The 144,179-nt window shown below is 41.8% G+C and overlaps 7 protein-coding genes across 15 annotated transcripts; 3 read left to right on the plus strand and 4 right to left on the minus strand.

Moving 5' to 3' along the window:
• Positions 1–13,166: 13,166 nt before the first annotated feature.
• Positions 13,167–16,010, minus strand: fgf20b (fibroblast growth factor 20b). The gene is made up of 3 exons (XM_077022923.1): positions 15,299–16,010; positions 14,797–14,900; positions 13,167–14,555 (listed from the first exon to the last, which is right to left on the minus strand). Exons 1-3 carry the CDS (start codon positions 15,573–15,575, stop codon positions 14,310–14,312), a joined length of 627 nt encoding a protein of 208 aa, XP_076879038.1. The 5' UTR covers positions 15,576–16,010; the 3' UTR covers positions 13,167–14,309.
• Positions 16,011–16,256: 246 nt separating this feature from the next.
• micu3b (mitochondrial calcium uptake family, member 3b) lies at positions 16,257–32,047 on the plus strand. Of its 3 annotated transcripts, XM_077021285.1 has the most exons (14): positions 16,257–16,738; positions 18,129–18,273; positions 20,485–20,516; positions 20,633–20,711; positions 23,336–23,383; positions 23,497–23,579; positions 23,678–23,749; positions 24,109–24,147; positions 26,159–26,254; positions 27,117–27,208; positions 27,319–27,490; positions 29,288–29,396; positions 29,525–29,682; positions 30,395–32,047. In XM_077021285.1, exons 1-14 carry the CDS (start codon positions 16,475–16,477, stop codon positions 30,461–30,463), a joined length of 1,458 nt encoding a protein of 485 aa, XP_076877400.1. In that variant the 5' UTR covers positions 16,257–16,474; the 3' UTR covers positions 30,464–32,047. The 3 variants fall into 3 exon arrangements, with proteins under 3 accessions (XP_076877400.1, XP_076877401.1, XP_076877402.1); XM_077021286.1 differs by lacking the exon at positions 24,109–24,147 and having other exon boundaries at positions 16,258–16,738; XM_077021287.1 differs by lacking the exons at positions 24,109–24,147; positions 26,159–26,254 and having other exon boundaries at positions 16,259–16,738.
• A 226-nt stretch (positions 32,048–32,273) lies between these two features.
• Positions 32,274–42,304, plus strand: zdhhc2 (zDHHC palmitoyltransferase 2). Of its 2 annotated transcripts, XM_077021288.1 has the most exons (13): positions 32,275–32,624; positions 35,274–35,300; positions 35,476–35,570; positions 35,835–35,955; positions 36,132–36,201; positions 36,290–36,322; positions 36,647–36,767; positions 37,251–37,383; positions 38,296–38,422; positions 38,507–38,596; positions 38,840–38,955; positions 40,449–40,489; positions 40,632–42,304. In XM_077021288.1, exons 1-12 carry the CDS (start codon positions 32,498–32,500, stop codon positions 40,487–40,489), a joined length of 1,101 nt encoding a protein of 366 aa, XP_076877403.1. In that variant the 5' UTR covers positions 32,275–32,497; the 3' UTR covers positions 40,632–42,304. The 2 variants fall into 2 exon arrangements, with proteins under 2 accessions (XP_076877405.1, XP_076877403.1); XM_077021290.1 differs by having other exon boundaries at positions 32,274–32,624; positions 35,479–35,570; positions 40,449–42,304.
• Positions 42,305–42,390: 86 nt separating this feature from the next.
• cnot7 (CCR4-NOT transcription complex, subunit 7) lies at positions 42,391–46,424 on the minus strand. 2 transcript variants are annotated; one of them, XM_077021292.1, is made up of 8 exons: positions 46,258–46,424; positions 45,605–45,780; positions 45,159–45,376; positions 44,882–45,075; positions 44,596–44,757; positions 44,178–44,322; positions 43,918–44,028; positions 42,391–43,649 (listed from the first exon to the last, which is right to left on the minus strand). In XM_077021292.1, exons 3-8 carry the CDS (start codon positions 45,273–45,275, stop codon positions 43,518–43,520), a joined length of 861 nt encoding a protein of 286 aa, XP_076877407.1. In that variant the 5' UTR covers positions 45,276–45,376; positions 45,605–45,780; positions 46,258–46,424; the 3' UTR covers positions 42,391–43,517. The 2 variants fall into 2 exon arrangements, with proteins under 2 accessions (XP_076877407.1, XP_076877406.1); XM_077021291.1 differs by lacking the exon at positions 45,605–45,780.
• A 3,525-nt stretch (positions 46,425–49,949) lies between these two features.
• mtmr7a (myotubularin related protein 7a) lies at positions 49,950–65,582 on the minus strand. Its single transcript, XM_077021293.1, has 14 exons — positions 65,306–65,582; positions 59,082–59,204; positions 58,657–58,819; positions 58,371–58,528; positions 58,092–58,220; positions 56,913–57,047; positions 56,674–56,806; positions 53,804–53,913; positions 53,594–53,719; positions 52,923–52,972; positions 52,573–52,773; positions 52,269–52,403; positions 51,361–51,487; positions 49,950–51,100 (listed from the first exon to the last, which is right to left on the minus strand). Exons 1-14 carry the CDS (start codon positions 65,330–65,332, stop codon positions 50,741–50,743), a joined length of 1,977 nt encoding a protein of 658 aa, XP_076877408.1. The 5' UTR covers positions 65,333–65,582; the 3' UTR covers positions 49,950–50,740.
• A 6,313-nt stretch (positions 65,583–71,895) lies between these two features.
• Positions 71,896–87,426, plus strand: slc7a2 (solute carrier family 7 member 2). 2 transcript variants are annotated; one of them, XM_077021294.1, is made up of 12 exons: positions 71,896–72,139; positions 73,457–73,821; positions 74,517–74,672; positions 79,334–79,499; positions 79,618–79,754; positions 79,951–80,173; positions 81,074–81,213; positions 83,209–83,311; positions 84,164–84,366; positions 84,502–84,668; positions 85,397–85,505; positions 85,745–87,426. In XM_077021294.1, the coding sequence occupies exons 2-12, from the start codon at positions 73,458–73,460 to the stop codon at positions 85,897–85,899; spliced, it is 1,923 nt and encodes a 640-aa protein (XP_076877409.1). In that variant the 5' UTR covers positions 71,896–72,139; position 73,457; the 3' UTR covers positions 85,900–87,426. The 2 variants fall into 2 exon arrangements, with proteins under 2 accessions (XP_076877409.1, XP_076877410.1); XM_077021295.1 differs by lacking the exon at positions 81,074–81,213 and adding an exon at positions 81,525–81,661 and having other exon boundaries at positions 71,898–72,139.
• Positions 87,427–103,090: 15,664 nt separating this feature from the next.
• LOC143527620 (tumor necrosis factor alpha-induced protein 2-like) lies at positions 103,091–112,362 on the minus strand. Of its 4 annotated transcripts, XM_077022924.1 has the most exons (14): positions 112,287–112,362; positions 110,244–110,547; positions 108,881–109,529; positions 108,654–108,768; positions 108,416–108,538; positions 108,174–108,268; positions 107,908–108,000; positions 107,576–107,699; positions 105,820–105,945; positions 105,545–105,700; positions 104,643–104,764; positions 104,224–104,362; positions 103,504–103,655; positions 103,091–103,288 (listed from the first exon to the last, which is right to left on the minus strand). In XM_077022924.1, the coding sequence occupies exons 2-13, from the start codon at positions 110,545–110,547 to the stop codon at positions 103,614–103,616; spliced, it is 2,088 nt and encodes a 695-aa protein (XP_076879039.1). In that variant the 5' UTR covers positions 112,287–112,362; the 3' UTR covers positions 103,091–103,288; positions 103,504–103,613. The 4 variants fall into 4 exon arrangements, with proteins under 4 accessions (XP_076879039.1, XP_076879040.1, XP_076879043.1 ...); XM_077022925.1 differs by lacking the exon at positions 112,287–112,362 and having other exon boundaries at positions 110,244–110,972; XM_077022928.1 differs by lacking the exons at positions 110,244–110,547; positions 112,287–112,362 and having other exon boundaries at positions 108,881–109,340; positions 109,447–109,514.
• Positions 112,363–144,179: the final 31,817 nt, after the last annotated feature.

The raw sequence follows: 144,179 nt of genomic DNA on the forward strand, positions 1-144,179 counted from the left end.
TATATTAAAGATATTATTCAGAAACTTTTTTTGGAAATATGGGGATGTGGATGGGGATTTCACATATGATGCCTTGAGGAGACATGTTAGGTGAGCATGCATGTTAGGTGAGCATGCATGTATGTAGATTTCTCTGGTGTCTGGAGAGGTGGTCCTCACTGGCCTCTTCAGCTTCCCCAGCTGTGGGTGGGCTGTGACCAGACTAGCCTGCAGCCAAACTGGGCCAAAAACCTCTGCACGCCACTCTTGTAATCCTTAGGATACACTTCAGCTCAATCAAAAGGTTATAGACACCCACCCTCTCCCAACCCGTCTCTCTCTCTCTCTCTCTCTCTCTCTCTCTCTCTCCCTCCTCCGGCCTCTTGGAAAATTCAGGAAGAGCTTAACGTGTCAAAGGTTGACACAAACAAAAACTGATAGCAGTTAAAAATAGTGAGTTATTTTTGTGGCAGCTAAAAATACAATAGTTTTGATCTGTTTTTAAGTGGTCATGTGTGGAGCTCATTAAAGTCATTACTGGCTACACTGATTAATAAAGTGAGTGGAGAGAAAATGTAGCCCATGGGCACAAGGTTTGGTTGAACATAGAAAAGAAATGATAAGGTGTAGTTGTATCAGGCCAGCAGATTTCTGTTCATTCATAGTCAGCTTAATTGTCAATGAAGGTTTGCATGGTATAAATAGACACTATAAAAAATGCACATTATCTCATTTAAAGAAATACCAGTAGTGTTACCAACATACCTGACATGGATATGGAGGGACTTTGCAACAAATTAAAAATTTGCTTAATTTAGCAACACCTGGAGTGAAATAGTGTAATTATCCACATTTGACTTTATTACTGGAGTAATGCAGCAATCATCTGAGACACACACTCACAAAAAACCTTGCATGAAAACCTTTGGCATGAAACAGGGATTTCCCAAAGTAGCACATAGCAAATCCATGTCTGAACAACTCACAGAGAAACAGAAAAGTCCAGGTTGGATGTGAGCCAGATCAAGACTTTCATGATATTATTGTAATGCACAAGTGTGACCACAAAAAAGAGCTTAAAAGAGTTTGTTAGCAGCAGTTCAGGTGCTGGTTTGAAAGTGACTTGTTGATCATGAATCATGTGCTTTTGTTGTATCCAGCATGAAAATGACTAGTCACTAGTTCGCTTTACAGCAGTAGTTAGTGGAAAGGCAGCAATATTGGAAAGGAATTCACGTTGATTCATGTCACACTGTTGATCAGTCCTTTAGGTGTCATTTTTCAAAAGACAAACGGTTTTGCCTGTTCATTATCCCTCCACTTTTAAAAAATAAAAGTAAATCTAGTTTGTTTTGTGATTTAAACAAAAACAAAACAATCACACACACACACACACACACACACACACACACACACACACACACACACACACACACACACACACACACACACACACACACACACACACACACACACACAAATTAAACCAAAACAGCTTTCCACACGAACTTGGAACAGCCCCTCAGGGTATTTTCTCACTAAGTCCCCTTGTGGGCGGAGCTTTAAAAACAGCCACGAGGTCCAACCTACCTTCACTCACCTTCATCTTGGCCTCTGTGTTTATGACACGCACCTTCTAAAGGGCTACAGAGATCAACGGCCAACACAGGTCGACCAGTGTGGCGGAGACCTCCAGAATGTTCCAGAATGTTCTGAGCACAAAGCCAATGACACAATTCTAAATCAACCACTGGGTGGTCCACACCACCTCACCGAGGCCTTAGGATGGGATAGAGACTTAAAAGGGAGAGTGTGGCTGACATGATTGAATGAGTGATTGTTAGAGTCTGAGTCGAAACATTGGGCCGGGCCTAAGGTGTACGCAGGCGGCTTTGGTCTCCTTTTGAAACGGTTAATTCCAGCTGTTTGTGTGATCCTTCCCTCTTTGATGTGTGATGTGGAGATGTAACCCAGGAGGCTAGCTTTGCGGGAAGTTTCCAGTGTGCCTGTGTGTCAGTTGCAATGACATCTGTTTTGACATCTTCACCCAATGCACACAATGTAAAACAGACAAGAATTGACAGATCATGGCAGTCAGCAATGAAAACGTCACCCTAGTACCACTCAAGTGACATCATTTAGCACTGAAAAAAAATGTCTGCCTTGACAAAAAAAAACTGCGCGGAATATTATTAACCTGAAACCTTTATATCCAACACAAGAATGTCTATAGACTGTATTACCTTGGATTAGACAAGATCTGCATTAGACAATGTATTTCATGGCATTGAAACCCAAAAATACCAGAGCATCCAATGTCCTTTGAAGGCTAGCGTGACAGTGTGTGTGGTTCTTTAGGTCTGTCTCAAACCCTTTGTTCTTCCTTATTTGTTAAACAAGGTGAAAACACAGAGATCCAACCTTTCGATAAAGACAAGGATCATCATGGGACATTCAGCCTTGATGAGTGGACCACCAAGCGGAGATCTCCGCAGAGGAAGATCTGTGGAACAGAGGCAAAGCGATATGGGCCTAGCTGCTCGCGTTAAGATACCAGAGACGGGGCTCCCCTTGGCAGGAGCTAAGAAGCATGAGTGCGTGGTGGCACTTTGTCTGTGTCTGCGAGATGTGGGAGATAGAGGGCAACGATAAGTGTCATGAAAGAGCCACTGTGGCCTTTCCTCCCTCACTACCACCATGATCCTGATGCAGGAACTTGAAGAACTAAGGAGTTGGCAGGGACCCAGCCAGGGTTGACAGGCAGGTTCTGGCTGGTGACAGGACAGAGAGACTCTGGCGATTCTGCAGCGGTGTGGCTGATGGGCTTGCATGCTCCAGTGCAAGGACTACTCTAAGATGGCTGATGTCCCACAGTGGACATGCAAAAGGTCTCCTTTGGCGCATTGGATACTGTCTGGGTCGTCTGAAAAGCTCACTCGCAATACATGCGCAACAAACTTAGCAGTGCCAAACAGAGGGGCCATTAGACTGGTTGAAATGACAAATGGCATTTTAGCAACTTTATGCTAATGCAGAACTTTATTTCTGCGTATGCTTTATCAGTTAGATTACTTCATGGGAGTTTCAGAAGATAAGACGGGAAGCAACTTCCTATCTACACCGCATAACACAACAGTAATACCTTCTAATGTTACCCAGAACACCAGCCTGTCCCACAAGGCACACTAACCCTGTGTTATCAGGTCTAAATGGCAGCTAACATCAATGTCAAGCTTTAAAAGGGCCTATTTCCTCTTACCTAGTATGTTACCTATATATACTGAGGCCAATATTATAGCTGTCATCTCCCTGCTTGCTCCTGCCATAAAGGAATCTTTTGTTCTGGTTGTAACTTAGACATTTTTAAGCTCTCGGGTGCACAGAGTATGCAGGAGACTGGAATGGTATATGTGCTCTTGAACATGATGTAACTGTTTCCTGTTGACAGAGCAGGAACCTTCACCAAGTACTTGTTATATATCTGATTCCCTGCGTCAAACATTATTTTATTGACGCCCTTCAGACATTATTCCAACCACACTGTGCATGAATCAAATATTTTACTAAAAGCACATGAAGAAAATGTTCTTTTCCAGTGTAGACATGTGTGTTGTTCAATGTCATAAACAACAAATTGTAACATACTTGACAGCTGACAAAATAAACCTCACAGGGTTCTTGCCCGAAGGCGATGGATTCTGTTGGTTCTTGTGTTCAGTCACCATAGGTGAAGTTCATTGTGGATTTCACACTTTTTTTTCCACAGGGGGAGGGAGATGCTTTTGTTTGGCCGTGACAAGGGGAATGCATGGATAAACATCGCTTCAGCTCAGAGAAGAGCTTCCAATGTACTCTGAACTTTACTTTGATCTGCTCGTTCCTACACCTCTGCCATGAGCTTTAAGAAGGCGACCATATTTGTTACACTCACTTTGTGTATGGTCCACACCAAATACTGAATCCCTGCAGTGAGTAGCACTACAGAGAAGGTACATTTTGAACATTTTGAGTGCTTACTTTGTCTAACAAAGGTGATGTCAGTTGTGACGATACATGGTACACATGATGTAACTGCGAAAGCACTGCTGGCCTCAAATGACGACATTGCCTGACATTTCTACCGCCATTTCTACCGCCATTCTGTCACGGACTGTCACTCTTTTGTCTTAAGACATGTCCACACAGCTGGCTTTCTCCCTGCATAACGTAGTCTTACTACATCCATTCATAAATTCATTTTATCTCGGTTAGACTTCTACAAATTATTGAATTGGGCCTTTCATACGGAATGAATGTTTACATAATGTCTTTCTAAGTATGCGCATCCAGGAAGCTGTCAGCTTAAGTTTCTCTAGCTGCCAAAATGTCGAGCTCCCCTTGGCACAATATATGATATTAATCTCATCCTGCATCCAATTTTAGAAATCCAATCTATTTCTTTCTTCTTATTCCAATTGTTGACCCTTCTGTCCATCAAGGTTATGAGTTTTTCTTTCTTTTTTCACCACAGGTTTGTAGCTGTGCGAAGCAGTCCAGCACCCTGGCCGTGGTCTTGTGATGCCTCTTAGATTAGGCTGGCTGCACTCAAAGCTGCACCTTTCATCAACCGCTTCTCCACTCTTATGCAGACCTAATGCAACATTTCCTCCTGCGTGAAACAACGACCCTCTCCCTGTGCAGTCAGGTCTTTGCAGGCAAAACAAACCTCATTTAATTGCCTGGTGATATATATATATATATATATATATATATATATATATATATATATATATATATATATATATATATATATATATATATATATATGCCAATCACATGGCAGCAACTCAATGCATTTAGTCATGTAGACATGGCCAAGACGATCTGTCCAAACCGAGCATCAGAATGAGGAAGAAAGGTAATTAAAGTGACTTTGAACGTGGCATGGTTTTTGGTGGCAGAGTATTTCAGAAACTGCTGATGTACTGGGATTTTCATGCACAACCATCTCTAGGGTTTACAGAGAATGGTCCGAAAAGGAGAAAATATCCAGTGAGTGGCAGTAATGTGGGTGCAAATGCCTTGTTGATGCCAGAGGTCAGAGGAGAACAGGCTGGTTCAAGCTGGTAGAACAGCAACAGTAACTCAAATAACCTCGGTTGTTAAAATTTAGGCATGCAGAAGAGCATCTCTGAATGCACAACATGTCAAACCTTGAGGCAGATGGGCTACGGCAGCAGAAGACCACACCGGGCGCCACTACTGTCAGCTAAGAACAGGAAACTGAGGCTCTGATGAGTCTCAATTTCTGGTGCGGCATTCTGATGGTTGGGTCAGAAAACATTTAAAAATATGAACATGAAACATTTGACAATGTGGAAAACTTTCTCTCTCTCACACACACACACACACTCTCTCTCTCTCTCTCTCTCTCTCTCTCTCTCTCTCTCTTTTGAAATGCTGGTGCAGGCATTCTTTACTTTCACATCTGATTTAGAGGAGTGTATCCCAACTGTATGTGTATGGGAAAGGGATTAATAGATTACTAGTAATTTTCCCAAACCTGATGGCTTTAAGTTAAAACAGAAGTACTAGGATATCTGTAGACAGCAGGTCTATATGTTAACGAGTACTCCATCTATACCTGTCCGCTGAGCAGTTTCCTTCTAGATTATTACTGTTGGGATTAGTCACCTCTAAAGAGAAACCCTGTTGTAATCGATACAAAGGGTTTTTTTCTAGCATTTCACTGAATTAATTTATTGTTAAACTTGTCATAACATGATTATTTTTCTATAAATATTTAATTAAATCCATTTCTTTAAAGCCTGGTATTTCATGAACTGACGGGTTTATTATAATTGGACATTTTTGGTCAAACTCTGATTTTGGTGTTCTTATTTCATAACCAGTGGGTGTCTTGGTTTGCACCAAGTTTGCACTTTTTGCACTTTTTAAGAAGTGCAAAATGAATTTCCACCCTTGATGTGAAACCTGGAGACTTTAATGACTGGGCCTTAGCTCAAATTTCTAATTCACTATCACTACAGACATTCTTTCATATGTCAGATGGCATATATCTTATCACCTGGAGTAGCATCTTGTTGTGGCAGCTTCGGCTGCCTTTGATATCGGAGAGCATAGAGGTTTCACCTAAATAAAGACTCCTTTGTACTGCACTGATTAACTTCTGTACATGAGCTTTTTGATAAGATGAAGAAAGCCTTCTTCACGGGACCTGAAATCAACATTTTTTTTTTATTCAGTTTATTTCTGTTTTGCAAATTCACAATGAAGAGGGTTCCATGAAACACTTCATATGCTAAGCTTTTAGCCTAATCTTTCTGCTTACAAGTAGCAGTGTCTTTAAAGCATCTTACAGTTGGCTTACAGCACTGTGTATGCTTTCAAACTTGGAATATGATTTTCATAAGGCCTACAAGGCACAGAAATACCATGCTAATAATTTGCAGTGCACTAGTAACTGAACAGCAGAATCCACAGGGCCTGGCTCAAAATGTAGCTTGACAAATCAATTCAATCCAAAAACAGTGCTTAAAACTTGCAACATGTTTGGCTGCAACCGTTATTTATCAGAAGACTCCATGTTTACCAGATGCAAATGTAACACATGCAATCAAGTCTTTGGGTATTTCATTTCAAATCAAATCAAAAATCAAATCATTTTTAATCATATCATACATCAAAATCATATCTAATCAATTTGTCACATCACACACAGGAGTATGGTGAGTGAGCAGTTTACATCCTTGCCCTTTGTATTCTCGCAGCATTGATTTACAATAAATATACATGTGCTACTAAACCATGTACATATCCAAGGAAAGTAAAATATATGTATAGATCTACTAAATATTTGTCACAAGTACTGTGCACATTTGCATTGTAGTGTGCTATATATGAGACAACACTGAATGAGTGGCAGTACAGCACAGCATATTATTGTCCAAGCTATTTTACATGACAATGCATACAAAGCACAGAGCAACTGAGGGTTTATGGTCCAGTGCAGCTCACTGAACCAAAGCTGCATTAACTACATTCAGTCACATGATCTTTGTTTCATTTCACAATTGCAAGGTGCTAAAATACCCAGCAATGAAATTAATCTCATAGTGCACCTTCTTATGGGCTGGGCGGAGTATAATTTAATGTTCATATTGCATCTTAAATTGTCCAAGTGACAGGGCTGACTGTTCTGAACCTGCATCAGATTAAAAACCTACGTAGTACTTAGGAAAAAACACTCTTTTGAAAATCTGTGGGTACGTATTTGATCTTGTGCCATTTGAATTTGTCATTGTTAAACTCTGTAAGGATGTGTGTTGGCCTGGGGCAGTGTTCTTAGAAGTGGAATTGCATGAAAGGGAAATCGTGTCAAATTTATTTTGATGCTGGTTTGTCATAAACCGATGGCCTGGTTTGTCATTTCCAAATTATATGGAAATGCACACAGCTAAGCTCTTCATAGTTGCATAACTATTAATACTTTTAAATAATACCTCTTTTGGTCATGTGTCCATGAAAGTAAACACCACCATATTAAAATCACTTCTTCTGATCCCCCCTTCGTAACCGTGATCCGTAATCTGTGATTACATCTGAGACCATCCGGTTTGGACCGTTGTTTTCCAGTGGCGTAAGCAGATTTTGTCAAACATAGAGGCCAGTTTTGCGCAGTGGCTCCCTCTGAAGCAAACCTTCCCTAACGTACATGATCAGGACAATGGAGCTCCTTGCCAGGGGATTTCCTGTCCTCAGAAGCTTCCCAAATTACTATGGAGGCGGTTTAGTGTTGTGCTTGTTTGAAGCTGCTCACAACAGGTATGGTTTTCAATTCTGGAGGTCACATCTGCCACAGATGAGATGTGCAGGCCAGTCTGGCAGTGAATATTACCTCGCGTGTACTTTCAGATCTTTTGGGCAGAGGTGAAGACTGTGACATGCTAACCGATGCTCTGAAACGTGTTTAGGGTCGGATGACTGTACCTCACTTTCATCCATCCTGTTATGTGACTGGCAGAGGCACCCATTTAGGAACATATGGGAAGTTTGGCAGCTGACATAATATTGCAGTGTACTTTTTTACAGTTTGAACAAATGGACAAAAGCCTTCAATGTATAGAGTTAAGTTCGCCAAAAGACAACAGGCAGTGTGTAGTGTGCTTTAAATGATTCTGTAATTGTGTAAACGTTTAAGAATCACATATGTGCTGATTCCCTGTTACTTCTCTGTTACCTTATCAAGCTTGCCTTCCTTGAGTTAAAATAACCCATCCCTATAACTAAACTAACACTGCTCGTTTTAAGGTCTGCAACATGTAGCGGCCATCTTGCAAGGTTGAATGTTTATGGCAATACTAGCAATGGAGTAATTTATGGATAGCCGGGTGATTTTCTGATCAGGATGAGCTGTAGTACTTGCAAACACCTCGAATGACGTGCAGGGGCTTGCCAGGCGGGCGTGATTTATAGGGCGGCTTCATGGGAGCAGTTTAAAAGCAGCTGTACGCGCTGACAGGTGGCCCCGCTGTTTGATATCCACACTATGATCTAGTAAAGCTGATCACTCAAGGCCATCAGAGAAACAGAGTCTTAGCACATCACATCTCACAGACACACTGGACTGGAAAAAAAAACCCCACAACAACCCAAAACAGACAATTGGGATTGTAGAGGTTATGTCTGCATGAGTGTGATCACCAGCAACAAACCTTAAAATGCAAAAACGTCATGGGTGTAACTATGTTGCTTACAGCATTTTTTTGTTCTGCTGCAAGCCAGATTTTTGCTTTAAATGCCAATGTAAAATGCAACGGGTGGTACGCATGAAGAATGGAATACTTGTTTGATTCAGCAAGGACATCGCGGAGGAAAAGGAAGCGATCTTTTCTCAACACGCATCAATATTTTCTGAAGGTTCTTTTGGAACAATCAAAGATATTTGCATTTAGACAAGAAGCAATCAGTCATGTCAACAGAAATCTTTCCTCATCTTTTCTGACTGAAAGAGAAATCTATAGAGAAATCTAAGCCCCGTTTGATCAATAACCTGTCCTACATATTTATTTAAGCAGATTCCACAAATTAAATTTATGATGCATTAGTGTAATGCGTATTAGCTCATATAAGAAATTACTTCCATCTAGGTAGAGTTGAAGGCTTTGTGTAGGACACTGCTTAAAGGCCGGTAAATATTGGTAAAGGGATTAGAATTCTAATGAAGATTACTTTGTGGAGGTTGAAAGAAATACTCAGGTTGATGTTGACTGTATAAGAAAACCTAAATTAATTTGAGGTTTGCCACCAGCTCCTTCCTTTGACCATATAACAAACCCGACTCAAAAACTGACTGAAAAACGTCATGACTTTGACTGAAAAACACAAACAAAATGGGAACTCGGGATACTTTTGCTGTCCGCTGGGTGCAATTTGTATGCTAAACTGAACGGGGACAGTCGGGTTAGTGCTAAGTTACATGCCACATTCTTCACACCTATCGGTTTTCTCTGTGTGTAAGGCCAGACTCCTCTAAAGCCCCCTTTCTTTCACTAACCTCTTGTTTTGCTATTTTACCAAGTAGACCAGGTGTGAAGGGCTGAGGCCATGAAAAAACATTCAGTTCTGTAAGCTTGTCATGAAAGAATCTATTGATTGACCTCTACATCTAGGTGCACAATGACAAATGGGTTAGCAATTTTCCGCCTCACTTATGGGCTACAATGCACATTTCCACTTTCACTTGGAAGCAGAGAGTTTAAGGTGTACATACCTTTCTCAGGTTCGGCAAACAGTGCAGGAGAGGAACCACATTTTTAACCAATCGTGTGCATAGATGGTGTTTTATCAATGTCTGTTAGCAGTAGCTTGTTCCAAATCACTTGTGTATCTTAAAGATTATTGTCATGTGCAAAAACAGCACCTGGCCTACACTGACAAATGTGCTTTCTTGTCAATTCATTATATGTTCTTGAGCTTATTTGAAGAGAGTTTGCCAAAGTTTTCTTTTTGCTGTGGTATTCAATCAATTCTTAATGATTTTCAGTTTCATCCAAGGATGTTATTGCGTGTTTTGGCTGCTGATTGAATTACTCCCAAGTGTCTGAAGAATGTTTTAGGCAAAAACTATGGAAATTAACCAATTGACCTGTTTTCTGACCCCTAGGATAGAAGAACCCTGTGGGAAAAGTCACTCGAATGCAGGAAAATCAAAGAGATCTTTGAGGCCATTCTATAGACCTGTGGGGTAACCCCTTAAAATTCCCATATGTGGAAATTAATACCACATCATATAGAGTCCACAAATAAATTATGCTAGAAAATGATTGGCATAACAGAAGTCACAGCAAAGCTCAAGCAAACAGAAAACAAATTTTCCTTGGCAAAAGCATCTCCAAACAATTTTCATATGTTTGGATGCAATTTAGTTCATAGCAATGCAACGATTCAGTGGAGGGAGGGGGTGTGAGGGGGCATATAACATATTTGTTTAGTTTAAGTGGTAATTTGTATTGGAATAACTTTATATACACTATTGCTTAGGAAAAAGAGACCATCCAATTCAGGAGGGCAACACTCCAGTCAACAGAGAGCCCATGTCCTGTAGGGATAACCTGTCACAGTGCTGAGAGCCTAATTGATGCCTCATGCTTTCAGGAGCAATTATTGTGCCCTAATGTCAAGCCCTAATTTGCAGCTTTATAACTTGGACGCACGGGCCAAAGGGAGTCTCAGAACGGGTCCTCCGCTGGGACTCGTGGGCCGGTTTGCCCAGCAGATGTGGTGTGGTCTGGGTGAACGTCAGGGACTGAGGGCTAGCCATTTTGAGACATCAGGTACATGGCCTGAGGTCTTGGCTGTCTGCAGGGAGAGCCACGCTTTTAAAGACCCGAAAAAACAGGAATTTATGGGGTTTCACGAATGTTGTTTCAAGTATTTATTTATTTTTAGATTTTATATTTGAAACACATTTTTCTACATCTATAAAATATGCATCAACAATGAAAAACATCAAATTTTCATTTATCAAATATTAAACAATGTTGCTGCCTAGTGCATGATTACTAAACACATCAGATTACCTCAAAGTGCTAGGGAGTGCTCTAAACTGCATTGTAACTTCAGGAAAACCCCAGACGCATTCAGAAACGCAGACACTTTTCTATTGTTTCTATAGCAACAGAAACAAGCAAACAAGATTCTCAGCAAAACTGACAGCTCAAAGGTTGAGGACCTCAGAGCTCATGAAGTATGAAGGATTTGATTGCTGTCTGAGAAAGCAAACCTCATGGATGACGTGTGGAAGAAGCATGTGACACATGGGCCTCGTGAACATATCCTCTGTGAGTTTATTTTTTCCTCGCTTTTCATGGTCTTAAATATGTGTTATGAATGTTCTACTTATTCAGTGGCCTTACCACGATCATGGCTAGGTCATGTCAACAATTCTGTGTTGCATTATGACTTTCAAGAGGTAATTTACTTTGAAATAGCTCAAAATAAATACTTGCTGTACGTATAGTCAGACACCACCTTAATGCAAACAGATGTCTATCTTTAGAAGAATCAACAGCTTAAACCAGGAGGTGAGTGTTAGTCCCACCTCCTGGGCTCATCTCTGGTCAGTATCTAAAAATACAAATTAAACTTTATTGTAATCCAGACAGACAACAAAGCCATTGAGGCTATATCATTTCCAGGAGCCTCTGTGGGCACCCTGTCATGTTCCCAGCTGACAAACACAGAAACCTAAAGATCAGAGACTAAGAAGACGCTGACAAGTGCTACGGGAACACCTGCACTGTTTGACTGCACTGCTAAGAAAGGTGAATAGGTGTGTGTGTGTGTGTGTGTGTGTGTGTGTGTGCTTATGTGTGAGGCAGAGATAGAGAGACAGCAGACAGATAGAGAACATGTGGTATTAGTTCACAGGCAGGTGTTGAAGTTAGCAAACTGTCTCACACACACACACACACACACACACACACACACACACACACACCTCTATCTGATTGGATTTCCTTGAGAGCTCTTTGAGGCCATGTCTGAAGCGATGAAAATAAGGGCACATGCATTAAGTGCGCGAGGTGGGCCAGGGAGAGGGCATGGATGAGGGAGTGAAGTGTTGGATGTGAAGCACCTTGGACCACCTGCTGCTGGAACTAAGGCATCATGTTCTGTCCAGACAGACTCCAAAACACAGGTCACCAGAGCCAAGAAGTATTTCATGGCATCAGGTAGCAAACATGTAGAATGTTAAACTCACCCTTGTGTGGCTGAGACCCTTCGACTGAGCTGGAGGTTCACACACACACACACACACACACAAACACACACACACACACACACACACACACACACACACACACACACACACACACACGAGGAAATAAAAAGCAGGATTTAAGCAGGATTACTGTTTTTTTTATTTTCTTTTTTCATAATGCACTCATCTGTCAGATGTCCATAGATATTAGCATAGTAAGCACTGGGAAGAACCTGTGAGCTGAGATTTTAGGAAATGTCTTTGGGAGTCAGCTTTAAAAAAACGTAAACCCAATTGCACAAAAAAGGTCTTAAACTACAAGGTCCATGTTGCAGATAGATGTAAGCAAATGAAGACGTTCATTCCTGTAGCCCCTACAGCGCGAACCCTAGTGTGTTTCCGTTGACTCGCACCCTCTGTTCTCTGCTTCCTGTAAGTGGTTCAGATGGGAAAATCCCACAGTATCGTATACCGGTAAAGGCTGGGAGCATGTGAACTGACCTGTCACAGCAGACACTGGCTCACCATCACAGAGATGCTGAGATCACACACCTCCATGCTCCAACTCAAACCTTCTTCTGACCGATGTGGAAACAGTAGATTGATATGCTCTTTTGGTCGCTGTTGTGCAAATTGTTCACTGAGCCATTCAAACACATTCAGGAAAAAAAGCACAGGTAAACTGAACCTGAGGTATCTGAATCACATATTGTCTTTTTGTCCAAGTGATGCTTGGTTTAATTTGTAAATGCTGGTACAGACAATTTATCACCCTGTCAGTAAGTCTGAATCATATGTCACATTAAAAATGAAAAACTGGACTAAAAGGAAAAGTACCTTGAAAGCAATTATTTTCATGTTTAGGTTTTCGCACATCTTGCATATGTTTAAGTATGACACATTATCTTTTGTTTAAGTGGTTGTATCAAGCTTTATTTTGACATAGTCAGCAGAGATTGCATCATATTTATTGTTCTGGCCACATTTGTGCAGGGCTACCCAACCACTAGACTGCAACGAAAGGTCAGGTTTTATTTCACCCTGATCGTGTCATTGTGTGGCTGCTACATGAGAAGGTCTCTGAGAGGACCTTTGAAGTTGATGAGTGTCCGACAAACCTCGGGTTCTCACTTCTAGCAGTATTAAAGAAAAGAAAAACATATCCACAGATTGTGTCTTTTTCTTCAGGAAGATATGCTTATGGGAATAACTCTCTTGAGAAATAGACTGTGAAAAAACCCTTAGAACTCAGCTGACCTGTTTTGAGGAGTCCAGATTAGCCTCAATGCTACTATACAGACTAAACTTCAGTCTGCACATGTCATAATATTTTTGAATTGGGGTAATGGTTACAACAATCGCTTGTTGCAGCATGCAACTTTTAGGAACTTTCTTGAAACACTGACTATTCCTCATACACGTGAAAGGAAAAGTATGACTGTACTTGTAAATAGAGCAAAATTAATGAGTATTATTTTGCACTTCAGTCATAAGAAGACTGAAAATCTTAAGGCACCTTCTACTAGAGTTGTGTAATGAGATGTCTACATTTAGATGTAAAAATATATATTATCAAATAAATAAATACATAAAATAAATATGCATAGCTTGAACTGTATAAATAATATCCAATGAGATGATGTATTCAGTTCTCCACAGGTTTCAGTCCTCCAATTTCCAAGCTCCACACACGTATTGTTCCTTCAAGTCTTTCTGCTCAAACATCTTGTCATGCTGATGTGCCCTCAAACAGCAGTCAGGAGCTTGCTTCTCAGGACCAGTCAGGACCAACCTTTTTAACAACAGACCTTCTGTTAAGTAGGGTCAGAGCTTGTGGTCACTGAGACACCCTCGGTAGCTCTCGGCACTCAGGAAGATTGTGGTTTATAATCATAGCTGAGCACTTCACTGTCAGTACTGGTCTGTGCTCCCTGAAAGAAGAGTACACATGTTCCTCTTGTTACTGATGAGTGCACTGCTGCTAAAAACCGGCCATCCGTTTCCCATGTTCCTTCAGAACCGGGCTTCAGGGGTCTGTTCCTCAACTAAAGCCAGGCCGATGGTCTCAGCTGTGGCCTAGCACTTCTTTGTAGAGTTCAGGGACTTTGTCTGGGTCCACCGGCCTGGGAAGGAAATGGGTGAACTTCTGATGCCGTCTCGATTTTGTCCCGTCCCGTGGTGTTCCATCCTTGTTGAGCGCGACGTAATACCGTGCCCCCTTTTCCCCATGTTTGTACAGGTTCGAGGAGTATGTGTTGTACCAGTTCTCCTCAAATTGTTCCCGGAAGACACACTCAGCCGTCAGTTTTTCCTATATGAAAAGGACAGGCAGACACGGACAAAATAAATAGTAGTCCTAATGCAAGTGGGGAGTTTGAAGAAAAAAAAAAACAATATAATATCAAAGAGGAAAAGTGTTTTTAAATGTAAATGTCTTGATGGACATCAGTAACAAGAAGCATCACAGAGACAGAGTTCCTGCATACAAACATGGACATGTATAATTCCTTGTACCAAATAATTCACAAGAACACAATAATAAGTCTACTTACAGAGCCGTAGAGTTCTCCCTTGTCATTCATCCCGAGGTACAGACCAGTATCCACTCCTCTGATGCTGATTAATCCCACTGCTAGGCTTATGAATTCCAAGATACCTGGAGAAGAATAAATCAATTGTTCTAGGTATGTTCTCTGAAATCCCAGTTCTCGTCACAGATTGTGATTTAGCTGTTTAACTTCGCAAGGGTAACTCGACTCAACTATGTAGAGAAATACTAGCTACGCCTGAACACCGTGGACTTCGGTTTAAAGTATATAATACACCGTCATCAAGTATATCACACTGTCATAAAATTATACATGTTTATAACGGTATAACGGTATACAGAATATAAGTAACAATGAATAATGAACATAGTTTATAGAAATATACGACTGACCAAGTAATACGACTATATTAGAATTCTATATGTCCACCATGTGAAGTCATTTCACTTCAAGCATAAAAGAAATATGGTTAAAAAAAAAAAACAAAATAATGAAAAAAAAATACCGAATCGGCTGTGGTCCTTTCTCGTGCCTTGCACTGCGCCATCCGGGAGTATTTCAAGGTGAAATCCAGTCCTGCAATAAAGCTGCCTTCTCCGCAGAATTCCCTTTAAATGCGTTAAATCCGCCGGCGTGCTGCGCGAAAGTCTCTCCCCCGGAACCAGGTGATCGTTAAGCAGCCCGAGGTTTTCTCCAAGCGCGGGTAGGAAGAAATGTGACCCGGCGTGTCCAAAACCCTCCATGCTCTGTAAGAGCGTCCCGATTTCTCCCATGCTTGCCATCGTAAATCCTGAGCTCACGGTCGGGTTAACTTGAGCTGGGCGATCGTAGTGCCTCCTTGCGTTGCGCAACTCTAGGGACTATCACGAATGAGATCCATGTCTGGCAGTAGTCTAAGTCGAACAAAGTGAGGACTTTAGAGTATCCCAGTTTAGTACAAGAAATTTACATACTATAAGCCAGGTCTGATTCTTCGTTGAGATTTCCCAGACATAGAATATTCGGTGTGAAGAAAATGTAACTAAAACCCCGTCTCTTCAATACGGATTTTATAAACGTTTGTGTTCCTTTATATTGCAGTGTCACGTCTGGCTTATAAATCACATCCTCGCCGTAGTATTTAGTACTGAAGCGCTCGTGCATAAAGAGTAAATCCAGTGCACCTCTATGCAGAACTTATAGCACTTCAGGCAAGGTGTGCGCGCGTGTCACCCGGGTAGAGGTTTATGCATGAGTGGTAGACGCACCAGGCAGGTGCAAAACGCAAGCAAAAAGCTTTGGTGGGCGGTGCGGGTAGTTTAGACCTGCCTTGTCGGAGATTTTCCTCCTCAAACTAAACCCACTTGTGTGTGTGTGTGTGTGTGTGTGTGTGTGTGTGTGTGTGTGTGTGTGTGTGTGTGTGTGTGTGTGTGTGTGTGTGCGCGCGCGCTTTTTATTCAGGGAAATACATTACAACATCTAGCGAATGACCATCAGCATTTCATATAGCAATAGCAAATCTCATTACATGCATTTCATCCCTTACCTAAATTCGTTATATGAACGATATATTCTATTAACATGGGAGAGAAAAAAATTGGGTTTTATTTGCTAAGTATGGGCATTCCTGAATGAAATAAGGTATAAGGTTGCATTAACATCTCGCGAGGAGTGGGCTTACGATGACCGCTGTGGCACTTCAATGATGGCGTCTGTACGTCGGTTTATCTCAGCAGTAAACAAATTCACAGCTTACACAAATGGTAGAAGCGTTTATTTGAACAGCAGACAGTTGTTCAAAGGAAAAGGCGCCCGGAGACTGGCGGCGACCGGACTATGTGTCGTGGTAGGAGGAATCGCTGTGTATCAGTATTGCGCGACCCAGGACCGTGTGAAACGGGGCAACAAAATATGTGACCTACGTGCGCTGGTTAACCCGCTGCCTGCTGTGGAGGCAAAAGAACAGGTAGGGCTGGTGAAATTCAGACACCGTTAAACGGGGCGTGAAGCAGGCGCACTCCCTGGTGTTTTAGTTGTTTATACAGTAGGTACAGTACTGTGATCAATTTACAAGTAAACGACACTTCTTGTGGAGTTGTTCATGGCTTCCATCAAAGGCGCTCTCCACTCAGGAAAGGTGCTGAAAAACACCGTGAATTGGGTTTTTGTGAAATGTTCTGACTACGATAGGCTACGTAGGGCCGTGAAGATGTGCACATACGAATAACGTTACACTTCTAACATGTGTAGGCTACATTATTAGAATTTTGCGCTGCATCTATTTCTATAAATGTGACTACAATTATTGTGTGGGCTTATTGTATGTTAACATTGATAGCATGTTGTAGTACCATTGACAGGTCCAGTGTATTAGTAAATAAGGAGTTCAAAAGCATGGCTGTGTTTGACAGGTTCTGGCTGTAAACATCTGAGAACACGGATATAGTCCACAGCCCCCGTCCAGACCTCTCTGTGCTTGGTGAAAGGCGAGAACACGAGTCTTCACCCCCGTCATGTTCTTGGTATAAGTGTCTCTAGCGAGGTTGTCCAGCAGCGACCTGTGGGGACTGCCTACATGGATCATTAAACCATATAGGGTTGACTCAGACCTCCCTTACACCGTGTTGCTATTTGTCTTTATTCTCTTATCACCTCTGGATGGGGTGGGGGAAGGGGGTGGGGGGGGGCCTTGAACGTAACCTTGACTTGTGGATTGAGACGCAGGAATCCAGGGTTGATGTAACTGGACACGGGAGCTTGGCAGCGGGACTGACATTTGATGTGGGTAATAAGTAGCAGGACTGCACATTCCCAGGGGGTTTGCCTGGTGCCCGGTGGATCTGGCCGCCAGCCACATGGGAAAGACATCAGTCCCATCTTCCTGATCTTAGGCTCGTGACATCCAGGCTTGTGGACATTTGGGTGTGCAGTCTTGTGGAGGAATGGCAATATAAAGACATCTATCCAGACACACACACACACACACACACACACACACACACACACACACACACACATACACACACATACACACACACACACACACACACACACACACACGCACGCACGCACACGCACGCACACACACACACACACACACACACACACACACACACACACACACACACACACACACACACACACACACACGAGACACAGAGTACCATTGTCCAAGCAAGTTTGGGTGGAAATGTAAGATCTTTCAGCAATTCAGTTTAATCAGTGTAGTAGGAAGTCTTATATGAATGCTCGAAGTAGCTGAGTACATCTTTTGTTAAATGTGTTCCTGTAGGGCTATATCAGTGTTTTTCTTCTAATAGCATTAATCATGTTTAAAATTGTTTGTGCAATTGTAGATCATGATACCTGCTGCTGATGAAAATGTGGAAATGTCAGCACATGAACAGAGATTCAGGCTGTTTAGTTCAGTGGAGTATGAAGGACAGCTGTACATGACACCACAGGACTTCATTGAGTCAGTCATCACAAGTCAGCCAAAGAGTAAGTATATAACACACACACACACACACACACACACACACACACACACACACACACACACACACACACACACACACACACACACACACACACACACACGCATACATACATACATACACACACACATGCATACATACATACACACACACACATACACACATGTGCACACACACACACACACACACACGCATACACACACACACACACACACACACAAGCATACATATACACACACACACACATATACACACACGCATACACACACACACACACAAACACATGCACACGTGCACACACAAACACATGCACATGCTCACACTATTTGTATATCTATCTATCTATCTATCTATCTATCTATCTATCTATCTATCTATCTATCTATCTATCTATCTATCTATCTATCTCTATATAGTATACTATGAAGGAACAAAACACTTTTGATCTCATAAACTGAGGTATATTAGGATTTCTTTTACCCTGAGTGATTTGTTACACACCTTTCTTCATACAAGCATACCACCCAGCACATGGTTTAAAGGTAGCTATGACTGGTCACTGCTCATGAAGTCATAACACCTGCATGGAGATAGCCATCTCCACCACCATGACACTTATGGCCCATTTCTGTTGCAAAAACCTGTGAAAGCACGTGTAAGTATGCGGTACTATGAATGAGAATTTTAGATTGCTGTTGGATGATGGAAGGTACTGTAACTTCTGGACCAATTTGGCAGACTGCTTTGTTTAGCTATTTAGCTATGCTTTAATGTTGTGTTTTTATGATACTGAAAGAAATGTTATATCTAGGATATTTCAGTTTGACTCTTTCCCACTGTGGGAGAAAACACTGTTGTATATTAGAAAGAATTGATCTTTTTCCATATCTTTGGCTCTGGTTAGGGACTGAATTGAGGGTTTGGTTGTAGCCTCTAAACTGCTTTTATTGACTTGTTTTCCGGACAGCTGAAGGAACAGAGATTGTATTTCCTTACTGTTCCCTGGAGAAATTTTAAAACACTGAATGAAATTACCAGCTCCATATCTAGTGTTAATGCTACTGATTATTACTGCCTGTCTGCAGTAGCTGTCAGTGGCAGCGTGAGATCCAAGATCTGCAAACGTTCCTGCAATGTTGTAAATGTTACTGTAACTTTAGCAGCATGCCAGGAGGTAAAGTCAATAGCAGAGATGCAGGATGGCCGTTGGTCTTCAGTTCTCAGGTCTGAGGAGAGACCGGAGGTCTGAGGAGAGACCAGAGTCTCACACTTGTGAGGAAAGGAGCCGCAATCTTCTGCGTCTTCACGTTGTCTGCTAGCTGAGAGTTGTGACTGCTCACAAGGTCTGGACAGGAATAAACTGTGAACCTTCAGATAATGAGCACATATTGCGTCACATCTTCAAGCACACATTATTTTGAATGGCACAAGCTCCACGGCTTAATGGAATTTATTGTTTTATGCCATGGCTGTAAAATCTGTTTTGAGCGCACTCTGACTGTGCATGGTTCTGAATGTCTGAGTGGGAAGCCATTATATATATAACTGAATTTCAGTATGTAAGCCCATACGCGTTGTGTCTTTGTTGTGTTTGTTGGGGTGTGTTTGTTCTTTGTCATATTTGGCACAAAATATTTAAAGGGTACACAAAATTTTTTTTACATAATGTTTCTAATTATGTTGCCTGGTGTTGGTGCACTATAATTTAAAAATACTAAAACTCTCAAGGTTGACTCTGAAGCCATATTGCTGTGGGAAACCAAGGCTTTCTTAGTGCACCTGCATTTTAACAGGACAGAGACTGAAGTGGGGTTTTTTTTTTTGCAGACTCATAACTGATTTCGCCCTCTGTGGAGAAGGCTTTAATGTGTACAGTCAGACTGCTGAGAGAGGAGGAATGTGTTTAGCTAGTCAAGCATTTTATGACTGCTTTGCCTTATCACAATAGCACGGTCTTGTCATTCCTTAGGAATGTCTACTTACAGTATAATATATATATAATTATATAATAAAGTCATTGCATTGCTGTCATTGTTGCGTGCGCTTGTGATTGGAATTTCGCCTGATAATGTCACCTAGGCACATGTTCAGGCTGAACAATTTATTATGGGGATTTATAACAGTACACAAGCATGCTGGTTTTCACTGACAGCTAATGACAGGTAGTGAGTACTATCAAACGACATCTGAATGTACTTTACTTGTACCATTCCAGAAAAGAAGTTTTGGAGATCTCTGATGAAAGAGGTATGTTAAAGATGTTGTCACTGGTTGTCACTCGAATCACTCTTGGGATGTTAATAGCTTGAACTTGTGCATTTCACTAACAAATCTGGGTGTTTTTTCCCTCACTCATTCTGGAGGATTTAGATAAATTTCTCTCCGACACCCCACCTGTTTGGAAGGGATCATCTAGACTTTTCAGAAGCCTGAATGACAGAGGTGAGTCCTAACAAGTTTCATGCATTATTTTTATATAGCCACAAGGGTATGAATTTTTACATTTAGTAAAACGACATTTCTTATGTCTTGCAAGCATATTTAGCTAATAAGGAAATAAGTGACAGGTGTCCTGAAACTTTGGTCCTGGGATGCAGCATCAGGGTGTCATTTTGATTCATGGTCTGGAAAGCAGAGCTCTTTTTGGCTTGGAAACCCAGGACTAGAGCTTGATGTTTTCTCCATGCCAGTGCAGTGAGCCAGTGGAATGATCTCAGGGAGTCACATGTGAGAACTTGAGGGGGACCATCGATCAGGCAAGCGGCCAAGCTCTGGAAGCATCAGGGTGGAGGCGGCATCTGAAGAAATACTGCCTGGTGGAGACTTGTGGTAGTCGTGGCGATGACCGTGTGTTTGATGAGAATCTGAGTGACGTGTGTTGTCGGCGATGGCTGTACTTCTCCAACATGGTGAAGGAAGACAGTAGCATGTAGATGTAATATTCTCCTCCAGACTCTTAGGAGAAAGTGATGGATTAATAATGGGGATATGAGAAGTCAGAAGAACATTTTCCAGGTACAAATATCAGTTTTGTTGTGCCAAAACTATCTTGTACTTTATAATAATCTTGTACAGATATCTTTGAAGCAGTAGATTTAAAGATGTAAAGAGGCTCTTAAAAGGATCTAACATTCCAAAATATTTCTTTTAAATATTAATATTAAATATGTAAATACTGCTCATGCTGCTTAAATGTCAAGGTGGAATAATGTGAACAAGATCTTCCTGATTCCTCACTCATGTACCTATACAACAGGACAGTGAACCTCCTCCATATACAGCCATGGTGATAATATGGTGTCACGACTGCATATCTAATCTTATCTTTTAATCTAGCAATGCTCTGAATTCGCTCTAGGGAAAGCTCAGATATGTAGGTGACAAAAAATCCCTTACATACCATTTGGCATCTTTAAATAGAAAATGATGTTCCCAGAAGAGATGTAACTGGAGCATCACCCACAACACGGTCACTCTCTAATTCATACGATACTCAGCCCTGTACGCACCACGTTCGTATTTTGTGGGTGTCATGAATTAAATGTGCTGCAAATATCCACAGTGTATTGAAAAATTATCTACCAGAAATGCAACATAACAATACTTTTTTCAATTCTTTATCATAGTTTCTTAGTCTTTTTGTCCTAGTCTGGAGTTAAAAAAAGAAAACACAATAATTGTATGCAAATTGCTCTTTCCACACAATTTCACACACAATTGAGTGGGTTAGGGAATGGTATAACTATTGCGGCAAGGCGGTTGCCAAGAATGAGCAAACATCAGCCTAGAGTACAGTGTTGTGTTGTAAACACTCCACATCAGTGCATTATCTGGTCTTCTTTGACCCCCCACTAAGTCCTGGTGCTGAGATCTTGGTTTTTAACTTTTCAATGCTGAAGGCACACTACGGTTTATGTTTTTTTTTGTAAAAAAAAAAAAACAAGACTGGACTGAGCTGTGAACAAAGCCTCGCTTCAGAAACCACGCAGAGCTGTTTGAAGTTTGCAGTGTCGAGACTTGTCCCTGTGGTAGCCCCACATCACTGAGGACAGTATGGATTCCAAGAATGGCGTTGGATTACATCGCTCACACTAACACTCTGTGTGAAGTGTTTCTGGGGAGCGTTGTGTTCCTTACAGCATCTACTTGAGTATATGGACTCAAGCAGAAGGTGTGGGACTTTGCGAAGTGTGCAAAACGATTTACCTACTCAAACCGATTACGCATTAACAGATCAAACCAATGGCGTTTTATCACTGTCATGTGCTCTTCACCTGTCTCATTATGACTCAGTCTGGACACGACCTGGGTCACGTCACATTTTTAACAGGAGACATAACCATGCATGACTCTCCGAAAAGAGATATAGGCTAAAAACTAAACCCACCCTTAAAAAATTATCCGAAATGATCCTAAAGCAAACTCAAGTCTACAGATCTGTTTTGAGCACTGGGTCTAAATGTGGTTATTTGTGCTTTTGTGGACTGTTTTCTTTTATCCTCTGCATACCAACAAGCATACCAGTGTCCCTCTCCCACAACCCTCCAGGCAGTCACCCTGAACTATCTGTGCTTGACTCACTGTCTTTGCCTGCAAACAAAAAGCTTGAGAATGCTTTCAGTGACCGCGGCAGTTCTCCTTAAGTCTCTCGCCGAGTCCTGACAGTTGTTCTTCCTTTTCTCGCTTTTTCCGCACAACAAAAGGCCTAGCGGGCCTGACAGAAGAACACAAACCCCACATTAGGCATCCGCAATCAGTGACAGATCACTGGAGAATGTTTTACACCTAGGAAAACAAACAGGAGTCGGTGCAGGAGCCAGCCGCTCGCACCGCTTTTGTTTGGATTTGTGTCCGGCCTGATTACTCGAGTTTTAGCGTCTCTGTTTGTGGGGAAAGAACACCAAATAGGAGTTAAGAAGGGAATCCCCTCAGATGTTATCAATGAAAAAAAGGAGGGGGATTAAGTTTTCAATGACATATGATAGTTTGTTTGATTTTAGGGGGAGATTTAGGGATCAAAGAGCGTGAATTCTAACAAGAAATATGTTTTATGTGCTGTTTTTCAGGCATCATCTCATATACAGAGTATCTTTTTCTTCTTTGCATTTTGACAAGTAAGTAGGTTGTATATTTTGCAATCTTAATCTAAACGGCATAGATTTTCATGTAAAATGTTGTATTGGTCAACACTCGGTATTTGTTATTCATTTTGTTCATCAATTTGCAGAACCTCATGCAGGATTTAAAATAGCTTTCAACATGTTTGATGCGGATGGCAATGAAAAGGTGGACAAAAGGGAGTTTATGGTGGTATGCAGTTTTCTCTGCCGTTTTCTCATGGCTGTGCCTATGTCATAAAGTCCTTATGTCTGTACATGAAGTCAAAATGACGACTTTTCTCTGTTTAGCTGGAGGAAATATTTCGTAAAAAAAATGACAGAAAAGAAAGGAGCGGAGATTCAGAAGGTTCTGCTCAACTGGTAAGAGAAATCATTTAATGAATTCCTGTTGAGACATTCACTTCACAACTCTCAGCAATATGTATAATGTTCATCTTGACAGTTCTATAGCTGCACGTTTTGAGCAAGCTTAAATGTAAAGTTAGACGGACTGCAGAATCAGATTTCGAATGGAGCGCCTTTTTAGACAACTTTCCCAAATCTGAAATCAAACACATCGGTCATCTGATATGTGACTTAGAAACATGCATTGTTTCATCATTATGGCAGGCCTGACTACTTCAGGAAGCATGTTAAATATGTCCAGTCCATGCATTCTGTTTGTCTTTCTTTTGTCTTTCTGTGATTTCTGCATGGCCCTGTTGTGTGTCACCTTTGAGAATGTGGAACTGTATGGAAACCGCAGTGTGGACAGTGATGTATGTATCTGAATATATTACAGAAGCATTAAAAGCATGGTAGCAAATTTTGGGAGATTGGGGGAGGGGGGTGTGACCCTTCTAATTAATACTTAGAGGGCTCTTTCGGGCTGTAAGATGTAAAAACAACATTTGGGGATGGGGGGTGGTATTGGTTGGGGGGATAGAAAGATAAATACATACCATTCTTATTTCTTTATCATAAATATTAAAGTATATTTCCTTGGGAAAAAGTTGAGCCCCCCCAGCTGTGGCTGAATAATTTGAACTCTGTTGAAGAGCATGTGTTTGACTGTTTTTAGCTTGTCTGTTTATGTGTATGCTCCACTTGAGATGTGACAGTCTAACCTAGCCTAACCTAACCCTAACCTACCACCTCTGCATGTCCAATCAGACAGTACTGTGATGTTGGCTCTAGGACCAGTGGTAACAATACATTTAAAGTGCAGCTGTTTTACCTAGGCTGGTGCCTACAGTGTCTGGACGTTCTTTGACAAACACACAGCAGTGTCCTTTTACCAGGTAGGGCGTAATATTTGGATAAAGTCAGACGAAGTGACCCTCATGCGTTTCTGAACCCCAGAAAGGCAGGACAATGCAGTCCTAATGGATCTCAGCTGAATGCAAAACGAAACATGTCCCCAGTTGCCTTGGTAGTGCAGCCCAATTACGTGGAGAGGAGAACAGAAGATTTATGTTACTTGTCTACTGTCAGGTGGCGTTCGCTGAGGCGTGGGGCCTCACCTGTAAAAGAGACGGCTCCTCCAGGACCCCCATGTTTTATTTTTACAGTTACTTGAAAAGTGGTATTTGGGCTCAGGTTCCCTTTTTGTGTGTCAGGTCTGACCATGAAGAAGAGTGTGTCAGTCCCAGCTAACAGCTGAAGAAAGAGCCGGTCCCACCTGAGTCCCAGAATGCTGGGAAGGGCTTTGCAGTCTGCACTCAGAGATCTTGTTCATGGATACATTTTGGGCGTCTCTTTCAATCCCACCCACCATGAATCGGTTGTAATTGTGATCTGTTACAAGGCATTGGGAGTGTAGATGTTTTGGAAGGGGTTATCATAGTCGACAAGATGACTGTGTTGCTAGAACACATTTTGCATTGACCAAACGTCCATGTAGTTTTACATTTTCTCATTTGTTTTATAAGATTAATCTCTCTGAATCCCTTCCAAACATTGAATATGTGGATGATGGAAGTCATAGATGGATGATAGGTAACAATAAAAAAATATGAAATTAAGGAAGACGTTTTTAATATACTTCCAAAAGATCTGCTCCTCATTAGCTGAAAGCTGAAAGGCACAGAGTTCAGAGATGTTGAGTCATGAGGGCTTAAATAAATAATCGTTACGAAGGAGGCAAACAAATACATGTCTTCTGATGTTTTTTTCTAAGTGGGATCAAACCCAGGTATTTGTGAAAGCTTTGGTAAAGTATGTTAATTCCATAATGATTCTCAACATAAAAGGAAGGTCTCCTCGTGCCAACACGTTATGATGGTGTACAATATTGCCAGGATGTGACACAAGTGCCAAAATGGGGAGGTACAGCTCAAACGGATTTGTGGGTTTGTGATTTCACGCACCTCAGCTGGAGGTGGCGCTGAGGTGAGCTGTGAAAGTCCAGACAACCTGTAGCAGCTGCTCTAGTAAACAACAAATCCAGGTCTATGGTGTCATTTTATAATCAGTGACTCTAGCAAAGTTGTGCATAACCTGCATGGTTTACATGATCATAATAACCTAAAATAATTCTTATATACTTAATACGTATCATATATAACTTATAATACGTATAATAATACTTATAATTTATAATACGTATAATAATACTTATAATTTATAATACTTATAATAATACTTATAAGTTATAATCAGGAAAAAAAAACATGTAATTCTGCTTTACTTTTTGTGTAGTTTTGATGTTGTGCATTTGTGTTGCAGTATATCTGTGTGCATTATACTGTCTTTAATGATGCCTTTAATAGCTATACTTCTGATATGCAGGTCCTTAAAAAACAAGACCCTCAGTTTGAACCCAGAAGCTTCTGGGATGTACTGAAGCATGGTGCAAGAATTATTCTCTTTTCAGAAGTGGTGGAGGTACAAATATCTCATTAGTCTTCAAACTTTAGCATTGTAGCATCATTTCTAAATGACTTTAGCAGCTCTCATCCCTTCTGAAGTTGTGGTTTTGTACATGCCTATATGTCATTCAGAGAGGTCGACACTGCATGCATGTAATTGTCATAAGTAACGTTGTCTCTGTCAGGATGAATCAAACAGTTGCAGTTTCAACAAATGTTACAAATGTTATTTACTTTGGATCAACATTCTGCAGTCACATTCTGCGGTTAAGTGACCAGAAAGGTCAGCGTGTCCATGGCTAATGGCCACAGTTTCTTTCTTTCATTTTTTTGAAACATTTGGGATTGTTGAGACGTAGGATGAGGTGTAGCGGGTGGATGCTCATAAAGAGAACGGCACCAGCAGAACATTCGGGCTGGGAGGAGAGAACACCGAAACGACTGTGCAGTTTTTGGGGGGGTTTTTTAGGCTTGCATGACTGGTTTGCTGTCTGGCATGGGGCCCTGTTCCTTACCCCATCCTTGCTATAGCACAACAAAATTTGTGGTAATTTTCCAGTGCTTGGTTTAAACGACTCGCACGACAGTAAGCGGTACTTAGTGAAGCACGAGGAACTTTAATGAGTCGTAAGCAAGGATGTGAGGAGCTTTGCCCCGTAAAAAGGGACTGAACAGAATGAATGTTGCAAAATCAGCACATTTGTATGGGCATGACAGTGTTGTCGTCTTCCTGTACTGTGCACTCATCATGTGGATAAGCTATTTTTGCCTCAAATGCGATAGCGTTTTTCTTTCATGAATGTTGCTTTTTTAGACAATTGTCGATGCTGAATAATGTATTTTATTGTCTGCTTGTTTCCTTGACTTTGCCTTCACAGCATGTGCAAGAGAATATTACTGACACCACCCTCCTGGTGCACTTCTTTGGAAAGAAAGGAAAAAGCGAACTGAATTTTGAAGACTTTTACAGGTAAGAGACCAACTGATGAGGGGTATGAATGTGGTCCTGACCGGTTGGCTTTAAGTTCTGCCCACATCTGCAAACGAGCGAAGGCCGCTGTGAACTCACCCTGCCACCAGGTTCATGGACAACCTGCAGACGGAGATGCTGGAGATCGAGTTCCTTGCCTACTCGAAGGGTGTGGTCACCATCAGCGCTGAGGACTTCGCCCGCATCCTCCTGCGCTTCACCACCGTGGACAACATCAGCAGCTACCTGGACAACGTGCGGCAGAGCATACCGGACGAGAAGGTGATGCTCTTCAGCTCCACCACCACTCCTCACGCTCCCTCTCTTTACACCCCCAACCCCCTCCTATACTCCCCCCACAATCCCCTCCTATACTCCCTCCATACTCCTCCCAACCTCCACTCATACTCCCTCCACAACCCCCTCCTATACTCCCCCCAAACCCCCTCTACTCTTTTGGACAGATGTGCTTTATATGTGGTGTGTTGCTTTAATCAATGCAATGTAGTGTCAGAGTTGACATATGTAGTGTCATTTTGCAGTGCAATTGTTGTCTTTTTGTTTTCCCTTAAAGCTTAATGTGCGTAAATTGGTGAGACCCACGAAATGATGAACTGCCACATAAAAGTATCTCGTAAATATTATGGCATAATAATGTTAATTTAATTTCCCATATGTATCATATCATTTTTTGCAACATTTTTGAGTAAGAGCGCTGATGTAGGAGTCAGAACTCCTGTCCATGTACTTATCTGGGAAAGAACTGAATTAATATTAACACCCAGGTTAAATATGGCACGGTGCTACATCCTGCAGACGTTGCCCTGCTCCTCTACACAAGGGCCCCTCAGAAGTGCCCAGCATAAATACAAAAGAGAACTCAAAATAGAATCCTTGTCTTTTAACTCATATTCTCTGTGCAAACTGACCCATGCATAAAGAGGTTACAAGACTTTTCACCTTTCTGTGCGGCTGTTAGAAAATAACCATTGATGATTAAGGGGGCGTCTTATCACTAAGTTAAGATATTTTTTATGTAGTTCACTTTGCAACAACAGCAAAGTGTCACGTTACTCATTAGTCCATTTGTAAAACAGACACAGAAGGGCCTCGGCGACAGAAGAGTGTCTAGAGTCTAGAGATGCATGAGCGAAACTCAACAGACCCATGGGCTGTTAATCTGCAAACCTAGATGTTTCGGATCGGTTCCTTTTGTTTTTGTTTACGTGGGAATCAGGTTAATCTTCTTTTTTAAAAGCTACAAACAGTTCGACCCCTCTTTAAAACCCTTCAATCCTGCAGCGCTGACAACCCCAGCGGAAGGCCTGTATCAGGATTCGGGCGGGTATACTTTGACTGTTTGACCAAGTTATTTTCTGCCTTTGTATCTGTTATCTGTGTGATGACTTCAAGGTCTCTTAGACACTTAAGGTTTCCACTGACTGACTGAAGTCTGCAGCAGATAGTGTGTTGCTTGGCATTTTATTATCCAAAACATTATTCGCTGTGTTGGGACATCTTTTGCAGAGTCATTATTTTTATGAGTTTTCTCCCATGATGGCAGCTCTCAAATCCCAGAGTCTCTAGACTGTGTTGATATACAATATTATTTCTTAATGTATTTTGTGAAAAAAAGCGTCTTATTATTGTGGTGTGATCTACTTTATGCAACGTCATTGATGGAACATTTTACAAAGAGATTCTTTTGCTTGTTTGTTCCTTGTGGAGAATCACTTTTGCTCCTCTGTGATCTTCCCATTAAAGGGAATCATGTATGCTTATTTGCAATCTGTTCTTCTTAGGGAATCACATATGCTTGCAAACCCCTTCCAGATCATAGTGATCTGTTATGAGCCGTTCCTTATAGACTCTATAATATAGAGGATTATTATGTGATCAGTTTGTGATCTGCTCCTTATAGGGGATCGTTATGTGATATGTTTGTGATCTGCTCCTTATAGGGGATCATTATGTGACCTGTTTGTGATCTGCTCCTTATAGGGGATCATTATTTGATCTGTTTGTGATCTGCTCCTTATAGGGGATCATTATGTGATCTGTTTGTGATCTGCTCCTTAGGGGATCACTTTTGAAGAATTCAGGACCTTCTTTCAGTTCCTCAACAATCTGGAGGACTTTACCATCGCCCTGCAAATGTACAACTTCGCGAGTCGATCGATTGGGCAAGGTGAACTGCATTTGGTTGCTGAGATTGCTACTTCTGATTTTGTGCCTCATAGTCCCATTGCTGTTGTCGTACAATTAGGCAGATGTCAGCCACAGAAACACTTATCGTCAGTCCTTTCTGACACACAGATGAGTTTGCACGTGCGGTGTACGTGGCCACAGGACTGAAGCTCTCTCGGCATCTCGTAGACATCGTCTTTAAGATATTCGACGTGGACCACGACGACCAGCTCAGCTACAAGGAGTTCACTGGAATCATGAGAGACCGCCTGCACCGTGGCTCCTGGGTAAGTGGGCCGGGGGCGGGGGAAGTTCGGCGGCTGCTCGGTTGTGGTTGTGTAAACGCCGTTTATCTTCCGTTTACTGCACCGCAGGTGACAGCGGGGTTATAAACCCCCCAGTCTCTTTAAGTGGAAAGCAGTCCGCCTGCACACAGACTGTTGAGTAAACTCGTACAGTCTTTCTTCTGTATCTAGCTGAGGAAAAATTTACGCCATTGTTGTAAGAAGAACGATCACCGTTCAAATCTACCTGACATTAGCATGAAGTGTAGTGTGATATTACTATGGCCAGTAGGGGGAGGTATTAACCACACTTATGTACAGATGTATTTGCTTCATGTTTTACTTTCCAGTCAATATAGTCAATAATCAGTTTTTTATATCATAACAAATTCAGCTGTTATGTTCTTTGTTACGTTCGTGTTTGGATGTTTCATAGCAGGGTGCTGGCACTTTAGCAGTAACTTGTCTCTAAGTGCACAGGTGGCCTCTAAACTCAGCAGTAAAACATTTGCCTGAATATTTCCTGCCACCTAGTGGTCATCTGTAAATAATGTTATTTTAGATATTCATTCATTCATTTATTTATTTACAAGGTTACAGCTGTTTTCACTTCCAGCAGAAACACCTTTTGTCTGCAGTCTTGTTATGTGTGATAATTGTAATAAGATGGTATTGTAATATGAAGTTATTTTTACTGCTTTCTTCCTGACATTAGAGATATCGAGGTGAAGAGAGATTCGTCTCATTTAAGGCCTGTCTGAAGAAAGAGCTCTCTGCAAAGTAACTCAATACTCTGGTACATAGGACTCTGTGAAGCCTTATTCTTGCATTTCTAGTCAGTCTCAGTGAATTTTCCTCCCTTTTCAACAAAATCACAAGCTGGTCATAGGACTTTGCTTCAGGGAATTTTCTATATGTACCAGAGCAACAAAGCAATTGGACGCAATTTATTTACCAGTGGTTTTGCCTTACTCTCACATTACTCTACAATATTAATGTACTGGTGAGTCAACAGACACTAGATACCAGCCAGACTCTGGGACCATAGCACAGTCTGGAAATATAGCAGTTAAGAGTTATAACACTATAAAATAGACAAGAAGGCTACATACGGTAAGCCCATTATACATGGTAACAAAGTATCATAGGTTAACCTTACTTAACAATTACTTAACAAAATATTTATAATTTAAAAGTAAAGTGATATTATGTGCCACAGGATGACAGTATTTATTTTCACTTGGACGTCAATACAGAAATATCCTGTGGTACCATTTCTTTGCCAACTGTAGCCATAATTCTGAAGACAACACCAGGTGGATTAGGTTAAGACAGACTGCACCTCTCAGCGATGTTACTGATGTAAGCCACAGAATCAGATTAGCTTGCTGCTTCCAGGAATTATGCCAAACACCTTTCCACTGACATGTTTGCAAAGCCCTTTAAAAAAAACACCAAGTGCAAAGTTAATATACGAACACTGTGAAACAAAGCAGAAATAAATACTTCAGGACATACATACATTTTGATGTATTTTATAAAAGGAGATATTTTATAGGTGACAGCTATGTCAGCTCTTCAGGAGTCTTAATGGAAATCAGGTGTTATTCAGTACCTCTATGACTCAGTATTTTCTATGTAGTCTTACTACTCATTCAAACTCCTTAAGCTGTTTTGAGGAATATACCCTAGAGGCATTCACTGAAGAATTGAAAATGTAGGTTTTATTGTAGAACTCCATATTTAGAACTCAAACCACGCATTTATTGATAATGCGGTATTTATTTGTATTGTTTAAAACTTCTTATTGAACATTTTATTTTTAATGAACCTATAAAGTGCAAATACAGCCACAGTATCACAGCTTTTTTTGCATCAAATAATCATATTTACATATAGGCTAGTGACATTCTGTTAATATTCCTTCATTACACCTGTACTGAGATCAGCTTACACAAGGTCAAACGACACAGGACCAATAATGATCTGTCATTGTACTGTGTATAGAAAATAGTCTCTTTGCTGTTTGTCTCTTGCTAGACACTTTCATACTCATTAAAAGTCAATGGCTTTCAGTATTCATAATAAGAAATGTTATCATGTGAATGTTATGGTATCTAGCCAGACCAATATGTAAAATAAGATTTTTTTCTACTTATCTGTACGTTATTGAGTACCGATAGGTGCAAAACATCTCATACTGTTACTAAAATGGCAACTTTAGATCTTTGAATTTGTTTCCTTAGTAATTGACTTTATTATTGTATGGAGTTGTGTAGTGTGTTATAAGAAATACGACTAATTCAAGCTGAATTTAGTTAACACATTTTTAAGGCTGTGTTCAAAATAAAGTATAAAGACAACCTCAGCTACGTGTCTTCTCATTGCCTTCTACCAATGTTCATATCTTTTACACTGCTTATTGGACCAGGAACTGGCTACGTTTGCTACAGACAGTTGCTATTACGAAGAAGTGTTTTAATACATCGAATAGATCTGATATTTAACCTCCACCTCTTCACAGCCCTTCATTAATCACACCATTCTCCTCACTGAGCATCATCAGACCATGAGAATGGTTAGTTTAGGCTCAGACTACATATGAATGAGCGTCATGGCAACTTGGTGAGAAGGGGCGGTACCGTTATCCTGCGCCACAAACAGGACTAATCGGCACGCGATAGAATGGGGAGCTATGGGGCACGTTGCGTTCTGTGCATCGCTCTGGCTTACTGAATACAATTCACTCTCATCTATGCCGTGACCATTGTTGGAACTTGACATTTTGGCCAGTTTTGGTCAGCAAATAGGCTAGAAGATGGCGCCGTCGGGTTCGCGCAACATCAAAAGGAACTGTCGGAGAGTTTTATACTGGATCCCCGTGCTGTTCATATGGCTTATTGTGGCATGGTCTTACTACGCCTATGTCGTGCAACTCTGCATAGGTAAGGCTGGTTGCGCAGCTGTCTCGGTGAACTTGAGCAGTCAAACAAGACGGAAGCTGGCCACAGTCATGTGTTTTGGCATGTGGACTCGCAACGTGGAAAAACACCGTTTTATCATTATTATTATTTTATCATAAACGTTCCGTTGTAGGTTCATGCTAAAATGTTAGTTATTAGGACATTATTAGACTTGTATAAGAGTATAAATAACCGAGACATGGTTAAGATTGTATGTGATTGTTATAGTAACTGAGAGCTTAAACCATTAAAACTGTTGAGTCACTGCTGAGGATAATGGACAAGTTAATATGCTTAAAACTATGTTTATTGGAAGTACAGAATTACTTTCGTTAAAATGTCATTTTTGTCTAGTTTAGACAGTAGTGATGAGGGAAAGCTTGTGAATTAGTGATCCAGTGGCCATTCTTTCATTACCATGAGCACTTGCATTGAACTGTTTTCCATCTGTCATGAGCATGTCACCGTGGAGCAAAACGTGGAGACCTGCAGCGCTCCATAGAGCTGAACGGAGTTGGTGGTATTGGTGGTATTGAGCTTAACAGTCTCCTTTTTTTTGGAACTGTGCTCAATTCATTTGGTTTTATTTTACGAAGAGACGATGGGTGTGTGAGTGTGTGTGTAATGGGGTGAGGGGTGTCTGAAAACAGAACGTGATTCAAACGTTTCGGCCCCTTGTACAATTTCTTTCATTCAAGGGAGAGCAAAACCTCCAGCAAAACTGCGGTGACCCCAGATGCGTGAGTGATGTGTCGGAGGTACAGTGTACTGACCCAAGTGCTGATGGTGCTGCTGAGTTATGCCGTTTATGCTGAACTGCAGTCAGACAGTCTCCACAGACAACGCTTTTCTAAGTGAAATCCCTCTCTGGATATGATTAAATGATATAGGAAATGTGATCATATGACCGAACTGCGTTCCAAAACAAGGGACATTGTGCAGGAGCATTAATTATATATTGCATGCGATAACTAGTAGGCTACATCACCCCAAATTACGCTCAGTGCACTGCGATTAAGATTAAGGGCATTTAAGATTAGAATAAATTCTAATATACGTGTTAATACGATCACAACACAGTTAACCAAAAAAAAGGTGATTGTGTTGTGATCAACTGTTCAACTGTAGTGTTACTACAAACAACTGTAATGTTGCTACAAGCAAAATAAAAGGCGTGAATAATGGCACATGGCCTTGCAGAGACAGAGCTTGTTATGAATGTGTTATCAGCTGATTACATGTCGGAGATAATCTCGTTGCCAAGCTGTCAAAAGGAGCCCCACAAATTCGTGCGTGACCTATATTTGTTGTTGTTCTCATACATCACGTGCACCATGAAGAATCGTAAGATGAATCAATGTTTTGTGTGTGTTTTTGTTTTCCCAAGTCATCTTATTCTTAAATGGCTTTTTACTCGAGCCCTACGTGTTTGATTTCGTTTGCAGCCGCTAGTGTTATGCACGCCGCTGGCCCAAATGTTTCAGTACAGCAGTTCTAGATGCTGTGGTAAGATACCCAATATCCTCATTTTAACAGCATTATTCTGAGCATTTTGCTGAATTACATAGTAAAATAATGGCAAAACAATACACAAATGTCTAGATTCTCTCCATAGATTCTCTCTCTGTTTCTCTCTCCCCCATCTCTCTCACACACACATGCTTGTGGATGTCTGAGGAACTGAAATATTATTGGTGTAGACCACACTGCATTACTAAGAACATATCTGGCATTTGGGGTAAACGAAATTACAAGAAAGGTCTAACAAATTAACAAAGTAAAAAAAGTAACAGAAAAATTACTTTAAAAGTGATCATAGGAAAACATATACAAGGTTCATATGGAATCTTAAAGTGTGTCTCAGTGATTCCATTTCCATTATTGTGATAAGATAGTTATTTGGGGTTTGATTTGTAGAAGACAAATGAGTAATTCTAGGTTACTGGGTCTTGAAGGGTGAGAGTAGTCTCTGATCCCTCCCAGTTCTCCACTGGACACCACTGTCTCTCTGATAGATTTCCCTATGTATACAATGCAGGTTGTCTGGTACCTTACCAGTGTCTTAGTATCATGGCTTAAACCTCTCTGTGTGAGACTCCAGCCATGTGGGATCTGATTAGCGACTTGCTTCCCTTTGTGTGCGTTCCAGCGTCGGGTATCTCTGCAACCGCGCTGGCAACCATCTGCTGCTGAATGACCTTCTGTGTGCTGCCCGGATGTTTTCTGAGATACTCCACACGATGTTAAAATAGCTTGCTATTAGAAGTCGCCAAGTATGTCCCAGAAACTTACAGCAAGATCTGGCACAATGAACACTTACATTCTTTAAATAAGTTGCATATTTCCATTAATTTATTGGTTTGAGAAATCTTAATAATGAAGAGAAATGGCATGAAAACAGGGACCAGATAAAACAAAGACTCCAGGCTGTTGGGACATGCTGATTTTGACATTTGTCTCAGGTGAGCAGTTTTGAGGTCAGCAAGAAACATGCTATTTCTGACAGCTGCTGCAGATATAAAATACAAAATCTGCACATGGGGGAGAGCTGGGTACCAGGAGACAACATGCATGAAAATAGCAAAACAAAACTGCTTACAGACTTCTAATATTTTTGTTTTTATTCTACAGCAACAGTCGAAAACATGGCAGAGAAGAGTAAGTTTACCTCTTTACACACGTTCTCTCCACAATGATTTTAGTTGGGAAATGTGCTATTAAAGAATAGTGACATATCCATAGTCATGAGCAGATAAATGTGTAGATTGTCTCTAATTACCCTATTAAATTAAAATCTATTGACAATATTGTTTTACTTTCTTTTGTTTTCCAGTAGTTTACCTACTGGGGTATCATGTCCTCTTTGTGATGTTTGTATGGGCATATTGGCAAACCATTTTCACCAAGCCAGTGAACCCTCTCAAAGAGGTACGTATTGGCCTTTAGCCCAGTACTAAGGTGATCTGTGTATTGTAGCTTTGTGTGTATGAAGCAGCTAATCACAAACCCTTATTGGAAACAGTTGATAACAGTATATTTTGGTACTCCACATTTCACAGAGACATTATACAATGTTTCAGTGCAGAATTTCACAGTAGCAGAAGTCCTCACAATCCCACGTGCTCGATCCACCGTGTCTCAAACAGACAGTCTTGCGTCTGCTTTTGGTGACATGTTTTTGGTGTGTCTCAGTTCCAGCTGTCCCACTCTGACAAAGAGCTATTGGAGCAAGAAGATCGGGGAGAATCTCAGCAGGAGATTTTGCGAAGAATAGCCAAGGATCTACCCATCTATACCCGCACAACATCTGGAGGTAGATCGCAGCCGCACTCGGTTCAGCTGATCACCTTTTCACTATATTTCCAATATTCATTCTGATATATAGAACAGTAAAAACTTCAGATTAGCATTTAGCGAAAGATCATGTTGTTTCATAGCTTGTCTATTTCATAGCAGTGTTTAGTATATAAACCATATCTATCTCCATAGCTATCCGCTACTGTGACCGGTGCTACGTGGTGAAACCTGACCGATGCCACCACTGCTCTGTCTGTGATAAGTGCGTCCTCCTTGTGGCCAGAACACACACCTGGAATCAGTTTTGCTTGTGTAACAGTTAAACTGCAGGACTCTGTGTTGTTTCTCAGGTGCATCTTGAAGATGGATCACCACTGTCCGTGGTATGTACTAGCACAGGAACAGGAGAAACAAGAGAGAGCCACAAAGCAAGAAATGCATTCAGCTAATCTGTACAGGGAATTTAGAAATGAATAAAAGTTGCACCATTAGGCCAGCTCTAAAAAAAAAATTGTTATTCAAAATGTTTAACATTTCTTTTTTCATAAATACCTGAAATAACTGATCTTTTGGTTTGGTGATGCCATCAGGCGTCCCAGCAAAGGAGAAGCAAGACGAATTCCGATGTTTGAAATCTAATGCGACATCGAGCTAACGGACAGGCGTGTGCCCTGGAGTCCAGATGTTCATTGCCTGCTCTCTTACAGGGTGAACAACTGCGTGGGCTTCTCAAACTACAAGTTTTTTATCCTCTTCCTCGCTTACTCACTGTTGTATTGCCTCTTCGTCACCACCACAGACCTGCAGTACTTCATTCAGTTCTGGACAGTAAATATGAGTTCTTCATTCTTCAGACATGCATGGTAGACGTAGCTAATATAATACCTTTGTTCCACTCTGATCATCTACATTTCCTCATGGTTTTCACTTGTATCGTTTCCCTACAAGGTGGACGGCAAAACGCACAAGCGTCTCAAAGAATACTGGGTAGCCAATCAATGAAACATATAGATTTAGGTTTGCTTATAGTGGACTCCTGCAGTGGGCTTTTGAAGAAGTGTAGGGAATCACGCATAACATCTGAAGCCGTTCACTGTAGACCTACCACTGCTTGTAGAGGAAGCTTTGTTGTGCTACTGTGGTTTGCTTTTGTCCCGCTCATCCCATGAACTTAGCGAAACGCCCAGTTTAGCAGAAAACCTAGTAGAAGGACAAACCTTCTCATACACCTCCTGCAACTCTGCCTGGTAGTTCCAGCAAGCATGTGTACTGCATCGATTGGGATTCCCTTCCTGTGATTTATGCTTGCAGAATGGTCTGCCGGACACTCAAGCCAAGTTCCATATTATGTTCCTGTTCTTTGCCGCCTCCATGTTCTCAGTCAGCCTGGCTTCACTGTTTGCCTATCACTGTTGGCTTGTCTGTAAAAATAGATCCACCCTAGGTGAGTAGCTACGCCTTAAAAGACTAATTCTGAAGTACTTTCAGCTTTGTTTCCACGTTTCTGAATGATCTTTAGGGGATAGAGGGGATAGAGTGTGATATTTTCCTTTTTTTTTCAGTGGACCGATTAGTTTGCCAACATTCAATTTGTAATGGTGAGGTCAAGGCAGGATGCCAACTCGAGAGAGCTGCGACATGTAACAATAGGGACTCGGTCCAATGACCAACAAAGAATTCAACACAGACGCACACCTAAAAGCACAGACATTAACAACAAACATGTGTAACACATAGCAAGACAAGGCACAGACAGATTAACGTACACACACATACACATACACAGACACAGACAAACGTACACACACCGACGAGGGAAGAGTCAAGGGCGGACAATTGACAAGTAATTCAGGGCTAAAATAAAAAGAAGACATTCGAACTCATCCTGATTTGGGATGTAAAATATTGTATATATTCAAAGGATTTCAATCAACATGACATTTAGTAGAAAGTTGCTATATTCCTTAAATGGAAAATAAGCAACACAACACACAGTGTCTCGCCAAGATGCTGTATTACAGTGTCTGGAATAAGACTGAAATAAGCAGCTTTTACTGGAAACAGTTATGGATGTCTGCTGGGAGACAGATGCTGTCTCTCTGCGTGCCTTGTCAGGTTTTGAGATGCAGAGGCAGTGAGATGGTTTTTTTTAAGGTTTAATGGTTACTTGTTTTACTGTTATATTTGTTTTAAATTCTTGGGATTGTTTTTTTTAAGAAGAGCAGTAATATTGCATATTGAAATGTAGAGTGCAAAAAAGTTTAGATTAGAATTTAATTAGACTGGTTAAATAAAGCTTTTTTTATTCAAGTTTGTATTTGTTACGTCATGTAAATTTTATGTCTCTTAATCTCAGAGGTCTTTCGTGCGCCTGCCTTCCGTCACGGAACTGACAAGAATGGTTTCAGTCTCGGTGTGAGCAAGAACGTCCGCCAAGTCTTCGGTGATGAGAAGAAGTTCTGGCTCCTGCCGGTCTTTACCAGGTACAACTTCTGCTCCGTTCCCATGCACTGTGCTTGGGTTACCAAGACACTTCTGAAACTTGTGCTTCTTTGCTGTGATTTTAGTCTGGGTGACGGCTGTTCGTTCCCCACCTGCCTGGTGAACCCTGACCCCGAGCAGCCTGTCTCACCATCTGGACATGCTGCAGTCAAAAGGTTCACATCTCTCACCTGTTTGCCACGATCAGCTATGTGAAAACACTTACAAGTTCCTCTGTGCATTGTAATGTTTCAGGCCATATATTCCCAGGTCTAAAAAAAGACACATCACTTAAAAGAGACATAGAATAAATATGTGTGATATTTATGAAAATATGGTTTACTCGCTTGAAATGTTGGTAATTAACCCTTTGCTTTCATGCCCTTCCCAACCTTATGTTTGTCTCCATTCATCCCCAGTGATGGAGAAACCCATATTTTCCCCGCTAAACCTCTGAGGGAGTCTCAGAGCCGTCTGCTGTCTACTGGGCAGAGCTGGACAGAGAGTGAAGGGACAGACAATAAAGACTGCCAAGGTGAAGGTGATATGCACACCACTCTTACTACCATGAACTAAAACTACGACGCTGATCAACATGTTGCTTGTTAATCTCGTTATTGGAAAAACATACATTATGCAAAAGTACAATATGCAAATAAGTCCTCTGACACCTCAAACACTTTCAGGACCATATTCTTTGTATATAACTGTTGGTGTTTTGATTAATCAGAATCGGCACAATCCTGCAAACAGCCACAATTTTTAGTGAGTTCACCAGTTTGTGTTAATATACAGCAGGATATATCTCAGTCACAATGTTTGATGAGTTGCCAGTGTTTTAGTCTCATCTATCTGGTATATGCATGTACACCCACGGCTCACTGACATGTTCCTGCAACTGCTGGAGATGGTACCCAGACCATTATTATACTGGAAGGGTCTGTTCAAGTGTGGAAAAACTGTAGTCATGATGGGGTGAATCTGGTCATCAGCACCTCATGTTCCTACCATCGGCCCGAACTGTTGACCCAGGACTGATGACCCAGGACCCTTGACCCAGGACTGTTGACCCATGACTGTTGACCCAGGACTGTTGACCCAGGACTGCTGGGCCAGGACTGGTGACCCTGGACTGGTGACCCTGGACCACTGACCCAGGACCATTGACCCAGGACTGTTGACCCAGGACTGTTTGCCCAAGACTGTTGACCCAGGACTGTTGACCCAGGACCGTTGACCCAGGACCGTTGACCCAGGACCGTTGACCCATGACTGTTGACCCAGGACTGCTGGCCCATGACTGTTGACCCATGACTGTTGACCCAAGATTGCTGGGCCAGGACTGTTGACCCTGGACCATTGACCCAGGACTGCTGACCCAGGACTGCTGGCCCAGGACTGCTGGCCCAGGACTGCTGGCCCAGGACTGTTGACCCAGAACTGCTTGCCCAGGGACATTGACCCAGGGATTGTGCTTGTGATCTGATCCTTGATCCTTCCATCAGCACAAGGCAAAATAAACCTGTACAATTTGTGCCAAGCTCAAAAGAGGGAAGAAGAGTAAAACTTATAAAATGGCAACTCAGTATATTATGTAGTATTTTTGTCCTTACTGTGAAAGCCAATATTAAAAAGCAATGTAAAGAATGCAGAATACATCTCTGTGTTCATTATATTGCTGTGTCAGCTCCAGTGCTCAGTAATATTGAAGATCTGAACATACAGGGAATAAAAATAATGACACAAATATTATGCCACTAAAAGCTAATCCAGTTCATACAGCTGGTCATACTCAGGGATGCTTGGCAGAAGCTTTTATATTAGAACAAAGTGGATTTTGTCTGTAGTCTCATGATTTGGTATTTTGTAGATCTGTGAGGCTATGAAGTATACTGAATGCTTTGTTCGAGGCTGATCTGTTTTCACCATGGCTGCGTACACAACCCAGTGTAACCAGCATGAGTTCGTGTGCAATGTGAATTAATTACTTCTCGTTCGATTGCATCTGTTCCTTGCTATTCTGAACAGGCACAAGCAACCCAGCAATGACCCTGGAGAAGGAAACGTAGGTATGTCACCATAGCGACTCCTTTAAAGAGAAGGTTGGACTTTTTTTTGTTGGTTCCTTTGTATGAAATATGATCAAACATATTAGTCACAAAATGTGTAATGCAAAGTTTTTGCTGTGGCCTTTCTCTCTGTTGTGATCAGATCCCTCTATGGTCATGCGCTTTGTCCATGAAAGTAGGCAGCCCCCCATTGTATTGGAAAAGACATTTGGCTGTGGCAACAAACCATTGTCCATTGGCTTTCTATCTAATTGCTTGAGTAGGGTGCTTCTTTATAAAAGCTTATTGTGCAGAATTACCCGTTTGTATATTTATGAGGATGTGGTCAGGACACAAGAGTCCATTTTGTACTGTAAAGAGACTATGTGTGTGTGTACACTGTGCCTAAAGAAACCTCCTGAAAACCGTTGCACTCTGGGTGACATTTGACTTGCACACTTTGTGACCCACATATAACTTAACCACGAATTAAATGATCACCAAAGTCATTATTTACATTTACATTATTTAATGCCTTGATTGTGTTGTGGTATTTGTGTTTAAGGCTACATTTTATTTATAAATTTGGGATGAAATGTGTTTTTTTTTTCTGCATGCTATGTAGTGCACATGTATTATATATACAGTAGCCTATATATTACATTTCAGCTCTGAAAACCGATGACCCATTTGAGGCACTGTAATACACAGCTTGATTGCTGGGTCATGAACTGCAGTCAAATCTGTTCAATGAAAGTTTATCTTTTTATGCTTCTCCTGTCGGCATGTTTAGGAAAAGATATTTGTATTTTTAATAGTCTGTCATATTGATAACCTGTCTTACTGACCCTTGTGTATATCCACCTGTATATCTCTAATTATTCTAAATGTCATTTGTACAATAGTTCAAATATAAGACATTTTGCATATTGAAATATTTAAGGCACTCGAGTTCCCAGATACTCTACCTTAAACACCCTCCAGAGCTGTGCAGGACCAAACGGATAGAGGGGATAGAGGGGTTAGAGGGGATAGAGGGGACCGTGGACACAGTGACTTACAACCCACTTGAACAGCAGTAAAGCAGTGACCTCATAAGCACAGGAAGAGGAAGTTCTGGCTCATTTGCACTTTAGATTAATGTACGTGTGAAAATCCATAGACCTGCTTTCAGTCCTTTCAGTGTTATCAACAGTGCTGATGCATTAGGAACACTGCTAAGAAATACGGTCGTTTCTACTACATTTTGCAGTCTTGGGAAACAATTAAAAGAAATAATTTTGTTTGGAAAGGGTGTCAGATTACACTCATGTTCCAAATTGTGGCGCTGTATGTTTAGACAGGTTCATTAATGTCAGTTAGTTGCAAATACAGTGAAAGAACACAGCATGCTCGAAATCAGGTATGATGTTTACACAGTAACCACATGTTGCAGAAAATGTACCTGTGGTTTTGGACAGATGGTAAAAATGTCTTTAAGGGCTCTATTTGTCTCTTTGATAATGCTTTTCATGTAGTATGATGCCAAGAGTATTGCATGACATAGTAAACAACTAGTAGTACTGTATTAGTACTATTAGTACAATAACTTTTTCACCAAGGAGTACAACAAACACACAAAGGTTTTTCAAAGTGTTTTTATGTGCCATTTTCATCTTTATCATGGTGTAATAGTCTATCGTATTTATTTTTGAAGACTTGTTAAAATAGAATAAAATAAAGAAAAACTGTACTAATGTAATCAAGTGGGTTAATTTTTTACACTCCAAATATTAATTAAATGGAGAAATTATTTGATTATTTTTTCATTTGAAACAATAAAATACACTTTATGTATCCTTTTATGGTGATCAGTGTCTGGATCTACTTTCCATGCAATAGTGGATAGAAAAACAATATAGGTACAAAACACAGGTCACACATTTTCAGATGTTAGAAACTCTGAGGCCTTTATTTACAAAAGCTCTAAAAACAGTCACTCTTGATATTGCATATTTTCAACATGTATATGTTACACGTTAACGGAGTGGAGAGGGGAAAGGGGTTAAGTGTTTTCTTCAGCGTTCTCCAGAGGCAACATTCAATGAAAGATAAGCAACGTCCATGCACGCCACGTCTCTGTAAACTCTCAGACCATGACTCAATACAGCATTTATTCAAAAGCCACCGGTACATGCAGCAGATTTATGTAACACTGTAAAGCAGTACAATACAAAAAAAACCAAACAGCAGAAAATGTGCATGATTGAAAAACCAGCACTACAGGCAACGTTGAACCCAATTCCACTGGCACCAAGTACTTGAGTTGGTTAAGATTTTTTCCCCTAAAGAAGCATAATGAATAAAAGGCATTGATTTTTTTTTACTAAAACACTACAAAACCTTCAAGTCACTTTTAAAAATGAAATGAAGACAATCTTGATACAGAAGTGACCTCAGTCCAATTAAATAGTGGCAGTTATGCAACACACTTCTAATTTTGTGGTAAAATGTGTAAGCCCAACATAAAAGTAAAATCAGTGCAAGGCCTCAATTGTGCCGTTACGTGCCTGTATTTGCCTGTGAGAAACTGTGGGGCCAATGTCTGTATCAAGCTAGTGCAGGCTGTGGAAAATGGACATAGTACTCTTCTGATCAGGGAACAACCAAACATGTAGTTGACTGGCATACTGCTGTTTGCTGAATAAGATGACAATGATTGCAATAAATTAATGATTAAAAAAACAAAAAACAAACAAAACACAAAAAAAAATCCCCAAAAAAACATAAAATGTAGCTTAATTTTAAGGCTGAGCCCTGCGGGGGGGAAAATAAAACACCCATTTTTTTTTCTTACTTATCATAAAATAGGAACAACGTGTGACAAAAGGTTAACGTAGAGAAGGCAACAAAGTGGAGGAAGTTCTTTTAGCTTTACATTTAAAATCAAGAGTCTCGCTGGAGCTTTAAAGTGCAAATTCCTATCGAACATTTTATGAAAAAACTACAAAACCCATGTTTTTAAGCCCTGCGGGTGACGTTCTCTACAGTGAGGGGTGTCCTTGCTGTGTCATGTCTGTTGCTTGTTGGCTTCCTCTTCGTAAGCATTGCCTGTGCCGTTCTGGACGTAGGATGAGCCAGATCCCAGGCCATACAAGTGACCACAGTACTTAGCATCATCAATATGGTCCTCAAAAAACATCTGAAATGAAGGGACAACACGACCCAAGGTGTGACGGCACATCCCGAACACGAACCATTCGAGGAGTTTCGTTTTTAAAACACAAATGACATCGTCATTTTGTTTTTTTATTGTGAGCGCAGAGATCTTAGGAGCACGACATCCATTAGAAGTTATAAACAGTTCAGTCATTTCTACAGAAGAATTCTTCCCAATACATGGACTTGTGATCAAGGAAGAAACACCCGGAAGGGAACGGGAACACCGGGGAGCGGACATGGCCACCTACCTCTCTCATCTTAAAGAAGGCCATTCCTGTGAGGAGAGAGTCTGAGCCTGCCTGATGCTGAGGGCCAATCCTCTCCAATTCTAGCTGCTCCGCCACTTCCTGCAAGCCGCCCTACAGAAACACCCAAATGATCGCACCGCACTTCTTCAACCTCAGGATATATAACCTTTAGTGCTAGCTCTCTAGCAAGAACACAAGTCTTATAACGTGGGCAAGCGTTTAAATACATTTTCTTTTTAAAAAAGTCAGAGTTTGCATGCCTTCAGGTTTTTGCAGCTCTTCATGAGGTATTTGACATCATATATAATGGGGAAAAATAAACGAAGAATCTCAAAGAAGTCAACTTCCTCTTCTGGCAATTTGGAGTTGGACAAAATTTTGATTAGATAACCGAAGTCATAGCCACTAAATGGGAAGAGCACAGAGTAAAAACATGAGTCTTGAAAACGTTGTGAATAGTTAAGTATAAATCACTTAGTTTGCTTTGTTCAAAAGAAAGGAAGGTATGTATGAAAGTACCACAGCATATTGTTTTACCTTATGTCGATTACTATAAGGCTGTAAATTTATACAGAAGTTGGAACAGGACTGTAAGGTGTTCGGTCTTTCAACTAGGCAGATCAACACACATTCTAGGGTTTCAATCTCCTCTAAAATAATTTTTCATTACAAAATTACCTATGGAACGACAGCCACTTGACACCTTCACAGAGCACCACACCTGAAGTCATAAGAAGCTCTGCAAAACACAGTGTCTCAATGCCCTCGTCTTCGTGCTTTTTGAACTGGATACCTGACGTGGTCAGCAGCTCAATAGAATCCTGTGCATACATGTCTTCTCTGAAAGAATGTTGTCAGAGACATTTTGTTATATTCAAACCTACTGGAAGCTAAGGAATAGCAATGCCAATGTTTAAAAGCGCAAGCAATTAAATATCTCTCTAGCAAGACATAATCCCCTTACGTGAGGTTAAATTTGAAGTTGAACTGCCACGTTGATGTTCCTGGTGGGTATTCTCCCTGTTCATTCATAAAAGTAAGGCCGAGCTGGATGATCTTCAACAAATCAACATTACACCGCAGCAGCTGGTACTGGTAGTCGGCATTGCTTCTGAACTCTCCAATTGGTCTTGCAACTACACCTGGAAACTCTGTATCCTGTCGACAAACAAACCAAATAACATGACGATACAGAAATCCTGCCGGTTTTTGAATGCTAAGGCAGAATTACCAAAGCTTACCATTGCAATGTAATTGAATTTTCGGATCACCTGGCGAATCCTTTTCAGCTCCTCGTCCAGGTTGCTAGCCCAAACCTCACATATTCTTTGGCTATGATCCACAGTGGCTGCGGGCATAGTGCCACTTTCAGATGGAAGGCATCAAAAATGGGGGAAAAAAAATATGCTCCCTTGGGAACAAATTTCATAGAATTTTAAGTCCTGCTCTCTTTTTTGACCTGAAAAGAAAGCACAACGGAATAATGTCAACATGTGTGGTCTAACGCATAAAATAAGAAATTCCAGCCTGAGGCTAGACTCATGATGCTTAAGGGTCAAAGCATTAGCTTGACAACAATTAAGTTTTCAGTTAGTTGCCATTCATTCAACATTTGTAACTGAATACAGCCATATTATCAGCTGCTACATGTCTAATTTCTTCAACGGGGAGTGTAGGTACAGCTCACCTTTAGAGCTTTTGTTTGGCTGGGCTGATTTAACTGTCATATCACTTGCCAGTCTACTGATCCAGCTTGGCAAGTGGTCATTGGTCATGCACATACAAGTTAGCCAGGGATCAAGTACGTCACCAGGTATCAAACACATATCATTTTAGGTTGCTAGTATAACTGTTGACATGCAGCTGAAAGAGTGAAAAAGATGGTCAGCTTAGATATGGCTATATGGGAGTTCTCCAACAGCTAGCAATGTCTAGCTAACTTAGTTTGTGATCCGGGACGCAGTATTTGCTATAGAATACTCGTCTGTAGGTTTTAACGAAGTGTTTTAAGTTAAACACATAAGACTGTGGGTTGCATTATAAACATTTCACGCACAGGTAGGAAGACACGCCAGCTTAGCCATCAAACACAAACAGGAGCTCCCCTCCCCAACCCAGAGACACAAAGGAACGATTCTGGACTGTCCCTTAAAAGTGTTAAACTAGATAAACGCAAGACGTGAACACAAATGGAGAGTGTTTGTGTCTTGTGAAGTGTGAAAATGAGGTTGTTGTGATGTTAGCCACCAGCTAACATGTTCCAGCAAACGCTAGCTAGCCTCCTACTCACACAACTTTGTCCTGCAGCTTCGGTCAAGTTTATTTGCTCTCACGACTTACCTTTGTCGGTTTAGGTGCACTTAAAATGTACTGCTTCAGTAACACACTACTGGCTTTTTGTAAACAAAGATTTGGGGTTTTAGCGCTCACTTTTACACGGTTTTATTTGTCTAACACCGCTATCAACAACCAGCCGCCACCTCTGAACCTCCATTACAGCGGTACCTTCTGACGTCATGGGGTTATGAACGCCGACCTTTGAACTCCACAAAACGACGTATTTAGGGACGTTTCAGAGAAGCAGCGCGATCGATAATAGTTTGAGAAATTATAATTTTCAATCATTAAAATACAAATGTCAGCAAGGAATTTTTTTTATTCTCTTCAGGTAGACCTGAAATATTATTTAAAAAAATGCAATTTATGTGGGACAAGACCTTATGCATAATTCAACACAATGATAAATACGCACAGTAGCTAAGTAGTACTAAGTTCAAAATGTAGGCTAGTATGGAATTAGGAAAAAAAGATGCAAACGACTGAAAAGTTGGCAACTGGGGTCCTACTGGACCTTAGAGAACTGAGTACCAGTTGTTTCAAGCTGATGGTATGGTTCATGTGTGGGTCATGAAGCCATGGACCACAGTTAGTGTTGCCACCTGTCCTGGTTTTCACGTGCCTGTCCCGGTTTGTCCCGGTTTTTCTTCTTTTTAATATTCGGTCCCGGCAAAAAAACTAGGTTAGTTCAAACCATGATTCAGACTGTTTCTGCACACTTTAAATCTGTTTGTTCTTCTCGCTGTGTCCATTTTAAACCCCTCTGGTAACATTTTACTTTTTTTGTTACCCCCCCCCCCCCTCAACAGATTACACTCGCCACCCTGTGTCAGTATGACAGTGTCTTTGTTTTTTGTCAGACCTAGGTGGCAACCCTAACCCCAGTTGTCCACAAGGCACCGTGCAGGCTGTTGGATATACAATACCGGTGTAGGGAGTGTTTCTTATTGCATGGGTGCCTAAACACACCACTGACTGGTGCACACTACATTTGACTGCTTGGTGACCATTTGCAATTCTTCATGGGCTTTTGTGTCTCCCCACAATGATTCCAGCAGGATCATGCGCAGCACCAGTGGGCCCAATTTGTTCAGAACTGGTTTGAGAAGCATTCTGACAAACGGTGTGGCCAGCACTTTTGCCCGAAATGAGCCCAACAGAGTGTTTATAGGAAGTGTTGGATAGGTCCATTTGCACCTGAAATCTTGCACCTACAAATACCTTAGAGGTCTGAGTGGTAATCCAGACAGCACGACTTAACATTCCTCCAGATGTCTTTGGTCCACCTGTAGAATAAGTGTCATGTTGAGTTGCTGCACTTTGCTGGGCTATAGACGGTTCTATACAATAGTGGTTCCTGTCCCATGAGTGCTGGCACAACAGTGTTATAGCTTAGCTGTTTAGAAAGTTCCTTTATTATAAGAGTTGTTGCAACTTTGCAACTCTATTGTAAAATTTAGGCAAGATTGTAGGCAGGCTGAGAGACGTTGGCGAAGGTCAAAATTGCAAGTACATTTTGATATTTATAAAACAACATTGCACAATTACAACAGTGAAGTGAAATCAGCAAGGAAAAACTATTTCTCTACCTTAATCAATTCATCAAATAATAACTCGGCTGTCCTGTTCAGAAGTATTGATCAGCTAGTAAACCCCACCTCCTGTGTCTTCCCTGAGACTGTTTCAGTTGAAAAATGTGATGAGTTTGCAATATTTTTTAGGGACAAGATTACTAGTATAAGGCAGAACATAGCAACAAGCACTAATAGACTATCAAACCTTATATCAGTTACTCAGCCTAACTTTAATATGTCTTATTTCCAAGAAGTTGACATGGTAACACTACTTGATGTGATTTCATCACTAAAATCCTCTACTTGTGAACTGGACCCTTTACCTACATGCTTTTTCAAGCAGGTTCTGAGCTCATTAGCAAATGAAGTTCTAACGATTGTTAATCAGTCTCTGCAATTGGGTGAATTCCCTAACTTTTTTAAAACAGCAATGGTTAAACCACTATTAAAGAACAGAAATCTTGATCCCACAATTCTCAATAATTATCGACCTATATCTAACCTTTCCTTTCTTAGCAAAATCATTGAAAAAGTTGTGTCAATCCAGTTGAATGATTATGTAAAAGTAAATCAAATAAATGACACTTTTCAATCTGGTTTCAGAGCTCTCCACAGCACTGAAACAGCCCTAGTTAAGGTAGTAAATGACTTGAGATTGAATAAGGATGCAGGCAAACTCTCAGTCCTTTTTCTGCTGGATTTAAGCGCCGCTTTTGACACGGTTGATCATGAAATTCTTCTTGATCGACTACAGAGTTGGGTAGGCCTTAGTGGCTTAGTCTTAGACTGGTTTAGATCGTACCTAACTGGGCGTGATTACTATGTAGCATTAGGTACCTCTTCCTCCACACGTCAAAAAATAACTTGTGGCGTCCCCCAAGGATCAATTCTTGGGCCGTTACTATTCAACCTATATATGCTTCCGTTACCACATATCATTAATAAACATGGTATTAGTTATCATCAATATGCAGATGACACTCAACTTTACATTTCTCTAGAACCTAAGGCCCTAAAATCAATTTGCTCACTGTTTGACTGCATAGATGATATACAGACATGGATGTCTGACAATTTTCTGCAATTAAATAAACAGAAGACAGAGGTTCTTGTTCTTGGCAGTGATTCACAAAGGAATGATGTCCAGACCTATTTAAATCAAATGAATCTGAATGCCAGACAATGAGTTAAGAACCTGGGCGTCACCTTTGATAATGAGCTCAGCTTCAAATCACACATCATGACTACATGCAAGACAGCTTATTTTCACCTTCGAAACATTGCTAAGGTCCGAGATATGCTCACTCCTGCTGACAGTGAAAAACTTGTCCATGCATTTATCACATCAAGGCTAGATTATTGTAACGCTGTTCTATCTGCTCTTCCAAAGAGCTCTATTTCGCACCTACAGCGAGTTCAGAACGCGGCTGCAAGGGTTGTGACCCGCAGGAGAAAGAGAGATCATATTACACCTGCACTCCACTCACTGCACTAGTTACCTGTCAGCTTTAGGATAGATTTTAAGGTTCTAGTCATGGTTTTTAAATGTCTTCATGGTCTTGCCCCTTTACCTCAGTGAAATGATGGTTAGATATGTTCCAGTCAGGTCTCTGAGGTCTTCAAACAGTAATCTACTGGTGATTCCTAGATGCCGATTAAAGATTGGCGAGGGTGCTTTTAGCCACTATGGCCCAAAGCTCTGGAATTCTCTTCCTGAAGAGCTCAGAGGCATTTCATCCCTGAATAGTTTCAAGAACAGTCTCAAAACTTTCCTGTTTAGATCTGCTTTTAGTTAAGAAACTCTAGTCTATTATTTTATAATTTGTCACTTTATTTAATTATTTCTTTTTGTCTTTAATTTTAATATTTTATTTTTATAAATAAATAATATTAAAAAAATATTATATTTACTTATCTTAATTAGTTTTACTTACTTTACTTTTTTATTATATTGTTTACTTTACTTTTTTACATTTTATGTTATTTACATTTTCTTTTTGTCTTCTTTTTACGTTTCTTTTATTTATACTGTAAAGCACTTTGAGTTGCATGTATGTATGAAAGGTGCTATACAAATAAAGATTATTATTATAACTTACTAAAGGAGACACAGCATTTTGTGAAGTTATTTATTTGAGTAACGTTGCATTAGTTGTGACAGACAATGTGTCAGCATAACCAAGAGCCTTTCAAAATCAGTTTATAAATCACATACATGTAACGTAAGACTACATGTATTCTGCTTCTTCCATTAAACCCCATATACAGCTCCAGTGTCCAACAATATCACACTATAACCAAACCAACATGTAGTGAATTTTGTACAATTTCCAAAATTAGAATTTAGATCTAATGTTTTGCATCATATGCCTATCTGGATTGCATCATTTGTCTTGGTATGGTTTTGTCATTTTTCCACAATGTCTCGATATTCAGTATATAGTGCAGGGCACGAGGGGCAACGAGATGTCTAAGTGAACCTAATATAGTCCATGGACTAAAAATGTTCAAGGGCTCTGGGTGGATCCGGCTTGTGCTGAACTATCTAAATATAGAACCATTACTGTCAGTCTGCTCTCCTTCTCTGACATTAACACAAATGGCATGTTTGTAAATAAACCCCTTTTGACTTTAATGTGCTGGAATAAATTTAAGATTGTTATAACATGCAGGTTTTAAATACAAATAGTTTCATGCAAATATAAAACCACGATGCCATAAATGTTGTAATAAATAAATCAGCACTGCCCTTTATACTGGCAATTAATTAATACAGACATAAATGTATTAGAGATATTAATCAACAACTAAAGTCAAATGCCACATGACATTCCCATTTTATTTTCCACTATAATTGCACATTCCCATTTTTTATTCTATGGCTTTCAGTTTTCAGTGTTTAACCTTTTCTTTCAGGCATTGTTGAAGGTAGCTTCATCTGAGTCTGGGTCCTTGACACTATCTTCACTAGGAAACGAGTCCGCACCACTGCAGGAGTGGCAGCTGAAGTCAGCATCCCCCGACTCTTGGTCACTGTTGTCAGGATCGGAGCTTTCAGACGTGTCACCATACAGGCTGAGGTCTGTGCCATCTGTTTGCCTCTGCTGGGGGGTCGACTCTTTAGGACAAGAACCTAGAACTCCATTGTAGTCCTGAGGTGAGCTGGAAAGGCTAATGTGTGTAGGCTCAGCCCAGAGACCTTGAGTATTCTTCACTGTGCACTTTTTCACATAGAGATCATTTCTCTGCTCCTTGCCCACACCAGCTAGCTTCTGCAACAACACAGGATTCAATCATGAAAATCAAGATAATGGCTTAGTGAACACATGGACTTGAACTTATCGCATATATTTACTGCATACTGTATATATATATATATATATAAACCTATAAAATGAGTCCACGGAGTAACTGTACTTATAGATTCTGATTAGCACACGTGTCGTTTAGTGTGAACACCATGTTTAAACACTAACATGCCAAAAGCTGGAATGACTTATTGGCACCACGTGGCGTCATAGTTCATCCCTACCTGTTGATAAACCGTCAGCACTTCTTCCAACTGCTGCGTGTCCTCTTTGACAGCCACCAGAGGGTCCAGCACAGACTGTCGGGGGTGCAGGCCTCGGTCGAAATGATTGTACAAGCCTCTCCAAAACCTAAACACAACAGGAACACATGGCATGCTGACACTGGCACGTATGTGTATGAGCGGTCAGATGGAGCACTCAATGGGACGATGGCACATCAATAAAATGGCAGCTCTTTCAAGTTCAGACAGAGAGACTACGGGCGGAAGCATTAGCAATGGCTCCAGAACCTCTACAGAAATGGACCAGGAAAAGACATTTAGGTCTAGTGGTTTGAAGGTGTTTGTTATTTCCATAAAATCAGGCCAATTTGAGTGAGTGAGTGAGTGAGTGAGAGAGAGAGAGAGAGAGAGAGAGAGAGAGAACCACACTTCCAATTTCATGTTTGTAATAAGAGTCCCAGCAACATTGGTCCCAGCTGTGTGTGTTCACTGTCTGAGCCAGTCGACTGCCACTGACACAGTAGTAGTTGTGTGCCTTTCTTGATCTGTATATTTTAAACAGTTCGCTTCTCAGCATGATGCAGTGTGGTCTACGTGCACAGCTGCTTAGCATAGCCACCTGGAGAGGCAGCCTAGCAAAATTGTAAGCTGCCTGCTAATCTTAGAACTATGTTATGTCCTTACAACTTTTCTTATTACTCAACAATTCAGAAAGACGAGACCTCAGCAGCTGAAGAGGTGGTTGAGCTGTTTGTTGTACTGGTACATAAACATCCCAAATGCAGGAATGTTGTTTCAGAGGCATTTGAAACTCGTGCTTCATTTCTAAGCATAACATCGACTGTCATAGACAACGCCTCGATATAATCTGTGTCACACAAAAATATTATTAACATGCTCTAACACACTTGAAACAGTAGGGGGCAGTGAGGGGCCGTAGAACTCCTTTAGTCTGTCTGTGGTCTGCTCTGAAAAGAGGGTTCACAAAATCCGCTTTATTCTCCCACAGGTGAGGCCATAAGGAGTGAGTCTTCTCTCTAATACTTGAAACAAAAAAAAAAAAGACATTGTGATTCAGTCAGTGACGATGCAAACAAACTGCAATGTACATTAGAAAGCTGTATGATAAATGTTGATATGCACCTGTGATACAAGATAAAGCATTGAGAAAAACATGAAGGTAGTTCTGCTGAATTAAACATGTGGCTTCACCTCAGATCTTTCCGCTCTTTTTCACTGTTGCAAATGAAGTTGCCATAGTGACAAGAATGCACATGATGGTACATGCTGGTGAGGAATCGCTCGTTGTATTCAAAGGCACAAGGAAACTGCTCCATAAGGTGCCACACACACTCCAAAAACTGGTCTATGACTGGTGACACCTCCTTGGGATCTTCTATTAGCTGACCATATCTACACAAAGAGTCATCAGATAGATAGCAGCATGTAGCAGTAATCTTACAAACACACACACACACACACACACACACACACACACACACACACACACACACACACACTTAGGTTATTTAGTTTATATTTGTTTACTACTGGCCTCTCACCGATGAAAAAATTTGTGTCCGAATGAAATCCAGTCTTTTTCGATCAGCACCTGTATGCAAAACATTGATATATTATTATATGCAATAATCAAATTTGTATCATTTCAAAGCAACAGTGCTGTACAAAAATAGTGACACGACAGCACAGGCTGTTTGAGTCATTTATCTTAACATAACCCACTGACAGCCCAGTTTTTCTTCTGTGTCCAACGGGAAATTAAATTCTCTCCGAGATTCCAAGACACGGCTAATCCACATTGCATTTTTGCCCCATTCATTGCCCTGATGGGGGCAGGGGGGTGCCCCCCTTTTCATCCTATAAGATTTGTATTCTCCTCGCCACTGGTTCTTCTCCAATTGATCTCCTGGAAAGGTAACGTGTTCTCTTGTAGTGGTCTAGACATAGTAAACCCCTATGATCTAAAGAACAAGGCCCATGAGCACAGCTTAGCAGTTGCCCTTACATAAATCCCCTGCTGCTTTGCCTTTAGACTGACAGCAGAGTAAAATCAAGTCATCAAGAGTCCATCTACATTGACATATCTTCAGTATGCACTAATCTATGTCATCAAAAACACAGATGTTTGCAATTGGTCATTATATTTTGCATCTTGTACAGGTTATGTATGAGCTCCCTTGGCATCTATACATTCATAACACACTGTGCGTACCATGAGACCCTTGAGAGTCCTGTAGAAAGGGTCGAGGAGGACACTGGCCACCGAGCAGACCTGAGTTGTCCGATCCCAACCATCAGAGCAGTGGACCAGGACGCTGACCCCTTCATCAGCCACAGCCTGCATGAACTCTTAAAACGTCAGTGTGGGAGATTCTCTGGAAGTCAAGAATGGCAGCCATTCAGAATGAGTCGTGCGTTTTACCTTGGCAATGAAGGTGCTGACTTCCAATATAGATCTGATGTGTTTTAACCAGTCTGAACTTTCCAATCCCAAGAGGAACTCCCCCATGGATGGAGACGGAAGATCAGACACTGTGAAATGAGACACCATAATTACAATGACCTTTAGGAATGGTGTAGACAGATATATTAAATTAATACATAAATAGCAGCTAAGTGTTTAACCTCTTACTATTTGGTTTTCTAGAAATAAGTGATATTGACACATTTTACCTTTGAAAGCATATGCAAGAACCTGGTGACAGTTTCATTTAAAAGCTCAGTGTGCAGTGTGTAGCTATAACAATATTTCTGCCTCTTAGTGACAGATGTGATTGTAATTATATGGCTGTTATAATGTTTGCAAACCTGTTTGATTTATCTGGATTCCTGCATAAATGGTTCTTAAAATGTGACCTTTAGCCAAGTCATACTAATACATGAAGAGACTGGTGGGTGAACACCAGAGAGAACCTGTCCAGCAGATACTGTGTGGCAGGTGTAGCAAACGACAAATGAAACACACTTTACACAGCCATGTCACTGAAAAAATGGTCTAAAGAATCATGCCGTGTGATGGAAAAGTGTCATGCCCTAACCACTTCTATAAAAATGACCACAATTTGTTACTTACTAATGGATATAGAATTTTGTTCAAAGGTACTATGGATTTCAGATGGATGTTCAGATTTCAGAAGCTCACTGAATATCATAAGCATAAAAATGGTGTTCAGAAGCATTGGTTAAGACTTGGGCCTCGTTGCACAAGCATTGAGATCAAGATTTTACATGATTTTACATTTTTCGGAGGAAGCATCATGGTGTGAAGATGCTTTGCTGGTCTAGGGCCTAGACAGTTTACAGTCATTGAAGAACATATGAAGTTGTGTAAGAAAAGTCTACATCATGTCAGGGTGTCAAATAGGAGGAATGCTGTATCGTTACAATGATACAAATCACATTCACACAATGATTGTAAATCAATAGAGGCTCACAAATGCCATATTTTAGAGTAAGTTGGTCAGAGCTGACCTCCGATTGAAACCCCCTTAAATGCAAGTGGGGTGATTTGACATTGAATCAAGACGTAAAAAAAAAAAAAAAAAAAAAAAAAAAACACACACACACACATGAACAGAACCATTTGTTGTATAGATAACTGGGCCAAATATACCTCCTCTGTAGAACTGATCATTAATGACCAAAACTGGTAAGCATCGTTGACTATGTCACGATTAGTTGGAATAAGGGGATCCAATAACAAAGCACGTTTACTGTGGCAAAAAAACAAACAAACAAAAACAGGAGGCATGACAGGCCACATCAAATACTACCAGATCAGACAGCAGAAGTTCAGAACCACTATCCAAAAGACAAAAACAGGTCAACGGGGGATCAGAACCACAGAAAATCAAAACGGAGAACACTCAGCATTTCGACTCAGGCTGGAACAGTACTTTGCAGAGAGTGCAATGATGTAGATATCGGGGAAATAATCATTCCTTCACAGGTGTTGGTACTCAGATGAAGACATCTAAGAGGGCTGTGGTCTGTTGATTAGTAGTGACTGTCTCAAGAAGGAAGTGGTTCCTAGACATGACAATATATGTACCCATTTGTTACAGGTTTACATACTTTTGATTAAGAAATTACATACGTTTTCCATTTAAAGAACTACTTGTTCTTTAAATATACAGAATGCAAAATGCTTTTTCAGCTTCTTTCTCTAAAGTACTGTACCAGTCACCTCTCCACAAACATATGACACTGGGCTATTGCTCCCGAGGGCTTAATTGCACAGTCCAGCAGATGTGCATGGTTGCAGGTGTGCACTGATTAGCCCAAAGGATCCTGGGAAGTGGAGTTCCTGTACTTCCAGCACACTGCCTAGGCCCCCTGCTGATTTCAGTCAGAACAGGCGGAATCCTTACAATATATGGCACTGTAACATGTTGTCACAGTAATATGCTAAACAAAATTGTCATTTTTTGATTTAATGACTTAATAAAATGGGATCACATTTTAAGAGTCTTTCACACAGAAAAAAGAAATAGTTCAGAAGCTTCACAAGATTTTGTTACAACTGTAAACATTCTTTGCAGAGCTAATGACTTCCTGTGAGTCCCTTCCTTATAATAGTGCTTCAGGCTTGGATTAACAGGTGAACAAGTTCAGTCCCTGATGTCAGGACAAATACAGACCAGCGTTCTAGGAAACTACCATTCCTGGAAGACAGGGGAAAGTTCCAACTGGCTTTACTGTAACAAGAGATAAAAGTTCCCCTTAGTCTCTGTTGGACCCCTACTCTCTGGTATTCAAACACTGGACTCCCCAGTGCTTTCTGGGGCAAAATGTTATCACAGCCAAGACTACCATTATTTTTCCAACACTAAATCAAATCATTCTCACGCCCTTTTTCTCAAATGGGGAAAAGGGGTCGCTGGTCATCAATTCAAGGGAAACAAAAATAGCCATGCAATGAAAACCAGATGGATCGAAAGAAACCTTATCATAATCCTCTGGGTTAACACAAATGTAAGCATTATGCTGTGTAGCGTAGCACATGCAGGATTATAGGAGAACAAGAACCTCACAAGACATGATGATGGAGCACTTCTGTACCCACTATCTTAATTTGGGGAAGCAACATATATTCATGACACAACTCCATGCTGTTATTCTGAAAGCCTGTTATGCTATTAGATATGTGCTGCTGTTTGTGGCAAGTGAGGAACTGTATCACAATTTCTACTTAAATGAGTAAAAACTGTAAATATAAAAAGTCCAGGTTAACTTGACGTGAAATTAAACCTGACAAAACTGGAAAAAAGGTCAATGGAGGTGACATAATACCTTCAATCAGTTTTTGTTGACTGTTCCTCATCACATGAATATTTTCAATGCCAATGAACCGAAACTTGATATTGGTGTAGTTATCCTCATTCTCGTAACCTTTTCCGGTCGCCCGGTTTGCCATCGCGTTCAGCTGGGGGGAAAAAAAAAAAACAGAAAAAGAAAATCCTCCAAGCTTTCAAGAGTAGACTTGACCGTTATTGATGATGCGAGTGATGCATATAAATGCTGAGTCATACCTTGGGTCTGGTGTCCACAACATACAGGAAGTGGCTGCCAGGGTTGGACCTCATGATGGCCTCTAGCATCTGTTCATCCTCCAGGCAGCGAGCACTGAAGCCAGACAGAGGCTGGCTGCTGCGACATATGGCCGCCTGACATAGAAACAATAGAAACAAGAACTCGGTACAAGGATATTCACAACAGTGGTGCAAGAATGACTGGAATTCATGACATTGGAGTTCACCACTTTGGTCAAATAAGAGCCATGCTACACCTATTATATCTCCCTGTACAATTAAATGTGACCACTAGTGTGTTAAGTAGTAATAGTTAAGAATGCTCTAGTTGTACGTATTTATTTCCATGATGTGTGCCATTTCCCCCATTGCTATAGCGATCACACATCAGATGGTAAAGAAAGTACTGAAAGCTTTTCAGCATTTCCAGCATTTTTAGCATTTCCATGATCTTACAAAGTTGCAAATGAAAAAATATATATAACCACAGGATCTTTAGCAATTTAGTTTTCTACTCACAGATGACAAATCAAACCCAGGGCACTCAAGACGTGTCCTTTCCAAAAATTGGAAAACTTGGTCTCATAAATGAATTTGACCTTGGCCTCATGTTGGTGATGAGATGTTTTTTTTTAGACACTCACTCTGATGACATATGGTATTAACTGAGCACAGATATCAGAAGAAGAGGCTGTTTGATGACCAGGGGTTTGTATGTAAAGGTCACGACACGCTTCCATGCTCCTTGAACCCCCACGTCCAAAAGTAAATATCCATGGCCTGTGGGGAGAACTTGACCTTGAGAATAAGAAAGGCCTGTACCAACAAAGCATGTCCAAACGGATCACAGGGAACTTGATCTACATTTTAAGCAATTCTCGGGAAACAGGACTGTGAGCTTATGCCATGTAGATATGTTTTGGAAGTTTCTGGAAGAGAAGATGGCTTTTGAGTAAGCACAGCAGTGCCAAGACACAGTTTATACTCAGTGGAGCACTCGAGGAAACACCAAGACAAAAACAGAAATGTTCAAAGCTGTTGTTACATAAGAGTATTCCACTTCACTTTCCTTTCTGCCATCAGGCGACACATGAAAGGCAGAACTAAACTCTGAAGGGCCATACTGACCCCGAGAATCTGATGTTGGGAGGAATGCGTCACAAACACATCAGGACTCACCTGGGTTTCCTTGCAGTAGTATGACAGCGCAGGAAACCGTCCCCTGCTGCGAAACCTGGAGCTGCCTACAATGACGGGGAGGCTGGCAGATTTGGGCACAAACAGGTCAGCGGGATACGTATCACACACCTGGGAGGGGTTACACAAGGAAACAGACACAAGGTTGGGGGAGCACTTCCTTGTGTCTACGTATCATATGAAACGTACAGACTTTTACAAACAAACGAAATATGTGAATGCGACGGCCAAGATATTTCAGTACTCATGTTATTTACTGACTCTGTATTCTCGGTTGACAGGGGTGGCATGCCATAGCTTATTTGGCACCCCCATACGATTGTACTCATCCTTCAGACTTAGAAAGTCCCAAGCCTGGACCCTCTGAGCCTTGTCAACATTTGGATTGAAGGAAAAACAGTAAAGTTCCTCATAACGCTCTGAAAGATACACAAAGACAAATAATGTAATGAGCCAGGGCTAGATTTGTGCCTTAGCACTGGGAAACCAACAAAGTATAGAAACACCAACAAGACAATATCTGAAGCTGAGAAATACTCCAGATTACCTGGACTAGTCAGACGTAATAGAGATGCAAGAACATCATTGCAATCTTTCTCTTTGGAGATGAGCAGCTGAATAACCTGGAAGTTCTTGCAGCGGATGAGGAGCGGATATCCACAAGCAGAAAGGCTTTGCTTCTCAACATTAGACACCAAGCTATGCAGCAACTGTGGTTAAAAAAAGATTTTGTCAGTGGACAAAGCTTTTCAAAGACTAGTCTAATAGTAAAAACTGTTTAGAGAGGTCATTCAGCTTACTGGTTCAGCAATCTTGATATTATGCATATTTATAAAACATTTGGCAAACCTAGACTGTCCATAGCAATTCTTATATTTGCAGTATTGGTAAATGGGTCGCCATGATGTCGTGCAAAGTAAAACAAACAAACAAACAAAAGTTCTAGTACAAGATCTGACCCGGACCACTCACCCATACTTCATTGTGGTCCTCTGCCTCATTGTCTATAAAGATGGTATGGAAGGCTGTCAAATACAGTGTCCCAAGCTGCGACCTTCGAGATGAGCTTCTGTCCACTAAATGGACTTTTTCGACCTGAAATACGACACAGCAGACATCAGATAACGATTAAATACTGTAGCGTCAGACCAATGGGGGGGTACCGGAGAGTGACGCCAGCACCCATGAGCCTCTTCGGCTCCAACGGTGTTATGTGTTCATGTATGTTTATGCCTATGTAATGTTATTAGTAATTAGTGTTTATGGACATTGTTAGTCGAGTCATCCTGGTTGTCATTATGTATTTGTGTCTCTCCTAAGTTTACCCTCCGTCAGTGTGTGATACCAGTACACCTGTGATTTACCTTGTGTTCCACGTACAAGTGCAAGCTCAATTAAAGCTCCTGTTAGCGCGCCTGCGTGCGGCAAACTAACCTCATATAGGAAATAAAAGCCTGTCTTTCCTTGAGAATGGACTTGCCTGCGGCCTCTCTCTTCCACACCACGCCACAACTGGTGTCAGAAGTGGGATCTCCGCGATGAGATATTACAACTATCCGGGGAGCTCGAACGGCTACAAACTGGAGCGAGAGAGAAGCGACGAGGCAACAGGAACACGGCGAAGCAGCGCCTAGACGGGCCGAGCGATACCGACCAGCCAGCCCCTGGACGTAGGAGAACACCTGCCAGAGGGTGCGACGGAACGTGGGAACTGCCCGCCGCGCGCACGATGGTGCCTGAAGCGACGGCGACCGCTGCAACCATCCCAACGCGCCGGCTGAGCCTGCCCGGCTATGATGGCGAAGCGGATTGGGCAGCGTTTGAGGCCCAGCTCGACGCCGTCGCCAGCTACGAAAACTGGTCCGAGGCCGAGACGGCGGCTCAGCTATGCTTGGCGCTCCGGGGACCTGCACTCAGGGTTCTGGTCGGGCTGCCCGCGGAAGCCAGACACGCGCTAGCGCCGCTCAAGGCAGCGCTCCGGACCAGGTTTGGGCAGCAGCCGGATGAGTCGACGGCAAAACAGATTTTGGCCGGACGCCGCCGTGGCCGAGGTGAGAGGCTCGGGGTTTTGGCGTCGGAGATCGCACTGCTGGTCCGCCTGGCCTACCCACTGTTTCCGCGTGAGGCACAGCTGCAGTTGGCATTGGACTTCTTCATTGGCACAATCGAACCAGCCGAGCTGAGGAGGCACGTCCGTCTGGCTAACCCGACATCCCTAGACGCTGCGGTGGAAGAGGCATCTAGAGCCGAGCACATCCTGTTTAGTGACGGCAGGGACGGATTACCGCGGCGGCCCCGCGTGCACGACCGACGAGCGACCGGCCAACTAACATGCTGGCAATGCGGGGAGCAGGGACACAAGTCCACACATTGCAAAGCAGCGGGAAACGAGCAAGGAGTCGCCCGATGAGGGGCGCGGCGACTCCGGTCCCTTATGGATTACCCTCAAACTTTGTCTCGAGAATTGCCGGACAACGCGACTTGCACATCACATGTAAGTTTGGCGATGCCCTTATTCCCGCTCTAATAGACACAGGGTCCTCGGTGTCACTGATTAGACCTGAACTGCTAGCTAATTGCCCGGGGGGGCTTTCTGCTATGACGCGTAAGCAAGGGGGGCTAACTACAGTGACTGGCGAACAGTTTGAGTTGCTGGGTCGCACTGACACCGTATTCGACTTTGGGCAGGGGCCTTGGACGCACGAGTTTTGGGTTGGGGACGTGCTAGACCCGTGTATCCTCGGTGACGACTTTCTGAAGAAAGCTAAGGCTGTCATAGACTATGGACATGGGGTATTGTCGTTGAACGGCCACCGGATCAACTTTTGCGGTGGGGGTGACGCGGCCTCACGTTCGTGCGTAGTTTCTCCGGGCCCTACGAGTTATGTCTTGTCAGTTCAACCACCGGGAGACCCGATCCATGAGTTGTGGCTCAGAAGTAGCACGGGTTTATCTACATCACAAGGCGAGCTACTCCGTGAGCTCCTAGATCGCTACAGGGGGCTGTTCGCTGTGAGCGAGCGTGACTGTTCAAGAACAGGGCTCGCGAGCCACTCGATTGATACGGGCGACGCCCAGCCTGTCCGCCTGAGACCCCACCGCCTCCCGTTAGCCAAACGTATGGCGGCCGAGTCCCAAATTCGCGAAATGGCAGCGGCCGGTGTCATTGAACCATCGTATAGCTCGTGGTCCGCGCCCGTAGTTCTCGCTAAGAAGAAGGACGGTTCGTGGCGTTTTTGCGTTGACTACCGACGTTTGAATGCGGTCACTAAGCTCGACTCGTACCCGATGCCACGGGTGGACGACACTCTCGAGCGGTTAGCGGGCTCGGATTGGTTCAGCTCGTTGGACCTGCGGAGCGGGTACTGGCAGGTCCCCTTGGACGATGCAGCGAAGGAGAAAACCGCTTTCTCGATCGGCACCGGTCTCTGGCATTTCACGGTTCTCCCCTTCGGGCTCTGTAACGCGCCGGCCACTTTTGAGCGCCTGATGGAGCGAGTGTTGTCCGGCGTTCCGAGTAGTAAATGTGTTGTGTACCTGGATGACGTTTTGGTCCATGCTGCGGGTTTTGAGTCTGCGCTGGCTAACCTGGAGTTAGTTTTAAGCCTCGTGGAGGGGGCGAAATTGTCCCTTAATCCGGCTAAGTGCAATCTCCTTCAACGCCGCGTTAATTTCCTCGGGCATGTTGTGAGCGGGGAGGGCATAGCTACTGACCCCAGCAAGACGGCTGCTGTTCGGGAATGGCCCACACCTCGCTCGGTGCGACAAGTTCGCAGCTTCCTCGGGCTCGCGTCTTACTACCGCCGTTTCGTGAAGGGCTTCGCGGATATCGCCGCCCCCCTTCACCGCCTGACGAGTGGTGGCGGTGCGAGGTTTAAATGGTCCGACGACGCTGAGCATGCCTTCCGTACCCTGCAGCAGAGATTGTGTAGTGCACCTGTCCTGGCCTACCCCTCCTCCTCCGAGCGGTTTATTGTTGACACTGACGCGAGCGACCACGGGTTAGGAGCCGTTCTGTCACAATCCCAAGGGGGCTCTGAGCGAGTGATAGCGTACTTCAGCCGCCGCCTGGACAAACCCGAGAGGAACTATTGCGTTACGCGTCGCGAGCTACTGGCCGTGGTAGAAGGATTGCGGCATTTTCGGCCGTACATCTATGGTGTGCCGTTCTTGTTGAGAACAGACCATGCGTCGCTGCAATGGCTGCTGAACTTCAAAGAGCCAGAGGGCCAGCTAGCGAGATGGTTGGCAAGGCTACAGGAGTTTATCTTTGTGGTCGAGCACAGGCCGGGCCGAAATCATGGAAATGCCGACGCGCTGTCGCGACGACCGTGCGCCTCTCTTGAGTGCAAACATTGCCAACGCGCCGAAGAAAAGGCTGAGATTGTCTGTGTGTGCGCAGCAGTCAGTCGGGCTGCTCCCGCCCCCCCTGTGATGTCCTGCGTGCCTGCTGCGGAGCTAGCCGATGCTCAGAGTGCAGACCCAGAGCTTGCGTGGGCGATAGGCGCCTTAGAATCGGCCGCCGTGCCAGACTGGGACGATGCGTTGCGACGGGGGCCCGTGGCCAAAGCTTTGAAGTCCAGCTGGGACAGCTTAAAGGTCGTGGGGAACGTCCTGTACCGGACCTGGGAGGACCCAAGCACCGGAGGTCGTCTGACTCAGACTGTGGTGCCGCGGGGCCTGCGTAACACGGTGCTGCAGGCGGTACACGGCCTACCTGGCTCCGGCCACTTCGGCATCACGAAGACGTTAAGCAGATTGCGACAGAAATTCTGGTGGCCTGGTTGCAGAACAGATGTTGAACTGTATGTCCACTGCTGCGATTTGTGTGCTGCCAAAAAGGGACCGGCAAGGACTCCGCGCGCCCCTCTCCATCCCATGCAATCCGGTTGCCCTATGGAGAGGGTGGCGGTGGACGTGCTGGGTCCACTCCCAGTGACTGAGTCGGGTAACCGCTATGTGCTCGTAGCCATGGACTACTTCACTAAATGGCCAGAGGCATACGCGGTGCCCGACCAGAGTGCGATTACAACGGCAGAGACTCTGGTGGGGGAGTTCTTTTGCCGTTTCGGTGTTCCGGAGGTATTACATAGTGACCAGGGCCGGAACTTCGAGTCTGAGGTCATGAGCGAGGTCTGCCGCTTGCTGGGGGTACACAGGACGAGAACAACACCCCTTCACCCACAGTGTGATGGTCTGGTCGAGCGATTCAACCGGACCCTAGCCACCCACCTGGCTATGGCTACCCGGGAGAATCAGCGAGACTGGGACAAACAGTTACCTCTGGTCCTGCTGGCATGCCGCTCTGCCATGCAGGAAACTACTGGCTTCACCCCTGCTATGCTTATGTTCAGCCGGGAACTGCGGTCTCCAGTGGACCTGGCATTTGGGGCACCCCCGACGAATGACGATGAGGTTGATCCGGGTCCTGTGTTTGTCTCTAGGTTGCGGGCGAGGCTGCACAACGCCCACAAGCTCGCCAGGGGTAACCAGACAGAGGCCGGACTACGTCAGAAGCGCGCGTACGACATGCGCTGCTACGGTGAACCCCTGCCCACAAACTCAGAAGTGTGGTTATATAACCCCCGCCGGAAGAGAGGACTATGCCCCAAGCTGCAGTCTGCTTGGGTGGGGCCGTGCACAGTACTCTCACGGGTAAGCGACGTCGTTTATAGATTGCGCTGGGGCCGGCGGCGCCTCGTAGTCCACCGCGACCGCCTTGCCCTTTACCGCCCAAAGGTGCAGGACACTGGACGTTGCCCAGACTCCTCCCCCCCGGTTTCCCCTGTGCTTACTCCTGCTATGTCCCCTGGAACCGGTCCGGCCAGACCGCAACGCATGCGGAGGCTACCGCAGCGCCTGCAGGACTGTGTCACGTGAACTGTTATTCTCTCTGTGGGTTGACTTGTTTATGTACTGTTTAACTGTTGACACCTTGTTAACACTATTGTGTTTGATGTTGCTGTGTTTAATGATGCAGGCCAGCTTATTTGTTACTTGTCCAGGCCTTGGTTATGCGGTTATGTACGTGGTATCATTCATTTTGTCCTGAGTGTCCTGTACTGGGTTTGCACCTTGAAAAGAAAAAAAAAAAAAATGTTCTCTTTTGTGATTGTTGTACCCTTCTGCAATGTTCATGCCATTCTGTGCTGCTCTGTCCGCCTCTCACGATGCGATGCTTGTGCCATGTCCCATTTTCACTGTACTGTTGCCGGATTACACTACTGTGTTAACCATGTGACGGTCGCCGGGACGGCTGACCTCTGGGAGGGGGGCTGTGTAGCGTCAGACCAATGGGGGGGTACCGGAGAGTGACGCCAGCACCCATGAGCCTCTTCGGCTCCAACGGTGTTATGTGTTCATGTATGTTTATGCCTATGTAATGTTATTAGTAATTAGTGTTTATGGACATTGTTAGTCGAGTCATCCTGGTTGTCATTATGTATTTGTGTCTCTCCTAAGTTTACCCTCCGTCAGTGTGTGATACCAGTACACCTGTGATTTACCTTGTGTTCCACGTACAAGTGCAAGCTCAATTAAAGCTCCTGTTAGCGCGCCTGCGTGCGTCAAACTAACCTCATATAGGAAATAAAAGCCTGTCTTTCCTTGAGAATGGACTTGCCTGCGGCCTCTCTCTTCCACACCACGCCACAATACCAACTAAGGATTACCATAAAGATTCTAACAAAATAATTTAAAAAATCTTTAAAAATCTATCATTTGTAAACAGTTTTAATCATATTTAGACATGCCTGCAATGTTAAGTGAAGTCAAGAGTTAACAAATGAAATTATTTATTGTCGTAAAGGCCTATATACGTGACGACTGATGTAATTGGTTGGCTATCCTTTGGTTTTGGTAGCCTATAAAACTCACATGAACTCAGCCTGCTGCAAAATATTGCAGTTTGGCAAATTGATCATTTATTTTAAAGTATTATGGCGTTTCTTGTTAAAGCTGAAGAGCGATGGCCAGTAAATATAGTTGCTCTAATGTGTTCTCACATCGTGTAGATACTACAAGGCTTCAAAATCCGACCAGTGCGGTGACATAATACATCACACCATTTGGAAGACACGATTACGAATATTGTAAGGACATCCGATCCAACAGAAATAAACGGGTCTGTAAAATATGTAGCTAGCTATTTGTGAACTAAATGTCCAATTTTATTGTATGAACAGCGGATTATTTACCTTTGGCAGCCTGATGTGCTCCATCATCAGAAGCAAGACAAAAATATTCTTAAGCCTTTATAAGCTGCTCGCAGTGTCACGCTAAAAGGCCACAGTAATATGTACAATCTCATCACATTTTGAACAAACTAGACGTTACACAGACATCGCAGAACCGATAGGATATCTAGTAAAGAGCATGTTTCCTCCGTCAATAGTGGTGAATCACTACTCCCTCTCTGGCAGTTTCCATGGTCCTAACGCCGACGGGTTTAGGAGTGTGCGGTGGAACCACGACATGAAACAGCTGTCAAAGATGTATTACCTTTCTACGTACATCAGATCTGTATTCCACAGTCGGACTCAATTATTATTATGAGATGAGTTTTTAGACTGGCGTCTCTCATTCTGCCTACTAATTATCATCTCATATAGGTTACAGTTAGGACCTGTGACATAAATACGAAATATGAAAGCGTTTACAAAAAGTGTAAATAAATAAATAAATGGATAAATAAAATCGGTATGACATAATCGGTATGGCATTTGCATTGTGTAGTGCAAACTATACCAATATGAATAAAGCCTGTATATGTTGTAAGCATTATTTTTATGCTGATAGAAATGTAACTACTGGATAATGTAGTATTAAGGTCCCTGTGTTCCTTAAGTTCCGTGTGACTCAAACGTAGTTACTACAGCTGAACTAAACAATACTTAAGCATCTTTGCGGTTTTCTAGTGCGACTTATCTTGTTCGTCTTTTCGTCTTTTCTTTGCCACCTTGTCTGCCCATCTGTTTCCGGGCCCTGAATCCTTCATGTGAGTTTTACATTTAATATGAACATCTCTCCAGACAGCTGTAGTTGTATGACACAAAAACCTTTGAGGACTCTGAAAATAGTAGTAGGTGAAGGTGAAGGTAATTTGCTCATGAGAATTGTGGTTAACATCTTCCACACACAGCTTTGGTTGTCCTGACAGGGGACGTAGTGACAGGATTCACAGAACACAGGACTAAAGTGGCAAATATAAACGTTAACAAGGGTTACCAAAAAAAAAAAAGTTTACATTTAAATGCGTTCCATAAGTAGCTTACCTATTTTACAAATTCAGATTAATCATACATGAATAGAGGAAGCTAAAGATGTGTACATTTCTCCCATATGTTATTTTCTGAGTAGACAATCATAATGTTATTTATGCCTTTATGACTATGGATCACCATAATAATAAAACAGTAAGGCTAGGGTACACTGGGCAGAAGTCTATCTCTTGGTCACACTCCTTCTGCTCAGTTGGCCTGGCTTTATGCATTCACACACCAAAGACTCTCAATGTTTTTCTGAATTGTATTTACTCTTACAAATAGCTTGATGTGCATTTGTTTTTGTAAATACAAAACGTGGGGGCTGTGACATAGATGTATCTCAGGCATATTAAACATTCGCAAAGGTATCAAAACACAGCCTGATATCAGTTATGTATTTTTAGCTTATCAATCAGCTTGTTGAAGCTGTTGACCAATGATTCACATACTGTTAGGTACATGTTCAGTATTGGGAAAGAAAACAGTGTCAAGGACTTCAACTTACCAGTTACACTTTGATAAACAGTGGGGTTTGCTTTGGATTATGTTTGGCCTGTTGATTTCTACTGTTTTTAATTTAAAAAAACATTTTAAGATTCTTTTCATTTTACTTATGAAGCCTCTTTAAAAGAATAATCGACCTATGATCAATGTGCAATTATAGAATAATATATAGAAATAGTACATAAATGTATGAATCATCTTGCAAACACAATGAAGTTATACCATACAAAAACTTTATTAATATATCAATTTCAGAAACAAAGACTACTGTGCAGACATGAAACACTGTACTCAAGGGAAGAAAGCATCAGCAATTTGTTATGACACTATTAATAACAGGGAGCCCCGTTGAACACCCCTGGGGCAGACTTAACCAGTGCTCTGCACCACAGCAGTGTACAGTGCTCTTTAATAAAGAGAGGATTAAGTTGAACTTGAACATATACTTATGATCACACAAGGCTCCAGAGTGGTTGAAGAACACATGCAAGTGCCTTAAGGCGTCACATAAAGTGATGCATTTATTACAGCTTGCTGTACATCATCTTTGGCTTGTTCATACACGTTGTTTACTCTGCATTTAGTTTCAATATATTTTAACATGTCCTGGACAGATTTACTGCTTCTGGTTTACAAAAAGAGAAAAAAGGGAGCACCAGTTTATCCTCTTATATAGTTGACACATTTCAAGTCTTTTTGTATGTAATATTACTGAAGTAAATTGTAATTATTCTGGCTTTTATTTTGTATGTGCCATTTCACCCCTATGATCTACAAGTGCATTAATTATCTTATTTGAGATATTTTGGCAAAATTAGTCTTAGTGATTAACTGAGACCATTGGCAAAGGTAGAAGACCTATAAATAGTTCCATCCAAAAAACAGGTTTTTTTATTTTATTTTGACTGTTCACATAGAGACTGGTGGTCATCATCTCAGCTCATCAAACTAATGACATGCAAGTTACAATATTTACATTTTCAGTCTAAAATACAATAATGCTTAAAATGTTTGAGAGTGCTTTACACACTGTATGACTTCTCTGTATTGAAGCTCTTTTGTGTTAGGTCAGCCTTTAGTGAACATCTGCTTGTACCATCTTTAGCCTTGTTACTAATAATTGACCGGGATATTTCCTGGTGACAGCACACCTAAGTGGTGCAAGGTAGCCCACTGACAAACAGTGTTAGCAGCATGGCGGAGCAATCTGTTGTCCAAGGGCCTGCATTCTCAATTGCGCTAGATTGGTCATTACATCGGTAGTTTGCTGAATGCATTGGCAACACTTGACAAGACAGAGCCACACAAAACCCCACGAGCGTTCTTCCTTCATAGTCTCCATTGCCTCTTTACGAACTGTCCTGCAAACTTTGCATCAGTCAGTGATGCTGTGGACTATTACAATACGGCATTAAGCAGTATTTTAAACTGCAGTAAGCAGTATTTTAAACAGTATTTTTAAACAATTTAATGGCCCTACCAAAAGTAGAGCAGTCACTTTCTTTCTTTCAACCCCTTGGTTCACACGTGAACTACGAGGAACGAAGATGGCAGGACAAGTTAATGAGCGGTGTTATAAAGCCTCTGGCCTTACAGTTTATAAGCCTATCAGGTGTACTCAAAGTCCTTTAGAGAGGCTCAATTACAGTTGTACTCTCCAGCATCATCATCAATAGTGTGGGATACTCAAAACAGTTATTCTCCACTATAAACTACTTCTCAAACCACAGGTTCCTCCAATAAATGAAATTACAGAGGACTAATTTCATTGGCTTTTCAAAGCAAAAATAAACACAATCCATTCTAATCTTGCAAGCGGTGTTTCTTCACCTGTCCAAACCTTTTATGTAATGGAGAAATGAAAGAATGAATGAATGCTTCAATTTATATAGCGCCTTATCTGGATACCCAAGGCGCTTTACAATTGTTATCACAGCTATGTCACAGACAACCAATCACACACCGGCGAGAAGCGGCAGCCAATTGCGCACAGCGTACTCTCTACCGGGATCCACAGCCCCCTGGGAAACTGAATGGGGTGCAGGAAGGGGAGAGAGGACAGACCCTAGTGGCAGAGCACCATCCACCACTGGGCATACAAGCACACACACTCAGAAAACAACTTTCCAATTTTTGGGGGTTTCCAATCCCCTTAAGTCTCTTAACTTTCTGACTGCCTCCATAAAAGCAAACAACACTACCATCTTAAGTCCTATGATCACAACATTGATAAATCACTCTTTCTAAGCTGGTTATGTGCCATGCTCAATAAAAAACTTCCGTAATCAAACCACTTCTCAAAAAAAATTCTCTTGACCCTGACGTTTTTGCCAATCATAGGCCTGTTTCTAATCTTCCCATTTACATTCAGGATCATTTCAAACACAACAACAATTTTGAAAAAAAATCAGTCTGGTTTTCGTGCTGTGGGCTCTAGTTACGGCCACTAACGACCTTCTGATGACAGCGGATACTGGCTCCCCGTTAGTGCTCATCCTTCTTGATCTGTCTTGTGCTTTCAACACAGTTGATCATGTTACTCCTTAACCATTTAAAACATGCCATTGGTCTCATGGCTGCTGCTTTCTCCTGGTTTCAGTCATATCTCACCGGCAGGTCAGAGTACAATTTCCATCAGAAGTGCAATATCTAAATCCTATATAGTGACCTGTGGTGTTCCCCAGGGGTCAGTCCTTGGACCCATACTCTTTGTATTATGTATAAAGATTGAGACCACTCCCTCCCATGCTGTTGCCCCATCATTATTGACAGCTCCATCAATCCTCAGTTCATGTCTTGAAGAGATAAACAAGTGGATGGCACAAAACTTTCTTCAGTTGAACAGTACAAAAACTAAACTGATGTTAATCAGTACCTCATACCAAATTCAGTCGTCTTCAATAACCAGCATCACACTATCTGGTCACACTCTGCCTCTATCTACAACAATTACTAATCTTGGGATTAAAATGGACCCTCAGCTCAATTTTGAAACTCATATAAAACAACTTTGCAAGGTTTCATCACCTCAGAGACATTGCCAAACTTTGACCTGGACTTATTGTATCAGATGCAGAAAATCTGGTTCATGATTTTGTTTGCTCCAGACTGGATTATTGCAATGCACTCTTCATAGGGATCCCAAACAAGACTCTGTAAAGCCTTCAGTACATTCAGAACAGTGCTGCTCCAATCCTGATGACAGTGCAGAAACATGAGCACATCACCGCTATTTTGCATACTCTCCATTGGCTTGCTGTCTATGTTAGGATCAAATACAAGGTTTCCCCACTCACCTATCAGTGCATGTATGGAAATGTTATCTCCTACCTTAAATAACTTCTCATTCCACAAACCTCATTAAGATCCCTCCATTCTAAAAACTCAAACTTGCCTCCTTGTTCCCAGGACTAAACTCAGCACCATGGGATTTGTGCTCCTTCGCACCACATTTGTGGAATGCCGTCTCTGACCATCTGAGGGCATCACAGACAATTGAGAGTTATTATCAATCAAACATATGACTGCAGGAACTAAGACTTTAAATGAAAGTTCAGACATTTGCCGAGTTTGCCTATTTTTGATACTTTGCTGCTTTCTGAAGTTCAGTGATCGTTTGGCAGATAAAGAAAGCAGCTTTGGGCACACGGTGAAATCTGTGTAGGATATGGAATATAAAACCAGTACATTGGTTCAGTACATTGGTCATGCATGTTCATTTTAATCATGTCATGCTTTATTCAGCATCAATACATTTTCATTGCTAAAAACTCATCCCATAGCTGTAAAACCTAGCAATACCAAATATATACAATTAGAGCATATACATTTTTTCTATTTGTCTTACAATCTTACAAGATTTTGACGACAATGTGCACAACTTGCAAATGGGCATTTGGTTTAATTTCCTTTAATTCCCCATGTGTCATCTGCTAACTGGTTTCCTGGCTTTGGCAGAATCTCCTATAAGGGAGGAACATAATTCACTAGGTTTTATATACTGCATCATGCTTCCCTGTCTCCACGGAGATTGTGCTTTTGAACGTTTGCAGTCATGGTTCCAACATGCCCATCTGTTAGGGCTGGCATTTACGTTCACAGTGGCGTTCCGGACTCATAATGGACTAAAGTGTCTGGAGTGATGGTATATTGTGAGGGCAGGACACCGCAGACAGCGATGGCTAGCAGTAGACAGGCTGGCACTCACAGAAACGAACTTAACCTAGTGGTCTGCAGCCTTGCAATGTCTCTGTAGTTTACAGATTCAGGATTGTGTTGGGAAGGACTCAATTGGCTAAATATTGTTGAAACAATAATGATTAAAAGTTTCATTCATATTAATTGGAGATATTATACATTATATGCTATTTTATGTTACTTTTCCTTACTTAGAATATGTATTTTGAACTGAACTTTTTTTTTGTTTCAAAACTTACCCTAACATGGATATATCGGTCTGACTTCATGTCTGTGCCCACAGTCTCTGGTAAAGTTTTCCATGAAGGTCTTTCACCTGCGATCACTCCGCCGTGCTCCCCCGTCCAATCACCAGCCATGCTTTTAGCCACTCGTTCACATTTTGCTAGTCAAACAGATGTGTCCGTTTCAATGTTTGTCAATGTCAGTTGCTTAACCATTTATCAGTGGTCAGTAAGTGCTCGGGCAGCTGGACATGTTTGGGCTGTGTGTGCATTTTTTTAAAAAGAAAAGTAAGTCATGGAAATGTTAATTTCTGCTTTCCTCTACACATATATATCTATACATGTGCACACATGTGAGGGCACACACACACACACACACACACACACACACACACACACACACATTTTAGTGCATTTTTCTGGTCCCTAAATGCTATTGCATGCTCTATATAACAACTTTGCCTTCCACTGCTGGCGATGATAGGCTAGCTCCGCCCCTTAATCTTCACTCCTCCTCTTGGGGCGGCACAGCTGTCCGACCAATCTGCTGGAGTCTAGGCATTAGAGCGGAGCAAATTAAGGCCCACCGAGATAGGAGGAAGGGCAAGGTAAAAATAGACGAGCTGAGGGTTCGTATGTCAGTAACGAGGGTTTGAGCTTCAGCAAGGAAAGCATCAAACCTGAGATGGGACTTTATAGATAGACTGACCTACAACTCCATCACTACAGTCGGTGACAAGATCCCTTAAGAGGCGCGCGGGCACAGTAACAACTTTCTCAGAGTCACTGCGTCTAAGAGTTTTAGACTTGCAACTGCCTGTCAGATTTCTGCATTTCTCAGGTAAGAACCCTGGAAATCTCAAGCAAATAAATAATTTAGCAACAACATTTATGCTGTTAATTGTATTAATGGGAAGATTAGTAGGCCTATAGCACGAATTTCGTTGAAGGGATTGCTTCTGCTAACTCCAGATATTTTTGTGACAAATGGCTTGTCTGTTCAGTAAAGACACACAGGAGATTTGTGATAAAGGCTATTTCTGTAAGTTATAGAGCAAGGTTGAGTGTATTTTCAGCAGCCCTGCTTTATTATGGCAGTGATCCTTTATATGCACCAGAAAATCCCTAAGCCCTTGACAAAGCATATTTGACATGCAGAAATGATTATTTAATGTAAAGAGTTTTCCAGGAGTTTCAGGCAGAGTTTATGATGCAATCTCAAGAGTGGATCCACAGCCTGTGAATGAGCAAGCAACAAATGGCAAACTGTCAAAAAAAAAACATTCTGGCACAGAACAATAAAATTAAGTCAAAAGCAAACAATGAATTTGTTGAAGGAAATATTGAAATACCACCTATGTAACCACCTTTGATGTCCACAGAACAGAAACAGAGCAGAAAAGTATATAATAAGCCAATAATGCAATTATTTTAGTTAATAATGTAATGCAGCTACAATGTAAGCAACAAGCCAAATCTCCCCGGGCATACAAATGTATTAATTAACTGAAATTCTGCCTTTAGCAACCCACACCTGTCAAGATGAAGAGATTTGTAAAAACAATTGTGTAATGCTCAGACCTTTTTCTTCATGTTCTTTTTATTGAACCGTTGTTTTTATTTAAGAAATTGCCCAAACCCTATAGACACTTTAAAATGAAAATAAGTGGTTCAGTCTGAGTACTCACTCTCCGTACTCACTTCAAGAACAACTTGCATGTCCACTGTTTAATAAGCAGGGAAAATTACATTACATTACAGCAACTGTATAGCTAAAAGTGAGTTGTATGTACTCTAACTCCTTATGTCTGAAAACCGCATAGCTTGCTCAGTAGTTACTAAGAGTGTTGCAAATATCCATGCACCAGCACCAGTTGAAGATTTACAACAATTAGATGCAAGAAGTGTGATCTATCAAACTGATTTTGGTCACTCGGATTCTGTGGTTTAAAGATTTTATGTAACATTGTTTATTGTTAGTAATTCAGGAACCTCCACTTTTGCTACTTTGTTTCTTTGTGGACACACCGAGCTCTTAATACTCAGTAATCCACATGTACACCCTAATAATCTAATAATAATAATCCACATGTGCACTAATAATCTAATAACAAACCACATGTACACTCTAATAATACATCTCTGGTTTCTCCAAAAGAATGCTGGCACACTTACTGTCCTTTGGCCACTCTCTGGTGCGAAGAAAAAATGTGGATTGTCTGGAGGAGTCCAAGCTGTGCCGTTGCCTCTCCACACTGGACCTCATCGCCTTGGGAGTAGGAAGCACGTTGGGGGCTGGGGTCTATGTCCTCGCTGGAGAGGTTGCCAAGGGCAGTTCTGGCCCCAGCATTGTGGTATCCTTCCTCATAGCTGCTCTGGCTTCCGTGATGGCTGGCTTGTGCTACGCAGAGTTTGGTGCTCGGGTGCCCAAGACGGGTTCGGCATACCTGTACAGCTACGTGACCGTAGGAGAATTCCTGGCCTTCGTAACGGGATGGAACCTCATACTCTCATACGTCATAGGTCAGTGTGAGGCTCTGATGGTGCACCCCATGACATGTAGTTCATACCTTTCAAAACACTTTGCATAAATCGGAAATGCAAAACTTATTCTGATAGGTGCCATTGTTATGTCCCACTTTAAACAAAGGAAAAACATGTACTGACTGAGAAATTTACTAGGTAAAAGAATAACATACATTATTACATTACACCTAATATATATATACTAGTGCTGTCAATTCCAGGTGCCGCGATTAAAAGTCCTCACCAGGATTTTGCTCAAGCTTACTAGATTTTCTAATTAGCAATCCAGGTAAAATTAGTGGAATCAACACAATCCAGGAAGCCTGAGCAAAATCCTGGTGAGGACTTTTAATCGCGGCACCTGGAATTGACAGCACTAATATATACATACACACACACACACACACACACACACACACACACACACACACACACACACACACACTAATATAGATTTATCCTGCAAATGGACTTGTTACTGTTTGAACACTACATACTAAATAAACTAAATCGATCTGGTTTCACCTCCTGAAGCTTCAGAAGCATTTGGTTTGCACAGTTGAAAGGACCAGTTTCTCTGGAAACCTGTGTACTACAGTGCACTATCGACTGCCCCACTTTACCCCTGCCCCCCCTCCACCCCTGCCCCCACACTCTAGCTGTATGTTACTCTGCTTTTTATTTTGAAACAGGAACCTCCAGTGTTGCCAGAGCTTGGAGTGGAACATTTGATGAACTCATAGGGGGCCATATAGAGACATTTTGCAAAACATATTTCAGAATGAGCTTGCCTGGCCTGGCAGAATACCCAGACTTCTTTGCAGTTTGCTTGATCTTACTGCTTTCAGGTATTTACTTATTTATTCATGTTTGACATTCTTCCTTTTCAGGAACAACACTTTGCATTCGATTCAGCTTCGGTCTGTTACCGGCATCTCCATTTTTGTACCTGTTAACTCTGACTGGCCATATTCCACCTGAAGCAGGTTAACACAAACCGAAAGACCTTGTGAAGCACAAATTTGCAGCACAAGTCATGCTTCAAGCGTTAAGCTAATTCATGGAAAATTATTCAGAAAAAAAGGCCTAGGTTTGCAATCGGCTCTATGTTTGCAAATTGGTGACATTTGCAGTAATAATACTTTAAAGCTGCATTCGGTAATACAAAAGTAGCTTAATAATTCAACATACACACACACACACACACACACACAGAGGAGGCTGCTTTCGACGTTGTGAAATGTCAACACTGCTGGCCAGCAAACACAAATATACTACTGCGTCCAAAATGAAATATCAATCAATCAAATTTTATTTATATAGCACTTTTTACAACAGTTGTTGTCACAAAGCAGCTTTACAAGTGCCGAGTCCTAGCCCCCAGTGAGCAAGCCAAAGGCGACAGTGGCAAGGAAAAACTCCCTAGTTTTTGCATGAGGAAGAAACCTTGAGAGGAACCAAGACTCAGGGGGGGAACCCATCCTCCTCTGGCCGACACCGGTCACCATGACAACAACAACAATATAGACAGAATGTAGACAGAATGTAAAAGATGCAATAATGTCAATTTAGACCGAAAAATATGTAATAATGTCCATCATGGTGTAGGCATCCGGTTAGGCAGGAGGTGGCCGGCCAGGATGGATCGCTTGTCTCTCCTCATCTCATTATTCCTCAAGCAGGCGGGCAGCCATGTGGAGAAATGAAACAGGGAAAATTAGCTCTGTATGAGGACATATACAGGACAGGTAAAATTATAAACATTTCTGGAGTGTGGCAGCAACTCCGGCACTAAGTTAAATTATTACAGCCTAGCTAAAAAAAGGCAGAACCAGAAGGTAACATAGGCTTGGGGGCATTCTGAGACAATGGCATCCGTCCACTGCACTGTCAACAAACTTGAGTGACCACGAGCAGTGACAGGATGACAGCACCAGTACCCCAGTCTACCATAAAACCCTTCGTCTATGAACCCCTGGATCTGTACCTTTATCTAAGGGGGATATTAATTATCAAACGCTAGACTAAATAAGTGGGTTTTCAACCTAGATTTAAAGATTGTGACAGTGTCAGAGTCCCGGACACATTTAGGAAGATTATTCCAAAGCTGGGGGGCCTTATAAGAAAAGGCTCTTCCCCCTGCTGTTACCTTGTTAATTTGTGGAACTAATAACAGACCAGCACCCTGTGATCTTAGTTGACGTGGGGGTTCATAGTAGGAAATAAGTTCCTGGAGGTATTCAGGAGCAAGCCCGTGTAGTGCTTTATATGCTAATAATAGAATTTTAAAATCAATACGAAATTTAACTGGGAGCCAATGCAGGGCTGATAGGACTGGTCTAATATGCTGAAATTTTCTAGTTCTGGTCAGAACTCTAGCTGCGGCATTTTGAACTACTTGAAGTTTATTTAGATTCCTATTTGAACATCCTGACAGTAGTGAATTGCAGTAGTCTAGTCTAGAGCTAACAAATGCGTGCACCAATTTTTCTGCATCATCCTGTGATAATGCATTTCTTAATTTGGCAATGTTGCGGAGATGTAGAAAAGCTATCCTAGTAGTATTATCTATATATTTATCAAATGATAGGTCAGAGTCGAGTATGATGCCTAGGTTTTTGGCTACTGTGCCAGGTGTAATGGGATAGTCTGCAAGATTAAGCATTAAATTTGGAATTTTCTGTCTTGCGGCCTTAGGGCCCACAAGGAGAACTTCTGTTTTGTCCTCATTTAATTGTAGGAAGTTTAGAGACATCCAGCATTTAATATCTCTTACACAGGCCTCAATTTTTCCTAAACTGAGTTTGTCATCGGGTTTGGCTGATATGTAAAGTTGAGTGTCATCCGCATAGCAGTGAAAATTGACACCATGTTTGTTTATAACTGTGCCCAATGGTAGCATATATAATGTAAATAATAGTGGTCCTAAGATGGAGCCTTGCGGGACCCCATATTTAACCATTGTACGTTTGGATGAAATATTATTGAGCTCTACAAACTGATAGCGATTTGTTAAGTAAGACTGAAACCATGAAAGGGCTGTGCCTGAGACTCCAACCCAGCGTTCTAACCTTTCTAGCAAGATCCTATGATCAATTGTGTCGAAAGCTGCACTAAGATCAAGAAGCACTAACAGTGATACATAGCCTTGATCTGATGCAAGGAGGAGATCATTTGTTACTTTAACTAATGCTGTTTCAGTACTGTGATGGGGCCTAAAACCAGATTGGAACTTTTCAAATGTGTTATTCCTATGCAGATATAGGCATACTATTTAAGTACAGAAATATTGTATCTCAGGACTGTAGAAATACTTAAACAGGGCACACTAGATTTGATTCAGAACCCATTGCTCAACTGGTAAAGAAGTGGGATCTTTATAGTACACAAGTGGGCAGAGTACACACAACCTCAGGCACCCTACAGTTACAGTTGAACGAACCATGACTTTTGAACTACATTTTGAAAATGTTCACATTGATACGCTGAGATAAAATGACTGTGAGGCCTCTTAGTTCACATACCGAACAAGTTTTTTAAGAGAAACACTACACAAAGACCGAAATAACCCGCAGCATTTTTACAACATTAAATATTAAATGCCAGATACAAAATTGTATGCTAAAATATTGTTGTTAAGAACAAATGAAGAGTTTCATCACAGGTCACAGTTGCTGGTTCTGTTCAAAATTGCCTACTACATACTATATACTGCACTCCATATATACTGTATATTGAGTCAGGTAGTAGTATGCAGTATAGTATACAATATGTGATGCAAATGGAAACTATTTTATGAAGTCATGTCAACATACGAAGGTTCTGCCCACTTGGGAAACATTTTCTTCCGCATCATTTTCCGATGCATGTTCCGATCCAGTGCTGGAATATTTGGTGGAAGTAGTATGCCATCTTTCGCATATTGCATATTTTGGTTAAATACTGCATATGGCAAATTGATTTGAGGCCCAATCAGGATGCAAGCAGTATGTAAATCGACTATTTCAAACGGCCAATGCCAACAACCTCTACTACGCATGCTCTGACTCCAATTTTCTTTTTGCGCAAACGCACTTACGATGACAGCTTCTATCGTGGTGGCTTCAAAAACTCAGAATGGGAGTCAACGGTGACCAGTCATTGTTCGACTGTCTGGACATAGTAAAAAGTTTTAACGGATATGACAACGTTTTTAAAATTAAAACTGATAAAAGCTACACAAAATTTGTAGTATATTTCATCACCTCATGCATGTTTGTATAGTAGATATGCCCAGCAGTGGTGCCAACAGTGGATTTTATAGTACGCACCAAACTACGTATGTCCAGGCCCCAACGCACTTACGCAACCACATAGTCTGTGAAGAAGAGAGAGAGGGACTCAGAATGTTCTCATGGAATATGATAAATCTCTGATTACCCTATCGCATGCACCTCTACAGTCCTGAGATACAATATTTCTGTACTTAAATAGTTCAGAGAAACATGCAGTAAAAGTCGACAAAGCAAGCAAAAGACTTCAGTATCGTAATAAGCAGTTAAGCATAAAGACTGCAAAAATATCCAACCTCAAGACCAAATAAACCTGTCACAAAAAACAACCAAAACCCAAAAGAGACATTAAATACTTCAATTCTGCTAGCTATGGTTACGGATCACGAATATAAAGTTAGGCATAATCTACGCTGTTTACAGTAGTTCGTTTTTTATATTTTCAAAAGCTTCAAAACTGTTCAGGCTGTATTTCTTGGCTCCTTATTTGATCCCAAAACACAAGATAAGCTAAATTCAGCCCAGTCCAACATTGCCAGTAATCACATTTGAGCGTCAGAAAAAGTCATCAAACTTAAAACCAATGATCTGCCTTCAAATGTATTTGCGTCATTACTTTGTGTGTGGACGGTGAATGCAGTAAAAACGCATTCCAATAACATTATTCAGAAAAATCTCCTGTTACACAATAATTTCAAGACATACTGTAGATGTTAAAAAAATGAATTAAACGGTGAAAAGATAAATGCACACGGTGCAAACGGGTTTAAGTGATACCCAGAAAACCGTGATGGGGCCAACGCTTTCTCAAATTCAGTAAGAGGATAAGCGTTATGTAACAAGTGGCTAAACGGGGGGCTGCACACACGTGACTTGTAATGGAACCCAAAGTATGATGCTTTGCAATTGCTTTGGACTGAGCAGTGTTTCAAAAGGACACAGTGTACACTTGGGTTCCATTAAACATGGAGCTTAGTAAACTGCTATGCTTTATTACCTTACTAAGCAAGTATGTTCCTTCTACAAGGGAGTGATTGCCTGAAACTGGATTGCCTGGAACTTGGTTCCTGGCATGTAGGGTGTCTGAGCTGTACACATAAAATTTTTAAAGAGACATTTATAACAGCACACAATACCAAAGTAGAGTCACCAGTATACAAAATGAAGATATTTTGATTACATAGTGGGGACTCGGACTTTAATATCATGTTGTGATCTTATGTTTGTTTTTTTTGCAGGTCTTCTTTCTTTTGGGGTTAAAGAGTCAGCATGGGTCAACAAAATTTTCACATCTGTGAATGTGCTCGTCCTTATGTTCGTCATCGTCTCCGGCTTTGTGAAAGGAGATACTCTTAACTGGAGTATATCAGAGGAGTCCCTCATAAATGTCACAATTGTGACGAGGTGAAAGATGTTTGTTTTAAAACTCTTGAGGTGAAGGATATTGCATGTGTGTGGAACAGTAGTACATTCATTATCAGTGTCACTCCAGCTCATATTTCACTCCGGTGTTTCGTTACAGGAACATCTCTTACACCGAGAATATCACCAGCGACTATGGGGCAGGAGGATTTTTGCCTTACGGCTTTGGGGGAACGTTAGCAGGAGCAGCAACATGCTTCTACGCCTTTGTAGGATTTGACTGCATTGCAACCACAGGTATTCATAAACGTAACGGCAAGACATGACACGACTATAACCGCAAGCAAGTCAGAAACATAACGTTGACAGAGACATAAAGTTAATTTATAACTGAGCCATTAATAATCCATTAAACTATATATTAAGTTGTTCACACTGTAAAAGGGAGACTTTTGATGACAGAATACAGTGTTCCAAATGTTGTGTTGATCAGGTGAGGAGGTGAAGAACCCTCAGAGGGCTATCCCCATCGGCATCGTCACCTCCCTCCTGATCTGCTTCTTGGCTTACTTTGGTGTGTCGGCTGCCCTAACCCTCATGATGCCCTACTTTCTCCTGGATGAGAAGAGCCCTCTGCCCATGGCCTTTGAATATGTTGGTTGGGGACCTGCTAAGTATGTGGTGGCAGTTGGCTCACTCTGTGCATTATCAACCAGGTAATGATCCTTCTGGTTCATAAATTTTAAAACCTACTCAGAATGTTATGACTGAAATTGTTTTAAATGTAAGTTCTGTCAGTGAAAAGTGTCTGTCAGGCAATAAACTATTTACAAGGGTGAGGTGTACCTCGTAAGACGTGTTCTACCATCTAGTGAAGTGCATGATTTGGTCTAATGTGGACTGATTTCTAAAAAGAAAAAAAAAAAACTAATCGCTCTCCTGGTGGTGGTTTGTTGGAAAGAGGCAAACATGCTTTTCCTTTGCACACGCGTTCTTTCACGGCTTTGATACTGCACTCTTTCAGAACGAATACTAAGCATGAGCAGTGTCTTTCTTTTTTCCTGGTGAGTGAAATCAGCAAAATCACAGGAAATGTTTTTTTTTTTTTTTTTCAAAATTGGTCATGAATGTTGGTTCTAGTTTAGTAACGTTTATGTTATAGTAGAAGTGGAATTTGGCTGTAGAATAGAAGCTTCACAGAAGACCCGTCTGCTAAAACATTGTACAATTATTTGTGAACTTTGAACACTTTCCTTTTTTATACTTTAGTAAAATATCATCATAACACATTGTCTGTTCTTCTATGAACATGCTTAAAACTTTGCAGGATCATAATTTTACAGCGAGGTCTTCATTAATGAACCAGGAAAAATGAATATAACGTGATTGAAAAGCCAGATCCCTGAGATCTCCTTCAATGCCTTACAGTGCTCTGATTTCAAATCTCAGAAAGGAGATGTATGATGTGGAGCACTACGTAATGCATGTGAAGGATTTGGGGATTTGGTTTGCAGCATGTAATTGTCATGCTCTGTGGCTGTGGTGCAGTGGGCCTGGTGTGAGGGGGTTGCCTGACTAACGTGTTGGTCTTATGCATGTCTCTGCCCTACCTGCAGTCTGCTGGGCTCCATATTCCCAATGCCACGTGTAATCTATGCTATGGCAGAGGATGGTGTGCTTTTCAAAGTGTTAGCCCGAATCAGTCCTAAGACGAAGACCCCACTTATTGCCACAATGACCTCCGGTGTAGTTGCAGGTGAGAGCTGAGGGTAAAACTTGCTGTGTGAAACTGGCAACATGTTCCACCAGGCAAATGTGAAAGTCCAACATTAGGATGAGTCCGTAACTCATAGACGAGTCAACCGCAGATGAGTCAGAAATTCATAGATGAATAAATTATTTATATTTGAACAAAGTGCCAACTGAATGTGCAAGTGGAAAACAATTTCGACAGGTATAAAACGATGCCTGAAGTTGGGAACCGTTTGCTCCTTCACAGTTGCCTGTGGTGTTCTTAACCGTCCAGACTGCTCTGTGTTTGAATCATGACCCCTTTTTTGTCCCTAGCCTGTTGGGCTCCATGTTTCCTCTTCCTCGCATTCTGTTTGCCATGGCGCGAGATGGCATACTATTCAGATTTCTTTCCAAACTGAGTAAGCGTCAGTCACCAGTGGCCGCCACCATGGCTGCGGGCACCACCGCGGGTAAGCTCCAGTGGACAGAGGTGTGGCATGACCAGGATTGGTGGAGGGGCCCTGCGTGCATGTTCGGGCTTGCGGTGGTGAGGGATGCATGAGTTTTGTCGGGTGGTGGTGGCGGTGCTGATATGAATCTGGATGGTCTAAATCTATTGTCTCAAAACCGGGTCACCCTGTGCTGCAGATAGTAACATCTTCCCTCTGGGTTTAGCTCTTGGAGGATTTTGGTTTAATCACGCAGGTTTAATTACTGCGCAGCAGACTATGAAATGAGGTGCGGAGCGTGTGGCAAGAATGGGATTTTGAAATCTTTTCCAAGGTCATGACTTTTTCAATTTGTCTTTGCAATTCAAAAGTAGCTCGTTTAGAATGTGTAGAAATTAAGTGCATGTCGTAGCTAGAGCATCAGATTGGACCAACAAATCACCGTGAACCAGCACAAATCTGCAGATGTGAGTTAAAAGGTGTTTTACGTGCACACACTGAGTTTATGAGAAGGGTGAAGCTCTCTGTAGCATCAGCTGCGGAGCGAGAACATAGTGAAAGCTGTACCCTTTAATGCCTGGTGGGGTGAATTCAGTGTGTGTTTGGTCAGTCTAGACAGCTGGATCAAGCATAAAGCCCTGTGCAGGGGTTAGGGTTTGGTTTGGGAGACCCCCACGATTGCTATGAATTGAGTTCATACTGAAGCGCTTTTGAGTTTATTAATGTACATTGATGGCCTGCTGCGTGGAGGCTTGAGCACCTGGAACAATGCACTGAAGTCACGGGGCAAATCTGGAGCTGATCACTTACACTCAGCAAAGAATTTGCATTATATTTTGGTATGTGATGGAACCCTTTGGTACAAGTTTCTGCTGCAGAATGTACTGTGGTTATGGTGACTGCTGGTCATGTATTATATTCTTCTTTCTGAGTAACTTCTTACCTGTCTACTAAGAGCTGCATAGCTATTTAAAAACGGACGTGAACTACTTTAACACTGGCACTAATTTTCTTCAAAATTCTGAAATCTGAACATGATTTAAAAAAGGGGATGATTAGCCCTAGTTATTTTATCAAGTTCTGTGAAATTTGTTGTGCAATGTCAGGTCTTTATATGCATTAATAATAGTTGCTGGGTTATGATTTTAAGTATTAAAGCCTCAATCTGGCAAGGTTTTTCCTGAGAGTTTTATAATGCAAGAATTGTATGTCAGTCTTGTAAATTAACAGAAATTTTGGTTTGGCCAACAATAATACAAATCTAAACTAAATCTAAACTAAATCTGAACAGTGTGGAGCTTGTGCATGTGACCCTTTGTGCCATCAGTAGCGAATAAAATAATACAAACATTATACAAATGTAATAAAATGAATTATGGCTAAATGTGTTCATCACTGGACAATATTGTTTGCTATTTAATCTTTGCCAGCTTGATGTTGTGATTTTAATCTGTAGACCACCCATTGCTGGGTGTAGATCCGTCTTATAAATAATGGCTGGTGCATTGATACATTATTTGTGAAATATCCTTATGTAACTTGTAAAATGTTGTGTATTAATCCTACAGCTATCATGGCTTGCCTTTTTGACCTTAAGGCCTTGGTGGACATGATGTCTATCGGGACCTTGCTGGCCTACTCTTTAGTGGCTGCCTGTGTGCTTATTCTCAGGTTTGTGTCTGTGGTTTCACTACATGCTCCAAAATGCATCTGGGGTCTGAGTGAAAGGTCTCCAGAGTGCAGAGTGTACCCTGCTCTTGCAGGTCTGCAGGAAAGATGTCGTGAACATTTATTAGATCTGTGATGCAATCGGCTGAATGCAAGCACTGTGCATTGCTGGGTGATTTCTTTAGTTAATGGTTCTGTTTTTTTCTGACCTGTTTTCTTAGCCTTGCTCAACTTAAAGGGGGCACAGTTATGTTTCCTGGAGTCCTAAAAACGGCCCCTTTCTAGAAAAACAGGAATTTTAAAAATCTGTGGGCCGCTGACCAAAAAATACACAGCTCTGATACACATGGACCAAGAACCCTTTCAGGACTTGGTGAAAGTGGAGAATAGTGCTTACAGAGCTAAGGGAGGCTATCGTCAGTTACATGGGTGTGGTGTTCTAAACACGACAACTATACTCATGATCGTGGTTACATTTGTAAGTGTACGATAGCTTGCCACAAATAACACTATCCTAAAACAGCTGAGGTATAGCTGAGGTTTTTTTTTTTTACCTGCAAGACCTCATTGTTACACAAATAAACATGTTTTGAAGTTTAAAATGTTATTTTGTTAGCGTTTTATATTAGGTCTAAAATCGTCTTGTGATCATGCTTTTCAGTGTGTCTCTGTCCTAATTGATCTCTATATGTTTATGAAAAAATCATTTTTTGTCCATGGAGGATTCAAATGCAACAGTTTTTGTCCAGCTATTTATAGTCAACAATATGGTTTCACAAATGAGTATTTGGTTTAGGTGAGCTGTGATTATTAACCGTTGCATGGCTGACGTGGTGATAACTTTCCTCCTTTCAGGTATAGGCCAGACTCCGTGTCGGAGAGCGCTGGGATCAGTAAAGGAGGCGAGGAGTTCGGTGAGTCGGAGCTGACGGAGTCTGAGTCGCACCTCGATAGGCTGAACGACAAGAGAGCGTCTGCGCTGCGCTCTCTGCTCAACCCCTCGCAAGAGCCCACCGAGGCCTCCTCCACCGCCGTCAACATGGCCGTGGGGGTCATAGGTCAGCATCGCTCCACGCCTCACGCAGGAACACCCGCAGGATCAATGCCAATGCATTCGACTCGTGAGACCTAGAAGAATTTATCGCCTTGTGTTCCATTAAATTCAGATGTGTGTGTGTTTTGTCTTTTTGTAGTTATCGTAGTGTGCACCATAAGTGCTCTCACTACACACTACGGACAAGCCGTCCTCGCTCTGGAGTCCTGGATCCTGGGGGTGTTGGCGGCCTCCTTGCTTATTCTTTTCACGTGTATCATCTTGGTCTGTAGACAGCCCCAGACAAGCAAGAAGGTGTCTTTTATGGTATGTGCTGGTGTTTAAATCTCTTTTATGGTATGTGCTTTACACCTAAATCTCGCTGTGCACCAATCTACCTCAGCAGTCTCCTCCAGACTTACTCTGCAGTGCGCACATTGTGCTCGTTCGAGCTGCACTCGCTCAAAGTTCCTAGCGGCAAGTTGCACACTGTTGGTGATAATTTAGTGCGGCTGGGTCAAAGTTGGAACAGTCTGCTGCTTGAGTTATGTGCTTGCCCACCCATCACTGTATTCAAGGCAACAGCTAAAACCATCTTTTCCAGTTGGCTTATGGCTGAGCCTACTGAGCCCACTGAGCTTAAATGCTGTAGTAAACTAATGGGAAAAAGGGCTATTAAGCAGATAGAAGTGCAACAGCACATCAAACAGTATGAAAAAAATGTCAAAATGTCAGCAGTTCATTTGGCACAGCCTTAAGCCTGTTATCCATAATACTCCATATAGTTCGAAAAATGTACCCATAGTACAAAGAAGTGCAGTGAAGCCCGGAGTGATGAAAGAAAGGATTAAACAACATTTCGAGTAGGGAAAAAGTGGTGTGTTAACACAGCAGAACGTATGGACCAGCTTTAACATATTGCACTTGCCCCTGCTGACATCAAAAGTAGTGTGGTGTACATCATCAGGTTTGCTTCGTTTGGTCCACAGTGACTAGGCTTTCGGGAGGAAATTCACCCCTGTGCACGTGTTTAACACACCGGGTTTGTTCCATAGGTTCCCCTATTGCCCTTCCTGCCCATTCTGAGTATATTTGTCAATGTTTACCTCATGGTGCAGCTGAGCGGAGACACATGGATCCGTTTCTCTGTTTGGATGGCTGCGGGTAAGCACTCGCTCTCTCTCTCCCCTCAGACACACACACACAGTAGACCACATACTTAAAAGCCTATGTGCACCCCCCCCCCACACACACACACAATGCACATGCATTGAAAGAGCATTAGTAGGCCTATAGCAGAGGCTTATGAGAGGAATCTGAGTCAGTTCTACTTTTAACCCCAGCATGTTCCTCCACAAGTCTGACCGTGTAAATCGTTAATGTGCTTAATTCCTGCACTTCAGGTTTCCTGATTTACTTTGGTTATGGTATATGGCACAGCAGTGAGCACCACAGGCACCCGAAAGACCCTGACACCATGCAAGAGAAGGAAAGAATGTTAGTAAAGGATGGCAGTGCGGAAAAGGTCATGCATCCGGAGAAGACCAGTCAGTTTTAATGGATGGCTGATTATATGTAAAGCTCTGCTACACCTACACCTACACGAACTATCTTGCTGAGCACCCAGGCTGGGATGAGGGTTGAGAATGTGGTTTAGTGTGTGCTATATATATATATATATATATATATATATATATATATATATCTCCCCCATTGTTCTGACTTATTGGTACCCTCATGGGCTGTGATGGGTTAATGTTAATGAAACGTGAACTTACCTCTCAGTCATTACTGCTGCACGTTTCTGCATTAATGAGGGTCTTAACCATTTGAGCTCTAAATGCGCTTTGAGTTTTACATAGTGAACTACAGTTGCCTCTGGTTGTACCATGTTCATATGTAGCAGCTTTTATATTTAATTGAATAGTTAGCTACATTTGCTACAAGATAACACTGTCAGAGTTTACTGGTCAATCTTTCTCTGTGTATTTTTTTAAATATTATTTTAATGACCATGTCTATGAGTATTCACAGTATTTCTAATGTAAAAATAGTCCACTTTCTGTTCTTTGGCTACAATTTTCTAATAAGACTATTACCCATTTCCTGTTTACAATTATTTTACTTCTAAAGTGGAATGTAATACATTTGAATGTTTGAATCTCTGTCTTGGTAGTCTAACTCCTAAATCACATTCCTTTCACTGATTGTCTTATAGACACAGTTATGTAACTGTCCTGTTTCATCTTGTCTTGTTTGCACAGACAGTTTTAATGCCAACTCAATACTACTTCATACATCATAAAAGTATGAAATGTCAATCAAATTCAAGCAGAGTCTTGCCCTTATCATAAGCTCAGAAAGAATGAGTGTTATGCTAAGTACTCTGCCCCCCCCCCCCAAGACTTTTTTCTTTCTTTATTCTTTACATAGATTTATTTAGACATAAAGCTATTTGTAAAAGAAAAAAGACACCAAGAGATATGATAAAATCTATGAATTGGCATTAAAGTCACCAGCTTCCTTTGTTTTTTATTGTAATCTGGATGTTTCGAACATACTTTCACACATCCTTTCTTTTGCATTGTGTGTTAAATTCACTCATATAAAATGGCATCCAAATACACCTGTTGCTTTTAGCTTAATATGCTTTAATACAAGTGTTGCCTTAACCATGCACTGTTTCTCTTACTGCTGTGGGCCGCTGATAGTTTCAGTGTTATCTACTGATGTACATGATTGATACTTTGAAACTGGCATGTACGACTGGCTGAGTATGACAAAATCACAAATCTTTTTCACTTTGAACATGAAGTGTTCAGTCTCAGTCATTGTTTGGAGGTGGCTTGACTAGAATTTTGAGACCCTGAAAAATAAAAAAAATAGCTAATTTTTATTAGCTGAGATTTCTATACATTTGTAACCTTTGTAAAGTAACCCATATGTCTTTGTATATTGACTTTTGAACTAAATAGTGATGTTGAGTGTATTACTAAGTGATTCCATAGTATTCAACACCAATGTGTAATTTTTTACTCACATTAGCATATTGTTATCAATAAATGCCCTTTTTGTTTTGCTGGTGTTTTTTGGGTAGTGGTCAGATCTTTATTACTTACATTTGGTCAGAGAATATATAACTGTTCGGTTATATATCTCATACAGCTTCAGCCAGATGTTAGCCATATAAAGCTATACAATTTAAGTGTGTGTTGCAGAGATTTGCACAAGCACTGCAGTTTACATCCTGATATAAGGGTTTCCATCCTCCTTTTATCTAGGAGTCAGGGATGAAGATAAAAACTACCACTGACTGGTATTTGTGTCCAAAGTTGAAGATCTCTGTACTAATGTCTCTCTATGTAATGCCCCAAGACATCAGCTGTGAGCGCTGTTTCCTACTGTTGATTATTCTTTTGTTTTAACCCAAGATGTGGCAGGTCTTCAGTCATATTCCTGGAGGACAACTGACTCCACCGCAGAGCGCACTGTCTCTGGATACAGTTCCATTCAATCAGGGGAAAAAGTCACGTGTGTAAACTAAACACCCTAGAATCCCTTCATATCTGAGGGTAGAAAACAAAAAATAGCTTGTGAAAGAAAAGCTTGTGATTGCATTATATATTTGTTTGTTTTCATTGAGCAATCATCTCATCTTTTAGTGGATTGATTAAATGCCTTTGTACGGTGGCTCTGAAAGCCCATCGCGATGCAAGCGGAAAACGCGCTGCAAATACGCAAAGCAAATGCATCAAAATGACAATGCGTGCGCTACATTTCAGAAACGAGCTGCAAATTCAGAAACGCTGCAAATACAGACACAACACATGTGTTTCTGGACGAATAATTTTATCCAGGGACTGTAGGTTTTATTTTATTTATTTATTTATTTATTTTTGAAGAATAACAAGTAAATACACACCGCTCGTAGAGGTAGAAAAAAATACAGAAACATCAAGAAAAAAAAGAAAAGGATAGCGGACCAAGAAAACCAACAAGAAATGGAGCAGATAACTAAAACAAAAGAAAATTTGAAACATCAAGAGCCACTTTTTAACATACTCAGATCTTACACATTTTAATGCGGAGAAGTACCGCTTAAAATCAACTAGGAAGCTGGCAAAGCATGGGGCTGAGCGTCTCCATTTACAGCAGTGTATGTGGTATTTAGCAAGCAAGAAAACAACATTCACCAAATCAGATATTTTGTGATCAAGATCGTTGAAAAAGTACATCAAATAAAGTCCGGAATGTTCTCAAGTTTTAAAGACAGCCAATTCTTCATGTCACTCCAAAACTTTTAGAGTTGGAATTTAATACTGTAGCTGCCTCTGCCAGAGCTGAAGTCCTTCTATTATAATCATAAAACAATTTAGATTTAAAGGACAGCATTATTACACTTTTTGTCCATTAAGTTACAAGTATTTCCAAATTAGGAAGGGTTGAAGTGACTCTAGAATACAGAAGTGTGTTTTGTATGAGACAGATTAGAGAATAGCGACATCTACTTCAACTGTATCAGAATCATCCTTGTTGTGCTGCTCCCGTAGGGCCGTCAGGCTGTAGGCCTATTCATGGTCCGACATGGTACCGACAAACTTCTAACAATTCAGAGCTGTAACAAGTAAAATAGCAGCCAAAACGGCTTTCAAACGGACTATCAAAAAAGTACGTTTAGCTCGCATCTATTGCTAAGGCAAAATGTCAATAGACTTGGCTAAATAGTAAAAAAAAATTAAATTTCAACAGAGCCTGCTAAATACCTTCCTCCCACACCGCCATCTTGTACCTCTCTGGACGACACAAGTGAAAAGTGAAGCCTCCGTGTGTCAGCTGCCCTCTAGTGGCTGGCTGCAGTACAACTTTTAACCCCGTCCATTCCCATGTTAGTGAACGGGCCGGACGACAAACTTTGAATTTTCATTACACGTAAAATAAGTTTTTTTGGGCAATTATATTTTGTCAATTATATAACACCCCATTGCATTAGTATCTCTCCCAGTGTTTTTCTCTACGATAAACAGATTTTATAGAAGTTATTAAGTGTTACTTAAAGGGGTGTGGCGATAAGGTGATTGACAGTTAATAGCTGCGTTGGTTGATAATCTAATACCAGACGCTCAAACGTGAACGCGCTCAACAGCAAAACTCTATCAAAACTCTCGACAGCAGTATTAAAACCTTTTACCTTTGTTTATTTTGTAAAACGTCAAAAGTGTCTTTATACCACACCTCAATGTCTTGTTCTGCAGTAAATTGTTGTAACAGACCATTAGGGTCAAGTTCTTTGCAGTTCTTTCGGTAAGTAGCTCATTTAGATATTTGACTAGCTAGCCAGATGTTAACTTTAGTCACTTGGACATTTTTTTCAACATTACTTAATCACATTTAAATTTTTTTTTTAAGTTTTAGTAGATGCAGCACAATATAACAAAAAAGATGCCTTAATTGTCAAATTTGATCAAGCCAGTCCAAAGATAATCAAATTTAAATCGGCCTTATTTTTTTATGCAATTAACCTAAAACAATAGGAAATCTTGTGATCAAGAAATGTGCTCTAGTTTTAGCATGTGGCTAGTTTTTCTTTTCGTGTCCGCCGTGATCATGGTTCATCGGACCAACACGTTGTCTTGGGACCCTTAAACTGTACAGACTGGGATAAAACTGTACAGAAACAATAAACAAGAATATAATGTAACGGTCCACTTATCTATTAATATCTTTTGAACAGTCCAACAATATTTTTGAATGGTCCAAACGCGAAGTTAAATTTCAAGCAGGCTCAAAAAGAAACAGAAGCGTGAATTCTTTTAATGAATGACATACTTCTCTGTTCAGTGTTGCCAACTCCTCAGTAAGGAAAGTAGCTATTGGTTGTCCTAAAAGTCGCTAAATGATGTCATTGCCTAATTTGCATAATACATGTTTTTTGAAGCTGTAAAGGAATAACGTTGGGAGAGAAAAAAGTGAGTAAAAACACCCTAAATATGTTAGAACTACAAATGAACAACATCTGATGCCTTTGAAATAGGCAGTCACTTCTCAAAAGAACTACATGACTTTGTATGTAATGCTTTGTATAAATCATTTTTACGTAAATTACAGAAACAGTTTTTTTGTTGTGTTGTTAAATGTTACTATAAGAGTAGTATGGAGTGATTTTTGATTTTTTTTTCAATAGTTCCACAAAAGCAAAAGTAAATCCAAGAGCAGAAAGTATATGTTATGAATGCAAAACAGAAAAAATATATCAAAAGTATATTTTTTAAATATAATTGGTTATTTGAAACTTATTTTCGTTTGCATTTTGACAAGTTTTTGGTTCCATTATTTTAGTTTTTTTGGATTTTCCCAGTAAGGTCTTTTGCTTCTGGAATCTCTCTTTGCTTCTGCTTCGTTTTTTGCTTCTGACTTTTGGAACACATTTCACGTGTGGGAGGGGCTTAGATGAAGGCGTTCCTCTGCAATCTCCATTGGTCACTTATTCCGGACTGACACAGAGCTCTGAGACCGCCTCTGGGACCAAGCCACACCCACCCCACCAGCTTCCCAGTTTTCAAACATGGCGGAACGCGGTGGTTCTGTTTCACAGCAGCATGTATATGGAGTCAAATTAGGGTCTTTAATGGTGACGAAAAAAAAATAATATCGCAAATATAAGATTAGCATTTTGCATTTTACGTTCCTAATTTGTTTCTGCAATACTTTCCCTCTTTTGCGTTTCTTTCTTTTCTTTGCGTTTCACATTTTATGTTGCTGCTTTTGTTTTGCAATACTTTCTCCCTTTTGCGTTTCTTTCTTTTGTTTGCGCGTCACTGCTTTTCTTTGCGTCTCGCATTTTACGTTCATAATTTTTTTTTGCGCTTCTCTCTTTTCTTTGCTCCGGTTTTACCCTCTGTGTGGGGGCGGGGAAAGAGGCGTGGCCAAGAGCGAAAGGCGTGCTGTGAACGTTCAGCGTCAGTTCAGCTTCCTTCCACTCGCTGAACTGAACTGCTGCAGCAGCGCATCTGGTGTTAAAGTAAGAGAGAGGTCGGGTGTGTGCGAGGTGGTGGCGCATTTCAGGGCATTGTTTTTATTCGCTCAGGTTTTCAAAAGATCATTTCAAACCGACCTCAGTAAAATGTTAATAATAATAATAATAATATATATATTTTAAACGAAGTTTTAAAAGGGCACTTTCGTTGATAAAGGGCAGAGTTGGTGGTGCTTTAGCACCTGATGTCTATGTCTGCACGCACATACCTGTGGTCCAGCTGGGCGACCGTCTGCCCTGATACCAGTAACCAAATTGCAGTGCTGTGTGGTTCAACTGATGACGCTGAACGTTCACAGCACGCCTTTCGCTCTTGGCCACGCCTCTTTCCCCGCCCCCACACAGAGGGTAAAACCGGAGCAAAGAAAAGAGAGAAGCGCAAAAAAAAATTATGAACGTAAAATGCGAGACGCAAAGAAAAGCAGTGACACGCAAAGAAAAGAAAGAAACGCAAAAGGGAGAAAGTATTGCAGAAACAAATTAGGAACGTAAAATGCAAAATGCTAATCTTATATTTGCGATATTATTTTTTTTTCGTCACCATTAAAGTCCCTAATTTGACTCCATACATGTAAACCGAGTTTTACCATTAAAGTTTATACAAAGGTTATAATTAATTGCTAAATGGTCTGTAAATATTGCAAATGTACACTTTATAATAACTACATTAAGCATGAAGGTTAATATTTAGCACACTTCACCAGCGCGAGCTTTTTAAAATAAAAAAAAATCTGTTTTGAAGTTGAAAAGGGTGACCAACGCGAATCGTGTAGATCCGAGGACGGGGGGGATGGGGGGGGTAAATATATATATATATATATATATATATATATATATATATATATATATATAAATCGTTCAATCGTTTTCATATTTTGCGGTAAAACAAACTCTTGTGAAAAATAGGTAGTCATCTAGATAGATAGGTAACGGTGACGTAAAATAAGAAACAAGATTTTTTTGTAGTTCTAACAGGTGAATCCAGGGACGTGTGAGGATAACATTCGCACCAGAGCTGATGTGGACAGCATGGACAGCACAAGATGAATGTGATGTGTGTGTGTGTGTTTGGCACCTGCAGAACACTGAAAAACAGTGCGAGTGAACAAAGCTGGTTGTATATAGGGTGGCCACTTTTCAGTATTGCTTTAATTTTGGTATTTTTTACTATTATGGATTTTACTTATATTTGGCATCACCTCCCGTCGCCATATGCCCGTGCCGTCACCTGTTGCCATACCAGATATTGCAAATACTCATATTTCTTCCACACATCAGTGTTTTCTCTCCATCCAGTTCACTAAAATTTAAAAAAGCTCACGTTAGTAAAGTGTGCTACATTTGCAATATCTACAGACCATTTAGCAATTAATTATAACCTTTGTATAAACATTTATGGTAAAACTCAGTTTACATGCTATTGTGAAACAGAAACCCCACGTTCCGCCATGTTTGAAAACGCTGGGAAGCTGGTGGGGTGGACGTGGCTTGGTCCCAGAGGCGGTCTCAGAGCTCCGGAATAAGTGACCAATTGAGATGGCAGAGGAACGCCTTCATCTAAGCCCCTCCCACACGTGAAATGTGTTCAAAAAAAGTCAGAAGCAAAAAACGAAGCAGAAGCAAAGAGAGATTCCAGAAGCAAAAGACCTTACTGGGAAAATCCAAAAAAAAAAAAACAATGGAACCAAAAACTTGTCAAAATGCAAACGAAAATAAGTTTCAAATAACCAATTATATTTAAAAAATATACTTTTGATACATTTTTTCTGTTTTGCATTCATAACATATACTTTCTGCTCTTGGATTTACTTTTGCTTCTGTGGAACTATTGAAACAAAAATCACTCCATAGAGTAGCAGTTAGCAGGAATTAATGAGGTGAAGGTAAATTTTATTTCGTGTCTCACTGAAGACTAAAGCATTTATATTTACATCCCGCTCTGTAAATACGGGGCGGGGCGTCGGCGGCAGCTTTGGGCATGCGCAGTTCATTTGCAGTGTGGACGTGGAGCGGTGAGGGTCTGCTCTGAGTGTGAGACTGCACAGAGTGGGGGGGGTTGGCGACCGTAAAATGGACATAGATTCAGTGTTATATCGCCAGAGCTATAACAGTGGTGTTATATGGCGCCAGAGCTAGCGAACTAGTAACGTATTGAATCATATATGTGGATCTGAGGTAAATAAACTGGATTTTTTTTTTTGGCGTGAGATATCGGAAGTGTGGCGTGAGAGCGTGTGAAAACGGTCAAATGCGTGTGTCTCACGCTCAATGCGTGAGAGTTGGCAACCCTGGTTATAGCCTTTCTCGGTGTATGGTCTATTCTGCCGCGAATATCAATGCATAATACTCAATATACATTCGCTTAATAGCGTGATGCAGTGAGCTCTCAAATTGCATCATTCAAGCAATTACATCAATAACAACATCGCAGTAGACACAATCATGCCGTCTTATAGTTCAACCTGAGGATTACCGCGACCGCATGTTTTATTCTATAAAACTGCTAACACTTAGCGGTCAATTCCCTCGTCATAAAACAAAATAAAATGAACACGACAAAGTTAAACCCAGAATACTTGCTCACCTGTAAACGAACACGGAGTATGACCACACCCAGTAACGTCTCATAGCGCAGCATATACAGTTATAGCCTTTCCTGCCCGCATGGGATAATTAAGCATTAGCGAACAGTCTGGACATTCTGGTTATAAACCGCCTGTGAAATGACCATCCGTGACCATAGTTCTCTGTTTATGATTATATATATGTTTAATAAAAATGCCGCTATAATAAACTTATTAGCGAGTGGCGAGTGTTTAAAATGGAGACAAATTAAGTATTATATCGCGATCGATTCTTAGTGTTGACTTGTAACTCCCGCAGTGGCCCAACTCAAAAGTAGCCCAAAAAACCGCACCCCGCGACCCCAGACTTTTTACCCGCGGCTGGATTTTCAAACAAGCCCAATTTGGCGTGAAAACCGCGAACCTGGCAACTATGCTCGCAGCAGTGTATGGTCTATTCTGCCGCCAATATCCCAGAAACCTAAAGCCTGGTTAGTTTTAGCGGGACTGCACAGCACTGATGTCAAGTAGGTGGTGCCAAAACTCCCTTTTAGCAGGAATTTCATATAGCCTATTATTTTACCCTGTTAAACTAGCTAGCGTAGTTTAGCGAATTGAACAAAATGTACTTTAAGCATAGACCGTGTATACGTGTGTGTACTATATATATATATATATATATATATATATATATATATATATATATATATATATATATATAGTATACACATACAATATTAATTATGTATATATAGTTGAAGTCATTCACATTAAATAAATTTCTAATAATCTCAAATATGAATATCATGTCAAGCAGTTTTTCTGTGTCCTTTCCTCCGTGTTTGTTTAGTGTCCACTATGGTTTGCTGTGGTGCATGGGGATCAGTGTTGGGTAAGTTACTTTGAAAAAGTAATTAGTTACAGTTACAAGTTACCTTGTTTAAAATGTAATTGTAGTGTAACTTTTCTGATTACTTTTGAAAAGTAATGTAACTAATTACTTTTGGATTACTTTTTGATTACTTTACGGTTTAAATGAGTATTGACCCATGATCAACATTTAATTTTTGAGAACTGACAGTGTGAAACTTAAAAGAGTACTAAGCTGAGAGGGAATTGCTGACAGGCAATCACAGGAGGTCCACAAGAAGAGATGCCTGCACCAGGCATGTAAGATTCTCAGACTACTGTCATCGGGCCATACTCTCTTCTGCTCCTCCCCCAGGCTCTACCATTTTCACAGTTTGCAGACTAACACAAGCAGGTTCAGAAACCACTTCTTTCCCACAGCGGTCACCTTATTGAACTCTTCCCAAAGACCATACTTTCTGTCATTGTCTCTAATAGTCATGTATGATTCCAGCGAATACCTGTTTAGGACTTTAAACAGCTAATTTGGTTAGCCTGTAAATCAAGCTAGCATGCTAAAGAACAAACACATTCAAGTGAATGGTAGTAGCTAGCCTAGCAGGTAGCTAACTGTGGAAACCACTGTGTGTGTGTGTGTCGCTCAGCATACCTTGTTGTTAGCTCGCTTACAACCTCAATTAGTGGTCTAGGGTTGCCACCTGTCCCGGTTTTCACGTCGCTGTCTCGGTTTTCCTTCTTTTTAATATTCGGTCCAGGCAAAAAAATAATTTAATGTCCCAGTTTTCACTAAGTTAGTTCAAACGACTATTTAGACTGTTTCTGCACACTTTAAATCCGTCTTTTTTCTCGCTGTGTCCATTTTACGTTCGCCACCCCCCGTCAACAATTTACGTTCGCGTGTGACGGTGTTCTTGTTTTTTGTCAGACCTAGGTGGCAACCCTTCTGATCGGAAATAAACCTCCAAACTCCGAAATTTACACAAAGGCTTGGCATAATCACAAATAGTTGCCGATGGTGGCACATGGTTCACATTTATTGACAACACGAAAACAAAACAAATGCTCTGTGGCTGCCGTCAGTGGCAGTCATGCAGATATTTTTGGTCGCGCGCGCCGCTCTCTACACGACGGTGTCGATTTAAACAATAACAGAAATAACCGTCCGCTAGGAGGCGATTCTTACCCCGTACGCTAGAGATCTGGAGAAGCGCGCAGCGAAGTTTTAACTTTGTTAGAAGACATTCCGGAGATGTGATTTTGTTTCAAGTTAACCCTTTCAAGTTAATGCGGCCAATGAGGTATACAATTTGTATTTTAATGTGTGTGTATGGGAAATAAGATGTTTATTGAAGGATTGTTAAGTTTCGGTTAGTTATGTAGTCTCAAGGACTATTCCGAATTTACTGATGTTGTTTGTAAACCAATCTACTGATTTGTGAATATTTCATGTTGTTGAATCACATTCTTATTGTCTATTCTCTATGAGAATCCCTTACTGTAAGAAAATGTATTATTGTGTGTTTGTACAGTTCTCACGGCATCGTTGATTACACCTGTGTCCGATTAAATGCCAGTAAATAAGGAACGCCTTGTGTCCGTTTTTCGACTTGGAGGGAGTTACAGTGAGAACTCAGTCTGCTCTACATGAGGCGAGGAGACAACGTACCTTCCATCCACTGAGCAGCAAAGAAGATTCATCGCACTTTAGCATCAGACAGATAAGACTGTGCAACATAAGCAAACTAAGCAGCGAGCAGTTTGAAGTTTACATTGATGGTTCAACAAGTGATACATTTAAAACAAGTTAAATGTTTAAGAAGTGGATCAGCTTTGTTAATTGCTGTAATTGCTGAAATTAAGTAATCTGGTGTTTTGCACATTTTCTTCAAGTTCAAGGTTCTGTCTAAGATTTGTAAGTGAAGTCATTTGGCATTTGAATGCTAAAGGTGTTATACAATTAAGTGCTCAGTTTTTATATGGTGTTGGTTTTAGAAACAGTGCATCTCATTTGTTATTTAAGTTGATACTCATTTGGATGTTTTCTTAAGGCGTAAGGTTCTGTGAAAATCCTTATCTTTATCCATTCTTAATGCTCTCAGACTAAGGGCAAGATTAAGCTTGCAGCTATTAATATTTTTGTTGGTTAGATTGGTCAGTCGTTAAGCCACAAGTCCGACAAAATATAGCTATAAATTATTTGGGTCCAAGTAAGAAGTAAACATTGCAGAATGGAGCAAATGACTGAGAATGAAACTAAAAATGGCGACTTATTTAAGGATAGTAATGGCGCAGACACACAGCAGTCATCTGAAACTGAAGAGGAGTTAAGAAGAAGCCAGAGAGCTCGAAGGCTTACTGAAAAGGCTCAAGAACAGTATGATAATAAATAAAAAAAACTGCAGAATCGTTTTACCATTACTTACGATAAATGGAAAGTGACTGCCAAGCAAGCTAAGAAAGTGATAAAAGGAACTCCCTCTATTGAGGTTGTACAGGAGTTGATGACTGAGATAAGTTGTGTATCAGCAGATGTGAAATATAGCTATGAAGAACTGCGCAAATGTGCTCCCCCAGGCAGTGAGATCCGTCGCAGAGTTGACACCTGTGACGCTGTATCAAAAATAATCTTGGAAAATGCATCCACTTATCTTCACAACAAGGATGCCAAAGATGTCCAGACAGAGGATTTTGTCTGGCCGGAGCCTGGTTCTGTGTTTTCATCAGCTTCTTCAGGCACAAGTAAAGGCTCTCGAGGTTTATGGGGTTCAAGCATTAAGTCACGTCAATCAAGCCTGTCCTCTGTTAAGAGACAGGAAGCTGCAGCAGAGGTAGCTGCTACACAGGCTGCTCTGAAGGTCCTGCAAGAGATAGAAAGTGAACAACGAGAACTTGAAAGCCTTGAAGAAGAAAATAGAAAGAAGATTGCATTACAAGAGGAAGAAAATGTGATACGAATGAAGGCACTGGAAGAGAAACGCAGACAAATAGAACGCCTTCAGACTGTTAAGAAGTTGAGTGCAGCCAGGGCTCGACTAGAAGTTTATGAACAAGAAGTAAACTCAGATGAAGAAATAGTAGAGTTGCTTCATAACTGTTCAGTTGAGCAACACCGATCGACAAGAGCTAAAGGAAGTCCTCATGAGCCTCCTGTAGCATACCAAGCAGACAGTACCGCAGTCCTTGCTGAAGCAATAGCAGAGTCTATTAATGTGAGCCGTCTTCCAGTACCTGAACCTTCTGTTTTTACTGGAGACCCTCTAAGATACAAAGACTGGAAGATGTCATTTCAAACTCTAATAGGCAGGAAAAACATTCCAGTAAACGAAAGGGTCTATTACCTTCGTAAATACGTTGGTGGACCTGCAAGAAAGGCCATTGAAAGTTATTTTCTATTGGGAACAGATGCAGCTTATGATTCCGCATGGGTTATCCTGGAAGAAAGATTTGGAAGCTCATTTGTGATAGCCAAAGCCTTTAAAGACAAGCTTGCATCATGGCCCAAAATAGGACCCAGAGACAGTGTCGAGCTGAGGGATTTTTCAGACTTCCTTAGGGGCTGCCGGGCTGCAATGTCTCAGATTAAAGGTCTAGAAGTATTGAACACCTGTGATGAAAATCAAAAGCTTCTCACAAAGCTTCCTGATTGGCTGGTAGCCAGTTGGAACAGAAAGGTGATCGAGATCGAAGAAACTTCCAATGAATTTCCTACATTCAGTCAGTTTGTGGAATTCATCACAAGGGAAGCAAGAATAGCTTGCAATCCAGTGACTTCTCTTCATGCCTTGAAGTCTAATGATGGTGAAAAGGTAAAGACAACAAAGACACGAAATGTCGGCGCGAAGGTGCTTTTAAGCAATTCTGAAGAAAGCGCAGAACTCAAAGGGTGCGTCTTCTGTGAAAAACAAAATCATGGCATTCAGAAATGTTGGAAATTCAATGAAAACCCAGTTCAAGAACGTCTCAAGTTTATCCAAACAAAAAAATTATGTTTTGGATGTTTACAACCAGGACATCGTTCAAAGGACTGCAAAAGAAGAAGCTTTTGTGAAACATGTAAAGGAAAACATCCAACATGTTTACACGAAGATCGTGAAAGGACAAACAGAAAGGAAAGGGGCAGTGATGAACACAGGGAAAATGTAAAACACTCTGAAAATAATAAGTCAAGGGAAAGAACAGAACGCAAAGTCACCACTGAACCCTCAAATGAAGCTACATCCAACAGAGTGGTGCAAGGCATGGACAGCATGTACTCCTCTACAGTTGTTCCAGTGTGGTTATCCACATCAAATAATCCAGACAATGAAATTCTTGTATATGCGCTTCTTGATAACCAAAGCGATACCACATTCATCATGCAAGATAAGGCAGAAGTTCTGGAAATGAAAGGAGAACCTGTGCAGTTAAAACTCTCCACACTTTCATCCAGAAATACAATTATTCCAAGCCAGAGGTTAGTTGGACTGCAGGTGAGAGGCTTCTATTCATCAATAAAGATCTCTCTCCCCGTAACCTACTCAAGAGAGTTCATTCCCGCTAGTCTAAGTCATATTCCGACACCAAAAACTGCAAGAGCCTGGCCACACTTGGAGCATCTTGCGGAGGAGATTGCGCCATTGATCGAGTGTGATATAGGACTGCTCATAGGTTACAACTGCCCACAGGCGTTGTTACCCCGAGAAGTTGTATCAGGTAAAGACGATGAGCCATTTGCTCAAAAAACAGATCTTGGATGGAGCATAGTTGGTTGTGTTAGCCCATGTGTCGATTATGGTGATGCCATTGGGAGCAGCCACAAGATCATCACGAAGTTTGTGAAACCTCAACTTCAAACATCTAAGAACCTCACAACCGAAGTGAAATACATATACCGAACTCAGGTCAGAGAGTTCATTTCTCCACCAGATGTGTTGAGATTGCTGGAGTCTGACTTCAGTGAGAGAAGAGTTGAAGACGCAAAGTTGTCTCAGGAAGATTTGCGTTTCATAACCATAATGGAAGAAGGAATCAAAATTAAAGCGAATGGCCACTGTGAAATGCCACTCCCCTTCAAAACGGATCGACCAAATCTCCCAGATAATAAGGTGTGTGCAGTTCACAGGCTCAGATGCTTGAAACAGAGATTTGAAAGAGATAAACAATACCAAAAGGACTACACAACCTTTATGAATGAAATCATAACGAATGGGGATGCAGAAAAGGTCCCAGAAGAAGAAATCAACAGCAGTCCTGCGTGGTACATTCCACATCACGGAGTGTACCACCCACACAAGCCAGGAAAAATACGGGTCGTGTTCGACTGCTCGGCAAGGTTTGATGGTGTGTCATTAAACGACCATCTGCTCACGGGACCAGAATTAACAAACAGCCTGATAGGTGTTCTCTGCCGTTAGGGACAAGTCGCCATAATGTGCGATATCGAGCGCATGTTCCATCAATTTCACGTCAAACCAGAGGACCAAGACTACTTGAGATTTCTCTGGTGGGATGATGGAAATTTCCAGGCTCAACCATCAGTCTATCGCATGCGAGTACATCTATTTGGAGCTGTGTCGTCGCCTGGTTGTGCAAACTTTGGGTTGAAGCATGTTGCTGCCCAAGGGCAAGGTCATTACAGTGAAACAATCATAAGACACTGACGACAGAAGATTCACTGCTTAATAATTTCTTAAGGTTCTCAAGCTGGACAAGACTAGTTAAGGCAATTTCACGACTCATGCGATGCGTCAAGGAGGTCAAGGGTCTGGTGTCTAGAACCAACGAAGTCACCAGTCTTGAGGAAAGAAAGGAGGCTGAGCTTTTCATCATATCTACCGTCCAAAGGGAAGTGTTTTCTGAAGAAATCAAGGATCTAAATTCCAAGAAGGAGATGACGAGGGACAGCACAAATAGGCTGCATAAACTGAATCCTTTCCTGGATGAAATGGGTGTGCTCAGAGTAGGAGGTCGGCTGGAGCGCTCTGATTTACATGCACACATTAAACATCCAGCTATCTTGCCAAGCAAAGCCCACATATCACAATTACTGATTGGACACTTCCATCAAAAGGTTCAGCACCAGGGACGTGGGATGACCTTGAATGAGTTGCGGTCAAACGGCATTTGGATAGTAGGCTGCAGTCATGCAGTGTCCTCCTACATTCACAAATGTGTCAAATGTAGAAAGTTCCGAAGAAATGCTGAAGCTCAAAGAATGGCAGATTTACCACGTGAAAGAGTTGAACCAGCGCCTCCCTTTGCCTATTGTGGAATGGACTGCTTCGGTCCATTTTACGTTAAGGAAGGAAGAAAGGAACTTAAACGCTATGGTCTACTCTTCACTTGCCTGTGCTCTCGTGCTGTGCATATAGAGCTACTTGATGACATGACAACTGACGCCTTTATTAATGCTCTGCGAACATTGATTGCCATTTGTGGAAATGTTCGGCAGCTTCGATCAGACCAAGGAACCAACTTTGCTGGAGCAAGACGAGAGTTCTTGGAATCTGTAAAGAAAATGGACCAAGAAGGCCTAAAACAAGTAGGTTGTGAATTTGTTATGAACCCAGCATCTGCTAGCCATATGGGTGGAGCCTGGGAAAGACAGATCAGGACGATAAGGAGTGTGCTAACGTCCATCCTAGATCATTCGTCCAAAAGACTTGACACTTCATCCTTGCGTACATACCTTTACGAAGTTATGGCGATCATAAATAGTAGACCCTTAACAACTCACCTGCTCAATGATCCCATTTCTCCACAACCTCTTACACCAAATCACATCCTGACCATGAAGTCTTCAGTGGTCTTGCCACCACCTGGTGAGTTTGTGAAAGAAGACATGTATCTTCGCAAAAGGTGGCGCAAGGTACAATACCTGGCCAATGAATTTTGGACCAGATGGAAAAGGGAATACTTGCTGAATCTTCAGCAGAGAAACAAATGGTACAAGACACAGAGAAATGCCAAGATCAATGATATTGTGATTCTGATAGACAATAGTCTACCCAGAAATGAGTGGAAACTTGCTAAAGTCACTAAAGTATACCCTGGTGAAGATGGAGTCATTAGGAAACTTGAGCTGTTAATGAGTGATGCAGCATTGGATGACCAAGGAAAAAGAGTTAACAAGCCAGTATACATTGAGAGGCCTATTCACAAGACGGTTACTCTACTTGAAACTGAATAGTGCAGAACAATAGTTTATGTTAGATCTAAGACATCATTCACATTTATTTATTTATTTTTCTTCTTTTTCTTTTGCATTCAGGTTTAGTTAGAAATCACTAGTGATTTGGTGGGAGTGTGGCTGCCGTCAGTGGCAGTCATGCAGATATTTTTGGTCGCGCGCGCCGCTCTCTACACGACGGTGTCGATTTAAACAATAACAGAAATAACCGTCCGCTAGGAGGCGATTCTTACCCCGTACGCTAGAGATCTGGAGAAGCGCGCAGCGAAGTTTTAACTTTGTTAGAAGACATTCCGGAGATGTGATTTTGTTTCAAGTTAACCCTTTCAAGTTAATGCGGCCAATGAGGTATACAATTTGTATTTTAATGTGTGTGTATGGGAAATAAGATGTTTATTGAAGGATTGTTAAGTTTCGGTTAGTTATGTAGTCTCAAGGACTATTCCGAATTTACTGATGTTGTTTGTAAACCAATCTACTGATTTGTGAATATTTCATGTTGTTGAATCATATTCTTATTGTCTATTCTCTATGAGAATCCCTTACTGTAAGAAAATGTATTATTGTGTGTTTGTACAGTTCTCACGGCATCGTTGATTACACCTGTGTCCGATTAAATGCCAGTAAATAAGGAACGCCTTGTGTCCGTTTTTCGACTTGGAGGGAGTTACATGCTCCTTAAATGTCCAGTGCTTGAAGGCGTCTGTCATTATTGCTGCTTGAGCTGAAACTGAACCGCGCGCTTGCTGCTTCAGCACAGAAACAAGCGGGAAACGGCGATATAGGGCGCAAAGCAATAAAAAATATCATTAAATATTTCGCAAAGGTTTTTGTTTATATTTAAAAAATGTAACTAAAATTGTAATTCTTCATTTTTCCAGAAGTAACTGTAACTGAATTACATATTTTCTCATTGTAACTGTAACGAATTACAGTTACACTTTTTTTGTAATTAAATTACGTAACGTCGTTACATGTAATTCGTTACTCCCCAACACTGATGGGGATGCTTCAATCGATCAGAGAAAGGAGCAAAAATGTATGGTTTCCCCACTGATACTGAGAGGAGAAAAAAATGGTTGTCTCAACTAAGCAGGAGGAATCTTACCCTCACTAAAGATTACAACAGCAAATATATATGTGAGGTAATCATCAAACACTGCATTTGCACTTTTCACAACACACTATTGGAAAGCTTAATGCTTGATTTATTAAAAAGACTTTTATTTATCAAAGACTCCAGACAGACTCGGGTGCAGGGTGAGGGTGCTATCTAGTTGCAGGCTCCATTGAATCCCCTATGGTTCTTTGGCTTAAAGAGAGAGGAGAAAAAGACAGGAAAAAATGATTATTATGAGTGATAATGTGATACGAATTTTAATTTGTTGCACATTCTTGGTTGTTTTAATACGTGTAATGAGTGTATACGTATCCAGTAAGTGTTCTCTAATACTGTGTATTCACCCACTATGGGATATGTATATGGGTAGATAAAACTGAGTTGTCATGTGTGAGGAGTAAACTCACCATCACTCTGCAGGCACATTTTGAGGCAGACCAGTTCATCAAAACCAAACAGGGCAAGACCAGGCTGAGAGCAGATGCTGTTCCCACCATTTTTGTGCATCGCCCCGCACTCAGAAAGAGGAAGCCCCCTGCACTACGATGCACCACTGGACCTGTAAAGACAGGGCCCATAGCTGCTGATCACAGCTATAGTGTTGACACAGGTATAATAAGTATGAACTCCTAATAATTATATTATTTCTTTAAGTTTTAAATATTCTATCACTTAATCACACTAAATAGTATATGTCTTATATCCAGCAGTTTCAAAAACTGAGGAAATACATTAATAAAATAAAAAGGAAAATAAAATAAATAAAAGGATAAATAAATAAAAGGAAATAAAATGTTAGCTGGTACTCCAAAATGGATATATGACTGCTGCTATTATTAAAGTTTAATACCAACTGTTTCAAAATAAAGTATCAAACAAATGAATATTATTTACTAAAACATGCACTGATAATTTAATATGTCATATGCTTTACATTTAACACAGGCTATCATGTAGAAATACTGATGCTGTTTTATAACAGCTTTAGCAGCGTATATTCTTTCATTACAGTTTTACCAGACAAGAGTACAGTTACAGACAAGAGTGCTTCACATGACCCACATCAGCGTCGGACAGATTGCAGTCTATCCAGAAAAGATACTGAAAGGTTAAAGGAATATTCTGACCTGCACTTTGCTGAAGAACTGGGGCACAGCCTCAGGCTTCAATATAACCTTATTGTCAGTAAGGCTGCCTCTGATGCAGCGCACGTCTGAGCTGGAGAGGTTGGTCTTTAATTGCAGGAGGGCAAGGATGTGGCGTTCACTGAGAAGAGGAACCATGTAAATATGTGTTAATCCAGGTCTTTCACAGCAGTGCTTTTTAAAATAAGTAATGACATTTCAGGCTGCTGTCTCTGCAACCATTTCTTGTGTAGCTCAGTTACCAGCTGTTGGCAGGTGCATGTATTCATTAGAATCTAGCCCTTGTTAAACATTACTATAGAACAGTTATATCTTTATTTAACTGTGGCGTTATGTGGGTAGGGTTTAGATGACAAGCCTTCTACGCTCCTCAGAGCATAGTGTCTTTATCCATCATTTACCTGAGGTCTGGATAGGCTCTGACCAGCGTAGCAATTTCTAGTTGTAGCGTCCCCCTTTCCTGTAGCCTCAGAACCTCAGCCAGTTGTAGCAAGACACTCGAGAGCCATTTTTCTCTGGACCCCTGTGGGAATAGAGCAATAATGTGCATAATATGCACAGGTACATTATTGTAAATGTAATTCTTCTATATTAGTCACTGAAGAAAGTGAAATTGCCTGCTATAACTCCCTGATTTGCCAGGTGGCTATTGACATGGCCCAAAATAGACTAGGTGTGTGCCATTCAGAACTGGTATATCTAAACCCACATCCCTATTAAAGGCAACTCATTATTATATTACACATACAAGTACAACTCTTATACAAAAATTACCAAAAACACTTTTCTGGACAAGTCACAGCTTTTAAAGTCCTACTTTTCTTTACTACTAACTGAATACAACTGAAAGAATAATTTTATCTGTAACATGACCAATGATTTACTGGTGGCTACTAAATGTGAATCATTATAAATAGACCTTTTTTGCACATCTAACAAAATGGTAAATGTATCATTTAGATAGATACAATTAAATAATATCATAGCTTTATCCTAGCATGTCCGGAATGTGCCTGTAAGACCATTAAAGAGGTGATTGCTCAAGCACAGAGTGTACTGTATGAGCTTACATGACAGCAGTTCACTGGAGTGTTTAAAGCATCAGCATGCCAAACTACACCTACTGATATTATTTATAAAAAAATATATTTGATCCCTTTCTGCATCAGATTATTTTATGTGCTGATGGTCAGGAAATTACCACCTTATTTTGCACCTTTTTTCTGCTTAATCTTTACATGTCTTTACAATGTGTATATACACATGTTGTAAGATACTGTGTGGATCCCATTTGTGTACTAACATTGTCAGTAAACAGCGTGTTGATTCTCTCGCTGTCCTCACAGAGGGCCTGTGCAGCTGCTTCTTGCTCATCTCTGCTCTTCAGTTTCAGCTTCCTCTTCATCATCCTCCTCACATATTCAGTCAACACCTCAAAATGGAGCTGACTCACCAAATCCTTTAAAAACACACACAGTAATATTGTAATAATGTGAATGTAATATTTAGTAAATATAATTTCATAAATTTTTACCTAAAAAAAAAAAAAAAAAAAGGGGATTTTTAATTTTTGCTTACCTCCCTGCACGAAGGCTTCAAGTTTGAGAAATGCTGGAACTCGTCCTCCAAATTCCTAATCAGTTCTCCAGTTACCTCATGACTCCCAGAAAGCCAAACCCGAGTCCAGAGCTTCTTATACTGCTTCTGTGAACATCCAATGTAACTGCAGTTATGTGGAGTAGATAGGTTTCCTTTTTATACGATCTTCATAATTTAGAATGTATTTTAAGTTGCAATACGTTACACACAAGTGAAATTACTGTTTTTTTTTAAGTTATGGACAAGCCTCATGCAAACGTGGAATGTTAAGTGGCTGGCACAGTATACAGAAACATAGTAGTGATGAACAAACCGCAGAACAGGGCCACAGTGATGAATGCAGCAGAGTGACAGATACACCATGTTTCTGTCTACTGAAATAAACACCATCTTTAAAACTTCACTCAGCTCCGTGTCCTGCCTCACCTCACGTCACAATAGGCTTATGTACAGATTTCATTTATTACATAGGTTTTCTTTTTACAAATTAGTTACATTAAAGCAGGGATTAAAATGACAGAAGGGATGGTTCAAACTTCTACGACCAACTGAAAGAAGGTGAATGCACCAGTCAAAGAAGAGCAAGACTGGTCATAAAAGAGCTCCTCAAGGACGCAAGCAGGGCATCTGTGAAATGACATGGAGCTTCTGCAAGCCGAGCTATTCTGAAAGTGTTAGTTAACAAACTACAAGTACACGGCTTTTCATTCCAATATGAATATCTTCTTACCAAACAGTGTACACAACAGGGTATATTCTCTAACCAATAGAACCAACATGCCAAAAGATGAAAGTGCAAAGGCTCCATCTAGAGCATCTAGGTGCAGAGATTCCACCTCTATAGGAATGTAAAGTACGTCCAAGGGGGGTTGTGTCTAGCAAAAGAAAATCAGCCTTAGCTACAGCGCACATGTAACGCATTATGCGTTGCGGAGTGAGGAGGCAGACAATAAATGCTGAGGAGAGCGATATATATTAAAGGGAATTCCCAACTCACGGTCGGTCGTATAAGCAGGCATGAGTCGTATCAGGAAGGAAGTTCGAACAAGAAAGGTAGATAGATATACTAACACACAAGGAGTACATACAGAGCAGGCCCACAAGTGGGCAGTACAGTCTCCGAGTAAACAGGAGGGAACCGCAGACTGGCAGCGGGGATCGACAGGACCCCGTCAACAAATCACGTTCACCCACCCCCGTTCACGTTGAATTTAGTTCAATAAATTATAAAATTTAAAACTAGCATTTGTATTTGGGCGTGGAATTTCCCCTTCTTCTGAGGTGGGGAATGATGGAAAAAAAGTTTGAGAACCACTGTGTTATGCTAACATCGTCTACACTTGCCATCAATACTGTTCATTTTCAAGGTGGATTTGAAGAGTAAAGACAAAATAAAGCAGCAACAAGAGAGACGTTGGTTGGTTTGTTTGTTTGTTTGTCTGTAAGTTCCCCTCAGAAAGGCCTCCGTTCTTCCTGCTTCAGCAGTTCGTAATCATGGAATAATCTACTACTGCTGACCACTGGGTGATCAGCCACAATGCTGATTGCCTTAATGTAAACTGCTGCTAAATATATTTTTCTTGGTGAATAAATCTGTGACTAACCAAACAGCTTTGGGCAAAGCAACAGGAAGAGGTTTGTGAAAACAAGACTATGCTAAAAGTCTAAAGTAACTGTATTGGCTTCCTACAACACTAGTTTATATGATGTGAAACCTTTAACGTAAATGAGTTACCTTAAGTCCACTGTGTATTGGACTGAGAAGGTATTTGTGGCAGGAGTCTCTGAGGTCTGCTACAATGGACAGCAAAGCTGCTCTCTTGTCTGCTGAAAGACTCTGTCTCTCCTCTATATACTCCCTGTGGACATAAAGTACTGTTTTATTTTCAACAGTTCATTTTCTCACACCACACACAGCAACATTGTTTAATCTATTGTACGTTATTTTTAATTTATTGTAGGTAATGCAACAATTCATTTGTAACTATATGAAATTCTCTATATGCTGATTTAGGATTTATAGAGGAACTAAATTATAGGATTTATATTATAATATCTGTTTCCTACCTTAACTGTTTGATGCTGACCAGATTTGCCTTGACATTATCTGTGACATGCTTGTGTTTCCCTTTGATCAGTTTAGATATGCATTTCTTGTAGCTACAAAGAGAAAATATGTTTATACAGACATTTATTTTGCATATAGAACAAATATTTTGAAAGTTGAGTTCCAGTAAAGTGAAGGTGAAACAGATCTGTGTATAGAGGTGAAACAGCCCAGTCCAGTGATGGTCTTAACACATATGAAACAAAGCATTAGTACTGCACTTTACCTCACTAGGAAGGTATCCAGCTGATACAGAATCCTCTGACATTTATCTTCATTACCCAAAGTAGTCTGGGATATCTTCATGGTTTCATGAACAAGCTGCAAGGTGAGAGGGTGAAGGGTAAATGTGATGCATGAGGGCTGAAGGGTGTGAACTAGCTATACAAAAAACAAACCAATTATATTGCGTCAAAACACCCTGTGTCCCTTGTAGATCATATGTAATGAGTAACTGTTTATTCATACATGTACAACGTCCAAGCCGAGATAGGAAATGAAGTATTCGTCAATGAGCTCAGGTGTTTGGTCATCCTGCCAACGTTCCTCCTCATTTTTTAGAGCTTTGGATAGCCATTTTCTCAGCTCAGCCTATAAACAAATTATAAAATCACTATTTAATGGCGTGGTCTATATACGTATACACTATCATGATAAAATGTGTATCTTAAGGTATATATTCTGTGCTGTAGGCATGCCACAGTACCTCTGTGCATGACAGGTATTGCTCCTCCAATGGCCTAAGAGTTTCTTCTGGTAACAAAGCTCCCAGTGATTCACTGTTTATGTGTGATTCCAGCTCTTTCTGTTGCATCACATTGCTGAAAGGCAATGTTCAAACACACAAAATTGCGTTGACCTCTGGTAGAGTACATCTCATTGAACATAATGAAGGGTTACATTGATGATAAAACACAATCAGTTTTCACCTACCCTAAATAATATGTATTAATCCAACTTAAGATGTAGGCACATTCTTCCAAGTTGATGTTGGAACGAGTCAATTCCATGAGTTTGGTGGAGAAAGCTTGATGGTAGAGCTCAGCATACATGTTGCACACGTTAAATTCTGGGCTGTAGCATCCCTGTATGTCTTTAACCACTATCAGCAGGTCTCTCTGAATTTGCTTGCCCATCCGGCAGACCTTTGTGGTGAGGGAAGTGGACAGGTCATTAGCCCCGCTCTCGTCTTCTCCTGCCTGTCGCAGCCGTAGTTCCACCACCTTCTTGAGCAGTGTGTCATGGATCTGTCGACACCTCAAGGGCCTCCAACGTGGACGTTGCTCTTCATCCAACTCCATCCAGTGTCTGTCTCGCTGCTCCTCTTGAAGAATGGCAGTCATAGCACTCCTCAATGTCTCCTGGTTCTCCTTGTTGAAGGAGTCCTCGATGGCTAACCACAGTTGCAGCATAAGGCTCTCATAGTTCGTGTGCAACTTGTCCTCATCATTCTCAGAGTATGCACATGGCTCGTCTGATTCTGAGATGAAGAGGTTTACCTCTTGTTCTAAAAGTTGCCTGTCAGCTTCTGCCAAATGATGCTGTTGTAGATTCTGGGTGAAATCCAGTACCACCGGGATCTCTGAAAATACACATCACTTTAATTATGTAGATATTGGGTCTGTCCAAAAACCTTGTCTTTTACATCATAGTGTGTACACTCATGACACGTAGGCTGTCCCAATTGTTAAGATACCTTAAATATGCTGCCTACTGAGATACCTTAAACTGAACGAATTTTAAGTCAGCATCAAATGGTTCCTCAGACCCTAACGCATTCGCATGATTAAACGCAAGCACAACTTTTGCCAATACCATTGAGAACGATGGCCAATACCATTGAGGAGTTAAATAAAAAGTAAGCTCCGGTCTTAGAATGACATTTAAACTTCATTTTAGTAAACAAATCCCATCGGAAAACAATATTTAAATATCACTAGTATCAACTTTGTAATGTTGCGCCATCAAACCCGTATAGAGCGACGGTTATTTATTCTTGGCGTGAAACGATCTTAACCCCACAACGCAGGTTACTGACACTTTCATCACACCTTGTTGACGCCCTCGGCGTGTCAGCACGACATTTTATCTCTGCTCTTGACATATTATCGCGCTTTTATATCGCTGCTTGTTGCGCCAAGACGTTTGTTAGCTGGCTATTCACATCTTGAGGCATAAATGCTAACCGTTAAATGTCGGTTAGGATACTGCTTACTTAAACACCTCAACAGGTTTTGGGACAGACCCACAATGTCTGGGCTTTGAAATTAATAGAGGAAGATTTAGTAGACTGTACCTGATTGAGTGTCAGGGATGCCATCAGCAGGATCCTTCTGAGGCTTCAGAAAGAATTTTTTTATTTTGCTCAGAATTTGTATCTTCATTTTCTGTAGCTCTCTGTTGTTAACCTTTTTCAACTTCTTGATGACCCAACCAATCAGCCTCCTCCTCCTGCTCTTGTATTTGGGCCCATCACCTTTACCAGCTGTGGGCTGAGCCTCCATGCTCTGCCCCTTTGGCCCACTAGAGGTCTGAGGCTTAGCAACATGTTCCTCAGGCTGTGCCATGCTTCTCTGCATTTCTCTCATTTTCTGTTCCATCTTGGGATATCAGAAATAAGAGTCTGTTTTTGTAACACATTTTTGATAAACATGTATGACAACATAGGTTTACCTAATTTCATATAAAAAAATGATGCTTCTGAAAGTTTATATGATTAATTTACCCTCTGTTGACCCACTGAATTTAATCACTCACATATCACCATTGAACAAATCCTAATCGCCACCATGCTGATTAGAACTACTTTATAAACGAAACTAATCTAATGTTTTGCACAGCTAACCAGACATTTGTTGACAAGCAAACCAAATGGATGCCTTTAACATAACGTTTGACCTGCAGCCAGTTTGCACAGACTCAGAAAAAGAGTAAGTCCACACTTGCATCAAATTCTGAACCTACAATTACCACAAAAACGATCAAGTCGACTGCAATGACTGCAGAACAACTGAACGCGCTAGGACTGACTCGAAATGAACAAAATACAATTCGACAAACAAAGTGCTTCAGGGACTGGCTCTCACAAAATGACTTTAAGGTCAATTTGGGAACAGTTGAAAAGGCGGAGCTAAATAAATATTTTATTTTTTAGGTAGGCCAGGGAACTGTTCCGTTCACTAGTTGTGAAAGTACTTTTTGGCGGAAGTCCGTAAGCATATTCGTTATGAATGTCTTGAGGTTCTTGGATTTATTTTCTTCATTTATTTTGTAAAAAACGGTTGTATAAAAGCAATAGAACACTCGTGTGTTATCGCGAATAACATCACGGCTGTGATGATCTACGACCAAATCACAATAGCACAGATACGTCATGTCGCTTGTAAACAAACCGCGCAGCACGGACACTAGCAGTGTGTCGCCCCCAGAACTGATGAACTAACCGGGCCACGGCACAGATCGTTTGTGCAGGTGAGAGCGCGGACCGGCTGGGTACTCGGACCTCTCCCCAATCGGACCTCAACACAGCTCGGTTCGCCCTAAGCCGCATGAAAACCACTCCTGAAAATCCTCGTGGGGATTTTCAACTTTGTGTTTGCGCCATGAACTAACGCACGCCGCCTAAAAGACCGCAGAGACCTGTGCAGTTTTAGCAAGCATGCTCAAAACGTTCTACGCTCGCATTTCCTGGTGTTTATAACCGACTGATTTCACATCACTTCTTAAGTATACTCTGTACACTTTTTCTTGTACAGAACATAAACGCACGAGCCGTCTTCTCGCGACGTAGGAACGTTAGCTAACAAGAATATTCTGACAGAAGCCGTTATTTTAAATTCAAGGTGAGTCACCTACATTTGATTAAAATATCTTAGTAAATTTATCTTCCGAGTTGCGGCTAATGTATGAGGTGATTTTTAATAAACCCTCAGCTAAGCCCTCTGGATAATCATAAAACTCGATCAACAAAATCAAACAGGTGTACCAAAAACGGATGCCCATCTGTGGCTGGACATTAATTCTATGGTCATGGCTAGAGCTAAATTATCACTACGCTACGCTACGAAATGATAAAGTTATATGAATCACCGCATTAAGACTTCAATAGTAACGTTAACTGATGTTGATGGTCTCAGCCACAGATAACTACAGCGATAGCATTCGCTATAAGTAGCTAGCTACATTAGCAAGGCACGTCAAAAATCACTATATATCGATGCTCTTTCCCAAAAACAAATGTTGAATCTATAGCTACTTTAAAAACCGCATTTAAAAACATCATTAGAGTCAAAGGAACATCAGAAATCCTTAGTGCTAAAAGTCCAAAAGACATACATACCTCTGCAGCAATCTGCGTAGCTGAAGCCTATATGGTAAATAAATATTGTAACTGTGTCCAAGATCGCAAACCGCTCTCCTCTGTCTGTATACCGCAAATGACGTTCTGTGTGAGTTTATATACAGTTGCCGCTTTGTGACATGCTGATTTGGTGATGTCACAATCAGAGGCGGTGTTTGCGTAGAGGCGTTGCTAGGCAACTTATTTCTCGCATATTAATGTTGATGGGTCCTTTAGCTAAATTCGCCTTGAGCCCCTAAATGGCTCCGCCACTGGTCACAATGTACAACTTCAATCTCCCACTTCCCCTTACAACCAGGGCCGGTGTTACGGTCAATTCAGTTCCCCCTGTTCCCCCCAAACGGCGCATACGCGAAATCAACGAAATCACGCATTAGTCTGCTGCTGGGTTATCGCCTTTACTCGATGTGTACACGTTATTATCCGGGTTGGTTTTGTTTCTCTAACTAAAGTTAACTTTGTGTGCTTGTGACTAACTGTGCTGTAAAGCTCAGGTGATTTAGCAGAGGATTAAATGTACAAAAAATACTCCGATGTTTAATTGTTTACGCTACTTTTTCAGCCTCTTTCATTTTTTAGTTCGCTTGCATGCGAACTAAAAAAATGCGAAGATTTAATGCGTTTTTTAAACTATTTAAATTATTTATTGAAACATAAAGAGACGTGTATTGTTCACACTTTAAAGGTTGTTTTTTAACAGACTTATTTGTTGTTTGCTGTGTCCTGGATGTTCTACAGCCTAAAAGGACTTTTGTCTAAATACAAATTTTATTTCTAAATACAAATAAAAATGTATTACACGACAAATGTTATCCCATTTGGCTTCACGCAATATTTAAATCACTTGAGCATGTGATATATTGTTTTTGCTTTACAGTGCAAGTTTTATCCAATGCACAGTGCTTTTACACTAAGAACAGGGGGAACGGATTTAACCGGAGCCCTGTGAAAAATGGTTCCCCCCCTTAAATGACAGAAAGTGTACATGTAAGGCACAACAATGAAGGTGGGGGTGTATTTGACTCTTATCCTTGTATATAACAAGTTTTATCCACTGCACAGTGCCTTTACACTAAGAACACAGGGGGAACGGATTTTACCAGAGCCCTGTGAAAAATGGTCCCCCCCCCCCCCCTTAAATGACAGAAAGTGTACATGTAAGGCACAACAATAAAGGTGGGGGTGTATTTGACTCTTATCCTTGTAAATAACAAGTTTTATTCACTGCACAGTGCTTTTACACTAAGAACACAGGGGGAACGGTTTTTACCAGAGCCCTGTGAAAAATGGTTCCCCCCTCTTAAATGACAGAAAGTGTACATGTAAGGCACAACAATTAAGGTGGGGTTATATTTGACTCTTATCCTTGTAAATAACAAGTTTTATTCACTGCACAGTGCTTTTACACTAAGAACACAGGGGGAACGGATTTTACCAGAGCCTTGTGAAAAATGGTTCCCCCCTCTTAAATGACAGAAAGTGTACATGTATGGCACAAAAGGTAGAGTGGGTGTGTATTTGACTCTTATCCTTGTAAATAACAAGTTTTATCCACTGCACAGTGCTTTTACACTAAGAACACAGGGGGAACGGATTTTACCAGAGCCCTGTGAAAAATGGTTCCCCCCTCTTAAATGACAGAAAGTGTACATGTAAGGCACAAAAAGTAGAGTGGGTGTGTATTTGACTCTTATCCTTGTAAATAACAAGTTTTATTCACTGCACAGTGCTTTTACACTAAGAACACAGGGGGAACGGTTTTTACCAGAGCCCTGTGAAAAATGGTTCCCCCCTCTTAAATGACAGAAAGTGTACATGTAAGGCACAACAATTAAGGTGGGGTTATATTTGACTCTTATCCTTGTAAATAACAAGTTTTATTCACTGCACAGTGCTTTTACACTAAGAACACAGGGGGAACGGATTTTACCAGAGCTCTGTGAAAAATGGTTCCCCATGTAGAATAACTGCTGGAGATTATATAGAGTACAATAATAGTGCTGATTATCTGTATCTGTGTATAATCACTTCATTCAGTGACTTTACATCTGTCTGTACCACCTTTACACTGAGAACACATGGGGGAACATATTCAACCAGAGACTGGGAAATTTGGTTCCCCTTGAAGAATAAAGCTGGAGCTGATATAAAATACAGAAATTATGCTGATTATTGATATCTGTCTATAATCAATTCATTCAGTAACATTTATTCATCCTGTACCTCCTTTAACACTGAGAACACATGGGGGAACAGGTTTTACCTGAGACTGGGAAATTTGGTTCCCCTTGTATTCTCAATGTAAATGTGATGCAGATAGTATTAAAGTTACTGAGGGAAATGGTAATCTATATATAGTTTATCAGCATCAATCTTCTTCTTCTTTCCGCAATTCCCATTTAGGGGTCGCCACAGCGGATCAAACTCCTCCATCTGGCCCTGTCTTGAGTGTCCTCCACTGACACACCAGCCACTCTCATATCCTCTACCACTGCATCCATAAACTTCCTCTTAGGTCTACCTCTCCTCCTCTTGCCTGGAAGTTCCATCCTTAACACCCTCCTACCAATATACCTCTCCTCCCTCCTCTGTACATGTCCACTTTATGCCATCCACACCACCCTGCCTGCACTCTCTTCTTTACCTCTCTTTCACTTCCTCCATTACTCTGTACCCTCGACCCTAAGTAGGTAAACTCGTCAACCTTCACCAAATCAACTCCTTGTAACTGGACCTGTCCACCGTCTGCCCTCTCATTCACACACATGTACTCTGTTTTACTCCTGCTCACTTTCATTTCCCTGCTCTCCAAAGCATATCTCCATCTTTCCAAGCTCACCTCCACCTGCTCCCTACTCTCACTACAGATCACAATGTCATCAGCAAACATCATAGTCCAAGAGGACTCCTGCTTAACCTCGTCCGTCAGTCTATCCATGACAATTGCGAACAGGAAGGGACTCAGGGCTGATCCCTGATGTAGTCCTACCCCCACTTTAAACCCATCTGTCATTCCTACCGCACATCTCACTGCTGTCACACTGTTCTCATACATATCCTGCACTACCCTCACACACTTTTCTGCTACTCCTGACTTCCCCATACAATACCACAGCTCCTGTCTTGGTACTCTATCATAAGCTTTCTCTAAGTCAACAAACACACAATGTAACTCATTCTATCCTTCCTACTTCTCTATTAACACTCTCAAAGCAAACATAGCATCTGTGGTGCACTTAGCTGGCATGAAACCATACTGCTGCTCACAGATCTCTACCTCTCCTCTAAGCCTAGCTTCCACTACTCTTTCCCAGATTTTCAGGCTGAGACTGATCAACTTTATTCCCCTGTAATTACTACAGCTCTGAACATCACCCTTATTCTTGAAAATCGGCACCATTATGCTTCATCTCCACTCCTCAGGCATCTTCTGACCTTCCAAGATTATGTTAAATAACTCAGTCAAAAACTCCACTGCCGTCTCTCCCAAACATTTCCATGTCTCCACTGGAATAACATCTGGTCCAACTGCCTTACCACACTTCATTCTTCGAATTGCACCCCTTACTTCCTCCTTGCTCACCTGAGGCACTTCTTGATTCACAACCTCTACCTCTTCTAACCTTCTTTACCTTTCATTCTTTTGATTCATCAGTTCCTCAAAATACCCCTTCCACCTTCCCAAGACACTCTCCTCACCAGACAACACATTTTCATCTTTATCCTTTATCATCCTAACCTGCTGCACATCCTGCCCATCACGGTTTCTCTGTCTGGCCAATCTGTAGAGATCCTTTTCCCCTTCCTTAGTGTCACACTTCTCCTACAGCTTGCTATATGCCTTCTCTTTAGCTTCTGCCACTGCTCTCATTGCCTTACGACACATCTCCTTGTACCTCTGTCTACTTTCTTCATCTCGCTGAAAATCCCAATTCTTTTTAGCCAACTCTCAAACTTTCCTGAACTTCCTCATTTCACCACCACGACTCCATGTCTATCTGTCCTGAGGTCACACCAAGTAGCTTCCTAGCCACATCCCTCACTACATTTGAAGTCTCATCCTAGGTATCCAGAATACCACCACCACTACCCAGTACCTGCCTCACCTCATCCCTGAATTTTACACCACAGTCCTCATCCTTTAACTTCCACCACCTGATCTTAGGTTCCGCTCTCACTCTCTTCCTCTTCTTCACCTCCAAATTCATCCTACATATCACCATCCTATGCTGTTTAGCTACACTCTCCCTTGGTAACACCTTGCAATCACTAACCTCTTTCAGGTTTCGTCTCCTACAGAGGATATAGTCGACCTGTGTGCATCTTCCCCCACTATTATACGTTACCCTGTGCTCTTCCTTTTTCTTAAAGTAAGTATTAACTACAGCCATCTTTATCCTTTTAGCAAAATCTAAAGTCCTTCCATATTCCTTACATTAACACCATATCTACCCAACACCTCCTCATCACCACTGTTCCCTCCACCAACATGTCCATTTAAATCTGCTCCAATAACCACTCTCTCTTCTTTAGGAACCTGCAAAACAACTTCATCTGATTCTCTCCAGAATTTTTCTTTCTCCTCCCCATCACAACCTACCTGAGGAGCATAAGCACTGATGACATTCATCATCACCCCATCAATCTCTAACTTTACACAGATTACCCTGTCACTTACTCACTTTACCTCCACTACACTCTGACTAAATTCATCCTTCTGGATTACACCTACTCCATTTCTCTTCCTGTCTACACCATGATATAATAGTTTGAAGCCACCACCAATGCTCCTGGCCTTGCTCCCCTTCCACTTGGTCTCCTGTACACACAGTATATCTATCTTCCCCCTCTCCATCGCATCAGCTAGCTCTCTCCCTTTACCTGTCATAGAACCCACATTTAACATACCAACTCTAACCTACACCCTCCTGCTCTGCCTCCTATCAGCATCAATAATGTACCTTAAATACACTCCGGCTTTATTCTACAAGGGGAACCAAATTTCCCAGTCTCTGGTAAAACCTGTTCCCCCATGTGTTCTCAGTGTTAAAGGAGGTACAGGATGAATAAATGTTACTGGATGAATTGATTATAGACAGATATAAATAATCAGCATAATTTCTGTATTTTATATCAGCTCAAGCTTTATTCTTCAAGGGGAACCAAATTTCCCAGTCTCTGGTTGAATATGTTCCCCCATGTGTTCTCAGTGTAAAGGTGGTACAGATAGATGTAAAGTCACTGAATGAAGTGATTATACACAGATACAGATAATCAGCACTATTATTGTACTCTATATAATCTCCAGCAGTTATTCTACATGGGGAACCATTTTTCACAGGGCTCTGGTAAAATCCGTTCCCCCTGTGTTCTTAGTGTAAAAGCACTGTGCAGTGAATAAAACTTGTTATTTACAAGGATAAGAGTCAAATATAACCCCACCTTAATTGTTGTGCCTTACATGTACACTTTCTGTCATTTAAGAGGGGGGAACCATTTTTCACAGGGCTCTGGTAAAAACCGTTCCCCCTGTGTTCTTAGTGTAAAAGCACTGTGCAGTGAATAAAACTTGTTATTTACAAGGATAAGAGTCAAATACACCCCCACCTTTATTGTTGTGCCTTACATGTACACTTTCTGTCATTTAAGGGGGGGGGGGGGGAACCATTTTTCACAGGGCTCTGGTAAAAACCGTTCCCCCTGTGTTCTTAGTGTAAAAGCACTGTGCAGTGAATAAAACTTGTTATTTACAAGGATAAGAGTCAAATACACCCCCACCTTTATTGTTGTGCCTTACATGTACACTTTCTGTCATTTAAGGGGGGGGGGAACCATTTTTCACAGGGCTCTGGTAAAATCCGTTCCCCCTGTGTTCTTAGTGTAAAGGCACTGTGCAGTGGATAAAACTTGTTATATACAAGGATAAGAGTCAAATACACCCCCACCTTCATTGTTGTGCCTTACATGTACACTTTCTGTCATTTAAGGGGGGGAACCATTTTTCACAGGGCTCCGGTTAAATCCGTTCCCCCTGTTCTTAGTGTAAAAGCACTGTGCATTGGATAAAACTTGCACTGTAAAGCAAAAACAATATATCACATGCTCAAGTGATTTAAATATTGCGTGAAGCCAAATGGGATAACATTTGTCGTGTAATACATTTTTATTTGTATTTAGAAATAAAATTTGTATTTAGACAAAAGTCCTTTTAGGCTGTAGAACATCCAGGACACAGCAAACAACAAATAAGTCTGTTAAAAAACAACCTTTAAAGTGTGAACAATACACGTCTCTTTATGTTTCAATAAATAATTTAAATAGTTTAAAAAACGCATTAAATCTTCGCATTTTTTTAGTTCGCATGCAAGCGAACTAAAAAATGAAAGAGGCTGAAAAAGTAGCGTAAACAATTAAACATCGGAGTATTTTTTGTACATTTAATCCTCTGCTAAATCACCTGAGCTTTACAGCACAGTTAGTCACAAGCACACAAAGTTAACTTTAGTTAGAGAAACAAAACCAACCCGGATAATAACGTGTACACATCGAGTAAAGGCGATAACCCAGCAGCAGACTAATGCGTGATTTCGTTGATTTCGCGCATGCGCCGTTTGGGGGGAACAGGGGGAACTGAATTGACCGTAACACCGGCCCTTCCATTAGGCAATATAGGCAAATGCTAGGGGCGCCGTCTGTCCAGGGGGGCGCTCGCGTGCATGTGTTATTTATTTATTTTTTTACAAATGAACAATTAATAAATGTGAAAACAAGCAAAGTCCACATAATCGTAATTTCATTGTTTAATAATAATAGTCAAATTAATTATTGTTATAATAACAACACACAACACCTATCACCCGCGCACCCCCACCCGCTCCCGCGCGCTCTGCGCACCTCGTTACTGTTTCTCTGTGGGGGAAAAAGACAACGCCACAGAGTGAGTTACATCTATGGTGTCAAAATAGGTCCTAAAGTTTTCAGAATCAAAAATAATCCAATAAATTACGTTTTGTAATTGAGAAAACTGTCGTTAATATTGGGAGTTAAAAAAGCAGGTTTGTAAACAGAATTTTAATGTTTTTAATTGTCTATTTTGAGTTTAATATTCTTGAAGAATTCATTTTCGTTGCGCCTTATTTTCACTCACGCTTCTCTCAGTCTCACTCTCGCCTCCAGAAGTTTCTCGCTTTTGACTTTTGGACCTGATTTGACGGGTGGGCGGGATTTATACAGTCATTGGCTGATGGAGTTAAGGCCCGCCCCCATCCCATTCTAAACACCCTGCGAAAGCGCGCCAATCTCACCCTGTTTGGACAATGGCCAACCGGCAAACACAGGTAAGATGTGTGTTTATTTTTTCTCATATCAGCTATTTTTAATGATTATCTATTTTAGTAACCCACAGTAGATAGCCTGAAGTAGATTGTTGTGGAGTTACTACTACCCTGTTGTATATTGTAATTGTTACTGAATACTTTTTAACCTCTTATGTTTGTTAAGATTAATATGATTTTTTCACTCTTTCAAACTTGGTTAACTTCAAAAATATCATATGGCTGACCAGACCAGATTTAAGGACAAGTTATGGTAGAATTTTGTTTTGGAACTCACCTAATTATGTTGTAATTCTGTACACATGCATATACCCTTGGTTAGGGGTGCACGATATGACGATATAAAATCGTGAATGGCGATAACGAGTGGAGAATCGCAGGCGATCTACCAAATTAGAGAAATCGTATAGATCGCCTTTGCCAATCAGCGCAATTACTTTTTTATGCTGGTTCCCACCGATGCGTCAGACGTAGGACTGACCAATCACAGCTAACTGTGCGTCTTCCACCCCTCCATGTTGCGTTTGTAAAAACTAAAAGTGGACAACGATGGCTGAAAGCCAAACCGAGGAGCTGGTAAAGAAGAGGAAATCCACCTCTATAATCTGAAATTGATTTCTTCCACTGACCAAGACCAAACTACAGCGATATTTAAGTGTGCAAAGAACACGTGAAAACGTCCGATGCCAGTACAACAAATTTATTCAATCACTTGAGAAGTAGACATCCCAAGTAATATGCCGAAAGTGAAACAATGCGGGCAGCCGTCTCACAAGTGACCATAGCGCGCGACTCCGCCACACCTCGCGCGAACGATATGTGGTAGTATAAAGAAACACCCCTCAAAAACGGGAAGGAATTTTAACGCGAATTTTAATGTTGCTTTGTGTTTCAGGTTTGAAAAGTGCTGGAATTTAGGCTAAGTAGCCTACTTGAAAATGCTTGAAATTGTAACTACTTCGTTTCACAACAAATATCTGTCTGACTGATCAGTTCTCTTTACGTTAACAAATACGAGCCTCTTGTAATTCCAGGACGATACATGAGAGAACGTGAAGACGTTAAGATTGGGCGTTTTGAAAAAAAACCACCATTAAATAATGTGAATAAAAAAGCGAATTATATCAAATCATTTCGACTATATGTATAAATATTTAACTTTTAAGTTTAAAGTTCTGGGAAATATTTAGTGCAATAGTGCACTTTAACAGTGTAAGGAACTGCATGACACAGAGCAGGGAGGTGGACACAAACGCTGAGGAGAGCGAGATTTATTGAATGGAACTCCAAAGGTAGTGTCGTAATACCGGGCAGGGGTCATAATGGGTAGGCAGTCCGAACATGAAATATAAACGGGCATGGTGGCACAAAGAACAAAACAAGGCACGAACATGAAATATAAATGGGCATGGTGGCACAAAGAACAAAAGGCAGGGGAAACAAAGACTAGGCTGAACGTACTTACGATGAAGACGAAACAGAAAGAGTTTAATCCACTAGAGCACGAACGAGGCAATAGAATAAACGGGTAAGTAGCACAAAATAACCGATACCGACATGGGAGACATGGGGACTATAATGGCGCATTTCCACTAGGGCCTGCTTGGCGCGGTACGATTCGATACGGGTCAACCTCAAGCGAGTCGGTACGAAAAAAGTACCCGAAGGGGCCGGCTCACAGGGAACTGGTACTAATGGAAACACTCACAAACCGTCGCGAATCGAACCGTACCGCGCCAAGCAGGCCCTAGTGGAAATGCGCCATAAATACATTGAACTAGACTAGAAACAGGCAGGGTTGCCAGGTCCTACAAAAATATCCCGCACAAAGTCAGTGTAAAACCCGCCCTTCAGCAGCATAAACTAGCCCAAAGTGTTTAAAATGGAGACAAATTAAGTATTATATCGCAATCGATTCTTTGTCTTGACTTGTAACCCCCGTGGTGGCCCAACCGCACCCCGCGACCCTAGAATTTTTACCCGCGGCAGGATTTTCAAACAAGCCCAATTTGGCGTGAAAACCGCAAACCTGGCAACTATGGAAACAGGTGAAGACAATAACGACATGGGCGTGGCAGACGTGGAGAAACCATAGAAACACACAACAAGGCGGGTTCAAGGAGCAGGGAACAACAGACACGAGGAACAGGGAAACCGGAGTGACAGCTAGGAGAGGGGGGCGTAGCCCTATGTGACAGTGTCACGTGTGTTGTTTACATTTTTTGTTTACAATGTTTGCACATGGAAAATTGCAATATAATTCATTTAAATCTGCTTAAAAAGAAAGCTTTGTAGCCCCATTTTTTTGTGTGTTTTTTTGGATGGAAGATCGTGATAAAAAATCGAAATCGTGATTTTATGAAAAAAATCGTGATACTATTTTTTTCCCATATCGCCCACCCCTACCCTTGGTATATGGTATGGTATCTGTGATAAGATAGGTCTGTTCCCTGTTGGAGTCCACACAAAGATTAAAGGAAAAATTTGAGGTTTAGAAAATGGTATAGTGTGTACGTGTATATATGTGTGTACAGTTACAGTTTATGATGTATGTGTACAGTTACAGTATATGAAATATATATGTGTGTACAATTACAGAATATGAGATATGTGTAGTTACAGAATATGAGATATATATGTGTGTTTTATGGTGTTATATACACAGTTGATAATGCACTCGCCCTGTATATATTGCACACTGTAAAAAAAACAGTTTTTTTACAGGTTTTTCCCAATAAATTTTACAGTTCTTTCCTGTATTTTAAAATGACAGGGAAAGTGTATTACAATTACCAGAACAAACTGTTTATTTAAAAATGTCATGTGATTTAACAAGAAAAATCTGTATAAATTAAATACATTATAAATCTGTTTTTTAACAATTCTTAGATAATAATTTTAACTAAACAAACTGTAAAAAGAAAGTAATATTGATTAATCTTATTGAGACAAAGTAATAGAATCTTCTGGAATTAATTTCAAGGAAATATTACAAGACAACATTGATGCATGTTTTAATTTAAGTTTTGACATGTTAAATATGTGATTTTCATGTTATAAAAGTGAGTAAAAAGTAAAATGTTCTTGACTGTGATTTATTTTTATATTTATAACATACATAAAGAGTTAAGGCGTTCCGTCTCATTTTCAATCCACTATTAAATATGCACTGTATCTGTATCACTGTATCTACACTGTAAACCCGGATTAGGTTTTAATAAATTATTTTAGTAATCATTAATTATTTCATGTTTCGTAAAAAATATTGCCATTACTAAATAAAACTAGTTGTTATCATTATTGAGCTGAAATAGGCATTGCAATGATCATGTTAAGTAAAGATAACTGAATATGTTACGTTTATGATTGGTAGGGGTGGGGCCTGTTTGAATCGGACCACTGCACAGTGTGCATGAAGAGTTGTTCTGGTTGTGCATATTGTTTGAAGAACCTTTCGTTATCACCCCGCTGCAGCCCAAATGTATGAGTTTTGAAATCAGTGTTTCTTCAAATGAGTATTTGCAACGTTGTCAGCTTTCAGTGCATGTAACGTATTTAGTTAACGCGTAATATATTCCTATCGGTTCATGTGTCTGGCATTCCTGTCCGATCATAGTTTAACTATAACCGTAGCGTTGAAATTTGTGTTCTGACGGTTCGGAGTTTATGGCTCATTTTAACTATTAATGTTATATATATTTTTATATTGAAGCGTCGGTCCAATGGGGGACGGCGCTACTTCCCATGTGTCCCTGCGACTCCGGTATTGTTCTCTGTTAATGTGATGTCTATGCATGTGTTGATTAATTGTGTACTTGATTATGTGCATTACTTGGTTTAAGTCCCCCTTCATCAATTTATGTAGTTGTACTGTGTGAATTATTCTATGCCATGTTTGTGTAGTGTTGTCGTGTTATTGCCGTTCCCTCATGTTTTGTGTCTAAATTAAGTCTCTTCTGCGTGATCGTGGGCTCTGGCGTGATTATGTTGAGGCAGTTTGAATTAAAAAAGCCTTGTGCTGCGGTGGATCTGTTTGCTACCTCTCCTTCCTACACCACACTGCAATATTGTTATAATTGAATGTGAACTAGAGTAAAGACCACATTCAATTTTAGGAATATTTCCTGTAAAATGACAGTGTTGCATGTTAAGTGTTATAATCACCGTTTTTTTACAGTTTATGTATGTTTTTAAATTTACAGTACTTATCTGTTTTTTTACATAAACTGTAAAAAAAACGGTAATTTTCTGGAAATAGGGGCGCCAGAAAATTGCCGTTTTTTTACAGTTTATGTATGTTTTTAAACTTACAGTACTTATCTGTTTTTTTACAGTAATTTTCTGGCGCCCCCATTTCCAGAAAATTACCGTTTTTTTACAGTGCACATATTTAAATTTTGCACTTATTTTGTGAGTGAGAAGTCCACACACAAATGTGGGGTGGATGTTGAATTTTGTAATCAGTGTGCATGTGAGCTTAATGTGGTAATAGGTTTGTCCGTGTTCTGATGCACCTGTAGCACTTCCCTGAGTGCAACAAGTGAAACAGTTCGAAGGCCGGGTGGGTGCTGTCCTTGATTATGTTCTTTGCTCTGCTGAGGCAGCGCGATGTATAGATATCCATCAGGGAGGGGAGAGGGCAGCCAATGATCTTCTGTGCTGTCTTGATTACTCTCTGCAATCTCTCTCTGTTGGCCATGGTGCAGCTGCCATACCATGCAGTATGTCAGCAGGCTCTCTATGGAGGCACAATAAAACAGTAGCAGCAAGTTGGAGTACAAGTTGTGTTTCCTAAAAACTCTCAGGAAGTATAGCCTCTGTTGAGCCTTTTAATGACCGCTGTGGTGTTCTCTGTCCAGTCGAGGTCAGCGAAGATAAGGACGCCAAGAAACCAGAAGGCGTGGACCCTTTCCACACGCTCGCCGTTGACGTGAAGGGGGGCTAGGTCGGTGCTGAGCTTCCTGAAGTCAACGATGATTTCCTTGGTTTTTTTGGTGTTCAGAGTCAGGTTATTCTCTATGCACCAGGCTGCTAACTCCAGGACCTCCTGTCTGTAAGCTGCTTCGTCTCCCTTAGTGATTAGTCCGACCACCGTAGTGTCATCAGCAAACTTGATGATGACGTTGTTGTTGTGGGTTGGACTGCAGTCGTGGGTGTAGAGGCAGTACAGCAGGGGGTTCAGCACACAGCCCTGTGGGGAACCAGTGCTTAACGTATGAGTAGAGGAGAGGTGGGGGCCAAGTCTCACAGACTGGGGGCAGTTCGTTAAAAAGTCCTTTATCCAGGCACATGTGAGAGAGGGGAGTCCAAGAGTGTCCAGTTTGGTGATGAGTTTGTCTGGGATTATGAATGAATGAATGTTCAATATATATAGCGCCTTTCAGAATACCCAAGGCGCTTTACAATTTTAACACAGGTACAAGTCTCAGACAACCAATCACACACACACACCGGCGAGAAGCGGCAGCCAAATGCACACGGCGTACTCTCTACTGGGATCCACAGCCCCCTGGGGGACTGAATGGGGTGCAGAAAGGGGAGAGAGGACAGACCCTAGTGGCTGAGCACCATTCACCACTGGGCATACATTTATATTACATTTACATTTTATGGCATTTGGCAGAAGCCCTTATCTAGAGTGACTTACATTTTATCTCATTTTTATACAAGTGAGCGATTGAGCGTTAAGGGCCTTGCTCAGGGGCACCTCAGTCATGGCCTCAGGTCTGGGAATCGAACCCACGACCCAGTCACACCAGTTCCCTAACCGCCAGGCCATGACTGGGGTGGGCATACAAGGACATACAAGCACACACACTTAGACACTACTTTTTTTTATTTAACAGAGTTACACAGACACACACACACACACTCAGGGAGAATTTGTCAGGGACTGCCAATTTACCTAACCTCCATGTTTTTGGACTGTGGGAGGAAACCGGAGATCCCGGAGGAAACCCACACAAACACAGGGAGAACATGGAAACTCCACTCAGATAGGGACTTGAACCCAAGACCCCAGTGCTGTCTTGTGACCGGAGGGTTGTGGGTTCGATTCCCAGACCAAGGGCCATGACTGAGGTGCCCTTGAGCAAGGCACCTAACCCCAACTGCTCCCCAGGTGCCGGGCTAGGGCTGCCCACCGCTCTGGGCACATGTGATCCACAGCCCCCTAGTAATCACTAGTGTGTGTGTGTGTGTTCTTACTTCAAGCTTTTCAAAAGTTTGTGCTGCTATGTCATAACATACACAGTATATTTTAACATAATTTAACACTGACAAGTGGGGGGAATAAATATTTTACATATTTGTTGTTAAAAGAGTGTGGGAACCAACAGGGGCGTAGCAGCAAATTCTGGGCCCTGTACACTCTCAATGTCAGTGGGCCCCTTTAAATGCCAGTAAATGAGATACATGAGCAAAATGGGCCCCCTCCCCACTTCGGCCCTGGGTAGTCAGGTCCACTTTTGCCCCTCTCCCACGCCCGTGGGAAGCAAAATGTCTTCCACTGAGCAGAAGGGGAATTTTATAATTATCTTTCTCAGCCAACACTACAACGGCGTGACTAATGTAAAAGGAAAGTGAAACGGGAAACTTTCTCTCCGCGAGGGCATCTTGCCCAGCTCCCTCTCTCATGCCACGTCACATGATGGTGCGCCAAGCCTATTGGATGACTATGCCATATAGTAAGACTTAGGGCGTACTCACAATAGGCTCTGTGATCCAGGCCCGGGCACGGTTCCCTGCCGAAGCACGGTTCGTTTGGCTAGTGTGAGCGCTCCAACCGTGCCCAGGCCCGGATCAGTTAACCGTGCTCGGGCCCGCTTGAAGAGGTGGGCCAGGGCACGATTCATGTGGACTCGGGCACGGTTCGCTTCTAGTGTGAGCGCTATCCGTGCCCGGGCCCGCTTGGTGCCTCGTCTGATTGGTTCATTTCGCTGGAACTCAAACATGACATCAGTGATGCGACGCTCACGTTAAACAGTCATAGTGGCAAAGCGATTAGCAGACAATCGTTGTGTTAAATTATCGATAAATCTGTGCTTGCACCGTGTTTCTGCACTCCCAAAACGACTCCAAAAATACAATAAAAAGAGAATCGTGAACTCCATAGTGTTGTGCGAGCGCGCTTTTTTCCCAAATAGTCACGTTGTGGTGACGTAAGCGTGCTCGGGCCGGCTTGATGAAGGCAGTGTGAGTGCAGGCCAGAGGGGGAGTGGGGAGGAGGAGGGTACGGCTCGAGAAAAGAGACCACCTCCCCGTGGCTGCTTGTGCATGGCTGCCTGGCCATGGCATAAACGCGTTCCTGATATCGCGCATGCTCGTTTGTGTGCAAAACAATGGCCGACGCCAGCGTTTAGTGCAAGTTGAAATACCTCGTTTTTGTACACAAACGAATCTTACATTCTAGTCTTGTATTGGCAGTGTATATGTTCATAAAGTTACTTTATGGAGAGGAAAACTTTTAAGAATAGCCTGTTAAGTTATCTGCATTGTAAACTTCGCATGGGAACAATGCACATCCTAAATTCTGCAATGTGTGATACTGTGAAAGTAAATAGATAATAACAGTGGAAGGAGATGTATATTAATTTAATTAATTTAGTAATGCTGCTTGATCATTTATATATATATAACTACCATCAGTCTGCTTGTCTCATCTAATTTTAATTTTAACAATTTCGTCTATAATGGGTTAACCTATTATAGTTGTGTAATATTTTATTGTTTGGACAGAAGCCTGGCATTATGAGGACGAGCAAAGTGATGTAATGGACCCTTTCGTGTTTGGCTTTGAATCTGTGCAAGACATGCACCATTTTATGGCAGAGGTGCTTGACAACTTGGGAATACCAATCAACTGTAAATTGAACAGTGTTTAAAGAGGGGAAGCCATGGGGCTTTTGCAAAAATGAAGTTCTAAATGGAAATCTTTTGTTTGTGTTTTCAGGTATTTCTACCTGAATTTTGTCTGCAAAACATTAAGTTTAATGTGCATTGAAGAAATCCTTTGCAAACATCCTTATAATGCCATATGGGATGTTTCGTAAATACAAAGAGTGAAGGTATAACTAGTATATGTAGTTATTTATGTAGAAACGGTAAATTTGCTAAAGAAAAATAAAAAAAATACAATTTTAAGCTTCTCATTTATTACTTTTATTTTGAAATTCCTATCAAATTACGCAATACTATAACGGAACTTCACCAGCGCGGTGCAGCCAGGATGAGAGAGCCATGGTGAGAGAGTCTCCCAGTCTCGCGCCGTATACTATTGGGAAGGAGGGGGGATAACCGGGCCCCAGCACGGAACGAGCAAACCGTGCCTAGTGTGAGTACACCCTTAAATAGCAATAAAGTGCAAAAAGCTAATTACCTAAAAATAACGTATAGCTTTATATGAAATAAATATTTATAGTACTACAAGCAACATTTTGTGTGCTTTTACTGGCGTCTGTCTCGCATGGTTCACAAGTTCGCCAAGCACCCCGAGGAAAGCCCGGTTGAAGGAAACATTTCCCGCCAACTCCGCTCGCCTCGTCAGTGGAAGGGGAATCTTGAACGTAAAAATAACAAATATTAAACACAAGCATTCCCGTGAAAGCAACAACAATATAGCGTAACTGCACAAAATGTGTAGCACATCATCGCTGCTCATGCTGTGTTTATGGCTACAGCTAACTAGCAACTAGCAAGGCTAAGAGCTAGCTATTGTACAGTAGTGACTGTGGTGGTAACATTAACTACAAACACAGCTCTAAATTCCTGTGTTTACAATAGATGCGTTCATATTACATCTTTTACGAGCCTAGTAGTAAAACTGTGAAATCACAATACACTCACCATTCTCCGTGGCCTCCAGCACCGACATTGTCCAGCACGTTTTCTCTTCCGTTACTGGCTGGCCGGTGACCGTATATGACATCCATTTGCTGGAACCATTTCCAGTCTTTGCGGTTTGCTCCGCTGCGTCCGTTATGGTCCTTCACCGCCCGGTAATCACTTTAAGCTTTTTTAGCTTGGACCGACCGGGCCTTCTGAATGGACCGCTGGTAGCCATGAGTGGCCATTAGCGCGGAAACCTCGCTAAAAACCTTTACATTTTTAGTGGCCCCGTCCAGTTCGCCCTGGATTTTTTGATCGCTGATTATTAACAGAAAGGTTTGTACCTCGGCGTTTGACCAGGGAAGACTTCGCTCCTTGGGGTTTTAAAAATGGCTGAGGAGTCCATAGCATAGCGGAGGAGTCGCTCTCCTGACGCAACCTGTGACGACACTCCCTGGCCAATCAGTGTCATGCTGTTCCTCCACGTCACAGAACTGTACCGCTTCGGAACGGTTAGGACCTCGAGCGAGTCGGTACGAAAAAAGTACCCAAAGGGGCCGGCTCACTGGGAACTGGTACTAATGGAAACACTCACAAACCGTCGCGAATCGAACCGTACCGCGCCAAGTAGGCCCTAGTGGAAATGCGCCATTAAGCCTGGTTTATCCACCTTTTTCCTGGAATCCCAATGGGGGTTGCCATGACGTCTCACTATTTCCGTTCCCCGGTTTATTAGTTCCGTTTCAGCATCGCTAACCAAAATATTGCTAGTGAGACGAATAAAACTGGCTTTGATACCGATTACGTGCTTCAACTATGAGCTCAGGCTCGACATGTTCCCTTGTCGGGTGCCATAACAACTCAAAAAATTGAAGTTGTTGTTGGAAAGTATATGCTTTGAACACCAGCAGCTTCGTAAACACTGTCCGCGTCCGGCTCCTTTTGTAGTAACTTGGATATTTTTTTCAACAATACTTAATCACATTTAAAATAATTTTATTAGATGCAGCACAATATAACAAAAAAGATGCCTTAATTGTCAAATTTGATCAAGCCAGTCCAAAGATATTCAAATTTAAATCGTCTGTATTTTTTAATGCAATTAACCTACATCTTGTGATCAAGAAATGTGCGCTAGTTTTACCATGTGGCTAGTGCCCGCCGTGATCATGGTTCATCGGACCAACACGTTGTCTTGGGACCCTTAAAAAACTACCTTAAACTGTACAGACTGGGATGAAACGTCAGGAAACAATAAACAAGAATATAATGTAACGGTCCACGTATCTATTAATATCTTTTGAACAGTCCCACAATGTTTTTGAATGGTCCAAATGCGAAGTTAAAATTCAAGCAGGCTCAAAAAGAAACAGGAGCACGAAATGCGAGTTCTTCTAACGGGATGAGAGAAAGTGGATATTCAATTATGTCATATTACCAAAACTCTGGGAAGAACCTCCTACAAACCGATTTATTTACAGCGCGCTTGCGATCACTGACCTCGCTTATGCCCGGTTCACACTACACGATCTTAAGCCCTATCCGGACGGGATTAGTTTTTCAGGGGGACGTCTGTGAAAAATATTTCACCCTTGTACTCAGTGATAAAACTCTTGCATCCGGACAGCAATTGAAAAAACAGGAGGACCCGTGAGTTTTTGGCTTTCTCGGTCACATGACATCGCCTTGTCACGTGATAGCATGTTTAATAATGTCACACTGCCAACTCTGATGATTCCTTTTTAACTTTACTACTGTTCAGTTCAGCATTTAAGATCTCCGTTTAAGTTAAGCTATTTTGTTAAACCAATACAGAAAACACATTATAAAAAATCGCTAATGAATGTAAATAGCTAAATAAATCCGTTAAATAAAATAAAATAAATCCATTAAAAAATCCAGTAAATCCATTTTCGCTCGCCGCTGTCTTTACGTGGATCTCCGTGAAAACGCGCGCCCAACGTGTAACTACGGTGCGTGGCAGTGGACATATAGCTGTTTTATTAAACGCGAGGTGATGTCTGCATGTATAAACTCAGACATGTGGATCCGGACGGGACTAAAATTACCAGACGACCACGGAGTACAGCGAAAAACAGTAGGTAATTCCGCCTGTAATTTTCTCTGAGGACGTCTGAGAAAAACACGGACATGCTCGTTCCGGACGGGATTAAAATCACAGAGGACCCCCCGTAAAAGAGAAAATTACCCCAGGACCCCCTGAGAAACTAATCCCGTCCGGATAGAGGCTGGTTTTTCAGTCGCCGACTGTTTTTTGTAGATCGCCGACAGAAACTGTGGTCGGAGGCAAATCGGCGATCACTCGTCGCTCGCTCAGTCCTGTAGTGTGAACTGCTGAAAGACGCTCGCCGAGCCATCGCCGACTCATCGCAGACGACCGGCAGATATCTAGCATGTTTAATATCTAGCCCGGTCGGCGACTGAGAGTCTTTGTGAGCCCGCGTCGCCGATCAGTCATGTAGTGTGAAAGCCACAACAACTGAAAGACTTGCGATTACAGCACAACCAGTCATGTAGTGCGAACGGCACAATAACCTGACGACTGAAAAGTCGTGTAGTGTGAACCTGGCATTAGACAGCGCGACCGGAGAAAAATGTCCGCGGCTCAATCATGATCATGCGGGGATATCCAAGTAACTACGTTTTGCTTTGCATTCCATACCGAAGGGAAGGAGCCTAGCGTGGCTTGCAGTTTTAAAACTGAAATACCAGCCGAAGAGGATATATGTTTGCTCGTTTCACTTTGTTGAAAAGAAGCCTACAGAGCTGCATCCTGACCCGGAGCTGTATTTGGGTTACGATAGACCACCCCAAAAGAAGAGACGAATAGTTCGCATGAGCCAAACGGATCTACAAATAGTTATAGTAAAAGTAAAACTACAAACAAACGAGATATTATACATATAATTTATTGTTTTTCAATGTTTCACAACATACGTTCTGCAATGCACGAGTAACCCACTGTCTCCACTACTCCACTCTCCCTCAGCATTACCCACGCCTGATGTTTACCTCGGCTCACGGTCTCACTTGGCTCTACCTCAGCTTTAAAAAAATGAAATCACCATGTTTTTTATACAATATCTTTCCTATTTTGTTGCTATAAAGGTAGTTGTATGCCTCTGTGCTTTTATAATTCCGTAGCTCTTCGCCATCTACGCCTTCGGGAAAGACGAAGTAATTGACTATATCAATATCGCTAACTTCAGGCCACAGCTTCATGTTATCAACCCACTCTGAGAGCGTTGAGGGGTGGGGCACTGGTAAAACACAGTCACCACAACTTTTTTAAACGCTCGTACTGTGCAGCCACCTAGTATTATTGGCCGTGTATTTTTAATAAAGCAGCAACGAACGTCCACTTTCTGACTCGCTCATAATGTAAACACTACAACCGGAAACCAACAACCGGATTCAGCTACGAATCATGGGAAAGGTTAAAGTTCAGGAAAATCGTGGTATCAGGAAAATCGTGGTAGCCTCTTGTAATTCCAGGACGAAACATGAGAGAACGTGAAGACGTTAAGATTGGGCGTTTTGAAAATAAACAACCATTAAATAATGTGATAAAAAAGCGAATTATTTCGATTCATTTCGAGTATATGTATAAATATTTAACTTAATTAAGTTTAACGTGCTGGGAAATATTGAAATGGACCTTTAAAGTGCCGTACAAGTGCTTTAATTCCACCTTGTATAGGTGTATGAACCCGGCAAACATGACTTTGTCCATCGCGCTGAAGCGCGGCGCGCGCGCGATACTTGACGCGCCGCGAGCGGCGCGAGGGTCCGCACGGCGAAAATGACGTAATTCCCCTTTTTTTGAGGGGTGTTTCTTTATACTACCACATATAGTTTCGGACAACATTGCAAAGTCATATTTATGTTTGATGCCTGGTGTATATATACGGTCTCTGGTCAGGTAAAATGTTCTTTCATCGGTTTTGCAGGGGTTTTTTATTCTCCACTGCCACCTATCGCCACCTATCGTTTCGGAGAACACTGCAGCGACGTTCGCGAAAGTATACGCCCACACCGCTCGCGCAGGGTCGCGCGAGGTGGACGGAGTCGCGCGCTATGGTCGCTCGCGAAAGTATAAAGCCTAGTTTATACTCGACGCGCCGCGAGCCTACATCATCCAATTGCACAGCCGGAGAGCCAACCGCAGTTTTAGACCTGCAGTTCTAGACCTGCAGTTCTAGACGTGCCGTAGTTTTAGATGTATGTAACGTAATATCCAGATAGTGTTTTAGTATGTCGCGGGAGCAGATGGAAGAATGATATTTATAAGCAACAATAATATATGATAGATACATGATAATGTCTGAAGGTCATTTTTGGGTTATCGTAATGTTTATGTCATGAAGGATGAATCTGGAAAGCGTTAGTGTGTCTTGGTTCGTTAGTTCTGGCTACCTTTATGGCTACTTTGTACTTCGACTTTGAGAGAAATGCTAGTCCTGCGAACGTAAATTTTTGCCGGGGGGGTGGTGGCGAACGTAAAATGGACAAAAATTAAGTATTATATTGCGATCGATCGATCGCCAGTGTTTGCGCCAGAGCGAACTGGTAACTCATTGAATCATAGATATGGATCAGAGGTAAATAAACTAGATTTTTTTTTCGGCGTGAGAAATCGGATGTGTGGCGTGTGAGCGAAAAACCCCAAGTATCACATAATATTTGCTAGTTGCATGCCAATGAAGGTATACGAGTAAAATAAATCACTCCTAACATTCTGGAAACTATGCTTACTCACTGAAAGCATCCCTCCTGTCGTGTTCGGGTCAAATCTGACCGATTTACAACTTAAACCACTCATAAATATTGTGTTTTACATCTGATTGCTGCAAGGCCTTATGCCATCCTCCACACTATGCACTGGAACATATAAAAGTGATGATCATCTTTTTCATTGGATTTTGAGTGTTTTAAACCAACGATTTACATCTGTGTTGTTGCCGGTCAAGCGTGACCGTCACAGGAAATAAATGGGTATTCAGAATATATTCATCTATGAGACAGAAAACATCCCCATACACACTCACACACACACACACCTACACACACAGACACACACACACTCACACACACTCACACACACACACCTACACACAGACACACACACACTCATACACACACCTACACACACAGACACACACACACACCCACAGACACACACCTACACACACACACACACACTCGCTCTCTCACACACACACACGCACACCTATACAGACACCTAAACACACACACACACCTACACACACACGTAAACACACACAGACACACACACACACACCTATACACACAGACACTCACTCGCTCACTCACTCGCTCACACACACACACCTACACACACACACACACACACATATACACACACACCTACACACACAGACACACACACACATGTTATGCCTATGTTTGCAAGGCCCCTCTGATCTGAGTGTGACATGCCACTCATGTGCATGAATTCACACACACACACACACACACCTACACACACAGACACACACACATACACACACACCTACAGACACAGACACACACACATGTTATGCCTATGTTTGCAAGGCACACTCTGATCTGAGTGTGATGAATTCACACACACACACCTACACACACAGACACACACACAGACACACATACACACACACCTACAGACACAGACACACACACATGTTATGCCTATGTTTGCAAGGCACACTCTAATATGAGTGTGATGAATTCGCACACACACACGCACACACACACACACTCACTCACTCACTCACTCACACACCTACACACACACCTAAACACACACAGACACACACACACACACTCACTCTCACACACACACACCTACACACACAGACACACCTACACACACACCTACAGACACAGACACACACACATGTTATGCCTATGTTTGCAAGGCACACTCTGATCTGAGTGTGACATGCCACTCATGTGCATGAATTCACATGCGCGCGTGCACACACACACAGACACACACAGACACACACACACACTCTCACTCACTCACACACCTAAACACACACACACACACACACAGACACACACACTTAAACACACACAGACACACACACCTAAACACACACAGACACACACACCTAAACACACCTACACACACACAGACACACACATATACACACACACAGACACAGACACACACACACATGTTATGCCTATGTTTGCAAGGCCCCTCTGATCTGAGTGTGACATGCCACTCATGTGCATGAATTCACACACACACACACACACACACACACACACCTACACACACAGACACACACACAGACACACATACACACACACCTACAGACACACACACATGTTATGCCTATGTTTGCAAGGCACACTCTGATCTGAGTGTGATGAATTCACACACACACACACCTACACACACAGACACACACACAGACACACATACACACACACCTACAGACACACACACACACATGTTATGCCTATGTTTGCAAGGCACACTCTAATCTGAGTGTGATGAATTCGCACACACACACGCACACACACACACACTCACTCACTCACTCACTCACTCACTCACACACCTACACACACACCTAAACACACACAGACACACACAGACACACACACACACACTCACTCTCACACACACACACCTACACACACAGACACACCTACACACACACCTACAGACACAGACACACACACGTTATGCGTATGTTTGCAAGGCACACTCTGATCTGAGTGTGACATGCCACTCATGTGCATGAATTCACATGCGCGCGTGCACACACACACACAGACACACACACACACTCTCACTCACTCACACACCTAAACACACACACACACACACACAGACACACACACCTAAACACACACAGACACACACACCTAAACACACACAGACACGCACACACACACACACCTACACACACACAGACACACACATATACACACACACAGACACAGACACACACACACATGTTATGCCTATGTTTGCAAGGCCCCTCTGATCTGAGTGTGACATGCCACTCATGTGCATGAATTCACACACACACACACACACACACACACACACCTACACACACAGACACACACACAGACACACATACACACACACCTACAGACACACACACATGTTATGCCTATGTTTGCAAGGCACACTCTGATCTGAGTGTGATGAATTCACACACACACACACCTACACACACAGACACACACACAGACACACATACACACACACCTACAGACACACACACACACACATGTTATGCCTATGTTTGCAAGGCACACTCTAATCTGAGTGTGATGAATTCGCACACACACACGCACACACACACACACTCACTCACTCACTCACTCACTCACTCACTCACACACCTACACACACACCTAAACACACACAGACACACACAGACACACACACACACACTCACTCTCACACACACACACCTACACACACAGACACACCTACACACACACCTACAGACACAGACACACACACGTTATGCGTATGTTTGCAAGGCACACTCTGATCTGAGTGTGACATGCCACTCATGTGCATGAATTCACATGCGCGCGTGCACACACACACACAGACACACACACACACTCTCACTCACTCACACACCTAAACACACACACACACCTAAACACACACAGACACACACACCTAAACACACACAGACACACACACCTAAACACACACAGACACGCACACACACACACACACTCACTCACACACACACACCTACACACACACAGACACACACATATACACACACACCTACACACACAGACACAGACACACACACACATGTTATGCCTATGTTTGCAAGGCCCCTCTGATCTGAGTGTGACATGCCACTCATGTGCATGAATTCACACACACACACCTACACACACAGACACACACACAGACACACATACACACACACCTACAGACACACACACATGTTATGCCTATGTTTGCAAGGCACACTCTGATCTGAGTGTGATGAATTCACACACACACACACCTACACACACAGACACACACACAGACACACATACACACACACCTACAGACACAGACACACACACATGTTATGCCTATGTTTGCAAGGCACACTCTAATCTGAGTGTGATGAATTCGCACACACACACGCACACACACACACACTCACTCACTCACTCACTCACACACCTACACACACACCTAAACACACACAGACACACACAGACACACACACACACACTCACTCTCACACACACACACCTACACACACAGACACACCTACACACACACCTACAGACACAGACACACACACGTTATGCCTATGTTTGCAAGGCACACTCTGATCTGAGTGTGACATGCCACTCATGTGCATGAATTCACATGCGCGCGTGCACACACACACACAGACACACACACACACTCTCACTCACTCACACACCTAAACACACACACACACACACACACACACAGACACACACACCTAAACACACACAGACACACACACCTAAACACACACAGACACGCACACACACACACTCATCCACACACACACACCTACACACACACAGACACACACATATACACACACACCTACACACACAGACACAGACACACACACACACATGTTATGCCTATGTTTGCAAGGCCCCTCTGATCTGAGTGTGACATGCCACTCATGTGCATGAATTCACACACACACACACACACACACACACACACACACACACACCTACACACACAGACACACACACAGACACACACACAGACACACACCTACAGACACAGACACACACACATGTTATGCGTATGTTTGCAAGGCACACTCTGATCTGAGTGTGATGAATTCACACACACACACCTACACACACAGACACACACACAGACACACATACACACACACCTACAGACACAGACACACACACATGTTATGCCTATGTTTGCAAGGCACACTCTAATCTGAGTGTGATGAATTCGCACACACACACGCACACACACACACACTCACTCACTCACTCACTCACTCACTCACACACCTACACACACACCTAAACACACACAGACACACACACACACACACACCTAAACACACACACACACACACCTACACACACAGACACACCTACACACACACCTACAGACACAGACACACACACATGTTATGCCTATGTTTGCAAGGCACACTCTGATCTGAGTGTGACATGCCACTCATGTGCATGAATTCACATGCGCGCGTGCACACACACACACACACACAGACACACACACACACTCTCACTCACTCACACACCTAAACACACACACACACACACACACACACACACACACAGACACACACACCTAAACACACACAGACACGCACACACACACACACACTCACTCACACACACACACCTACACACACACCTACACACACAGACACACACAGACACACACACACACACAGACACACCTACACACACACCTACAGACACACACACGTTATGCCTATGTTTGCAAGGTGGTGAAATTTTTTTTTGTGTGTTAAAACAGACCGGTCTCTGAAGACCGGGAACACTAAAGTAAAAAACGTGAGGTCAACAAAACCGAAGGGTTAAGCAATTTTTGCTGATTTTTAATACAAAATACCCTATGCCAGTAATCCAGTAGTTTAATTTAAAATAAAATATCTTCAGGAGACAAGCTGTGTGTGTAAATGACAAAATTAATCAAAACTCCCTAAAAGAACAGGGAAAATGAGGCATACTACTTCTATTTAAATACAAAATGTGGTGTACATTATCGTTTAAAACTTGTCAAATGTTAGGCCTATAGATTTGGCTAAAACAATTGAGAATCAATGGGCATATTTAACAAATAAACTCTTTATACAATGGATTATTACACTATACAAGCCCCTGAGCCTACGGCATGCATTGGAACTGCTGGTCTAGAACTGCAGTTGGCTGTCGTTAGCTACATTCCGAGCCGCTAGGTGGCGCATGTCTAAAACTACAGCACGTCTAGAACTGCAGGTCTAAAACTGCAGGTCTAGAACTGCAGTTGGCTCTCCGGCTGTGCAATTGGATGCATCTCCCGCGAGCGGCGCGAGGGTCCGCGCGGCGAAAATGACGTAATCGCTGTGGCTCCGCCCGTGCGCGAGGGCCTCGCGCGCTGTCGCGGCGCGAGGTCGTGCACCTCTCGAATTTTGTAACTTCGCGCGCGCGCCGCGCTTCAGCGCGATGGACAAAGTCATGTTTGCCGGGTTCATACACCTATACAAGGTGGAATTAAAGCACTTGCACGTCACTTTCAATGTCCATTTCAATATTTCCCAGCACGTTAAACTTAATTAAGTTAAATATTTATACATATACTCGAAATGAATCGAAATAATTCGCTTTTTTATCACATTATTTAATGGTTGTTTATTTTCAAAACGCCCAATCTTAACGTCTTCACGTTCTCTCATGTTTCGTCCTGGAATTACAAGAGGCTCGTATTTGTTAACGTAATTTCAACATTTTAATGTACTTTAGCCTAAATTCCAGCACTTTTCAAACCTGAAACACAAAGCAACATTAAAATGCGTCAGGTAAATGTTCATTCCCTTTTTTTGAGGGGTGTTTCTTTATACTACCACATATAGTTTCGGACAACATTGCAAAGTCATATTTATGTTTGATGCCTGATGTGTATATATACGGTCTCTGGTCAGGTAAAATGTTCTTTCACCGGTTTTGCAGGGGTTTTTTATTCTCCACTGCCACCTATCGCCCCCTATCGTTTCGGAGAACACTGCAGCGACGTTCGCGACGTTCGCGAAAGTATAAACGCCTACACCGCTCGCGCAGGGTCGCGCGAGGTGGGCGGAGCCGCGCGCTACAGTCACTCGCGAAAGTATAAACCAGGCTTAAACCAGGCTTTAAACTTGATGCGCCGCGAGCGGCGCGAGGGTCCGCGCGGCGAAAATGACGTAATCGCTGTGGCTCCGCCCGTGCGCGAGGGCCTCGCGCGCTGTCGCGGCGCGAGGTCGTGCACCTCTCGAATTTTTCGCGCGCGTCGCGCTTCAGCGCGATGGACAAAGTCATGTTTGCCGGGTTCATACACCTATACAAGGTGGAATTAAAGCACTTGTACGGCACTTTAAAGGTCCATTTCAATATTTCCCAGCACGTTAAACTTAATTAAGTTAAATATTTATACATATACTCGAAATGAATCGAAATAATTCGCTTTTTTTTTATCACATTAGTTTATGGTTGTTTATTTTCAAAACGCCCAATCTTAAGCCTGGTTTATACTTTCGCGAGCGACCGTAGCGCGCGGCTCCGCCCACCTCGCGCGACCCTGCGCGAGCGGTGTAGGCGTTTATACTTTCGCGAGCGTCGCGAGCGTCGCTGCAGTGTTCTCCGAAACGATAGGTGGCAATAGGTGGCAGTGGAGAATAAAAAACCCCTGCAAAACCGGTGAAAGAACATTTTTACCTGACCAGAGACCGTATATATACACATCAGGCATCAAACGTAATTATGGCTTTGCAGTGTTGTCCGAAACGATATGTGGTAGTATAAAGAAACACCCCTCAAAAAAAGGGGAATGAACATTTACCTGACGCATTTTGATGTTGCTTTGTGTTTCAGGTTTGAAAAGTGCTGGAATTTAGGCTAAAGTACATTAAAATGTTGAAATTACGTTAACAAATACGAGCCTCTTGTAATTCCAGGACGAAACATGAGAGAACGTGAAGACGTTAAGATTGGGCGTTTTGAAAATAAACAACCATTAAATAAAGTGATAAAAAGCGAATTATTTCGAATTTTTTCGAGTATATATATTAATATTTAACTTAATTATGTTTATCGTGCTGGAAAATATTTAAATGGACCTTGAAAGTGCCGTACAAGTGCTTTAATTCCACCTTGTTTAGGTGTATGAACCCTGCAAACATGACTTTGTTGATCGCGCTGAAGCGCGGCGCGCGCGCGAAGTTACAAAATTCGAGAGGTGCACGACCTCGCGCCGCGACAGCGCGCGAGGCCCTCGCGCACGGGCGGAGCCACAGCGATTACGTCATTTTCGCCGCGCGGACCCTCGCGCCGCTCGCGGCGCGTCGAGTATAAAGCCTGGTTTATACTTTCGCGAGCGACCGTAGCGCGCGGCTCCGCCCACCTCGCGCGACCCTGCGCGAGCGGTGTAGGCGTTTATACTTTCGCGAACGTCGCGAGCGTCGCTGCAGTGTTCTCCGAAACGATAGGTGGCGATAGGTGGCAGTGGAGAATAAAAAACCCCTGCAAAAACGGGGAAAGAACATTTTTACCTGACCAGAGACCGTATATATACACATCAGGCATCAAACGTAAATATGGCTTTGCAGTGTTGTCCGAAACGATACGTTAACAAATACGAGCCTCTTGTAATTCCAGGGCGACACATGAGAGAACGTGAAGACGTTAAGATTGGGCGTTTTGAAAATAAACAACCATAAACTAATGTGATAAAAAAGCGAATTATTTCGATTCATTTCGAGTATATGTATAAATATTTAACTTAATTAAGTTTAACGTGCTGGGAAATATTGAAATGGACCTTTAAAGTGACGTACAAGTGCATTAATTCCACCTTGTATAGGTGTATGAACCCGGCAAACATGACTTTGTCCATCGCGCTGAAGCGCGGCGCGCGCGCGAAGTTACAAAATTCGGGAGGTGCACGACCTCGCGCCGCGACAGCGCGCGAGGCCCTCGCGCACGGGCGGAGCCACCGCGATTACGTCATTTTCGCCGCGCGGACCCTCGCGCCGCTCGCGGCGCGTCGAGTATAAACCAGGCTTAAACCAGGCTTTAACGTCTTCACTGTCTCTCATGTTTCGTCCTGGAATTACAAGAGGCTCTTATTTGTTAACGTATCGTTTCGGACAACACTGCAAAGCCATATTTACGTTTGATGCCTGATGTGTTTAAATACGGTCTCTGGTCAGGTAAAAATGTTCTTTCACTGCACAGCCGGAGAGCCAACTGCAGTTCTAGACCTGCAGTTTTAGACCTGCAGTTCTAGACGTGCTGTAGTTTTAGCCATGCGCCACCTAGCGGCTCGGAATGTAGCTAACGACAGCCAACCGCAGTTCTAGACCAGCAGTTCCAATGCATGCCGTAGGCTCAGGGGCTTGTATATTGTAATAATCCATTGTTTATTTGTTAAATAAGCCCATTGATTCTGAATTGTTTTAGCCAAATCTATAACATTTGACAAGTTTTAAACGATAATGTACACCACATTTTGTATTTAAATAGAAGTAGTACGCCTCATTTTCCCTGTTCTTTTAGGGAGTTTTGATTAATTTTGTCATTTACACACACAGCTTGTCTCCTGAAGATATTTTATTTTTAATTAAACAACTGGATTACTGGCATAGGCTATTTTGTATTAAAAATCAGCAAAAATTGCATAATGTCAGGATGCTTTCAGTGAGTAAGCATACGTTTCCAGAATGTTAGGAGTGATTTATTTTACTCGTATACCTTCATTGGCATGCAACTAGCAAATATTATGTGATACTTGGGGTTTTTCGCTCACACGCCACACATCCGATTTCTCACGCCGAAAAAAAATCTAGTTTATTTACCTCTGATCCATATCTATGATTCAATGAGTTACCAGTTCGCTGGCGACCGATCGATCGCAATATAATACAAATTTTTGTCCATTTTACGTTCGCAGGACTAGCATTTCTCTCAAAGTCGAAGTAGCTACAAAGTAGTCATAAAGGTAGCCAGAACTAACGAACTAAGACACACTAACGCTAGCCAGATTCATCCTTCATGACATAGTAACATAAAACAGGAAGATGATAAATCCTGCACCTAACATCCGGAGTCATGCAACAGGCTTGGCTAGGATGTATTAACCAACCAACAACCATGATCTAATAATACCTACACAATACTACTGGACAAGATAGATTTCACACACCCTATGCACACACTAGTTGCTTGAACAGAACACAGCAGCAGCTACAATCTGATACTGGCTCGACAAGGATCCAGAAGCACAGCGCACTATGTTCATGGTCCATTGCCTCAACTGCCAAGTACTCAGACCACCAAACAAACCTGGACTGACCTTCAAAACAAAGTGACATGGACACACACAATACCTTGCAAGCTTTTCCTTGGGGTCATCAGGAAGGCACCTCCCTTCGTTGGTGTTTCAATGAATTGAGCCCCCAACACCTCCAGAAGGCTCATCAGTGGAGTCTGGCGTCCCAGACCCACCCCCCTCCAAGCTCACAATGTAGCCCATCGCAAAATTACCAACAACCCTGCTACCCGACGGCTATCGGAAAAGCCAAGTGACAATCCTACCCATATCTCAACATCACACCCACCAAACAATTTATCTCTTCAAGTACTATCCTTACCCCACCTACCCTCAGCCCTTCTTAGCCACACCCACTGACTAGATCTCTCAGCTACCTCTGACAACTCCTTTACCACTGCTCTCATCACACAGCCTCTAAATCCAAACTCCGCCAGTAGTCTTGTGGCAGACTTCGCCACGAAACCCCTAGCCCCTACCTCTACAGGTCTAATATATGCTTGCCAGCCCCGCTCTCTTACCTCAGCCACCAAATCTGCATACTTCAACCTTTTCCTTTCATATGCTGCATCAACTTCGTCCTCAAATGGAACAGTTAGCTCTATGAAATACACTATCCTCTTACTTTCAGAGTACAACACAACATCTGGCCTCAAGTTTGTGACAACAATACACTCTGGAACCTGCAATTTACAGCCTACATCAACCAACAGTTTCCAATCTCTTGCATCAGCCCACTTATCACCAACTTTTGAAACCTGTGCTGGCTCCTTGCTATGCTGCCCCTCACACACAAACCTAATTACTCTATTGGAACTAGCAACTGGCATGCCACTAACTTCCAACCGCTTCTTATCAAGTGCACCTGCCAGTGATTTAAGTACCTGATTATGCCTCCATGTATACCGTCCCTGTGACAAACTCACCTTGCATGCCGACAGGATGTGCTTCAATGTACCACTTCCTGCACATAGCTTACAAGTTGGATCCTCACCTAACCACTGCCCAAGGTTTTGTGGAGTTGGAAGCACATCATAAGTAGCTCCCACAAGAAACTTTATACGACTCGCATCCAATGCCCACAACTCTCGCCAGGTGATTCTCCTCTTCTCTACACTTTCCCATTTCATCCACTGACCCTGCTTACTCTGTCCTGCAGCTTTTGCCCGTCTTACTTCCTCCTCCTGCTCTCGAATAAAACCAGTCACCATTCGTCTTCTCTCAGGAGATGTGGCCTTGCTGAATGCCCTCCATGTTTCACCTGACCCTAGTCCTGCCCTACCATTTTGCACCTGCCCTACAACATCTCTATGCTCCAATGCCCTCTTTGCTGCCTGAGTTGCCTCTTGGGAACTCCACTTTCTTCCTGTACGTGTCACTGGTGCCGCTGCTTTGATCAGTGCATCTTTCGACCCCATCAACAACATTTCTCTGCCTACCTTGGCACATTTAAACTCCTCAACTAAGCTTGTTAGTGGCAGTTCTAGTACTCCTCTCCCAAACCATGCCACACTACTAAGACAATGTGGAACCCCAAGCCATTTTCTTACAGCCTTATTAACAATCCTTTCTAGCCTCTCAACTTCAGTCATTGGAATATCATACACTGTTAGTGGCCACCTT

The sequence above is a fragment of the Brachyhypopomus gauderio genome, chromosome 11 (genome assembly GCF_052324685.1).
Source record: "Brachyhypopomus gauderio isolate BG-103 chromosome 11, BGAUD_0.2, whole genome shotgun sequence".
NCBI classification, from domain to species: Eukaryota; Metazoa; Chordata; class Actinopteri; order Gymnotiformes; family Hypopomidae; genus Brachyhypopomus; species Brachyhypopomus gauderio.

What these genes read in the sequence shown, in the direction of transcription:
- fgf20b (XM_077022923.1), bottom strand. Translation starts at nt 15,575, where the DNA reads ATGGCAAGCATGGGAGAAATCGGGACGCTCTTACAGAGCATGGAGGGT. An exon ending in AAAGGACCACAGCCGATTCG is followed by an intron (nt 14,901 to 15,298) that starts GTATTTTTTTTT and finishes ATTCTTCTCCAG; the next exon opens with GTATCTTGGAATTCATAAGC. An exon ending in AGGGAGAACTCTACGGCTCT is followed by an intron (nt 14,556 to 14,796) that starts GTAAGTAGACTT and finishes CTTTTCATATAG; the next exon opens with GAAAAACTGACGGCTGAGTG.
- micu3b (XM_077021285.1), top strand. Translation starts at nt 16,475, where the DNA reads ATGATGGCGTCTGTACGTCGGTTTATCTCAGCAGTAAACAAATTCACA. An exon ending in AATTTTGAAGACTTTTACAG is followed by an intron (nt 27,209 to 27,318) that starts GTAAGAGACCAA and finishes CCCTGCCACCAG; the next exon opens with GTTCATGGACAACCTGCAGA. An exon ending in GCCTGCACCGTGGCTCCTGG is followed by an intron (nt 29,683 to 30,394) that starts GTAAGTGGGCCG and finishes TCCTGACATTAG; the next exon opens with AGATATCGAGGTGAAGAGAG.
- zdhhc2 (XM_077021288.1), top strand. Translation starts at nt 32,498, where the DNA reads ATGGCGCCGTCGGGTTCGCGCAACATCAAAAGGAACTGTCGGAGAGTT. An exon ending in CACTGCTCTGTCTGTGATAA is followed by an intron (nt 36,202 to 36,289) that starts GTGCGTCCTCCT and finishes GTTGTTTCTCAG; the next exon opens with GTGCATCTTGAAGATGGATC. An exon ending in ACTTCATTCAGTTCTGGACA is followed by an intron (nt 36,768 to 37,250) that starts GTAAATATGAGT and finishes TTATGCTTGCAG; the next exon opens with AATGGTCTGCCGGACACTCA.
- cnot7 (XM_077021291.1), bottom strand. Translation starts at nt 45,275, where the DNA reads ATGCCCGCAGCCACTGTGGATCATAGCCAAAGAATATGTGAGGTTTGG. An exon ending in AATTCAATTACATTGCAATG is followed by an intron (nt 45,076 to 45,158) that starts GTAAGCTTTGGT and finishes GTTTGTCGACAG; the next exon opens with GATACAGAGTTTCCAGGTGT. An exon ending in AACTTCAAATTTAACCTCAC is followed by an intron (nt 44,758 to 44,881) that starts GTAAGGGGATTA and finishes ACATTCTTTCAG; the next exon opens with AGAAGACATGTATGCACAGG.
- mtmr7a (XM_077021293.1), bottom strand. Translation starts at nt 65,332, where the DNA reads ATGATGGAGCACATCAGGCTGCCAAAG. An exon ending in TTGTGGACACCAGACCCAAG is followed by an intron (nt 56,807 to 56,912) that starts GTATGACTCAGC and finishes TTTTCCCCCCAG; the next exon opens with CTGAACGCGATGGCAAACCG. An exon ending in AAAGAGCGGAAAGATCTGAG is followed by an intron (nt 52,404 to 52,572) that starts GTGAAGCCACAT and finishes TTTTGTTTCAAG; the next exon opens with TATTAGAGAGAAGACTCACT.
- slc7a2 (XM_077021294.1), top strand. Translation starts at nt 73,458, where the DNA reads ATGCTGGCACACTTACTGTCCTTTGGCCACTCTCTGGTGCGAAGAAAA. An exon ending in TGACTGCATTGCAACCACAG is followed by an intron (nt 79,755 to 79,950) that starts GTATTCATAAAC and finishes TGTGTTGATCAG; the next exon opens with GTGAGGAGGTGAAGAACCCT. An exon ending in CTCTGTGCATTATCAACCAG is followed by an intron (nt 80,174 to 81,073) that starts GTAATGATCCTT and finishes CCCTACCTGCAG; the next exon opens with TCTGCTGGGCTCCATATTCC.
- LOC143527620 (XM_077022924.1), bottom strand. Translation starts at nt 110,547, where the DNA reads ATGGAACAGAAAATGAGAGAAATGCAGAGAAGCATGGCACAGCCTGAG. An exon ending in CAATACACAGTGGACTTAAG is followed by an intron (nt 105,946 to 107,575) that starts GTAACTCATTTA and finishes GGATGTTCACAG; the next exon opens with AAGCAGTATAAGAAGCTCTG. An exon ending in AGTTCTTCAGCAAAGTGCAG is followed by an intron (nt 103,656 to 104,223) that starts GTCAGAATATTC and finishes CTGTCTTTACAG; the next exon opens with GTCCAGTGGTGCATCGTAGT.